Source organism: Drosophila albomicans, chromosome 2R (genome assembly GCF_009650485.2).
Source record: "Drosophila albomicans strain 15112-1751.03 chromosome 2R, ASM965048v2, whole genome shotgun sequence".
NCBI classification, from domain to species: Eukaryota; Metazoa; Arthropoda; class Insecta; order Diptera; family Drosophilidae; genus Drosophila; species Drosophila albomicans.
The window spans coordinates 31,862,791-32,006,969 of record NC_047631.2 but is presented as its reverse complement, the minus strand read 5'-3'; the positions used below and the strand labels follow the sequence as shown (position 1 = coordinate 32,006,969).

The following is a 144,179-nucleotide window of genomic DNA, read 5'->3' as shown; positions in this document are numbered from 1 at the left end:
TTTTCGTTGTTGTGCTGTTTTTTGTTTATCTCTCCAGCATCATCTTTTACTTGGTGACTTGCATTTTATTTAGCCGCGTGTTTCGGATTTCAGATTTCTTGGGAAACGTTATGTTTCAGTTTTCGTATCATCCTCGATCTGAATACACACACCCAAGCGATATAAACAAAGGGGCGCCCCCATTCCATTTAAATACACAAAAACATATTTACAACTTAATTGCATTTTCACATGCCGCTGCCACAAAATCCTGTGAATGCCGCCAGATGCGGGGGCAAAAACCACACTGAGCAAATATTTCTCACAAAACTGCGTTTCTTCAATTGGGATTGCATTTAAGCTTTAAAATCAATCAATTCAACCATTGATAAAGTGCCACTCGTATTTGATGTGCTTTCAGCCACACAATTTTCTCGAAAGTTTATTGCAAATAGTCTAATGGCCATAAAGCAAGTGTAATATCGACTGCAACCAATATTATTGCTATGAGAGAGAGAGAGAGAGAGTTATAAACAGAAATGCGAGTTGTATACAATTTCCTGTCTGATTTATGGTCAAGTGTAAAATCAAGTAGAGTATTAGGTCATTTCGATGAAGCGGAGTGAAGCAGAGTTGTCAGCCTTTCATAATAACGATTTTCTCTGAGATAACTTGTTTATTTTGCAGCAAAATGTATTGACCTATTTAAGCTTTGATCATAAGCTTTGGTTTAATATAGAAACTCAAATTTAGCAGCTCAAACAAATACGAAAATCGAAGGCCAAAGTAAAATGTAGTTTGCTGCATTTCGTTTTGCTATATTTTAGGCTTAAGCTGAGTTCAATTTTAGCTCAACTTAAAGCAGTTTTGATAGTGTTGAATTGAATTGGAAATTCACTCAAAAAAAAGTGCAATACAATTGTTGAAATAAATGATAACTTTAAAATAAAATAGTGAAAACAATTTTGAATTGATTTTTGTTTTCTGTAGTTTATTTTTGCTTATTTTAAGGCTCAATTTTTTACCCATTCTAGCTCAACTGTAAGTAATTTGATAGTGTTGAATTGAGTTGGAAAATCACTCAGAAAAAAGTGCAATACAATTGTTCTAATATATGATAACTTTAAAATAAAATAGTGAATGAAATTTTGTATTGAATTTTTGTAAATTGCAAATAGTTTTCTGTAGTTTATTTTTGCTTATTTTTAGGCTTAAGTTTTGACCTATTCTAGCTCAACTTTAAGCAATTTGATAGTGTTGAATTGAGTTTGAAATTCACTCAAAAAGAAGTGCACTATATTTATTTTAAAATGTGAGAACTTTCAAATAAAATAGTGGAAGAATTTTGTATTGAAATTTAGCCAATTGAAAACAGCTATCTGTAGTTTATTTTTTCTATATTTTAGACTCAAAAAGAAGTGCACTATATTTATTTTAATATGTGAGAACTTTAAAATAAAATAGTGGCAGAATTTTGTATTGAAATTTAGCCAATTGAAAATAGTTATCTGTAGTTTATTTTTGCTATATTTTAGATTTAACCTGATTCCAATTCCAACTTAAAACAGCTTGTTAGTGTAGAATTGAATTGAAAATTCATTAAAAGAGTAGAACTTGAAATAAATCTTTAATATAAATTAGTAGTGGAATCTTGTATTGAAATTTAGCTAATTTCAAATCGTTTTCTTCAGTTTTTATTTGGCTCGATCTTATTCCAATTCTAGCTCAATTTAAATCACAACAAACTTGTTGCAATTTATTAGAACTTTAAAATAAATTTGTAGAAGAATTTTGTATTGCAATTCACAAATGATTTCTCTAAGTGCAAGCGCATAAATTCAGCAAAGGCAACGAATTGTTTTAAAAATGCTGTAAATATTTATGGACATACAACGCCGCCCCCAAGGGGCACGCTTGTGGTAATGTTGCATGTGGGCTTTAAGTACTGCGCCACACCTGTAACACCTGTCTGACCGATTGTCTGTTTGTCCATCAGAGAGAGATAGGGAGAGAGAGAGAGAGAGGGGGGAGTGTCAGGCCATCTATCTGTGTGTCCATTTAAGTGACAGCAGTTTTTAAAATGCATCGGCCACATTGTAAATGCAAATTTGCATTTAGCGTTTTATTTTTTTATGCGTAATTTAATTTCTTTTGCGCCAGTCGGATCAGACAGCAGCTGTTGGCCAGGCTTAAACAGTGGCCAGCAACAATGTGAAGAGTCGAGTGTCGAGGCAAAGTGCTTGTCAGCCAGTGGCAAAGCTTTGGCTTTGGCTTCAACTTTGCCTTCAACTCCGACTCCGACTCCAACTCCGCCTCCGACGTGGCAACGTGATCAAAATTTTCAAAATAAACACAAGTTGAAAACGAATTTTTGGTCCAGCAAATGGCCAATAGTCGTTTCGGTCTTGGCCACCTACTTTGACCTCCATCTCTCTTCGTACATTCTTTGCCATGAATATTTTTGCGTCAAATACAATAGCTGAACTCGCACTCGCACTCGCAGTCCAAACTCTGTCTGCAGGGGCGGCACTTGGCTTTGAGGTCACTCTCGACTAACACGATGCGTGCTGTGTGCACTTTTTATACCTGCTACCCAAAAGGTTGAAGGGTATTATAGTTGTGTGTTTGCAGGAAAGAGAGATACATTTACGAGTATAACAAGCCGAAGGAAGCATCTCCATGAGCAGCTTTAACTGACAATGTGCTACATTTTGTACTGTATTATATATTATATTTTAAATGAAGAACTATGTGTGTTAATATACTAAATAAAGACATTGGTATATTTTATTTTTCTTAATCGGTATATTTTAAGAATAATAATAGCGCACTATTTTGCTGAATGTGGTATATTTTGTGCTCTACGGTATATTTTGAATATAGTATAGTATCGATAAACCAAATATAGCCTATAGTATATTATATAGCTTATTCAGTATATTAATTGTGGTATAACTTAAGAATAATGCCGGAACGTTTTGGCTTTGTTGGAAATGGTAGTCATAATGTCGTTATGGTGTATGAATATACCAAATATAGTCTTCGGCATGTTTTACTATTTTTTTAGTATATTAATTCGGTATATATTAAGAATAGTACAGCATTGTTTTACTTTAATTGAAAATGGTAATTGTAATACTATATATATTGTAATACTATATTATACAAAATATAGCCCTTTGAATAATTTGGTGTATTGTCGGTATATAAATTCGGTATATTTTTATAATAATACCGCACTATTTTGCTGACAATGTGATATATTTTGTGCTCTTTTCTATATTTTCAATGTAGTATAATATCGATATACCAAATACAGCGTTTAGTATATACTAGTGTATTATTTATTCAGTATATTAATTTGCTAAAAATTGTTTTGCTTTTATTAAAAATGGTAAGTGTAATATTATATTGATATACCAAATAAAGCCTTCGGTATGCTTTAGTATTTTTTTAGTATATTAATTTGGTATATATTAAGAATAGTACAGCATTGTTTTACTTTTATTGAAAATGTTAATTGTAATACAATATATACTAAATATACCGTTTGGTATATTTTTAGTATTTTTGTGGTATATAAATTAGGTATATTTTTAATGTTTGCTTTAAATGAAAATGGTAATCGTAATAGTATATCGATATACTAAATATACACTTTGGTATATTTTTAGTATTATTACTGTTTATTAATTCAGTATATTTTAAAGTTAATTTCACAGTCATTTGCTTTCATTAAAAATAGATAGCAAGCATCTAAAAGTCGAGCACACTTGCCTGTGGTTTTCTTACTTGCTATTATTTTCTTCTTGTTGTTGTTCTCGTTGTTGTTGTTGTTGTTGCTGCATTGCCTGGCTGCCTACGACACGCCACAAAATCGTTGCTAGTTCTCTTTTGCTGTTCGTTTTTTTAAATTTCTGTTTTTTTTTTTGCTCCGTTTTTCGGAGAGTTGCTCTCAATTTGATGTACTACAGGCAGCAGAGAAGAAGTGTGGGGGGGAGGAGGTGGCAACAAAATGCTTTGGGTCGTCGCTTGGCACGCAGCATATTTATGGGCAGTGGGTCAGCCTCTGACAACAACAGCACAGCAACAACAATGCTGTGAAGAAGATTTGTAGCTGCAGCACAGAAATTTGAAATTGAAAAATAGTTTGACTTTTATGAGTGGCGATGCGATGGACAAAAGAGGCCACAGAAAACACACACACACACACACACACACACACACACACACACACACACACACACACACACACACGCACACACATCATGCGACACCCTCTCTCTAATGCATTGTTCTATTGCTTGTTTAAATGTCGCCGCACGTGATACTCCCAAAATCTCTGTGTATGTGTGTGTGTGTGCGTGTGCTGCATGCACAAAATTTGTTGCTGCCTACTTTCAGGCGCTGGGCAAAACAAACTCAAAGCTCACACTATTATTGCACGCGTTAATTTTTCAAAATGAAAAGCGTCAAAGCGGGCTGAGCAAACAAAATGGCAATAGCCATGGCACAACCTGCCGTGGGGCATCCAACCAACCGTCCATCCATCCGTCTGTCCGTTTGTCCATCAATCCGTCCGTCAGTCAGTCCCTCAGCTTGTTTGTGTGTGTGCTTGCTTCTGTCATTTTATATGTTTGCTTAGCCGCAAATGGATTCCATGAACCATTATGACCGGCAGGCAGCAACTGCTGACTTTATATGTACACAGTTTGACTTTAATTGCCACGCCCCCTCCGCCCCTACCCCCACATCCCTCAGCTATTTGCGGAGCTGGGCAACTGCTAACTTATGCCTATCAGCTGACAAATATTTTATGAGCCATTCACGCTCCAGCGAACTACATTCGTTAATCACTGCACGTGCGTAAGTGTCTATCGACTGAAATTGATATCAAAATGAATAAACAAACATTCACACACAAACACACACATACACACAGGTGTGTCTCCCTTGGGGTCAGCTTCGCTTAGTGCATTGACTTACGAGAAATATTTCTATTTCCACTTCACATTTTTGCAACTCAAAACGCAACCAGCATGCTCCACTTTCCCATTCAAACAAGTGAAAGGTGCATGCAACATTTTGTGGCTTATTCTTGTTGCGAAATAAAATATTAAGTGCGGGCAGAAAAGGCAGTAAAAAAACAACTCACAAATCATAAGTCGAGATCAAATGTTAAACGCTACGTTGAATCGACTAAACACTTGCCTCGCTGCAAAGTTCATAACTTTAAAGCGAAATTTGGAATTTTCAATTTCATTTAATTAATATTTCAAATTTGAAGTAATATCGCTTTGTCAATATTTTATTCAGTTTAATTGAGGTATTGAATACTATTAAGTTTTTGAGGTACAAAAGAAATAGTTTTATTTAAGAAAAAAGGAATTTCAATTTGAAATAAATTGAGTGTTTTATTTTTTGACTAAAAATTCAAATTTTAAAAGCTATTTGACTTCTCAAAAGCTCAAAGTTCACAACTTTAAAGCGGAATTGGGAATTTTCAATTTCATTTAATTAATATTTCAAATTTGAAATAATATCGCTTTGTCAATATTTTATTTATATTATTATTTAATTGGTGTAGTTTTTGAGGTACAAAAGAAACAGTTTTATTTATGAAAAAAGGAATTTCAATTTGAAATAAATTGTATGCTTAATTTCTTTGTTTGTAATTTCAAATTTTAAAAGCTATTTGACTTTCTAAAAGTTTTGTTGTAGTTTAAGAAAAATTATATTTAATTTCGAGTACTTTTTTTATTGAATTAATAAGTCTAAAAAACATTATTAGACAATCGTGATGTTAAATCATTTAATTTTATTTTCTAACTACTAAAAGTTTTGTTTGAAGTTGACAATTTAAGAACACGTTAACTGAAAATACTTTTGCAACATAAGACATTATTTTTTTTTATCAATATTTAAATATAAAGTCTAAAAAACTCTTGGAATTTTCACCGAGACTTAATATTATTAGACTTCTGTGATATTAAATCATTGAATTTTATTTTCCAAAAATTTTGTTGAAGTTAAGTTATCAAAAAAAATTGAATGTAATTTCCAGTACTTTTTTTTCTTTATTTTTTATTGAATTATTAAATTTAAAATAAATGTTGTTGTACTTAAGCATTTAAGAAAAATTTAAATTAATTTTGAGCGCTTTTCTAGAAAAAACATTAGCTTGTTTTCTTTTATTTTTTATTGAATTATAAAATCTAAGAAAAGGTTATTAGACAACCGTGATGTTAAATCATTTCATTTTATTTTCTAATTACCAAAAGTTTTGTTTGAAGTTAACAATTTAAGAAAATGTTAACTGCAAATACTTTTGCCACATAAATCATTAATTTTTTTTATTTTTATTTTTATTTATGTATTAAGTTAAAAGACACTTTGAATATTCATTATTAGACTACCGTGATTTTAACTCATTTAATTTTATTTTCTAAAAGTTTTGTTGTACTTAAGTATTTAATAAAAATTGTATTTAATTTCGAGTACTTTTTTTTCTTTATTGAATTATTAAATTTAAAAAAAAAACAGTATTAGACAACCGTGAGATTAAATCATTTAATTTTATTTTCTAATTACTAAAAAGTTTTGTGTTTGCCTTTAAGTCAATTGCAGTTGTTGAAGTTGAAGTTGAAGTTGGCAACTGAATGTTTTAGTTGTGTACAGGGTATGCACGGAATTTGCACACTTTTGCAATTAATTAGCAACAAAATTCAAACAAACTCGGCTGTAAAAAATATAAAACAGAGCTTGATAATAAAAACGAGAAAGAGACAGGGAGAGAGCGGGAGAGAGGGAAAGAGAGCGGGAGAAAACTTTAATCCAGCGCGTTGATTTTTCACTCGCAACTCTCTGGTTGAGTTTGCAATGCTATATAATATGTGTAGTTGTTATATATATGTGTGTATGTGTGTTTGTAAGTGGGTATAGTATATGTATATAACTAGTTTGTAAGTGTGTGTGTGTGTGTCTGTGTGTGCTTTGCATGCCATATAAATATTTTATGGCAAGTTTCTCACCCGTTGGCTGACTCAAAATGCAGCATTCTACTTTCCGGTGATGCTGCGGCTGAAGCTGCCACTGCCACTGCCACAGCCTCGTTGCCTCGTTGCCACGTTGCCGCTGACTTCCGGGAGTTGCACTGGAGACGAGTAATTATGTTCCGCTAGCTTAAGCACAGCGCTGCACACTAATACAACTCGAACTCTGTGTGTATGTGTGTGTGTGTGCTGGCAAAGTAATTAAAATGCTTGGTCCATTAAAAATTTTACTCCACGGAGTTGAACTCAAAAAGTTGAGCCTCTGACTGGCAGGCAAAGCAAAAAAAAAGGAATGGCGAATCGGAAGTGAACAAAACAAAACAACTTTAGAGAGTCGAGTTGCTGGCACACATTCGGCATTAATTAGCCACGGCCATGCCCACTTCTTGCCGCCTTTCCGCACTCTCAAGTGCGTTTGTCAAATGCAGCACCCAAAAAAAAAAAAAAAAAAAAAAGTTTGGTGGCCAACTTCATTCCGCTGATTTGATATATGAAGTTTTCCAAGGTCTTTAAAATGCTTTTGCAACTGCGAGTGACATGTTCAATATTTATTGCTGATTTATGAAAATATCAGTCCACTCCCCTCCCCTCCCCACCACGCTGCACAACTGCCGAGGCAAATCTATTTCTCATGTAAAAGAGTTTTCTCAATGCCAAGAAGAAATAAACTAAGAAAGATATAAATGGCAGGGTGCAAAATGTGAAATCAAATAACTGGAAACAAAAAGAGAGAAAGAATGAAAGAGAGAGAGAGAAGCTCAAGCTGAGCTCAGCTCAGCAAAAACTTTGTATTTCAATCTGTGCAAAAAAGTTTCGATGCTTCGATGCCCCAGTATTGGATGAGTGTGTTAATCAATGGTAATGTGTGCTGGCAGCTGAGCTTCTCTACTTTTTTTTTTTTATTCAGTTCTTCTGTTGTATAGTGTGCGATAACTTGGCAGGCTGTGCGTACCTCGTCGATGAACAAAGTGTGTAAAGTATAAAGTGTAAAGTGAAAAGTGTGGAATGCAGCAAGTGGAAAACGGTATGCAGCATGCGGAGAATGTGGCAGGCAACGAGAGGCAAGTGGAAAGGTAAACTGCAAAAGAATTACTCGTTCGCAGCAAAAGAAAAACACAAATTTGCAATCAAAAATTTCTTGCGAAATGTGAAAAAAATAAACTGTTAGTTCTGCCACTTTTTCATGCATTTTTCAATTTTCAATACCCTGCAGACGATGGCGACAAAAATGAGAGAAGTTGAATGCCATTTAATAAAAACTTATTTTAAATATTCAAATAAGCATGAGTTGCATAGCAGCCTGCTTTTGAGTGCATGTTTTATTCGTATTGCACTGCTTGCTGTAATTAGGCTCAACCAGCGAAGGAAAGGAAAAGCGTAGTGTACTTTGGTTATAATAAATATTTTATATGAAAGCAGCATTGACATTGACAGTACATTTAAACTTAATAAATTTGCATTTATTATACATTTAAAATTTATTAAAAAACATCTCATAATCATCAACAATATGTTCACTGTGTTGCACTAATTTACTGCACTGCTTGTTTTTGTACTATGCACTTGGCGATCACTTACCTAGGCAAGCAGTTGAAAACTAAAAGCAATGCATTAACGTTGGCAACTGCTTGCATACACTTGAGCTGCAAAAGCCATGCTTATTAAATGCGACGTCACTGTACAGCTTAATCTTATTCCCTTTGCACATTAATTTGATTTAGTAATTTGACAGCTTTCAAGGCCTTAATGGGCTGCCTACAGGGTATTAGCTAGTCCGGCACTCTGTGTCAAAGTGCATCGGAATAGTTTTTTGCCAAGCAAAGTAAAGTAAAGAAAAATGCAAGCCTTCGGCTAAAATTGTTAGTGCTGTTGCTCTAAGTACTGAAGAAGTGTGTGGGCGGGAGCGCAAGGCGTAAGGTGTTTGCATACACTTTGCACTCACTGTGTAATGGGTAATCCAAATACATTTCGTATGACAGATTGAATGCTGAAATGACTAGAGAGAGTGAGTGGTGAGTACTTTTCGGTCAGATATGTGAGTGAGCTGAGTGCTTGCATCTTAATTACTGCAAAATCAAATTTCCATATTTTGTGAGGCACTGCCAAAGAGGTTTCAATCTCCCTCTTCCACTCCCTTCATACAATGTATGTAGATATCCATTTCGAATGCTCGAGACACCAAGTTGACCAGTCAGTCGACAGTAGTTGAGCAGTGTTCAGTGACCACTGGCCATATATCATAATAAGCGCACCAAAGAGAGTCATTTGGGTTTGGCGAAACGTTTCGGTTTCGATTTGATTGCTCAAAAGTCAGCAATGGAAAACGTTCTCTCTCTCTCTCTCAGTCTCTCTCTCTCTCTGTCTGCTTCTTCTTCTATGCTATGTGGTGGGTCGACTATGGCACCATAAATTGCAAACGGACGCCGTCTCCCTTTACAGCGTCCTGTTCCTCCTCCTCCTCCGACTAGATTCAAGTCGAGTCGGTCGATTCGATGGGTTTCGGTTTCACGGCCAGTGCCAAAGGCGTGCCAGTAACTGGGATTCGACGACGACGACAACTGGGTTGGGCTACATTGAAATTGGATGCCATTTGTGTTCAATTAGGCTATGCTAATTTGCAGCAGCCAAGCTAAACGGGAGGAAAGTCGTGGGGACTCGACTGATGTTTCAATATGTTTAAATTCCAACTTTAACTTTCGCTGAACAACGCGCAAAACTATTTCACGCCTCACATCATAATAAATGAATAAGTCGCTCCATTGCTCTCTCGCCTTTGCCACGCCCACTGACAAGTTGATTGATTGAATTGCACATACACAAAAAATCCATATTGTATATATAATAATAAAATGAATACTCAATATTTATTTATTTAGATTTTGCAGTGGTAATAATTCGCTTTTTTTCATTTCACATTTCACATTTTTTTTCCATCAAAAACTTTCACTCTAATACATCGATGACTGAATTAAAATTGAATTTCCATGTAGCTCGCTTTTGTTGAAAAGTGTCGCATTGTGTGGTTGTCAATATATATGGATGTGGATGTGATATTGATTCATAGATTGAATTGACTAGCAGTTGTAAAACCATAAAATATCACGTCAGGCAGCCAACTAATTATGGAAATATGACACAGATTTTATTTCACCAGCGACAAGTCTAGTTAAAAATTGCATTCGCTTGTTTGCCAAACAACCACTGAGAGAAAATTTAGTTAATTAAAGATATCGTTGCATTTGTAAAAAAAATAATAATGAAACAAAATTTGTTTGTATTCCTAATTTTGTTAGAAAGATTTAAATTCATTAAAAAAACACGCATTTCCAAAAAAAAATAAAAATTGATAAGAACAGAAAAAAATGTTGTTAGATGTGCATCTGGCCACACTACTAGAGTTCATCTGGGCACACTGTCAATGAGTATCGACAGTTCTATACAATCCTTGTTTAAAGATAGAGCTTTTCCAAAGATTACATTATATACTTTGTATTACATTAATAAAACTTTCAATAAGCTTACATGAAATGTAACATATTCTTATTTTTGTTTCAAATAATAATTTTAATAAAGAGTTCAATGCATTCTACAATACATAAATATACATACATACATGTATATACATAAAAGTATTCAAAATTTGTAAATTAAAATTTTGTTGCTATCATATAGTCCAAATTATTCAAGAAATTGTTAAAGTATTTTTACTTGACCTCTTCAAACTTCAGCACTTTCTTTCTCTCAGTGTTTTCTAATTATTATTTAAATATATATTCTTAATATTTCTCTCTTTTATAGAACCTAGTTAAATATTTCCACTTTACATCTTGATACTTCAATGCTTTCTTTCAATACTTTTCTAATCAGTCCTCACTATTTGTCTAACTATTTGTGTATGATTATAATCATTATCCAAATAACTGTATTCTCTTTTTTAGAATTTATTTAGATATTTCCACTTAACATTTTCAATACTTGGTGTTCTCTTTTATATCGTTTTCTGTAATTACCCCACCTTTTCTCTCCGTGTATAATTATGATAATTATTTAGATATACTATTTATATTGTATTTTATTATTTAAATATTTCCCCTTTACATCTTCATTCTTTAGTTGCGCTCTCTTACGTCGTTTTCTTAACTTGCCCCATCTTTTCTCTCAGTGTGTATAATTATAATTTTAATTATTCAAATACTTGTACTTACTATATTTCTCATTCATAGAAATTATTCAAATATTTTCACTTTACATCTGCACTCTTGAGATTTCCATTTAAGATTGTTTTCTTTAATTACCTCATATTTTCTCCCAGTGTATAATTATAATTACTATTCAAATATTTGTACTAACTATTTCTCCTTTTTATTAAACCTATTTAAATATTTCCACTTTACATCTTCGCTCTTTCGTGCTCTCCTTTACATCCTTTTCTATACTTACCCCACCTTTTCTCTCAGTGTGCATACGTGTATTGCATTGGCTGCAATTACAGTTATACTCGGGCGTTGAGCGAGACGCGAGGCGTCGCGGCGTGTGCAGCAAAGTGTTTTGATGAAATCGTTTTCATGCTTTTGATTGGATTTGCAAGTAAATTCGTTATCGGGCTCGCTGATGCGTTTACCGTCACATTGCCAACGTTGATATCAACAAGGATATCAACGCTGACGTTGACGCCGCGTGTCGCTTTCGTTGTCACTTGATATCGATGCCGATGTCGATGTCGATGCTGACGCCGACTTCGATTTGCACTTAATTGCATTAATATTGCGGCCGGGCCAAGAACCTTCCTTCCCCCTGCTTACTGCCCCTTCCCCTCCTTCACCTGCTTCCCTCGCTGCCCCCGCAGCTGCCACGTTGCCAATCAGCGCAATTCAATTTGTCGCCCCACCCAACTCAGCATCAATTGAGGCAGACAGGCAAACCCAAAAATTTTGCAATATGTATCAATTTCACATACTCTAAACGCGTTGGGGAATATGCAAAAGGTTGAAAAAGATGGAAATAGGTTAATTAAAATTTAAGTTTAAATGTCATGCATATCTTACGACCCTTCAAGTTTTATCTTTAAAAAATAAAAGGAGAACTCATACTTGACTTACAAATTTATTAATGTATTTTGGATATATCAGTAAAATAAAAATACAACAATTTCATGCCTTTTACTTAAGTCTAAATATTTATATATATATCATTCTTACTTTTAATTCAGCTGAGAAATATACGAAACATTAAAAAGAATTAAAGATGTGTTCATAAATCATTTTCAATGCAAATTTTATAAGATAGCTAATGTGTTAACTTTGTCTGCAATATATTTTCATATGACTGACCTTTTTTTACAAGTGAAATGAAAAAGATATATTTGTTGAAGTAAGTTCACTCTATAAATAGAATTCATTAGAGAATTCAAATTCATATTAGAACCGAGCTTAAAATCATGCACAATACAAAAATATAAATCAGTTGAATAAAATTACTTTTGAAATAGCATTATTATTATTAGCTTACTAATTAAATGAACTTTAAGGAATATATTTTTATATCAGAATGCATAAAATTTTATATTTAAATTGAAGCAATGATTAGTTGATCTTGAAAAATATTGTTAACTACTCAAAGAAAAAAATTCTCTATATGAAAAGTAGATTGAAAATGTTGTTTCAAGATTTTTCTTCTTGGTTGAATTTTAATATTTCTTAATTAACAAGATTATAATCTTAAATTTCAAAATTAGGCATTCTAGATTTGTTGTAGAATTTGGATATTGATTTAAGAATATACTTTCTTGGTTTAATTTCGAGATTATACAATCTGGGTTCAAAATTTTAGTCTTGATTTTAGCACGGTTTTCTTTCTGCGTATATAATAAGCTTTATACTTTTGTTTTTATTCGACTTCTTTTTATTTTTTTCCAGCTCACACTTAAAATATAATTCAATGGCAGTTCAATTTGGTAAACGTTGAGTTTAATTTGAAATTTCTTTCTTTTAAAATAATTAAATAAATGAGATGCAGTTCATTTTTAATTTTCACACGTTTCTTTTTTTTTTTTGTTTTCTTTTTTCTACCTTTAACAGTGAAGAAAAATATATGAAAACCACGGCCATCTCGATATGTGAGCTTTGTCGTTTAGGGTATGAATATTTCGGCAGTGCAATGAATTTAAGGATTTCATTCTTACTTTGCCATAAGACCCTTGACTCAATATTCAATTCCAGGCAAAATGCCTTAATGCGCGCACGTTGCCAGCGGCCCAAAAAAAAGGAGAGAAGAGAAAGAGAGAGAGAGAGGGAGAGAGGCGGCCACTTGCCCCCACTCGAAGTGTCATCATGCCATCTTGCCACATGCCACACGACTGCGGCGTCTCTGGTTCATAACCATTTTTTGGGTGCTGGCGTCGCCCCTTTGACACTTTGTCTCATTTTTGGCAATTTTTAAGCAATTCAATTTAATTTTATTAGTTTTGGCAAAACTCAAACAACTGGGACGACGACGACGACGTCGGCTACAACAATAACAAGGTACAACTAGTTCGCTTTCTTTCTCCTTCCTCTTTTGACCCCTTTTGTGGCAGAACCTTTTGTCCTCTGTCCGTGTGTTGAGCTCATAAAATCGGCAAGTGAAGCGAGATACGAGATACAGATACACAGATACATACACATATTTATAAGTATGTCATTTGTTATGCTCTTCATTGGCCACGTCTATTTCGTTGCTGGCTTTTTATTAGACGAGAATTTTTCGCCCTCGTCGCGCCCGCCACATAAGTTTTAAGTCGTAAAAAGTCCATAAAATGCATTGGCAACTTTTCTATGTATGCGATTTGAGTCAGTTTTTCTTTTTTTGTGAGGATGACCCACAGCGCGGCTTAGTTCAGATAGTTCTTGACATTTGATTTTATTGTTATGATTGCCAAAAATGATGTGCCTAATGTGAGCTTCATCCGGCAAGGCAAATAGAGAGGGGAATCGGAGGGAAAACACAGTTGAGGGGGTTTGTAAATTATACTCAAAAGTTGCCCACTTAAGGCCCAATTACTTTTACGGCTTAATTATGCGAATGGACATCGAGACCCGCAGTAAATTTTTGGGAAACAAATTTCACCGACTTTGAGTGTCATGTGAAACACTCATAAAGATCACATTGAATATAATGCGAGTGCTGCGTGAATGCAGCGCATTAAACAACAATTGTGAGAAGAATGAAAGAGGAAACAGGGAAAAAAAGTGCATAAACTAGAATGCAATTAATTAATTACATTTAAACGCTTGGCAAATGATGCCAAAGCTGAAAAGTCGTGTCCCGCTTTTTCGTTGCCAAGCCAAACGAAGCCGTTGAGTGCACTCGCTCTTAACTTGGCCCGGTTCCGGTTTTGCCAACTGCCGACTACTGTTGTTGCCTCTTGGCCTTTGGCCTCTAACTGCTCGTTTTTTTCTACTCTGAGTAGTTGAAGCAAAAAAAAAAAAACATGTACTTAACTCTCCAATGAGAGCGACAAACTGAATGCGCAGCAAACTGAATGTTTGCTCTATGCGGAACGCATTTTAAATGTGTGCTATAAATTTTATAAATTTGTGATGCCTCCGAAAGAGGGGAGAGTAAAAATACATGTGTAAAATTCATTAGCGGCTCATTGGGTAAATGGATAGGGAAATTAGAGAATTACAATGTGTAAGAGTAAAAGATGTATAAAAGTATGAGTAAATATTTTTCACTTTATTTTGAATGTATTAGTATATAGATTTACCAAAAATAGCATTGGGGACATTTTACTATTTTAGTTATATTAATTCTGTACACTTTAAGATATATTCAGTATATTTAAGAGGGTATAGTGTAAGAAAATGTCTAGTTTTCAATAGCGGGTCATTGAGAACCTTACCTAATATTAATAGGTACAACAATTAAAGAATTTTAATGTACATATAAGAGTAAAAGATGTATAGAAATAAATGTAATAAGCGTCATTCTACTCAAGTAATAACAATAATAGTTTGGTATATTTTGAGCGTTATGGTATATTGATATACTATATATGATATTCGGTATATTTGTACTATTTTGCGGTATATTTATTTGGTTTATATTGAATGTAGTACTATATCAAAATTCCAAAAATGACATAAGAGTAATAGATGTATAAAGATAAATGTAATATCCGAGATAATATTCAAGTAATCACATTCATAGTTTTGTATATTTTGAATGTTATAGTATATTGATATTCGGTATATTTTATTTTTTTTTGTGGTATATTTTTTGGTTTATATTAAATGTAGTACTATATCAAAATACCAAAAATGGCATTCGGTATATTTTAGTATTTGTGGTACATTGATTTGGTATAGTTAAAGAATAATAATACATTTGGTACATAAAATAATAGCTTAAGTAATTATGATTCCAGTAAATTTGGTTACTATCAGATACAAAAAGTTATTTCAGAAATATCGACAAAAATACCTACTTACTATGGGACATTATTGCTTCAGCTGTCAATCTGGTATATTTTGTTCTATATGGTATATTTGAAATGTATATCAAAATACCGAATATAGCCATTAGTATATTTCAGTAATTTTTGGTATATTCATTTTGTATATTTTAATACTTACTGATTAACTTTTAAATATAGGTACTGGGCTTTTCATAGTCGAGCCCACTCAACTATAGCAATCTTACTCGTTTTTTATATTAAGGATTTTTCTAATTTACCACATTAAATGTTGGGTAGCATAAAGTGATGTGTCCTTCGATTTTGTAATGATTTTAATTGTATTCTACATTATTATTAAACTATTTTTTAATTTAAAAATCATTTCTGTTGTCATTTTTGTAGTTTAAGTAAAATAAATTATAAATTTCACTAAATGTTTCTTACGTATAACACTTCTTACACGATTGATCTGTACTTTGAATTGAAACAATTCTTGAGTGAACTGTATTTATTTTGAAGAAAATAGTTGTAGTTAGTTTGTAGATAAAATTATTTAAATTGGTACAAAATTGAGTAATAATTGTTGTCAAAATCGTTTAACAAACCTAATTAAATCTAAGCAAACGCATTATATGTTAACCAGATATTTTAACTTTGAAAATTTCTCTTTGAACATTAAGCAAAAGTTCACCTTAAACATTGTTCATATTATTTTAAATTTTAAGCAGAAATCAGTTAACAGTTTCTATTTCTTTGCTTTTATTTCTCAGAAGCTGCAGCTCAGTTTTTGCTGTTGTTGCATGGAATGGTGCATGTTGTTGCTGTGGCAGGCTAAAGGCAAGCTGCAGTTGAACCAGTTGGTAATTTAATTATAAGTGTTAGATGCTCAGTTGTTTAACTTATGGAAAACAAATGCAGGAGAAAATATGCAGCACCCGCTGGCAGGCAATAAACGAATTAAAATCAAACAAAAATACGAGAGCAAAAATCGAAACGAAATCTCGAAAAATATGGCATATAAAATGGGAAATGGGAAAATAAGAAAATCGGAAATCGGAAATACAAAACAAAATCGAAAAGTGCAATTAGCAGCAGGTGGAAAGAGTTAACAAATCGTAGAATACAGAAATATAATAACAGACTGCAGTTAAAAACTAAAAGCTGACGAGATTGTTTAAACTTTGAATTGTGCTTAAAGCGCAATTCGATGCATTCATCTGAAGGGGAAGAGAGGGAGGGAAAGGTTGTTGTAACTGCAGCCATTTGAGTCAGAATAAAGCGAAAATGAAATAAAAAGGATGCCAGGTCACAAAACGTAACCAACAGAGAAAACCAACAATTGCCCCAGTGCCAAACACCAAACTCTCAGCCCCAACTCGAAATTCAAACTCAACTGAACCGCATCGCATTGAACCGAAACCAAACCCAACCAAAACCAAACCAAACCAAACCGATGCGAAGCGAACTCAACTCAACTCAACTCAACTGAACCGCCAAGCCAAATCAATGCCCGCAAATGGCAGTAAACACAATGAAAGCAATAACGGTTTAGGAAACGCGATGCACCGAGGCATGACAAGCTGAGAGAATACCCTGGAAAATACGGGAGAAGATTTTACAGGTATCTTACTTGACTCTAGAAACATTATTGTGGTGATTGAATGGTTAAATTTTAATTAGAGTTATATTGAAAAGTAAAAACAAAAATATATTGATAAAAAAGAGGTATATAGAAATTAGTAGAACAATTTTTACAGGCATCTTAATTGATCCTAGAAACATTATTGAGGTGATTGAATGGATTTGTACAACATAGAGTTATGGTAAAAAAATAAATGTGTTAATAATAAAAACTCATATCAATTAGTTAGAATATTCAAGGAAATGGGAGAGGAAATGCTACAGGTATCTTACTTTATTCTAGAAACATTTTTGAGGTGATTAAATGTTTAAATTCAATAAAGAGTTCAAGTAAAAAGAATAATTAATTTATTAAAAATGGCACAAGCTGAGAGAATACCCTGAAAATGAGAGAGAAGATTTTACAGGTATCTACAAGCATTTTTGAGATGATCGAATGGTTACATTTTGTTCAGAGTTATAGAAAGAAGTATATCAATAAATTCATTCATAAAAAAATGGTATAACCATCTGAGAGAAAAATAGATTGATTTTTCAGGCATCTCCTTAACTAGATTCTTTAAAAATTAATGACACGATGGAATGGAATAATTATTTACTAAATTATATAAATAAGTTGTAAATATTAAAAGTTTTTAATAACTGCTAAATCAAGGTATAAAAAGAAGAGGAGAATATTTTGTTTAATACTCACTGCCCATTTTTCAATAAGAGCCCATTAATATGAATTCTTATACCTGTACCAATTAAAGTAAATACTTTACTCATCAAAAACTAATAGAATGATTCGATTATTTATTTTAATTAGAGCAGCAAGTAACTCCAAAAATGTAATATAAAAGTAATAGGATATAAACAAATATAATTGAATGAATGCTTGGTTTCAATTGTTTGATTTAATTCAAAAGTAAAACTCATAAAAATGTTTTCAACAAATAAGCGATGATTTATAAGTGTTAAAAATTAAATGCCATGTATAATCATGTTTGAATAATGATGCTGTGCTTTCGACAGTCTCTCTTTCAATGCGCTTCTTTTGACGTATAGCTTGTCAATATTGCAAATTTCACGCTATTTTGTGGACTTTATATAATTGCATTAAAATTAAAATCAATAATAACAAAAAACACCATAGTTGAAAATTGTAAAATGTAAAAAGAAAATAATTCATAAGCTTAAGCTACGAATGCAAAGAAATTAATAAATAAATCAATGATGTAAAACATTTTTTGTGACAATAAATTAAAATGAATTAGAAAAGGAATAAGAAGATAAAAATGTTGAATTTATAGTTTTCAAAACTATCTGAATATAAAAAAAAAATTCTCTAATTCGAAGTGCATATGTATTATAAGTCAAATGTTGACTTTTCTTTTAAAGAAAGAGTGTAAAATATGTTTTTCAAATACAACAATATGTGGGTAATTTACAACATGAATTGAACCCATACAAATACAACTCAATTGGCTAACTAAAATGCTTTGCCAGCTCTGGAATGAACGCAACTGAAACGCGGAGCTACCCGAAAGGTAGCGCCACTCGATAGCTGTGAACCGGGAAGTGCTAAAGGAAAGGGAAAAGAGAGAGAGCAAAAGGAAGCAAGAGGAAGCAGGCGAGAGCGAGTGAGAGCGGGCGACAGCTGAACCGGTTCGTAAATTCAAAGATAAACATAAATCGAGCGTAATTCGGGCATAAAGCGACGCAGCTGTGCGACCTGTGTCCCCTTTTAGCCCCTTGCCCCTTTGCCACTTGCCCCGTGGCAGTTGCCAGCTGTCCGCCGGGGTCGCAAAATTGTGTCGTTTTATTTTTTAAACTCGAATCGATTAAAAATTGAAAAGCGTCGCTTCAAAGGCCGCAAAACAGAACCAGAAAAAAGCCAAAACCAAAAGAAAACTGCCAACTCAAAAAAAAGGGCCAGAAAACAAGCCAAGGTGGCGTTTAATTATAGCCACAATCAATTGGGTCAGAATACTCCTTTATATATACGTATAGCTTATAGACGAATTGTCAGCTTTTTTGCAGGTGTTGACAATGAAGAAGAAGTTGCCTAAGTTTCAATCCGCTTAAATTGATTGCTTCGCAAGGCAACTAGAGGCGAGGACTTGGGAATGCTTTAATTACAAATTCTTTGCATGTTTCGTATACGCAATTTTTATACCCGCTACCCATAGCTTAGAAGGGTATTATAATTTTGTGGCGGCACGAAATGTATGTAACACGTAGAAGGAGGCATCTCCGACCCTATAAAGTATATATATTCTTGATCAGCGTCAACAGCCGAGACGATCTAGGCATGTCCGTCTCTCCGTCTGTGTGTCTGTCCGTATGTGTGTCTGTCCGTCTGTCTGTCCGTCTGTCCGGATGAACACCTAAATCTCAGAGACTATAAGAGATAGAGCTATAATTTTTTTTCGACAGCATTTATTATGTTTGCACGCAGATCAAGTTTGTTTCAAATTTTTGCCACGCCCACTTCCGCCCCCGCAAATCAATAAAATCGAATAACAAGCGTAATTTTAAAGCTAGAGTTACGAATTTTGGTATATACAATAATAACTATGGTAGTTATGATTCCCGAAAATTTGGTTGCGATCAGATAAACATTGTGGTTAGTTATTAAAGAAATACTTTTGTATGGGCAAAAACGCCTACTTACTAGGGGTCTTAGTTGCTTTGGCCGACAATCTGGTATATTGTGCCGTCTATGGTATACTATATCGATATACCACATATACCATTTGGTATATTTTTAGTATTTTTGTAGTATGCTTGGTATTTTTGCAGTATAGTTGGTATTTTGCAGTATATTTGGTATATTTTGAGAATAATACCGCAAAATATATTGCTTTTATTTAAAATGGCTAGCGGGTATCTCACAGTCGAGCACACTCGTCTTAAACTTTCTTACTTGTTGTGTGTGTGTGTGTGTGTGTGTGCAAAAATATGCGTCAGCTATGCGAGTGAGGAATGATGAAAGATGTGTGTGTGCATGTCTTTAAAAGGCATTGTCTGTCAATAAATTGTCCTTGCGCCACACAGCGAACACGTTTGCATTTCCGTTCGACTCGCGAGCGAACGGAAAAGCTCAGAGGAAGCAAAGGACACATCCCTGAATCGAACCGAATTCGAAAGCGAAGCGAATCGAAGTTTGCAATGTTTTTAAATAACATCGAGCCGCTTTTGCTGGCTTGCTTCTTTCCCATTTCCCATTTGGTGTCCTGCAGAGCAGCACCTGTTTCAATTTCCCAGCTCTCGAATATAATCGATTTGACTGTGATTATGAAGGGACAACAATGCAGAGCAAACACTGCATTAACGCCGGGAAGGGAAGAGGGAAGGGAGAGGAGGGATAACAGGGCAATTAATATGAGTATTGAGCATCAGTTGAAAACGATCCAAGCGGGCGGTCGCAGCTCAATCCATTTGTATTCCATTTTATGGCATAAATACACGCAGGACCAGATGTCAGTTGACCAGCTGCCGAATGTCCTTCGACTCACTCCCTCTCCTCTCCTCTGCTCTGCTCATCCCCTACATTTATGAGTTATTTGGAAAAAGAGGACAATGCGCTTCGTTTGTTTGTTCGTTCGGGGCCGTTGCATTCAGCTGAGGCCATTAAATTGTTTCGCTAATTTATCTACAGCATTTGCCTAATTTATGTTATTCCACAGCCTAAATCATATACACAGTAAGCCGCACCCACACACACACACACGCTTCTCTTTTTGGCTTTTTAAAGCCATTGACAATTAGAAGAGGGAAGGGAATGGCAACAAGGACTTCGTTGAGCTGTGCGAATAAATAAAATTAACTACGAGTTGCGGTTACACATTCCAATTTGCTGTTGTTGCATTTTATGCGGCTGTGAAAGAGGCGGACTATGAAAATAAAGTGGCCCCAGTCCCTCAGTCCTTTCTCTCTCTCAACAGAGTCGCGTTGAAGTTGAGTTGAAACAGCTTCCCCTCCCTCTTCTCGCCATTCTCCTGCTCAACCTCTTTGCAACGACCTAGCACATTCAGTTACGGCATAAAAAATGCCAACAAATACAATGGGCAATGGCAAAAGCGTTAAAAAAGAGCAACAAAGTTGCACGGCAAAACGATGGCAAGCGTGGAAGAGGGGGAAGGGGAAGGGAAGTGGCACGGGGACAACTCCAAATAGAGGTAGAGCTCTAGAGCTGACTGGATGCAGCGGACGCAACACTCTCTGCCTCTGCCTCTGCTTCTGCCTCTGCCCACTCGACACAATAGTTTGCGTTTTAAACAAATGAAAAGCGCAGTCAAAAATAACAAAACAAAAATAGAAACTGCAGTGGTAGAGCGTATAAGACTGTAAACTACCCTGTAGTTAAAGCTGAAATACATTTAAATGTGTTTAAAGTCATAAAATGCTGAGAGTATGCATATTAATGGCTAACTAGCAGCCTATAGAACCATAGATGGCGCTAGTAGAGCTATTGCATGCTGCAAAGTAGTGTGAGTAACTTTACCAATAACTCTTTTATTTCTTGCACAATTTTCATGAAATTTTCAGAATATATGAATAAGTAAATCTAGTTTCTACAGATAAAAGAAAATAGTGTGGCTTGCTAAGAAGTTTTTAGAAATTTTTTAGTTTAAAATGAGGCAGATTTAACAACTTCAACCAAATGCGGCTGCATGGTGGAGAAAAATATATTTAATAATAAAATAAAGTTGACACTGAAAATTTAAGTTTTAAATTGCTGTCTATTTGCCAGCAACATATTAAATAAACTAAAAAAATTAAAAAATGAGAGTACTTCCATATAAAAATATACTGAATTTTGGGTCTTAAGTATGCCAACAATTAAATTGGGATAGTAAAAATGAGAATAAACACAGGCTTCAAATTAAAGAACACCTTTGTAAATCATTGCCTGCTTTTTATATAATATAAATACCCGAAATGTATATGTAGTTTATATAGTAGAAAAGAAGACATGCATAATAATTCTTGAGAATATCAACTGATACCAAATTGCAACGGCAAGATTGAGAACTATTATATATATAAACTTAATAAATACAAAATCAATTTTAACGTCTGTAAATATGCTTACCAACTAATGGATATTAAAAAAACACTAAATAAAAAATACTTCTCTAAGTTCTTGCCTCTTCGTTAGTTTAATACTCTCTTTCCAAGCATTGTCAATTATTACAGGGTATTGCAAAAGCGCAAAATAAAAGCTCAAACAGTTTTATTGAAGATTGTGAAACGCACGTACATATATATCGCATAAATACACACACACACACACGGTCGCACACCCGCACAACATTCAAATATACAGAGAGAGAGGGAGAGAGAGAGAGCAGGCTGAGCAGAAAGGTAGATACGCAAAAATGCTGCCAATCGAAATTCCATGCTGGGCTCTAGTCTATTTTTTGTTGTTTGCCACTAGAGACTGAAGGGGAGGAGGCGGAGGTGGAGGTGGAGTCAGAGGAGAGTGTGTACTTTTTTGTGGCACTGTCATGGCATGGCAACATGATGCTGCCTTGCTGCCCCTCCACTCCACTCGCTCATACATAGTTGATGGAGCTAAATAGTGGGTGAGAAGAGAAGGGGGTGGAGGGGAAGAGGGGGGAAGAGAGTGTCGAACAACCTGTGAGTGTTGTGTGTACACGAATTAAGTCCACTTGCTTCAAATTTCGAAACATTTCTCTATAATAAAGTGCGTGCTGTTGTCCTTGTTGCTGTTGTCCTTGTTGCTGCTGCTGTTGTTACTGTTGTTGTTGTTGTTGCTGCTGTTGCTGTTGCCACTGTTTGAGTTATTTCATTTTCAGCATTTTCAGCATTTTCGCTGAGCTGGCGCAGAGCAAAACAGAGCAGAGCAGACAACGCGTCGAGACAACACACCAAAAATATTCGAGTGAGCGCCAAAAAGGATGCTCATCCACCTCACAGCACTATAAAGTTGCAAGTTGCCCAATTTTGTTGCACACACACATACACACACAAACACACTTTAAATACACGTGCACATATTTAACTTATTTGCATTCATTATGCCCTTTATAAACATTGAATTCTCCGCTTCTCGTTTATGTTGGAAATAATTTAGTCACTAGCAATATTTTCATATCCTGCCACTCACTGTGAATCCTTAAACACACACACCAACACCAACACACACACACTTTAGGATTATAGCATATTCATATTAGCCAAGAGTTTCCAAGAGTTTCCCACCAAAATCTCTCTAAGAAAATTCCAGCTTTGTCACGTTTTTTCAATATGTGAGACGAGCAAGGAGCGAAAGTAAAGAGAGTGACAGCAAAAATGGTTCAAGGATGGGAAGGAGGAGGGGAAAAGGAAAGCACCACAATGACTGTTGACAAAATTATGGTCAAATATTTACAAATTGGTCGAGAGAGTTACAACATGAGTTCAGGAACTTAACCAAAGGCAACTATTCCACTATTGAGGGCAAGTCTTAAAGCTTTTTGCAACACTTTCTCATAACTTGAAAAAGTATCTTGAAGAGCGTGACATATTTATGGAGTCATTATGATTATTAAAGCAAATAACAAATAAAATACTTTATTGACAAGATTATCCAAAACAGTTTACGATTTCTACATCAGTTTGATTTTAATTAATATTATAAACAAATTTGTATTCTATCTATAAGTTGCAAACAATTAGGTTTGTATATTTGTAAGTTCAATATTTTATTACAATTACTATACTTATAAATAGTATTTTCTGATGTTCATATGTAATATATAGGAATTTAACAATATTTAATAAGTTAATAAATTTTTGGTATATTTTTGGTATTTAATATGTTAATTTCTCTATCTATAAACAAATTTTTTTCTTGTTCGCTTATATACAAATTTAAAAGTATTCAACAGCTTAGTATTTATTTAGTATTTAAATTAGTATTTAACTTTGGATGCTGTTAAGTATTCAGTTAGAGTATTCAGTTGTATATTTAATCTTATAATCAATTTCAAGTATTTTCACTTGTTCGTACATTTAGGAATTTAAGAATATTTAAGAAGTTAGTATTTTTTTGGTATATTTACAAGATTGTAAAATAATTTCAGTTATTATAAAAAATATTTTAATTTTTTCGTTCATTTAGAAATCTAAAAGTATTTTAATAGTTAGTATTTTTTCGGTATATTTTTTGAAAATTGTAAATTAATAATTATAAATAGTATTTTCATTTTTTCGTTTATATAGAAATTTAATTATATTTATCAAGTTAGTATATTTTTAGTATTTGGTTAACTTCAAATATATTTTAGTGATTCATAAATATTTCCTAATAGTTTCTCATTTATTATGATATGTTAGGAATAGATTCAAATATAATAACTTCAAATATTATCTTGAAAAATAGAAAAATGTCTTAAAAGCTAATATTTTATTTGTTATATTTTCTTTGTTGACTTTTAAATAAGTCAAATACACATTTTAAAACAAGTCAGAAAGCTACCCGCTAATCATTTTGAATAATAGCAAAACAGTGCGGTATTATTATTAAAATATACTAAATTAATATACCGTAAAATATTAAAAGCAAACCAAATTATATATTTAGCAAAACCGAGAGAAATTAATACAGAAATTTTCCAAAAAAGTATAACTCAAATATACTAAAAATATACCAAATTCCATTTTTGGTACCGCATTCAAAATATGCTAAAAATAGAAACCACATTTCGGAGTAAATTGTTATTCAAAGTGTATTTAATGCGCTTCACTTCGCTTCTCTTAACAAAAGTCTCGCAAATTTGCATTTGAAAAATGCTGCAACAATGAAATTTAGTTGTAAATGCGAGTGTTGCATGCGCAAGTTGCTTTTTATTCCGTCACACACACATGCAGTATGCAAACTATGTATTTGTGTGCAACAATTTGTGGCACTTGGTGCACACGGTTGGGGCAAGCAATAAGCAGCAAACAGAAAGCAACAAGCGGCAGTTGAAAGTCCAGAGATAAGATCCGAGTGGTCATTAGTGTCGTGTCAACAAAGTGGACTCTGCCCCAGTCTCAGTGCTTGCCACTCGCCTTTTTTCCAACTATATGTGCAACATATATACAGTATAACATATATATAAAAGACAAACCACTTGACCATAAACAAACTTTACACCTCACATTGTGGCATGAAGAGTGCTGAAGTGGACTGAAATAAACACTTGGCAATGTGTGTGTGGCAAGCAAGCGAAAGAGAGGCAGCGACAGCACAACTGTGACAGCATTGTGTTGTTTGTGCCACACGCGAAAGGTGCAAGTATTAGTTGAAAAGTCACACAGACAGCCGCTGAGCAGCTCTAATGGACAACTCGCAACTCGCCACTGGGCACTTTTCATGCCACACACAGAAGCAGGCAACACACTCAGACAGCAGAGAGGAGAGAGGCGGGGAGACAGACACACACCCTTGTTTGTTGATACCCTGGAATTGGGCAACAACTAATTGGCTGTCGTTGTTTTTTTTTATCAATCCCGCCAGTTGCTAGGTGATTATTAATTATCGCTAAATGAGCTCGTTCCTGATTAGGCCTGAAAGGTGTAAAGCTGTCAGCAGGCAGTCCGACAGCAGCGGGGGAGGGAAGGGAGGTTGGGAGCTGACAATGGGCATTTGAATTTGGGGGCGACGTCAAGGACGCAGCCAATCAGGCTCAAAGCCAAAAAGAAAAACACTCGCAAATGTCAAATGTATGTGACAGGCCCCCTGGAGAGGGGAGAGAGCGGAAGGGGCCGCAGGATCTGCTTGTGGGTGTGGCTAATTATAAACACATTGAAAATTATAAAATCAATATGCGGTGAGCGGGGGAATGAGGGAAAGCAAACAAGGGCACAGAGAATGCGCTGACAGCCAGACAAGAACAAAACTGAACTCAACTCAACTGAACAGGCAGACGACAACTAACGAGACAAGGCATTTTTTAAGCATACCCTGTAATGGGCGTGAATGACGGAGAGGGTATGATGAAGCTTAACTACTAAATATAAACTTAGAAAAATTATTACTTAAGAATGCCATTTAGAGTAAGGAAACTTTGAAGGCTCTAAGGAAGTATAAATTCAGGTTTAGAATTTAGTAATTTTATTTATTTATTATAATTTAGTAGACTTATTCTTTACAATTATCATCTTTAAAGAGTATTTACTTCATTAGTTTAGCTTATCTTAATGCTATATAAGATATATAAGATATTAAGAAGTAAAAATTCAGGTTTTACTTTTAGAATTTAGTAATTTATTTACTTATAATAATTTAGTAGACTTATTCTTCACAATTATAGTCCATAAATAGAATTTACTTAATTAGTTTAGTGTTAAGATATTTAGTATATTCATGTTTCCATATTTTCATGGCTCTTCCCCTTTAGTAGGCTAAGATTTTTTATAAATTTTTGTCCACTTTTATAAAAATCGGGAAAATTTTGGAAATTGAAAAAATGTAAAAATCGGGAAACTACTTTTTACGATTTCAAATAATCTTGTGCATAATTCAATAAACTATTGTATTCTTTATTTTTTTTATATTTGAAGATCAATTCGAAATAGGAACGCAATTGTTCAGATTAATTTTCGCATATGGGGAAAAAAAAAATTTATTAAGTTTGACGCATTTTTATTTATTTGATTTGTTTTGATACTATGATAGAATTCACTTATGATATTAGACTCTTCATTATTAAATATGTGTGAAAGGGTCTATTAAAGTTAAAATTAAAACATATTGTTTACTTCATAAGGTTCATAGCTTTATTTGAACGTAAAATTTATAAAAATTAAATTTTAAATATAAAATTTTTAAAATATCTTCTACAATATTCAATATATACAATATATGTAAATAATATATATATATGTTGCACAATACAATAAATGTATATAATGTTCCATTTATTACAAGAATTCTAAAGAATCTAGTGGAAGTTAAAGGGTCTTATACGGTCAAATCTTAACTATAGTTTTCTTACTAATTGAGTCTTTTGTGCCACGATTATTTGTATATTTTACGAAATAACACTTTTACTACCAATCTTTTCAAATTCTGGTTTTAAGAAACTAAAATAAAATTCTGAAGTTTGAGAACTTTGCGATCTTAAATGAGAATTTTGAATCTTAAAAACGATGAATTAAGAATAAAATCTCGTCTTAAGATTTTTTCAACCTACATCTTGTTTCAAGATTGGTTTAAATCAAAAAGTAGTTTAATAAAGAATCCAATCTTTCTCCATATTCAACTAAAACTGATTAAATATTTTCAAAAATTTCGTAAAATTAAAATATATACAAGGTATTTTTATGGCACAACTTTAAACGTAGAGGGTTGGCATATACAACAAAATACATTCTTTTATTACCCTTTTACGCATTTCCCCATCTGATGTCATTTAAACAGGGTATCTTCTTGGTCTGCACATTAAATTTACGTAGCTCGTAATAAGCAGGCAAATGGTTGCCATATGGTTGAGTTGATGTTGCTGTTGCCCTTGCTTGTTGTTCTCGCTGCTGTTGCTGCTGTTGTTGTTGTTGTTGTTGTTGTTGTTGTAGCACTCTTGACACGCCAACATGACCACAAATGAGATGGTGTGTGCCGCTGTCTCTTCCTTCCCTCTCTCCCTTCCTATCTCTTCAAGGTGTGTCGCAGCATTTCAGCCACGTTGTCAACGCCCACACGCACTTCTTGTTGTCCTGTCCCATGTCCTGTGCCACAAGAGTCCTGTTGTTCTCAACGATGTTGTCCCTTCTCTTCTCATTTGTTGTTTTTCGTTGCTGTGATGTCAATGACTTTTCATAAGGTTCATTCTTTTGACACTTTACATTACAGTTTGTCTCTTTGGTGTTGCGCCCAGGTAAAAAAAGTGAGGAGAATCTTTTCCTCACTTCTCAAAGTTTTCCCTTTGTGCGCTGCAATTGAAAATTGAGTATTAAACCGATTTGCAGCCGCATTTGCTGTGCCTCATTAGAGCGCGTTTAACGAGAGTCAAAGAACTGAAACAACAACAAACACAAACATTAACAAGTTAGAAAACTAAAGTCGAGTGTACTCGACTGTGAGATACCCGCTACCCACTTTGAATAAAAGCAAAATATTGCGGTATTTTATCGAAATATACCATAAATACAAATATACTAAAAATTTACCAAATGTTATATTTGGTATATCGATATAATACCACATTCAAAATATACCATAGACAGCACAATATATCAGATTGTCAGCCAAAGCAACTAAGACCCCTAGTAAGTAGGCATTTTTACCCATACAAAAGTATTTCTTTAATAACTTCAACAATTTTTATCTGATCGCAATCAAATTTTCAGGAATCATAACTACTATAGTAGTTATTATTTATACCAAAATTCGCAACTCTAGCTTTAAATTTACGCGTGTTATTCGATTTTATTGATTTGCGGGGGCGGAAGTGGGCGTGGCAAAAATTTGAAACAAACTTCATCTGCGTGCAAACATAACAAATGCTGTCGAAAAAAAATATATCTCTATCTCTTATAGTCTCTGAGATCTAGGTGTTCATACGGACAGACGGACAGACACACAGACGGACAGGCGGACATTGCTAGATCGTCTCGGTTGTTGACGTTGATCAAGAATATATATACTTTATAGGGTCGGAGATGTCTTCCTCTACCTGTTACATACATTTCCTGCCGGCACAAAGTTATAATACCCTTCTACCCTATGGGTAGCGGGTATAAAAACAACAAACATCAACAAACGACAGTTTCTCACACTCTGCCACAACAGGAGATTTTTATCTTAAAGACCAGCAGCCAAAGTCTCCATCTCCAACTCCAACTCCATCTCGATTTCGATGTCGATTTCCCTCTCACCGCAATTGAATTCCCCTGCGGTGAGCGAGAGAGAGAGAGAGAGATAGCGAGAGAGTTCTCTCGACAGTTTCCCACTTTTAGGTTTATACTTATGTTCGTAATTTAGATTTATATGCCCCATTCCCTCCCTTATTCCTCCAGGCTCGGCTTTATTATCTGCCAGCAAATTCTATATCTATTGAAAGTTGGCGTTGATTATGTTTGATTTATATGACGAGAAAGTCACGACCAGGAGGAAAGACAGACGGACGGACAGACGGACAGACAGACGGACGGATTGTCCATGGGGGTTGTCAACCCTCAATGGACCGTAGAGTGATTGAGTAGGAACTGAGGCTGAGGCTGAAGCTGAAGCGTAGGCAACAGAGGCGGAGAGATGTGTTAATCCATCGTTGCCCAGGCAAACAGTTTACACTTTCATCTACACCATGGAGAGAGAAGTGTGGCAGGGGCACAGCAACTAGGGGCAAGAGGCAAGTCGGGCGTCGGGAGTCGTGAATCGAGCTGCGACTTTCTCCGTTTGGTTTTAATTGCGCGTCGCCCGAAAAACTGTAAATGACACCCTCATAAATTGCCGCCTTTTGTGGCATTAAGAAGTCACTACTACACAGCCGGAGAGGGAGAGAGGGGGAGGGGAGGGGAGGGGAGGCATGTGGCAGGGGGCAGGGGCAGCATGTCCAGCTGTCAATCACATTTCGAGTCGAGTCTAGAGTTGAGTGCGTAAAAAAAACGGGAAACGAGCAGCGCTTTAACGGGCGGACATCAAAAGTAGGTAAAAGTGTTGAATCCGACGACGACTTTGAATGGAACGGACACAAGCGGCATGCCACATGCGGCATGCGGCATGCTGCAACGTAGCAACTTCATTAGACGAGCCATTGGTGGCTTTTAATGAGCCTTAAAAACCGGGAGTGGGAGTTAAAGGGTGGCATAAGAATCAGCTTCGATTGGGAGAAAGGAGGAAAGGAAGAGGGTAGGGACAGGGAGCAGGGACAGGGGCAGGGACAGGGGCAGGAACAGGAGGCAGGCACAGGGAGCAGGCTCAGGGAGCAGGAGGCAGGGGGCAGCTACTGGGTGGCGCCACCCGTTAGGAAGTTGTTGAAATCTTTGTGATGCATTAAAATTTGCAAGTTTTGACTTTGCCTTTTGTGTCCTGCTGACTGTCGACTGCTGCTGCTACTGCTGCTGACATTTGTGTGTCAGTGGCACGTTCTGCATGCTTTTAGGCATCCACACACACACACACATACTGGCACAAACACACTCGCACACTCAGAATTTATGCAAATGTCGCTTTTCTGCGTAGCTGCTTCGCTTTTTTTAATGAGCACACAGAGACTGCGACTGAGAAAGAGAAAGAAGCAAGGGAAAGCTATGGAAAGAAGAGGAGAGAGTGGGAGAGAGATAGAGATAGAGAGTGGGAAGAGTGCGGGAAGAGTGTAAAGGAGTGTGGGATGTAAGAAGAAGCAAGCCAAAGGAAGATGACAGAGGAAAGGAGGAAGGCAACAAGAAAGAAGGAAGAAGGAGAGCAAAACGCACACAACCGCAGCGCAATGCAAATGAGATGTTAACTGTAAAAGAGTGTGTGTGATGGGTGTATGATGTGTGTGTCCGTGTGTGTGTGTGTATGAAGAGTGATACGCATGTGTGTGTGTGTGCGTTGATGTCTTGACATGCGCCAGCGAGAAGCAATTAAAACGAAATAAGCAAAGTTTCTCGCATGGCAAACAATTTACGCAATTCAACTGCACACACACACATACTTAACACACACACATACATACCCCTCTCTCACACACTCACTAACTGCTGCAAGTCCATTTGCCAATCAATCAGCTTTACCTTAAGGCAATTTACAGTCCACATAAAAGTGCTCAGGCGTTAGACATTGGAAGAGGGGGAAAGAGAGGAGGAGGGGGAGGCGGAGGGAGCGGGGGATGTCCACTTGTTATCCTTGATCCTATTTGCGCTGCCTGCTTGCCACATCGTGTTGCAGTCAAGTGCAAGCACACAACAAAAGTGCGAAGGTTGCAACTGCCGCAGGGCCAAACACTTCAATTGGATGCAGGCACTCGCTAAAGGTGCAACAACAGCAACAACAACTGCAACAACAAGAGCAACAACAACTGCAACAGCTTGTTAGCCATTTTAGGCTGCCCCAAGCTGCAACAATGCCACCTCCTCGCTCTCTCCCCTCTTAAGTTTGCTGCTTAGCCAAGTTGCTAGCAAAATGTTGATAAGCAAAGCTGATAAAGTGTTCTACCAAAATGTTGCTAAGCCAAGTTGCTAAAGTATTCTAACGAAATGTTGATAAGCCAAGTTGCTAAGATGTTCCATCAAAATGTTGCATTACTTTGCGAAACTCAGCAACGAGCTTGGCAACATTTTAGTACACACATGTTGCCAGTGTGAAGTGTGGCGCAACACTTGACGAAAGCAGCATGTTGAGTGCTTGAAGTTGACTATGAAATTTGTGGGAAACTTAAGATAACATTAGGATAATAGGGTATTATACAAATTTGAACTTTGAAATGAAATAAAAATAAATGTACAAATAATAAAAAAAAATGTATAACAATAATTCTTATATCGCAAAAAAAAAAAACATAAATCTTAAGATAACATAAGGATAATAATGTAATATACAAACTTTAATTTATATGATAATTGATAAAATGTAAAAATAAAATACTTAAAATAGCATAAAAATAATTCAATAATATAAAAAAAAATATTTTATAACAATAATTCTTATATGGCAAAATAAAATAAAACATAAAACTTAAGATAAAATAAATAATTTATAATAAATTTAAGAATTTAGTTTAATTTTTAGATGCTTTTTTAATAAATAAACCTAAATAATGCCAAAGGAATGACAAAGAATTATAAAAGAAAACACTTTTAGTATTGAAAATAATTTAATAGTGGGTAAATACATTTTAAAAGTATAACATATTCAAGCAGTTTTCTTTATACCATTTAGTATGGAACCTTTAAGAATTATTAAATAAAATATATTTATAAAGTTTTTTTTTCAATAATTTAATATTACATTGAAATATTAATTAAGAATAAAATGGTTTTGTTCTTCGAAACAATTTAATATTATATTTAAAAACATATCAATTTTAGGAATATTATTTTATAATATAATATATAGTTTTTCTCATAAGAAGGCATCGTTTAAAATAAAATAAAATGTTTCATTAATACAATGTAAAACTTCCATTAACATAATTTCTTCAAATTATCATATAAATTCTTCAACATAGAGAAATATTTTAACTTGTTAACAGTAAAGTTTTGTTCTTAAAATAAATTAAAAATAAAAATAAATTAATTATAAATTATAAAGAACATTTTCTTAAGAATTAAACAAAAAAATTGAAATTTCTTTTTATTGCCTGTTGAATTGTTAAATGAATGATTTCCTCAACTCTTCAACGAAGTTCCAAGAATTTTTTCACCTTGAACCAAGAAGTATTAAATCATTTGCCGGCAGTCGAGTTCTAAGATTACATATCAATTGTCATTTGATTACTTAATAATAAGAACACAATGAAGATGTTGTTGTTGTTGTTGTTGTTGTTGCTGTGGTCATCGTGATGGTCTTGGTTGGCTGTTGAATTTCATCGGTAAATTGAAATTATCTGGCCAAGGAGCTGGACCGGAAATTGAGATTAAATTGAGCTGTGTTGTCGTCAGGTCTTTGACGTTTATGTCTCTGATAGCCAAAAGTGAAAGCGAAAGTGAAAGTGAAAGCACAAAAAAGCTAAAGTCACAGCACGTGTGCCGTCGTCGCATTCAACATTCCCTCCCCTCTCCTCACCCTCTCCAAAGTACTTCTTGTGGCATTATGACGATGATGACCATCGATAATCCAAGCACATAACAATGAACCTACTTCATAAGTCTCTCTTTCTCTCTCTCACTCTCTCTCTTTCTCTCTCTCTGTGTGTGGAAATGGTTCATTAATGCTGTTGACCATCGGATAACTCAATTTGTGGTCAAGTCTTGGCTTGCGTTGGGTTGAGTGACCTGCCAAAGAGGGTTATGGCCACTTGCTGTCAAATTAGTGCCTAGTTTTAGGCGCATAATTGGCCTCTGGAAAACTTTTTACACGCAGCCATAAAAGATTTATGGAAATTATGCATGTTTTTGTTTATGTTCCCGCAGCCAGTGGCAGCAACAAAGGCAACGCAGATTTATGAGCGCTTGCAATAAATCACACACACCCCACTCTTAGAAGATACAACTTTTGCGAGTTGTCTATTAATTGGTTGCATAGATGAACAGTTAAGTGTGTTGCCAAAGGTCAAGTCTGTTGCCGCAACATGTTCCTAACGTCCATCGCTGCATACAAGAGAACACACACAGAGAGAGAGTGAGAGAGAACACGCGTCGTCGTTTTTTCTGCCCTCAACTCGTCATGGTGTGGGAGTGCGAACCCGACGACCGACTAACGAAACGCAACCGATAAGTGTGCCGCGACTTCGTTAATTCCGTGGCCGAACATTGTCTGTGGCACGACACGCAACATGTTGGCTCGAGCATCACATAACATTAACATGTTCGACAGCAATGCACAGCATCCGTTTATTTTCAATAGCAATAAAGCGATTCGAGACTGTTCAAGTTTATTATTGACAATAAACATAAAGCTATAATAGGAAATTGCTCAACAAATAATAAAATATATATTCTAAGTGAGCTTTAACCCATAAAAGGTATTTTACTGCACACGGAATTTATTCTAAAACCAATTGTTAGGTAATTTATTTGCTGTTTCTGTTATCAATTGTTTGCAATTTAAAAAAATAACTACATATTCTTCAAAATAGAATTTCCATATATTTAAATATGATAACCCGAAGAACTTTAGCTATATAATGTTATCTTCTATCAAGTCTAAGCTATAGAATTAAAGGTAATTTAACAATTCTCGTGGCATTTAATTTTTTTACTGGTTATAAATTTATGCTATTTATGCACTCAACTCAATTTTGTCATACTCTTATTAACAATTCATAACAAATACCATATTTACAGCTTGTTGATGAAATTGCCTTGCAACCTCGTCCGTTTGGTTGGACCCGCAACATTTCGGTTCGATTGGCCGCTCGATCTGGTTGGCTGCGCCTTGCGACCGAGTTCAGTTCAGTCTCTCATTCGCCTCTCGTATTCGCTGTTGTCCGGACACGTGCGCGCTTGAACATTATTGTCGGTTTCTCGCCCTAGTGTGCGCAGAGTTCCCGTTATAATAATACACAACAACTCCACTCTCGTTTCGATTGGGAATTGTGTTTGGCAATAAAATACGCATACAAGTGATTTACTATCTCTGTGAAATCTATCAAAGTTTCTGTGCAATTATCGATGCCGATTTGCCGCGCTTTATTTTGTGCGTAAACTGCAAAAAGCAAAAGAAAAGGAAAACGAAACGAAACGAAAAACAAATTTGATAAGCGACTCGCAATTTATGCGCTAATTAGGCAAAAGGCAAAAACAAGTGCGTGAGCCCCTCTCCCCCCACAATCCACCCAACGAATTGTTGTTTTGCTGGATGCTGCGCAGCCGACGCAGCAGCAGAAAGGTGCGTGCAAAGCAGCGACGCCAACTGCGACGCTTCTCGAACCTAGCCGGTTACAGTGCGTGCGAATAATCGTTGCCCGGGCAGCGACAAACGAATGGGAAAAGCGGAAGGGGAAAGGGACAGCGACAGCGACAGTTGTCGCGCACTGTTGTTGTCGTAATTTCGCGTTAAAATAAACACGCAAGAAACACACACAAGCAAAAAAAAAAAAGAACGAGAAGAAGAAGACACACAAAAACCGTAAGAAGCTGCTCAAAGAGCAACAACAACAGCAAAGGAAAGTGCAGAAAAATCAAATAAGAATTGAAATTTAGGCCAAAAGCGGATTACAAGAATTGTTGCTGGCAACAACAACCACAGCAACAACTACAAGGAGAAGAAGAGGAAGCTGAACAGCCGCAAGCATAAAAAGAAAAAATTTCATCCTAACAAAAGCAACAACTTTGCGCCTCGCTTTGTGCGTACGTGTGCGTGCGTGCGTGTGTGTGTGTGCGTGTCCATATCCGTGTTCGAATTCGCGCGTGTGTGAGTGTGTAAAGTGAATTGCAAAAAAGTGAGAAGAAGCAAAAATACAAAATACCAAAATATCGAAACAACAACACGAGCTCAATAGTGAAGCCGGGACAAGTGTGTGCGAGCGAGATAGCTAGCTGCAAATAATTCATATGGAAATTGGCGTATGTCATGCTGGCTCATTAATGTGCTTCAGTATTTAACAGTCAACCCCCCCACCCCGCCCCTCTCGATACACTTCCCTGAACCTTGTTGCGTGCAGGTCATCAATTAATTTGCTGCCAACGACAGCAACCAGCAGCAACAACAACCAAAAACAACAACAACAACGATTGCCGCAATCATTTTCGCACTTTAAACGTCAGCAACAACAACAATAAGCAGTGTAAATAAAAGCCGCCTCAAAAGCTCGAACAAAAAAAGAAAAACACAAGAGAGAGAAAAAGAACAAAAAATTAATGACACTTTGACGCGCTGTGGTTTCAGTTGTATCTTGTATCTGTAAGATACAAACCCCAACCTCATCCTTTGCCCCGCCCACACACTCCACCCACAATCGAGATAGCGGCCGCGTGCTGTCATAATTTATCACAATTGTCATCTGGTCGTCGTCCAGTGAAAGTGCATCCACAAGATACACAGAAGAGCTGAAGCTACAAGATACAAATTGCTTATGAAGACTTTCCCTTATGCGGGTCAGTGCGTTAGAACAATAATAATGCTGCGTCCAACGAGTGCAAACACAAAACAAAAGAGATAGAAAGAGAGTTAAAAAGAGAGAGAAGATAGAGGAAAAAGTCAAGTTTACTTTTATTATTTTTCCTGCTTGTGCACAAAATACAAACATAATAAAAAATAAACTCGCAAGCTGAAACTCAAACTTACCCTGCACTTGGATTACTGAGAGCAGCATCAGCATCAGAAGCAGCAAGGACTTCCAGCAAGGATACTTTTGGGTGAGTTGCTCCCTGAGTTTTGTAGCTCGACGTTAAAACTAACGCATTAAGTTCAGAGGCAGAGTTAACTTCTACTTTGCCTCGTTCCTCCGCTCCCATGGGGCAGCCTTAAAGTTGTCCACTTCTTTCGCTTTCTATGAAATATAGAATAATGCACAACTTGGCAAGGGCAAAGGGATTAAGCGCATTCTGCCTTTTTTTCGTTATTTAATTAAATTACTGCTCACAACTATGCCCCAGAAATGTCCTGCACTTCTTTTGTTCTCGATTTCTTGGACATTTTAAGGAAACTAGTCAAGCTCCTAACTATAGATGTATAAAATACCATTTGAGATATGTTTATTGGGGAGTTCCTTTTATAATATTTTTAAAAGGAGGAATTTTCCAGAAAGTTGAAGTTAATATTGCAAACTAAAGTTATTAGACCTCGATGTTGAAACTATCCTATACAAGAAGTTCTAAAATGCAGAACATTGCTTTTTCATACCAATGAGAACTTTACAATCTTAAGATAAATACTTGAAACAAGAATTTCAAATTGAAAGACTTCAAATAAGAATTCCATATTGAAAACTTCTTCAAATATTGAACCATTCTTAAAAGAAGATTTTAATTTTTAATCATTTTTTTCATATTAGAAAAATTTTGTTCTAAGATCGGAATGTTCTTAAATTCAGGACTCATTTCTCTTGAAAGAAGATTTAGAAAAATCTTGTCTTAAAATCAGAAAGTTCAGATATTCAATTCAATTAATTTTTCTGGTTGTTTTAAGCATTTACAATCCTTATTGTTGGGACTTCATATGTCTCAATAGCATTCAACAAACTTAAGTAGCGCTTTACTATCGATTGTTCAACTGTACTATCGATATTTCTCCAGTATTGCGTAGAATGTAAATGGAACTTATTTAAAGTGTTGTTTTAGTATCGAACTGATCTCAAGTTCAGGACTCATTTCTCGTTTCTGTAATCAATGTTGCAATTGTCTTCCCGTAAAATTAAACTATTTATTGGTAAAGAGAGTCAGAAAGATTAAAAGATGGAAAGATGTACATATGTTAAGATATTCCATCTGATTCTTAAGCAAAGCATTGTTTAACTATATTCCATGAAGTATCTTTTGTGACAATAAGTAAATGTTCTAAAGAATAGTTTTGAGGATTATTTTAAAAAGTTATAGTCTTAAGTTGTGTTCTAGAAAACAGTTTTGTGAATTATTTTTTATAGTTATTCTTAAGGTGTATTCTGTTTATGACAAACTTTATTCACATTCTTGACTTTCAAATAAGTTAAGGTTAAAATTCTAAGTTGTTGTAAAACGGAATTTAGTTTGTCAGCTTTTTGTATCTTTAAGATTGTATTATTGCAACTTGTGCTTAGGGCATTTCACACTTTAAATTCACAGCATCTTAGACAAGGTTTATTCTTTTGCTATTCACTCGCAGTTAGCTCAAATTGTATTGCATTTTTCTGTGCTGTGTGGCTGGCATCTGCTATCAGAGATAAGACTTTGGTGACACATTGGAGCCAAGAGAGAGAGTCTAGGGATTGCGGGTTGAGGCAATTGTCTTAAGGCCACTTGCGGTTACCTGGACTACAAAGCGCTTGCCAAGCCATAAGCCAAGACAAAAATCGTTGTCTAAGTTGGCCTAAGCGGTGTTCCATGTCTCCTTCCTGCTTCCCTTTCCTTTCTTCCTCTCTATCTGTCTCTCTTTCGGTGTTTAATGCAAAGCGTGCCAAAAGTGAAATCTCTAGACTACGCGTTGGAATTGTAGCTGTTCTTACTACCATATAAATGGTTCACATATGTACACGTATATGGCACACATATGTCCATGTGTGTGTGTGTGTGTGTGTGTGTGTGTGTGTGTGTGTGTGTGTGTGTGTGTGTGTGTGGGTGTATATAAAAGAGCAAATCACAAAATCCACTGCACCCCCATGCGATAAACTCATATGAATGCCACTGCCGCAGGATATTTGCAAAGCCAGCGCCGTGGACTCGCACCAAACTAGACCAGAGAAGAGTCGAACACAGAGTAGAGAATACAGAGCAGAGAGAAGAGGGAAGAGGGAAGCGAGAAGAGAGAAGAGAACTCAGAACTGTGCTGAGCCAGAACATATCCAGAAGTCGGTGCCGACTCCACATACGTTGTACAGTCTATTAAAACAAATAGAAAAACAGCAAACGCACCCACACACCAACACACACGCACACACACACACACACGCTGAAAATATGAACAAAACAAAGCAAAATACTCGGCCAAAGAAATAAGCACAAAACAAGAAAGTATAGCTCGCTCTTTGTTTTCTTTTTGGGCATGCCGAAAATTAAATACTCTTCAAGGTTGCCAGCTAAAAGCGTTCTATAGATTTAGCTGAATTTTTAAATACAAATATTTAGAGGAAAACAAAGCAAATGTTAGTTTAAATACAACTTTTGTCTGGTTTAAATATGAGGGAATTGGAAGCTAAAAGAGTTATATAGAAATAGCTGAATTTCAACACCAAATATTTATAAAAAAAAGAAGATAACAAATACAAAAAAGAATGTTAAATGTCTGAATATAAATTACACATTTTTAACAAAATAAATTCTTTTGAAAATTTTTAAGAAAAAAATATGAAAAGTACTATCATTATATGGAAGATGAAAAAACGGACATTAGATAAAATAATGTGTTGGAGAATTCTATAAATTTAGCAGAACAGCAATAAAATGCAAAAATATATAAGAAAACATAAAAGAAAATTCATATGATTGATAAAAATGGGATTAATTTCAATTGAATTTAGAGAATTATATTTACAAATTTTAAGTCAAATATTAAATGAACTAAACTGAATCTCTGTTTGAAATGTGCTTGCATTAAAATAAGACTTTTGAAATAGAAAACTTCATAATAACTTTATAATAGTATATTTCTTACATTATTATTTAGTATAGTTATTATTATTATAACTTTTTTGTTTGTTTTTAATTTATATATTACATAATAAATATAATTACTAACAATTTGATAAAGGTTTTTATTTATGGTATCTATCTCATTATTTTAAGTTCATGCAAATTGGATTGTTCTACTTCTTGTTTTTTCTATGGATAACTTCTTTTAAGTGCTGTGTAATATATAAAGATAACTTATTTTAAGTGTTGTATAGTATCGAAACATAAAGGATTTTATTCGAAGTGTGCGTCAATGGAAAAAAAAATGGGAGAATGAGATGATTAGGAAATTGTTTAGATTCTGCAACTTAACAAAATTAAAATTAAATAATAATAAAAATGTGAAAATATTGAAACAGAAAATGATATTAAAACAAATAAGTCAATTAGTGAATTTAAATGTATCTATTCTTAATAAGCTAATGTAAACAAAAATGTGAAATACACTTAAAAACCTTTAACCTTTAATTAGTTTTTATATCACAACAAGTGGTTAATGTGTTATAAATTAAACTAAATTAACGATTTCTTGAAATTGTTTTACATTTCTGTTTACTTGAACTTATTAAGAATATATAAATTGTGTGATATGAAAAAAGTAGTCAGAACTAACTCATTTGTTAATATATAACAAATATATATAAAAGCCAGAAGAATAGCTATATTATATATATAATATTATAATAGTTTATATTATAAATTAAACTAATTGACTTAGCTAATGGTTTCTTGAATGTGTCTTACATTTCTGTTAATTGAAACTAATCGAGAATATATATATTTAGTTCCTTTTTAGAGCGTAACACACGCCAGAGTTATCTGAAAATACCGAAACAGCAAGCGTATTGCAATTCACACACTTATTCAGAAATAGTGCATATAAAGTTGGAGCTTTATGCGAACCAAAAAAGAGAGAGAAGAGAGAAGAGAGAGGGAGAAAAATCAGAGAAAGAATGGAGCAAACTAAGCAACAAAACTCAAAATTTAGGTAACTGCATAGAATTGAATTTTGTGCAAAATGCTTCAAGCAGCAAAAGCAGCAACAAAAATACAAAAACGAGCAACGAAAACAACAACAACAACAACAACAAAAGCATAAACTGGGGAAAAACATAAAATGTTTGCCATGTGAAAATGCAAATATTATTTATTGTGCATGTATGAGTGCCTCACTGTGTGTGTGTGTGTGTGTGTGAGTGTGTTCAAGAGTGTCAACTTCCATTTCGAGTGTGTGTGTGTGCGTGCAGTCAAACAATAAAACTTTTCAATATATATTTTATTAGAAATTTCGGTTGGCATTTTCTGCATAATAAATTTTGAAGCTAAACTGCATCAATTGTTCCGCTGCAAATAAAGTGCGAGGAAAAGTGGAGGAGGAAATTAGAATAGAAAAACTATGAAATTTTCAATATTGATTAACAATTGCGATGACTGAATGAATGAATGCAAAGCTTTTGAAATCAATTTGATTCTATTCGATTCGTTTTGATTATTTATTTAACCACGCGATCAAGTCAATGATTTCCACATCAGGTGGAAAAGCATATGAAAATATTTTCCACATTTATGGCATTGTGAAAATTGCAATTTCTGTTCTCTTCTCTTCTGTTCAAGTGCGTGAAAGGAAAATCTCTCAAACTAATGCGAATGATTTTCAACTTGCATTTACGTAATATAATAAAATTGTTGGCTTCAACTTCACAAATTCCACTGAGAAAATGCTTAATTTTAATGATAATGCGGAATGCGGAATGCAGAGAAAATAAAGTGATTTCAGAGAATTTCGCGAATACGAATTTCAAAGGAAATTTGATTGCTGAATAAATGACTTTACTTCGCACACACACAAAAACAAATTTGTTTATTTAACGCTCTTCTTTGATTGATAATTAAACTGCTTTACGAATAAGCTAACGAAGAGATGGAGAAATGATAATATTCGAGAAGAGATTGCTTAATTTATTTATATTTATGTTTAATCAAAAGATATTTTAGAGATGTTTCTAGCTACAGTTTCAAGTGTTTTACACATTTGAAAGTAAGAGATATAGTAATCTTGAATAAAGAGAAAATAATTATCGACAACGAAAAGAGTGCTTAATAAAAATGTATTTCATTTTAAGATATTTCTAGGTAAAGATAGAAGTTTTTATTTTCTAGGTATAGATTACAAGTGCTTTGAAGAATTGAGAGCAAAAAGAGTTTTATCCTGATAAAGAAATAATAATATTCGATGACAAATAGAATGCTTAATTAAAATATATTTTATTTCAAGGTATTTCAAGAAACAGAAGTGTTTAATAAGTGAATAAGGAAATGCCAATAATTGGTAATAAATAGAAGTCTAAATCGATGTTGTATTAAGAGATATTTTATCTCAAGATGTTTTCTACATACAGATACAAGAACTATATTTCTGATAAGGAAATTATAATAATGGAGAATAATAGACTTTTTAATTAATTTACATGCATAATGTATTGGGATATATTTCATTTAAAGATATTTTAAATAAATATTAAAATCTAAATTCAATGAGAGTCTAATGTAGATAAAGCAATGACAATAATATAGAATAAATTGACTATTTCATAAGTGCACATCTAAGTTATATTAAGATATATTTTATTTCAAGATATCTCTAGATATGGATACAAGTGTTTTAAATAATTGAGATATTTAGAATAGCAGACATTAATAATCTAGAACAAATATAATGCTTAATAATTTGAAATCTATGTTGTATTAAAAGGTTTTCTAATTACAAACAGCAAGCACAAATTACAAGTATTTTAAGTAATTAAGTTTAAGCATTGAACATTTTCCTAAATCAAAAGTCTTAGCCTTGGCAATAGATTATGATTGAATTCATTTTGAATATCCTGCCAAGTATTTTCAATCTCTCTTAAGCTCGAAGCAATTTAAATGCTGCGATAATATTCATCTTTAGCCGTGCTTATCCTGCATTCACAGCATTTGAATTTGATGGCAATAAACAAATAAACTGTGTGTGTCTGTGTTTATGCAACGTAAGATAATCATCAACAGCAACAAACAGAGCATTAAGCCCTGTGCAGAGGCAGAGCTTAGGTCAAGGTGTGGCAAGATGCAGTTTGTATTGACTGGCAATCGAATCGATTACTACTACTATAAATGGTGTCACGTACCACGAGGATGAAGAAGAAGGCTGAAAAAGCATTCGGCTGAAATGAAAATCTGTGCAAATGTTGCAATTAACGTAATTTATGAAATGGCCTCGATGTGTTTGCCCAACGACTTTTCGCAATTAAAAGGTGTTTCAAGCACGTACACTTTACAACGCAAGTGGTGCAACTAACGCAACGCCTTGCACGTAGCATGCAAATTGTTGCAAATTATCGAACGCTTTAATGAGCAAAATGCTAAAGGAGAACATCGAACGAACGAGGCTCGGCTTAAAGTTCAATTTGTTTTTAGCGCGGCGTCAACGTCTTTCTTTTTATACCCGCTACAAGCTCAGATAGAAGGGTATTATAATTTTGTGTGTGCAGGAATTGTGTGTAACAGGCAGAAGAATACATCTCCAACCCTATAAAGTTTATAAATATACGATATAGCCATGTTCGTCTGTCTGTCTGTCTGTCCGTCCACATGAACACCTACATAGATCTCAGAGACTATAAGAGGTAGAGATATAATTTTTTTCGACAGAATTTTCTATGTTTGCACGCATATCGAGTTTGCTTTGACCTTTTGCCACGCCCCCTTCCGCCCCCTCAAATCTATACAAATTGAGTATCAATCGTAATTTTGAAGCTAGAGTTGAGATTTTTGGTATAGACAATAATAACTATAGTATTTATAATACCTAAGAATTTTTTTCGATTGGATAAAAATTTAGGGGAAAAACGCCTTTTTAAATCAGGCTTTTGCTGCTTTGACGCACAATCTGGTATGTTTTGACCACTATGGTAAGCGAATTTAGTACCTCATCGATATACTAAATTTAACATGAAGTATATTTTTGTATTTTTGAGGTATATTATTCGGTATATTCAAAGAATAATACCGCAATGTCCTGTTTTCATTCAAAATGGTAATAGTAACATTATATCAATATACCAAATACAACTTTTGGTATATTTTTAGTATTTTTGCAGTGTATTAATTTGGTATATCTTAAAATTAATACCGGACTGTTTTGCTTTTATTATTATTTCTTAGTATATTTACGGTATATTATTTGGTATATTTTAGAATAATACCCCAATATTTTGCTTTTATTCAAAATGGTAATAGTAACCTTTTACCAATATACCAAATACAGCTTTTGGTATATTTTTAGAATTTTTGCCGCACTGCTTTTCTTTCATTATTATTTTTTTAGTATATTTTCGGTATATTATTCGGTATATTTTAATAAAAATACCCCACTGTTTCACTTTCATTCAAAATGTGTATCAGGTATTGCACAGTTGAGTACACCTTATTGTATCTTTCTTACTTCTTTGCCACTGTTTGCATTTAATTTCAACTTTTCTCATCTGATTTATGTATTCGGCGTCGAACGATTTTGCATATTTATTTTGCATCTATTTCTATAAATGTGTGTGTGGGTGTGGGTGTCGTGTCTGTCTCTTTCTCCCTGACTGTTGTTGTGTCTACGCGATTTGTGTGTTTGTGTGTGTGTTGTGTAGAGTCAGCAAATGTTGTGTTGGCATTGGCATTGCCATTACTTTACTTTGTGTTGTGTTGCCAACGAATGATATTTGTAATTCTAATTCCTTCAAAGTGTTTTGCTGATACGCGGCATTTGCATACATTTCAGCGTGTGTTTCAACTGAAATCATTTGCGGACTATCTTCGAGTGCTTTGTCATTTGAAAAGTCATGCCACACGTCTCTCACTCTCCTTCTCTCTCGCTCTCTCCCTCTCTCGCATGCCCGACCACGCCCACGCAATTGCAGCGAATGGCAGCTCAATTATCGCAGAATGTCTCAATTATAATTCATTGACCCGAATGTCTGTGTGATTTAAGTGTTTGCCATTTGTCCGCCTCACTCTCTCACCCTCTCTCTCTCTCTCTATTTCTGTCGTCTCGTTACTCAATTACGTGTATGATAATAAATAATATTATTATGCTTGCTGCTTATCACATTCGGCTAATTGTTTTTGCCCAGCTAATTGCATGCAATTTATGCGCTTGCTCCCAAATAAAACTTCAGAGTCCATGCGAATCACAATAATTTATCAATTTGTGCTCGCTGCTGAAGTAAATGAAGCGAGCATGGAAAAATGGAGCTTATCCCATGTTAAACATACTCAACACACACACACACACATGCGCTGTTGTCGAGGCAAACATGGCGCACAATGCTTGTAAAATTTTATGGGTCTTTAAAGCAATAGAAGAGAGGACAGAGAATGAAAAGATAGCGAAACGAAGCGAACTGTGCTGCAAATTTCCAATTGAATTGGAAATATGTATTAACATGACCATCGCAATGGCAACGGCAACGGCAACGACAACTTCAGCATTAGCCATAAAGAACAATTGGAATTGGTCAGTAGCAGTAGGAACAAGGAAGAAAGTTACAGTTGAGTGTGCTCAACGGTGAGATACCCGCTACCCATTTTGAATAAAAACAAAATATTGCGGTATTTTTTCAAAGTATACTAAAAATACTAAACATATAGATGTTTTAAAAAATATACTAAAAATATAGTATTTTTAAAATATGCTAAAAATACTAAAAATATACTAAATTGTATATTTAGTATATCGATATAATACCGCATTCAAAATATACCATAGACGGCACAATATACCAGATTGTCAGCCAAAGCAACTAAGACCCCTAGTAAGTAGGCGTTTTTGCCCATGCAAAAGTATTTCTTTAATAACTTCCACAATTTGTATCTGATCACAACCAAATTTTCAGATATCTTAACTACTATTGTTATTATTGTATACTCCCAAATTCGCAGATATAGCTTTAATTATTTCTTTTCTTATTCGATTTTTTTGATTTGCGGGGGCGGAAGAAGGCGTGGCGAAAATTTGAAACAAACTTGATCTGCGTGCAAACATAACAAATGCTGTCGAAAAAAAATTATAGCTCTATCTTTTATAGTCTCTGAGATCTAGGTGTTCATACGGACAGACGGACGGACGGACAGACGGACATGGCTAGATCGTTTCGGCTGTTGATGCTGATCAAGAATAGGGTCGGAGATGCCTCCTTCTACCTGTTACATACATTTCCTGCCGGCACAAAGTTATAATACCCTTCTACCGGGTATAAAAAGCGAAGGCAATGGAATTTCTCCCGATGCGCTCTGGGCCACGGAAATCGGGAAGAAGCTTCGATTAGTGGCGAGTCGCCTAATTGACTTTCTGTGTTGCGATTTCCACCTGCATTGGCTGTGGCTGCGGAGTTGGCTGGTTGGCAATGCCAGCGTCAGATGTGATTATCCTGAACCAAAAAGCACAATGCGAACATTTGCATTTAGATTGGATTCGTCTGCCCGTCGGTTTGGGTATCGCCTTCTCTTCCAGTCTTCTGTTTTTTTTTTCGCCTTGCTCCCTCGCTGACTGACTCTGACTGATGCAAGCCAAAGAAATCAGAATTTTGCGCTCAACGCGGCGAACAATGGGGCAGATATCGATGAGAGAAAAACACACAGATGGTTGAAATGCAGAGAAAAAAAACATGAAATGAAAGAAAAACTGGGGCAAAAAAAAAAACGCCATGGGAAAATTGTTGTTTGTTTTGCGCTTGAGACAGCTTTTGAGTTTTGCAAACTGCGTGGCAAATCTTAATTAAATGCATAATTCGTATTTATTATTCAAATGTTTTTGATTTATGCAAAGCGCAGAGCGAAAGAGAGAGAGAGCGAGTTATCGTTTATAAATATTAATTAGGCGCCGAAATGTATGCTACGATTATTTATTTGCACTCGATGCGAATGTTGCTGCCATTTTAAAATTCAATAACTAGTTTGTTGGTGTGCGTGTGTGTGACAAGCGCTCATAATTGAAGAGCCAGTGAGCAAGTGAGACAGATAGCTAGGTTAGACAGAGAAAGCGAGTGCTTGCTTGCTTGCAAACTGCTTGTATCCCTTTTGAATAAATTAATGTCAGAAGTGCTTTGGCTTTGGCTTTTGATTTTGATTGATGATTGTGCGCCTGCATGAGCAACGACGAGCAATGGCACAACAATGGGTGAGTGTTGTCCCCCCTCTCTCTCTCTCCCCCCCTTCTCCACCCACACACACGCTTTCTGCAGCAGAGGCTGTGCCTTGTCTTGTTTGGGGCTTGGCTTTGGCATTTTGCTGTTACAGCTGATGAAGGCGAGGGGCGAAGGCGAGTGTGCATAGATATTACGCATAAGTAACTAGACGAGCAACCTGCAACCTGCAACGAGCTAGCTGCAGCATCCTGGCTGGCAAATGTCGCTGACAGCGTCGAGCCAAAACTGCAACCCGAAGCTCAAAGCCAAAGCCAAAGTCAGAGGCAAAGCCAAGCTAAGGCTAAAGCCAAAGCCAAATGACAGCTTTGGCTGTGCCACATGACGCACGTGCGTCGTTGTTGCCTGTTCTTATCACGTGATGTGGTAACTCCAGCATGGAGCCATTTTGCTAGACACAAAACGCATCAATCAGCTGTTCCTTTTGAAGTTCACAGCACACACACAGCACACAAAAAGAAAAAGTAGTGCACAAACTTCGACAGGAGGGCGGGCAAAAACGCAGTGGGCGTGGCCTTGTAATCAATTACGTGGCTTCATTAATCATGCAAAATAACCGCAAAAGCTAGAAGCAGGCGGCTTATTGATTTTGTCGAGCATATCTCTCACTCACTCTCGTTCTTTCTCTTATCATCAACAGCAGCAGCTGACGTCACAAGACGCGTCGCCTTAAAATTAATAAATTCTGTTGCTGCTTCAGCTCTTGTCACACACAATGAGTCTGAGGCATTGTCTTATTGTTGCCTTAGATACACATTTGCATAATAATCTGCGAGTCAGCCATGCGTTGTCTGTGTCTGTGTGTGTGTGTGCTTTACGCGAATTCAAGGTTAATTTGTTTCGACAACAAACTTTGCGCCGCGCTCAAAAGTATGCTAATGTTTTTTTCCTCAGCCAATTTCAACTGCTGCCAAAAGTATTGAAAGTCTTATTATGACTTTACAAGGCCTTTGCATAAACGCATTACACATACGCCAACACACGAATACACTCATACACTCACACGCATACTCATACTTGGATTCATCACACTACGAAATGCCAGCGGATAGATAGCTAACAATATTCTCTATATTTATTCGCATTTTGAATGAAATTTAATGCCAGCAACCTGCATGATTTGACTGCTTTATGTGCCTGATATCCTTATGGTAGTTTTTGTTTGGAAAGTAGCCAAATATCGACAGTGATGCGAAAACGGAAATGCATAATAAACTGCTGTTTTGACATTTAAATAAATGTTATTAATCAATGTATTGAATTAAGCACGATTCTTAGGTATTAAAAAAGAAGAAATTATTATGCACAAAATTTATTTTAAATTGAAGTTTTATTGTAATTTAATTTACACTTCAAAACAAAGTAATTATGTTGAAGAAAATGAGTTTATTTTAATTTACAATATTCTAAATTTAATTTACACTTGATCTAAAGATAATACGGCTACATATTTGTGAATATTGTGCATATGTGACTAAACATATCCTTGTGACTGAAAAATATTGCAGATTCTAATTTAAATAAATGATCTACGTTAATGAATTAAACTAAGCTCAATTGTTTGATACTAGAAAATAAGAATTTAGTTTGCTCCAAGGCTGTTTGAATTCTTTAATTTATGATAAACTAAATCTACAAAAAGTCTGTGTTTTGCTTTATCTTTGTGAAGCAGCAAAATATTAATATTGATGAGAAAAAAGAATAACATAAACAACTGCTGGTTATAGTCGAAATAAATAATATTTGTTAAACTTCAATGAATTCTATAAAGCTCAACTTTTGAATAATTTAAAAGCAGAAATCATAGTGTAGAACATTTTATTTTTATTTGAAAATAAAATACACTAAAGATAAACTTGGGCTTGACAAAATTATAAACAATATATCTAATTAGTTTATATATTATATATCCTTATATGTATTCTTCTGGTAGCTTGTGTTTGTAAATCAGTCAAAAATAACTAATCTTGAGATGGAACAATATGCCTAAAATATGCTAGTCGTAATTTGAATAAATTTTATTTGTTATGCATTAATATTATTTCATTTGATCAAGCTCAACTTTTATGTGGAAATATTTGAAGATCATTTCAAATATGTTAAATTTTCCCATAATATAAAAAATACTTCACAATTTTGTTGTATAAAATACATACATTTTCAAAGCTTAAAACTAAAAGTTAATTTAGAATATACCCTAGTTATTTCTCCCTCACTTAATAAGACTGTTTGCTGTTGCTTCAAACTTGAACATTATAATTAAAATCCAAATTATACGCAAACAACTAATCGATATTGAACAGCTCCTGGTGCTTAAACCAACTAATTTAGTTGAAAGTTTAACTCGTTGGCTCTTTGATATGTTTGTTATCTTGGCCGCACTTTATTCAGCTAACAAAGTGCTGTCCTGTCCCTTGTTGACTGTCCTCTAGTCAAGTTAAGTTTGAGTTTAAGTTTAGTTCAGTTTCATAGTCAGAAACATTTAATCCTTGTGGCGAGTCTTGTGTTTCTTATCTTCATTCGTTGTTGCGCATGTTTCACATTTTGTTGCCGCTGCCATTTTTGGCTTAGCCGCATTCCGAGCCCTCTTTTTATGCCGTCCTAAAAATGCAAATTTACGTTGACAGTGGCAATGGAATTGCGACAGGTCTTAGTTCAGGTAACTTAAGGGTCTAAACGCTAATTATGTGCAGCCCCGCAAGTGACTTGACTCGACTTGACTGTGACTGCGACTGCGATTAAAAGAACGACAAACGAGTGAGAGAGCAAGAGTAAGGGTTTTTCTTTTGGGTTCCTTTTTACGGCCTGTTAAGCTACGGTGGCAGTAAAGTCTCAGCGAATTAAGTGGATAGACAGCCGTGGAGCAACATCAGAGGCAACGGCAACACTTGTCACATACGTACTCAAATAAAATGCCATTGGCTAATGCGATTTTTGGAAATTGACAGCTACATGACAGTGCTTACGACTTTAATGACGCCACGACAAGCATGTCGAAAGCCTGAGAGAGGAGGGAAAACAGCTTCATCGATGACAAGTGGCAATATTTTATCGGGTTTTATTTTTGGGAAAAAGTAAGTAGAGCTTAGAGAGTTGAGAGTGAGAGTGAGAGTGCTTGGCTTCCCACGGCTTGGCTTCACACACATGTGTGCTTCACATGCCCCCGAGAAGTCAATGGGAACTGACATTTAACATTATAAATCGTGACTGCAGCCAAGTTGCAAGCAACCCCATTTTGGCCTGCATTTGGCTTGCGGAAATGATAAATTGAAAACTCATAAATTATGTGAAATTATGGCATGACAATCACCATGACGTTTGCTCTCGGTCTTGAAGTTAGCTGCGGCCAGTGTCGAAAATCTTCCTCCTCCTTCTCATTGCTCATTGTGTCAGTTGAGTGGAAACACTTTTGACATTTATTAACATTTTCAGACACTGCGTACAATTAAATTTCCTTCAACTGTGTGTGTATAAAATTTGTATATTCATTAAAGCGAGCCACGCGTAGGTATTCCAAAAGATACATAAATCATTTTTTGGATATGTCAGTCGCATTTTGCGTAAAAGCGGCCTAGATGAAGGCGGATTTAAAGAGCATAAGCTGATGCGGCTGCTGATGCTGATGGTAATGGTGAATGGTGATGCTAATGCTGACCATAGACTGCCATAACTCACTGTCAGTTTTCGAGGGGGCAAGTTTGCCTGTGGCTTAGCAACCACACGGCAAAAGCAAAAGCAGAGCAAGAGCCAGAGAGAGAGAAATTCGAGTAAAAACAATTGAATAAGTTGTTTCCATTGACCAAAATGAATTCAAAGTAAATTCGGTATTTAAAATGATGCACACACTCATACATATATATATATTCCATGTCAGCTACAGATACAACCACGAGTATCTCGAAGATACATGGAAAAATCTAAAGGTCTGTTGTCGGTTTGTTGCCGCCGCAACGTGTGTATCTTCTGTGTGTGTTTTATTTTGCGGCAAAATGGAAATGCGTTGTAAAATATGCTCAGATTCTCTGATTCAGATTCTGTTTCAGACTCTCGACGTATTCAAAGTGAGTAAATAGTTTGCCTCGAAACACAAACAATTCTACCCACACACACACACACATGCTCAGATACATTTATATCTTTCTCTTTCTCTCTCTGTGTCGAGTGTGGCAATAGTTTGCGGCTAATTTTGATTTATTTAAATATTATTTTATAACATTTCCTTTGGCATCTGCTGCTTTCATTTGTTTGTTTGCTCTCCTGACAAAAACTTAATGGATTTTCTCGTTCAACTTTAAGCTATCTTTAGTAAGTACTTAGTTGCCGATAATCGACAGCTGTCCCTCAGCCCCTCCTCGATGTGGTCTCGGAGACAACTCAACTTTCTTGCAACGTTGTGAATTCCAGAACGTTTTAGCCTCTGACGAAATTCCTGAACTTCGCTTTGTGCGTTTTCCAGTAATGTTGCCGCCCAGACGCTTGTCTGGTATTCCGATTCCTTCCTTCATCTTGCTCGCCTCAGGTCTAAAATTATACCAGACACAGCAGCGATTTATGTTTACCGTGCTCTTGCTCTTGGTCTTCATCTTGTTCCCCCCACCTCTGTGTTTCTCTTTGGGCAAGGTTATATGCAAATGCAAATGTGAGCACTTCAACTATGCAAATATTCACTCCACGCGAACGGCGAACTCCAAACTGCTCGCCCATAAAGTGTCCCCAAAAACATAAATGTTTGCGGAGCTAGCGTATAAGTTATTGCTGCTAGAGATACAACTATTTGGAATTTTACTTCTACTATTGCGTCTACTAAAAGTAGTATAACTTTAATTCAACTAATGTTTTCTTCTCATCTATAATTAACAAATTGTGCTGTCAATTGTTCTCCATTTCTATAGGTTTGTTTATACATTTTTCTTCAAGAAATCTTTTAAATAATATTATGTTCGAGTTTCTTGTAAATACTTTTATAAACTGGTTTAAGTCGAATTCTATGGTATATTTCGAAGGACCTTCGGTATATTTCAGTATTTTTACAGTATATGTTTCGTATATTTTAAGAATAATACCGCACTGTTTTGCTTTTATTCAAAAAGAGTAGAGAGAGAGAGTATATTAGTATTTTTCAGGTATATTATTTGGTATATTCTAAAATGAATACCACATTGTTTTGCTTTTATTCGAAATGAGTATGGTATATTTTGAATGTTGTAGTATATCAATATACCAAATGTAGCTTTAGGTATATTTCAGTATTTCCAAGCTATATGTTTCGTATATTTTTGTTTTGCTTTTATTCAAAAAGAGTAGAGACTTTCGGTATATATTAGTATTTTTGGGATATATTATATGGTATATTCTTAAATAAATACCGTACTCTGTTGCTTTTATTCAAAATGAGTATGGTATATTTTGAATACTATATCAATATACCAAACATAGCTTTTGATATATTTTAGTATTTTGTGGGTATATTAATTTGGTATATTTTCAAAATATTTCAGCACTTTTATTCAAAATGAGTATGGTACATATATTGTGATTGTTGTACTATATCAATATACCAAATCTAGCTTTTGGTATATTTTAGTATTATGGTGGTTTATTAATTTGGTATATTTTTAAAATAATACAACACTGTTTGCTATTATTCAAAAGGGGTAGCGGGACACTCACTTTCTCACTTGTTTCCAAGCACCTATAAATATTTTCCCAATAAAATAAACAGATGCATTTATACTACATTCCATTATAACTGATTCACTTATCACTTCAGCAAAATGTTTCTAATATTATTGCTCTATTTAATTGAATAAAAATGTATTTTTAATATAAATTCATTTATTTATGTTTCATTGTTGAACTATTTTCAAATGTCTGTTCACAAATGTTCACATAGATTAAATGGTTTTTTCCCTATTTTTCTTTCATTTTTTTACAATAGAAATATCGCAACGATTATCGCTAAATTGATGTGTAAATTGCTGCATTCCATCTTGTTTATTTATTTATGAACATATCGAAATGTGGGACAAATCATGTTCATTTTTTTTTGCGATGAGTTTTGTGTAACATATTTATTGACACTGACGCGGAGAGCTTTGAGTGGCTTAAAATGTCGGAATATGCTAATACAGAGAGCGTGTGCAGCAAGTTTGTCATTCGCTCAGCTATTGAATTATTTCGATGGCACTTTTTTCGGAGTGTTTAATTGAATAATATCCGAGTGTAAATGAATTCACAGGTCGAAAAATTAAATTATTAACATTTTTGTGCAGTGCGACGCAATGCGCAAATGCGAAACGTTAATGCAACAGAATAACGGAATATTATATAAGCGAACGATATAATTAATTGCAAAATGTTTATGCAACGGCATGCTTTTGGCTTTTTACTATTATTATTTTTCATATTTTCAAGTTTTATTTGTGCAACTTTTTTTTGTGCTGTCTCCCCAGCTTGCGGCTGTTATGCAAATTATTTATTGTGTGAATGAAATGTAAATTTTTAATTGATTTATGCAATAACTACAAGAGCAAAAACAAAAACAAGCAAACTTCGGTGGAGTGTGCTCGACTGTGAGATGCCCGGTACTCATTGTGAATAAAAGTGAAACGGTGCGGTATAATATTTGAAATATACCAAATTAATATACCACAAAATACTAAAAATATACTAAAGGTTATGTTTAATATATAGCTATAGATATACCGCGTTCAAAATATATCAAATTATTGTACTACGAAAATACTAAAAATATACCAAAGGCTATCTTTGTTATATTAATAATGTACTTCATTCAAAATATACCAAATTGATATACCACAAAATTACTAATAATATACCAAAGTTCATGTTTAATATATAAACATAGATAAATTACGTTCAAAATATACTAAAGTATTATTCCACAAAAATACTAAAAATATACCAAATCTTATACTTGATCTATTGATTTGTACTACATTCAAAACATACCAAATTGATGCACCACTTAAAATATAACAAATGGTATATTTGTTATATTGATAAAGTGTTACATTCAAAATATACCAAATTAATATACCACAAAAATACTCAAAATATACCAAAGGGTGTATTTAATAAAGTACTTTATTCAAAACATACCAAATTGATATATCACAAAAATATATACCAAATGCTATATTTGGTATATTGTTAAAGTGTCACACTCAAAATATACTATAGAGTACAAAGTATATCACGTTATGTATTCAAAAGTATTTTTTACTAACTTCTACAATTTTGATCTCAGCAAAAAATCGAGTAATTATGAAATGAAAAAGTTATTATTGAATTTACCAAAAATAGGATCGGAGATGCCATTTGCCTTTAACATTCATTTCCTAGAGGCACAAAGTTATTATACCCTTTCATCCTTTGGGTAGCGGGTATAAAAAGGAGGCAAAAACTGAAAACTGTGTCACAACTGTGACGCACGCGATTTTCGTGTCGCATGCGATTTTCGTGTTGCGCGCGTTTTTCGGCGTCGTCTTCTGACTGACTTTATTAGCGAGAGAGAGAGAGAGAGAGAGAGAGAGAGAGAGAGAGAGAGAGAGAGAGAGAGAGAGAGAGAGAGAGAGAGAGAGTCGAAGTCTGTGCACTGCGATGGCAGTAACTGTTACAGTGCAGTCTAACTGTTGACACACACGCACAAATTGGATTTGCTAACGAGTTGAGGAGAGAGGAGAAAAAATGGGAAGTAAAATAGGAGGGGGAAGGTTGACAGTTGCCCGCTGTTTGTCACTTTTGGCACTTTTGTTATCATGTGGAGCCTATTGCTTGTTTGCATTGTTGTTCTCCCAGCTGCCAGCTGTTGTTGTTGTTGTTGTCACAGTTGCTGTTAGCCAAGAAGAGAGAGCAAAAAAAAAAAAAAGCGTTCGCGCCTGTTATTTATGGCTTCGATTATCCCCACACAATGGGCTGCGAAGCATGGGAGCTGGCCACGCCCCTTTTACCACCGGGGGAAAGTGTTTGCAAAAAGCAAAAGCCTGGCAACCAGTCAGCGAGGCAATAAAACAAAACGCACACGCTAACCAAGCCTAAAAAGGGGGGACAAAAAGTGTGGAGCAGCAGCTGCCCTTTTTTTTCGGGGGGGGGGGGAGCGAGAGAGGGCGAGTGGGAGAGAGAGAGAGCGATGGGGGTCAAAGACAGGCAGAGGCAGAAATCACAGAAGCAGCACAAGGACATGCCGCTAGGCAGGCAGCAGGCAACCAAAGAGGCTTTACGTATTTTCAATAGTTTCCATTGTGTACACACACACACACACCAACACATACAGCACTAAACAATCAAAGGCACACACACACATACATAGACAGAGACACATACAGGAACAATCTGTGTGCTGATTTGAACGTTTGAATTATGATTTTCATGTGGCGAAGTTTTAGTTTGATTTTCGCTTCGTTTCGTTGCTTTTGTCGCCCAAACAAGCGTTTTCCCTTTTGCCACCCCCTTTTCCCCTTTCCTTCCCTTCACTTCTCAGCATTTCGCGCTGCGAATTGTTGTTGAGTCGAGTCGAGCGACAAAATTTATATGCGCCACTAATGCGGGCACTTAAACTATACAAACAAAATGGCCCTTGTTCCCGTTAGCACAAGAGTGTGTATATGTGTGTGTGTGTGTGTGTGCGAGCGTGTGTAGCTAGTAAAAGTCGCTGGAGACTTTTGGCCCTGGCCATGTGAAAATGACTGAAATCGTATCGAGAATCAAAGGTCACTTTTGGGATCAATTCAAAAGGAATTGCCGCATTCAAATCGCTGCGAGGCACTTGTGAAAACACACACAGTCACACACACAACTGTAACGACGTTACGGTTAGCTGAAGCCACATATATATACATATATACTATATATATATATTTCTATGTCATGGCAGCTGCTGGAAGCTGAAAGCACGAAAGAGTCTCTCTGCTATAGATATTCAAACTAAATTGCGTCATCTATAACATGTGTGTGTGTGTTCGTTGTGTGTGTGTTCGTTGTGTGTGTGTGTGTGTTTGTGTTTGTCCTGACTGTCGATAGGAAATGAATTTTAATGATTGCCCAAAAAACTTTCGTCTATGGCTTGTTATCCCAACTCTCAGCTCCTTCTTCATCTCTCCCTCTCTGATTGCTTGTTGTTTTGCGTTTTGTCGCAGCGACCAGAAACTTTGCACATTAAATTGTTTACTTTTTGGCTGTCGCCTAAGTGGCCGATAACGATAACGATAACAATAACTAAGCGCAGCTAGCACACAACCTTGTGGAATTTGTATTTGTATTTGCATTTTCAATTTCAATTCGTATTCAATTGCTGACCGCCCATCTGTTTGACTTTTGGCTGTGGAAAACCCCGAATGCATTTTCCATGAAAACAACGCGTGGCTACGCCTCAACCATTTCTCCCCCCTCTCTCTCTGCTCTGTCTCTCTTAACGCATTTGCAGCTGTTGGCAATATGTCAAGAATCTCGAATGTGTTTTGCGCGCTTTTCCACATTCGTGGTGCGTATTTTTAGCCAGAGCTAATTAAAAATCAACTCGCATCAACAAATGCAGCAGCATACGCAAAAAGCCAAATGTGCATTTGTGTTTATGCATATTAATTAAACTATGCTTATACCCTGTAAACAGACGAAGAAAACGAGTCTATTATCTTCGACATTTCTTAAGGAATCATCTTGAAATTTGATTTACTTATATCTCATCAACTATTTTAATTGAGAAGCAAATTTCATTAAAATTGCTGCACAAATAAATGAGTTTTGTATTTTTAGAAAATTCCTTGGAACTCTCGAGTTGTTGCTAGCGCCATCTAGCGTCGAGCAGACTCATTGCGTTCGCTTTACAGCTCAGTTATTGTCAGCTCAGTCTGTTTTTTCGTGGTCGATCGCGTTGACTCCGCTGCCAGCTGCAGCTAATTAGCAGAGGCCAGCTTGAAGCACAGCTCCCTGTGGATTCTATAATTGGTTTTTGAATTTCCTCGAAACGCTCGCGGACTTTGACCTGCTCCTGCTTCAGATTCGTCAACGCTCGCAGTGGTTTTTCGTTTATTTTTCTAATTAATATGACAAGAAGCAGCGAGCCAAGGTAAAATTCCCTCAGCTGTCAGAAGTAGCTTAACTCTGCAAATAATACGCATACGCCACGTGTGTGTGTGACTTTAATAGTTGCTTTAAAAAGGGGATAATTAATTACAAGCATTTCTTTTCTGGTCGCCAGTGTGTGTGTGTGTGTGTGGGTGAAAGACTTTATCTTTGTGCTGCGATAAGAGAATAAATAATGAAAGACAAACAAAGTCAGTCAGTGGTGGCTGCGCTGACACCAAACAGAAGACAAAGACTGGGCGCTGTCATGTGTTTTAATGAAATAACCACGCCCCCGTTCACTTCCTTTGTCCGTCTCTGTCTCTGTGCTGCCTTTTGTTTTGTTTACATTGGATGCGGTTACAATTTGGCTGATTAAACAGGTGACAAGCCGAAACTTGGGCCAACAAAAAACCTCACTCAGTTGTAGTCGAAGGCGAAGGCGAAGTCGAACGCCCTCGCTCAATGCGAGCTTAATTATGGCAAGTAAAATGTTTTAGTTTTAAAGATAAATTATGCATTAAATGGTAAGCGAAAGTCGCAAGCGTTAAATAATTGTGTGTTGTGTTGTGTAAAAGAAGCAAAAGAAATTCCAACCACGAAAAGGGTTCGGGTTCAGGTTCAGGCAACTTTGGGTCACATTTGGCCACGCATTTCTTGGCCGGCCAAAGGGGGGGATGAAAGGTTAGACGCTGAAGAATATTAATTGAAGGATTAAAAGGCGTTTCAATGCGGCCCGCCTGCCAAACTAACTTTAATTTAAATTCAAATTTGGGTTCGGTTTTGCGTTGTATGGGCGAGGAGGAAAAAATGGGGAGGGACGATGCCACGTGCAAATATTTTTGAAAATTAAAAACGTTTAATTTAATTGCAGCTGATGTTAATTTAAATTGCAAAAATTTCATCGCTGACAAATGCCGCCTCATTAATATCAAACAAAGTTCAACCTTTCCGACAAAACTTTAAGCCGCTTCACTTCACTTCTTTCTCGTCTCCTCACCCCGTGCAACCACTTTAAATAAATAATTTGGCATTTCTGATTGACACCCAGCGGTTGGAGGGCTAACTTCCAACGAAGACAACGAACGAAGAGCAGCGGCAGCGGGGTCAGAGGTTGACTGCAAATCAGCGACAGCTGCGTCACCTGTTCGACTGGCGCGCATGTTGTCAAATTTAAGGTGGATTTGCTGCCAACCACAGTGCCAGGATATCACAAGGATAACAACAACAACGACAACAACAACAACAATGAGCAACCGCTGTGGCGTTGTCTGTGCATTTGCTTTATTTATATGAAGCTGTCAGAGCATCACACTGTCGTGGGGTGTTGACTGGATTTTGAGGGTGGCCTGTGAATGACAGCAAAGGCCGCAGTTTTTGGCAGTAACCTCTAACCTCACCCCCGTCCCTCTTCCAACATCCCCTCTCGAGTTCTGTGCAAAAGTGGTGTCTGAAGTGGGCGCATGACGTAAAATCCAAAAAAATATTTGCATACATACATAATTTAATGGGCTTCGACTGCAAATCGCTTGGCTAAAGCCGAGCATGTGTCTGGTTAATAACTGAAGGAGATCAGCAAAGAGGAAATTGGAAAAAAATATATATAGAAATTTGATTTGTGCAAAATATCGATTCGCATCAAAAAGGAGAGTTTGATGAACGATAATAAAATTGTGCTTATTTAGTTCATTATATTATACGAACATAAAGCATAAGAAAAGCTTAACTAAATCCATATTTATACTTAACGTATAACGGGTCTTACTTTTTGTGATCTTGGTATATGTTGAATGTAGTACCTTATGAATATACAAATTGCAGACTTTGGTATATTTCAGTATGTTTGCGGTGTATACATTTAGTACATTTTCATTGTGCTATAGTACTATATAAATATAAAAATGTAGCCTTTGGTATAATTTAGTATTTTTCATGCTTATCTCTTATGGTATATCTCTTTTGGTATATTATAGCATTTTTGTGTTATATTAATTAGGTGTATTTTGAATCTAGTTTCTTATCAATATAACAATTGCAGCCTTTGGTATATTTTAGTATTTTTTTTCCAATATTGGTAATGTTGGTAATATTAAAATGTTGCCTATGTTATATTTTAGTATTTTTAATGTTTATAAATTCGGTATATTTCGAACTAACCTGCACTAAATCAATATACCAAACATCCATTTTGGTATATTTCAGTTTTTTTGTGGTATATTAATTAGATTTATTTTGAGTGTAGTTCAATTACAATATAGCAACTGTTGTATTTGGTATATTTTTAGTATTTTTGTGGTATATTAATTCGGTATATTTTAAACTTAATACCGCACTCTTTTATTTCTATTCAAATTCGACTGTAGCTTTCTATCTCGTTTTAGAGCTGCCTTAATTTTTACACATATCACAACTCAAATATATTTAAAAGCCAGAAAAATAGCCACCAAAATATTTACACAAATCATAGCTTAAACATATTTCCTCAACAAATATTTATAGGCAATATTAAGCAGCAATCAGGCACGAACCTACTTAAAACAAACACCTTGAACCCTGATAAAGATCTTATTTAATTTCCTACTCGTTATCATAGTAATAAAAAGAAATGCTTTAGCAATGAATTTCAACTTTGATAAGAGAAAAGAGAAACCGACTAGACGAGCAGCAACCTTTTTTCTTTGGTCCTTCCAAGAAATTGCCAAGCAAAACTTAAACAGTCTAAAAGCGATTTGTTTTGGGGCCAGCCAAAGAATGCGTTTAAACATTTCGTAAACATTTTTCTAGTCAGGAAAAACTAAGCAACTTTCAAGATGAAAAGCCATGAGTAGAAATATGTTTAAATAGGTAAGAAATTTCTTTGAATAAGTTAGCAGAGAGTGAGAGTCAAGAAGTGAATGCTGATATGAATGGCTTTGCTTCATGTTTGGCAATTAGGATGCAAAAATAAATGATATTCGGCTAAGTGAACGAATTAGAGCAATTAAGAATATTGCGTTAACTGATTGATTTGGATTTCCATGCGTGAGTCGATTTCCCATTTTTTTTTGTTGTTGCTGTTTGTCTAATTAGTATTTTGGGCAAGTTGTAGTTGCTCTTCCCTGAGCGCAACGTATTTATTAATGTATTTCATAAGATGCCGGGTGGCTGTAATAAACGCATAAAGGATATTAATGAGCTGCTGTTTGTTTGGTTACGCCCCGAGCGGGAGTTGAACTCTGCTTTTGCACGATTTGCTTTTGCTTTTATTTCGGCTGAAAAGGCAACTAATTGCTTACACACACATACGCAGAGAGAAGAGCAAACTTATTGCTCATGCTGGCTGGCAGAGCGTTCGCATATTTCACAAATTGCGCATACGACATGTTAAACGGCGCACACACGCACACTAAGTAAACACACACATGGAGAAGACAGAAGCCAGTGAAGAGCGCATTATCAGGCCATAGTTGTTATTGTTGTCGCAGCCTGATGCATGCCTTTGTCATAATTCAACTTTTATTTGCACACACATGTGACTAAGGAAAGTGAAATGTGCTTTGAGTGGCGCTAAAAGTATGCCGCGTGGTGTAATAACGCCGCTTCTGTTGCTGTTGCTTTTGCTGTGACAGTGACAGCAGTGGTGCTTATGCTTGTCAGACGCATGCTTATGATAGCACACATCAGCACACACACACACACACTCGCACACTACATTGCATCTTAAAGCAAAGTCAGTTGCGATGTGTCTGATAAAAATGTCTTTGCAACGCGTCTAGCAGTTAAATTTATTATGTATTCTCTATATGTGTATAGTATAATATTATTATAATAATATTTTAAAATTTATGTCAGCTGCCACGCCCACTTCCCGCCCATCTGAAATGAAATAAAACGGGTTATGCGCCTTTGACTTTATGAGGCATGCGAATTGAGCAGCAGTCGGCATACGGCGCGTATGCTTGATTCGCCTTGGGTTTATGCAGCGTTAAATCTTGAGGAAATTGTGTCACATTATGATGAACATTTATGGCAAAGTTGAGCATTCTCTCCCCATAAATTTACACTCCATCTCACACACAGTCTCCGTCTCACATTCTCTCCGTCTGTCTCTCTGTCTGTCTGTCTGTTTGTGTGCGTTGTGCACCTGCCAGAGCTTGAATTAAACATGATGGAGTGGCTGCGGTAATTTGACAAGGCTCAAGGCTCGCATTCGCAATCTCAGGTCATGTTCTTGGCAGCTGGCAAAGCTGTAAGCAAATGTTGTTACAGGCCAAAGCCTGAGCTACACCTGTGATCCACCAATCAATAGACGGAGGTCCAAAAATAAACAAAATACATTTGATGTTGGTGCAGTTTTTGGTCAGACTTCAATTAGTTGATGAATATGTCGAATTAGAGAAATAACAGCTCAGACTATCAGACTAGTCCAGCAGTTGATATGTAGACACAGCTGTCGATGCCTTGTCAAATGTTTTGTCTGACGTTGCACCTCGAGTTGTTGTTGTGTTCCGAAGGGCAAACTTTTATAATTAGCAACGCTTTTCGTATATGCCATTTGTCTGTCCGAGCGAGCGAACCCGACAACATTTCCAATTAAAGGACATAAGACAATCGCAGCTGCTTCAGCTGCTGCTTCTGCTGCCAAGTTAATTAATCAGTAATAAAATATGCTAACTAACTGCCAAGAGCAGCAACAGAGGCAGCAACTACTAATGTTATGAGCCTCTCTCTGTTTGGAGAGTGTAGCATATGATGCCAGTCTGAAATTTACTAATGAGCAAAGTTTTGCCTCAGTCTCAGTTTGAGTCTGAGTCGACGACGATGTCGTTTGGAGTGTTTGTTCATTCATTTACAGGTAACACGAATCGAAAAGGAAGCAACTTTCTATGGGGTCGAAAAGAGAAATGTACGTAAATGTGCAAATAAATGCAAATGGCAAATGCGAAGCGTAGAAGAAGAGCAAGAAGCTTCTGCTCACATTTCATTCTCTCGAAAGTTCATAAAAATTTATGAACTTTTTCTGTTTTCTATACCCGCTACCCATAGGGTAGAAGGGTGTTCATGAAATGTATATAACAGGCAGAACAAAACATTTTGGTATATACAATAATAACTATACATAGTTTTTATGAGTCCTGCAAATTTGGTTGACAATCTAGTATATTTTGCAATATGTGGTATGTTTTGAATGAATATATCAATATACAAAATATGCTTGTTAGTATATTTTTAGTATATTAATTTGGTATACTTACTTAATTTGGTATACTTTGCTTTATATCTCCTTTGATATGTTTTTTTTTAGTATTTTTGCGGTATTTTATTTTGGTATATTTTAAATTTAATACTGCACTGTTTTCATTTTATTTAAAATGTGTGGTAAATTTGAAATGTTGTACTATATGAATATACCAAGTATATTCTGTGGTATATTTTCAGTATTTTTTCGGTATATTTTGGTATTTTTAAAATTAATTCCTCACTGTTTTGATTTCATTTAAAATGTGTGGTAAGTTTTAAATGTTGTACTATATTAATATACCAAGTATATTATGTGGTATATTTTCAGTATTTTTTCGGTATATTTTGGTTAATTTCAAAATTAATTCCTTACTGTTTTGCTTCTCTTCAAAATGTATAACGGGTATCGTACAGTCGAGCACACTTGACTGTAGCTTTCTTACTTGTTCTGTTTTTTCTTCTTTTTTTTTGCGTGTCTCCCTCGCTCATTAAGACTTACTGCTGCTGCTGCGAACCGAAAAACGCACATACGCAATAGACACAGAATGTTGCATAATTACAAGCGCGGCTTTCTGGGTTAAGGTGAGCCATCGCCACAGCAACAACAGTGAGTCAGATGTGTGTGTGTCTGTGTGTGGGGAATCATTGAGGCAGCCTGTCAACGCGCTTGTCGCAACCAGGCGCAGTCCATTAATGCAGCCAGCCAAAGTCAAACAAGCCATGACACATGCGTGGCTGCAACGCATCGCTAACTTTGGATGGGCAGGGGGTTGAGTTTATCAATTTTGATGCGTTGTTTAATGACCAAGGTCTGCGCTAAGCACGCAATTAAAAGGCACAACCATCGCAACAACAACAATGTTAGTAGTACTTTCCTCCCTCAGGGGTTTAAGGTGTATCTCGCTGCTGCTGTGGCAGCAACATAAATCTATGGCTGCTGTTGCCTTAATTACGAGCCTCACATTGAAATGCGCCATTAATCACACTTCATCGATGCGTTCGGCAGGCATAAAACATCCAATTTCGGTTTGACTCGCAACCCTTGAACCGATTTTACGAGCTCAGCTCAAGAGTAGGAGCGAAGGGAAGTCAGTAAAGAATTTTATTAGCACTTTTCATATTTCACAAGCAGAAATGGATCAAAGTTGTTGTCTGTTTATATCACATACCAAAAAAATACTCACGTTTTTTTCTCCCTCTTTCTATTTGCAGGCAATAAAAGTGCAAATAAACATGTAAAAGGACATAAAGATGCCAATGAAAGGAGCAGGACACATGCCACATACTCCAGTTGAAATGTGCTTTTTATGTGCGCAACTCTGCAAAGTCAAAGCCAACTAAAGGCTCGCTGGCGCTTCATTAAAGTCAAAAGCGGAAGCGGAAACGGAAATAGCCAACAACGAACAACACAATACGCAGCAGACTGCGTGTGTGTGTGTTTGAGTTTATTAACATCAGCTTCATCAGCCAACTCGGAATTGCTGTGTTGTTGCCATGTTTTCAGTTTCGATTTCAGTTTCAGTTTCATTGCTTTGACTGTGTTTCTTTTTTTGTTTTTTCTGCGGGCCAAATTCGAAGCTCTCTCGCTGCACATAAATGACGAGGCGTCTCTGCGTTCGAGCACAACGCAATGACAGCCATGCAGTTTTTAATAACAGCACCACACGAAATACCAACAACAACAACAGCAACAAACATGCAACCAACCACAGCAACAACAACAACTACAACGACAACAACAACATCACGGACATATGGACAACGGCAACAACAGCACAACACACATCGAAAATCACGCAGAAGGTGCACGTTGCTGTTGTCCAAGTTGATGTTGCCACTGCCACAGACGACGTTGCAGCTGCCACTGTTGCCACTGCGATTGCGCTTGGATCTGGACACTTGCAAAACGGTTTCAATAGTCTGCCTTGTGCTGTTGTCGCTGCTCTGCCTGCTGCCAGCGAGCACATTGGCAGAGGAGGAGTCACAGGATTTCCAAAAGAACAGTAAGTACAAACGAATTAACTACACGACGAGTGCTTCAACAAAAACGTTGCAAACTCTGAACACGAAAATACACTGTCCAATGTAACTCGACTTTATTTGGTTTAATTCGATAGTACACTTATATATACTTTATATGAAATAATGTCAACAATTTATGTTAAAGTTGTTTATGAAAAGCAATATTCTTTGAAGAGCGTGTCAACTAAAATTTCCTAACTAAAAGTAAGTGAAAAAGAAGTACAAAAAGAGAAGCTAGAGTGTTTAAGATGTAAAGTGTTATTATATTATATGTTTCTACTGCTGGTAATATGAAGTTGAGCTTGGAATTTCAACAAAATTCGTAAACTAAATACTACTAAACTAAAGGACACTTTTTATTATTTAATTGTTAAGTATGCCTATCGTAAATTTCAAATTCTTGAAGTAAATAAAATCGGAATTTTTTGAGAAAAAGCTTGAGTGTTTCTCATGTGAGTTATTCATATATTTCTCTGTTGTCTTAAAGCTAAAGTTATTTAATAAATTTGCGCAGTATCGGAAAAGTTTACTCCAACTAGAATCATTAAAATACAGCTGATACAAATTCAGTATAAATTCTTAATAAATATTCATGCTAAATAAGTGAGAGATCTTTCTATTGCCAATAATGAACTTTTTGCTAAAGCAAATAGAATAAGAAATATAAATATTTATTTCCGCTTTTTGAATTGAAAAACAAGTTTGTGTATGGAATATGTGAGCAATCTTTATACAGTCAACTTTAAACTTATAACTAAAACAAATGGAATAAAAACTCCTCAGTTTCCATATTTTTAAGTTTAAAGCAGAGAGAGGTTTTTAGTATATTATAAGTTAAAGGTTTTCATGAACTTTTAGCAGTAAAAATAATACTACAACTAGAAACCCCAAACTAAAAGTGAAACAAATCGAATTTAAATTATAAATATTTCATCATTTTCATCCTTTTTAAACCGAAAAACAAACTTGGTTGTTAAATATGTGAAAGACTTTTAATATATCTGTTTTGCCTACAATAAACTTTTAGCTAAAACAAATAGAATAAGAAATATAAATATTTATTTATGTATCCCCATTTCAATTTAATATGAAATAAATCTTTCTACAGTCAACTTTAAACTTTTGACTAAAACAAATGGAATATAAATTATAAATATTTATTCTGTGTTTAAATTTCTGGACAGGCAAACATAAAAACACATCAACTGTGTCATTAAAAATCTACAATATGTGCGTTCCATTAGTCTGATATTGATTTTATTGAGTTAAAGGCGAAATGAAAAACTGATTGAAAATCATATTTATATGATTTGCAATACATACTTTTTTTGTGTGGGCTCCTTTTACTTATCTTCCTTCGACTGGCAACGGATCATAAATATATTAAGTTGAGTTATGTAAAGCTCTGCTTGAGGGCAGTTTCGGGGTCAGTGCGACTTCTGTTCTCTACACACACACACTCAGACTACTTCAGCTGGAGATTGAAAAGTATGCCAAAAAAAGAGAGAGAGAGAAGAGAGAAAGAAGGACACTCGATGTGGATTCGGGGTATTCGCACACGTTTGCACAAAATGGTGGCTGTGCAAGCATTTTGTGCAAACTTGCAAATCATTCAACGATTGCCAAAATGCTTATCAATGTGCGTTACATAAAACGTGCAACATTTTTTCCTCATTCTCTTTACGCTTGAGTCTTGTTTTTTTTTTTGAGGGAATTTCGAAAAACTTGAAGGGAAACTTGCGAGCCAGCAGTTTTGGCCAAACAACTTTATAATTTGCGAGGTCGAGCGAATGTGTCTGAGTGTTGTGTGTCTGTCTCTGAGTGTATGTGCGTGTGTTTGCGTGTGTGACATGGCATGCTTTTTACGATGCCATCAACTGGTTGTTGTAGTTTACGCTCAGATTATTTGTAGAGCTGAGCTAACCTTGAGGCAACGACAGCAGCAACATCAACTTGGGTCATATCTCATTTCCCATGGCGACCCAGGTCTCTGTTCCCTGTTACATTTTTAGCATGCCCCACCTCCTTCGTTCTCCCTCTCTCTCTCTCTCTCTCTCTTTCCGTTCTCTCTCTCCTCCCTCCAACCACTCGACAAAAAAACAAATCATAATTCGACATCGACATCAGCATATTTTCTTGTTTTTTTTTTTTTTTTGGGGTGTTGTCTCTTGTCTGCTGCCCTTCCATTTGTCCATCCGTCTGTCTGTCTGTCCGTCCGTCTGTCTGTCCATCTGTCTTGTGTCTTTTGTTGCTGCTGCTGCTGCTGTTCGGTTTTGGGCCAAATCCTGTCATAAATTGTGGCCCAAAGAGCGAGACACATTTTCTGGCATTTTCTATTTCGTTTGCCGATGCGCGGGATTTTGTATTAAATTGAATTTCGATGCTTGGATTTAGATTCTCGCTCTCTCTCTGTCTCTCACTCTCTTTTACTCTACTTGCTAGATTGGCTTTAGTCTGCGCATTAAATTTAATTATGTGTGCTGCTTTATTAGCAAAACGGGGCGCTGCCCAGGCCTCTTGAGAATAGCTGCGGAAAATTTCCATTTTAAGTTTTCAGTTTTTGTTTGAGCAAATTCAAAGTCAACTTTGCCACATGCTGCTGCTGTCTCACGTTTGCCTGATGATGCTTTAAGTGGTAGTCGAATGTGCTGCGTAACATTGCCACATAAACAACTACAACAAAATATGAGCATGGGGCATGCAACATAGACAGAATACACGCTGCGACAATCGCTGCTTGCCACTTGGCAACGGCTTCCGTTTGTCGCATGAATATTTTCATCATAATCGTCGCTATTTTTATGTTCACAACATATTTTTTGTCGACTTTGTGTGTGTGTTGCACGTAGCACGTAGTTGTGTTGCACGTTAAAGTAGAGCTACGTCTATCGAACTGAAGCTCTTTGGCATTAGCACTGGATTTGTTGGCTATGCAAATCTCCAGCTGTGTCTCCGCTGCAGGCTTTGTTTTGATGGGCAATCAACACGCGGCAGAAACAACAACAACAACAAAAGAAAATACACTAACGTCGAACAACCCTCAACACAAAAAGGGGGCAGAAGTGAGGCAAAGGGGGCGTGGTTGCGGCTCGGATCAGAGGCAATGCTCAAATTGCAATGTAAACAACATTTTTAGAGTCGAAGTTGAAGTTGAAGTCGAAGCGCCTCATCAGCGCGTCATTTGTGCTTGTAAATTGATTTTTTGTTAATTTTTATGAACTTCAAAGGGAAAAACATAACAAGAAAGCAGGCAGACTGAAGAAGAAGGGTGCGACACATGTGTGTGTTTGTCCGCAAGGCAAAAGAAGCGTGGAAATATTTTTGAAATACACTCACATAGATGCAGATACATCTGCAGATACAGATACATGCATATATATTTATTTATAAACACGCGCGCGCGTTCGCAGTGTCAAAACAACGTCACAAGCAGCAAAAGGGAGCGAGGGACGGGGGCAAAACAGGGGGAGAAGCGCCACAAGTCAAGTGCAGCAAACGGATGGGGCATTCAGCGTGGTAAAAAAACGAGAGAGAGAGAATAAAATTCATGTAGCTGGCACGTTGCGCCAAGATGCAAAGTTCAATTTCACATGTGGAAAATAACAGCAGAAATATTGTGGGGACGACGAGCGAAGCGAACAGAAATATAACAGAGGAAGCACATGTCACAGTGCACACTGTACGTGCAAGGATGCTGTTGCATGTTCTTCACCCCCCTCTCTATTCCCCTCTCTCTCGATGTGGGAGCGCGGACGAGAGGAATACAAAGTGGAAACAACTGGCGATGCATCTTGACAGACGACAGAGGACGCACGACAAGCGACGCAACGCAACGCTCGACGGCAGAAAGAGGCAAAATAAATGGCATAGAATAATACGCAGCGCATGTGACAGAGGCAGAAGGGAGACAGAGAGAGAGCGAGTGAAAGAGATGCTAAGACAGTTTATAAGGAATGCAATAGATGGTATAACATTACAGGACCAAAAGAAATAAAGTATAAATCACAGTATCTGTGACAAGAAAATACAGATAAAATAATATTAAAAAGCTATACGCCTTATTTACAATAGTTTATTAACGTGTTAGTCCAAAAATAAATTAACAATCCGGTATATTTCATACTGAATGGTATATTTTCAATAGAACGATTTAAAGATATACCAAATGAACTTCAATATAGTGGTGTATAATTGACCATTTGGTATATTTTGAATGAAACGGTATATAAATATAACAAATAAGCCCATAGAATAATTCAGTATTTTTTCGGTTTTTAAATATAGAGTTGAATACTATTTCTTATTTTTTTCTAACTATAATTGAGTCTGAGTCTGAAAACTGGCAGCTATAAATGTTAAAAAGCTGTACACTTATTTTTAATAGTTTGTCAATATATTATTCAAGAAACAAGTTAACAATCTTGTATATTTTATGCTGAAAGGTATATTTTGAATGTCACAGTATATAAATATACAAAATGATCCTGTGGTATATCTCGGTATTTGACAATATGGTATATTTTGAATGTAAAGGTATATAGATATACCAAATGAGCCCCTGGTATATTTCAGTATTTTGAATTGAATACTCTTACTTATTATTTTCTAATTTTCTAACAATCTATGGAAATCTGTGGCAAGAAAATACATATAAAATACATAATACCATTTCTAAATGTTAAAAAACTATACACTTTATTTTGAATAGTTTGTCAACATGCACTTATCTTATTCAAAATAAAATAAATATGACTCGGCAGCAAGTTATAAATATATAGAAAATTATGTGTAAACAAAAAATGTTATGTTTGCATAGTGTTTGCAAGCATTATCATAACTTAGCACATAGAAAAAGTCTCTGGCAAATAAAGCAGCTTATACAATAAATAAAAATAACGACTCTAACAATGCATACGCAGAATTGTCAAGATATCTCTCACTCCCATTTCCATTCCCATTCTCATTTCCAATTCCCATGTTCTTGTTCCCATTTCAACTTGTATCTACAATGTTTTGTGTTGTTTTGTTTGCTGTTTCCAGCAAAATAATATATTTCAGGCGAAGACAAAAGATGCTGCTGCTGAAGCTTGGCCTCGTCCGCTGGCGATTTTCCTCAATGTTTTTCAAAACATGTGCTCTCTTCATTTGCCTCAATGCACTTTCCGCCGTCCATAAATATTGCACTTGCAATAGCTCGAGCTATTTGTATTGCATTTCTCTGTGTGTCTTGTCGTTGTTGTTTATGAACTGCAACTGAAACTCGCCCTAATGCGAGCTCTGTCCATGGCCATAAGCAATAAGAGCAGTAACAACAAGTGGCTACTGAGTAACTGCCACTTCCTGTTTAGCGCGAAATTTCAATTATGAACGAACATGATTGCTCCCCTCTTTCCTTTTCCCCTCTCTTTGAGCCAAAAACAAAGCGGGAAAAAATGTAATATTTTGTAAGTTTTTTCTTGCTGTTGTTGAAATCGCTTTGCTCCACTTTCATGGGCGTTGGGGCGTGCACTTCGTGCAGCTGTTTCATTTCTGGCCTGCCACGGATCAGATACGGATATATACACAGATATATACTATATAGATGTATATGTGTGTGTGTGTGTGGAGAGTTATAAGTTACTGCGCCCGCTGACTACTCAAACGTGACTGTCCAAAGTTTTTCAATAAACTTTAACAAGAAAACATTAAAAAGCCACAACGATGGCGCTCACTCGCATTTCCATTGCCATTTTCGGTATTTCCCCATTTTCAACATTTTTCCCCCATTACAGCTTCGATGTTTTTTTCGTTTTTTCGTTCTTCTTCGCTGGCAAAAAGTCAAAGCTTCAACTCTATAAAAGCGGCAAATAGTTGTGTGAAAATGCTGCTGCCACGCCCCCGTTTTACCAGATCCGCTCTTTGTTATTCGCCGACTCTCAACTCCTGCCCCAGCTCCTCCTCCTGCCCCTTCCCCTTCCCCCTTCAACAGCTGCTGCTGCTGCTCATTCGAGCGCTGAAATATAAATTTCACATAAAAGGCAAATCTACAGCACATCTTCTGCTTCTGCTTCTGCTTTTCGCCTTGGACTCTGCTGCAGCTGCTGGCTTCGACTTCAGCTTCAGCTCTGGCCTTAGTGGCTGCTTATGCCACCCGCGAGGCAGCCACCGCCCAGTTAGTGCCGCATTACGCGGCAACGAAATGAAATAAATATCATTTTATGACTTTTTAACTTGCTTGCGCTGCGTCTCGGTTCCCTAACAAGCGCAATAAATGCAACACCAAGAATGGAGAGTGAAGAAGGCATATAAAGGGAGAGAGTGAGAGGGAAAGAGAGGAAGAGAGAGAGAGGGAGACAGAGAGACATAGAGGGAGTTAAAGAGACAGAAAGAGACAGACTCGCAGCACTTACAAGCTACACACTTTTATAGTCTACAACATCCTTTTGTGTTGATATTTTTAGCTGCTCGAAGCATTTGCATTTTGCACTTGATTGAGCGAGTCCCCCCTTCACTTTCCCCTCTTCTCTGTGTCAGTGAGTAATGCTTCCGTTAATCAACGTTGTGCCATGCCCCCGTTTGAAAAGGTGTGAATCAACAAATGGCGAGACAACCTCCTGCCAAATAACCAACATCGTTTGTTGCTCTTGTCGTCAACATGATTTGGCCTTTGCTGTTGCCTTTCTACTTTCTGCTTTCTGCGTTCTGCTTTCGCTCGCTTAACGCTTCGCTTCACGGGGGTTATTTTTACCCCGAAATTAACCCTTTCGGGCATAAGGCACTCATAAAAAATTCAATTTTATGAGCACTTTTATTTGGCCACTTTTCGTTTTTTTCTCTCTCTTTTCGTCTGCACATGCCAAAATCGCATTAAAAAGCCCAGCTGAAACGCCACTGGTCAAAAAGACTGAATCAAACCGAATCACTCAACTGTAGCTTGGCAAGGATTTAGTGGAAATGTCACCGCCATACTTCTTACACTGTAATTATATAGCTTTTTGTGCCCCCCAACCAACATCATCGATACCCTAACCTATGAGACTGTTTGGAAGAGGGTCTTCCAAGCACTTGCGACTGATCCACTTAATAGCCAAAGCTTTTCATTAAAATGCAATTTAATTAAATTCTCTTGATTTCTGAAGGGTTCATTCTATCATTGTCAACAGCGAGGGTAGCAGAGATACACTGAAAAAAGACAAATTTCTAAAGCCATTCGTATTAAAAATTCTGTTCTTAAAATTAGACCATAATAAGATCAAATATCATTTCAGCATGTTATTTAAGAAATAAGTTGACGATTTGGTATATTTTGTGCTGAATGGTATATTTTTAATATATGATATTCTGAACATTTTTTTTTCGGTATATTTACTAGGAATATTTTAAAAATGTTTTACTTTTTTTTGGTATACTAACTAAAAATATTCTTAAAAGAATCCCGCAATGTTTTACTTTTTTGGTGTATCAATTAGGTATATTATAAAAAGAATTCCTCAATATTTTGCTCATTTAAATCTCACTTTGTTCTATCAAAATCCTAAAACTAAGAACATTTTTCTACAAAATACCAAAAATACTACAATACTAAAACTAAGAACTTGGCTCTTATATCAAATGTTCTTGAAATCAAAATGTGTTTTCTAACAAACATTTTCATGTTCTTGACGCATTTCTTAAGCCAAAGTTCTTAGTTTAAAGATTTAGGTTTTATAACTTATTTTCCAGTGTAAGTTTAAGGGAATGTGCAATAAAAACAACCGCTGCAATGAAATGTTTCTTTCGTTGTGGCATCTTCAGTTGCAGTCTTGACTTTACGTATGTTTTTTCCAACTTTTAATTGCTCCAGTTAACATTAATTTTGTGGCAGGAACTTTGTAGTTGTTTATTTATATTTAAATATTATTCGTTAACTTTGCTTGCATGTCACGTTAATTAATTGTGGACATATTCAGGCACAGTTTAGCTGAGTTTAACCCATTCTTATTCCCATTTGCGTGACTCAGTCTAAATGCCATTAACTCCTGATGTTTACAGGATATTTCCGTTGTGATTCACCTCAAGTGAAGTGCGTGTCTGTGACTGCTCTCTTTGTTGATGTTTTGTGAGTTGTGATTCACGGGCAGCTCAACTGACCCTCGACACGCCTAGCAGCAGCAGCAGCAGTAGCGTATCATGTATACGACTAGTAGACCCAGAGGCAGAGGCCAAGCTGCAGCTGCCACGCTTCAGTGCACCCCACGGACTCAAACTCGGACTCCGACTCGGACTGGGCTTTTGTAATTTTTATCGCTGCCCGGCATGCGCTTTTGCCAAAAGTTCGGGAAGGCGGGGTTTGGGGGTTTCGGTCTTCTGTGACCTTTTGTTCGAGGCGGCGATCCAGAGCGCCTGTTTATGTTTATGTTTGGGCAACACGCCTTTATGATTTCTGTTTGATTGCCGCCGCCAAACAAGCAAGCGCCATTAGTCACACATTGCGAGAGAGAAAGAGAGAGGGGCTTAAGAGAAGGGGTAGGGGAAGGGGTGTTGTATTGGCGTTCAAGTGGAAAATTGAATTTATCACTTGAACATGCCAAGCAAAACGGCCTTTTGCCATTGGCTTTCGGCTTTGGCTTCTTTCACTGCTAATTCGCAACACAATTCGTTGGAAATTTCTGTTGGCAAATCTATTTGAGACATGTAATCAACTCGTTTGTGCATATTTTACAGCAACTCCCCTCCTACTTCCCCTCCTCAACTTCTCTCCCTTTCAATTGTTTTGCAACATTTTCCACTTGAGTTCGCCGCTTTGGCTTTTCATGTTGACCCTTTGACTTGGCACGCGTTCTCATTCTTTTCCGTGTGTTTTTACTCAACGCTTTTTTTTTATCTAAGCGTTAATTGAAAATTAGTCGGCAAGGGGGCGTGGCCAGCGGCACGGAAATGGGCGTTGCATGCAGACGCAGGCAGTGGCTGTAATTTGTGTAATTTGCATTTTTATTAAATTTTAATTTACACACACAGTACGTTTGCAATACCCTGTAGCAGTACTAAAATAAAGGTAGTTTGAATTGATATATTAGTAAATATTTTTTAAAATGAATTATAAATTATATTTCCTTATTGTTGTTATCTACAAAACGGTTCAAAATAAACAGCATTATTTTATTTCTTAGAATTCTTAGACACATTTAATAGTCGAGTGCATTTCCTGCTTTGCCAAGCCTGGTGATTAGGCGCTGGATTTGCATAATATGTTGCCATAAATTGTCGCAAATTGAAAATTGTATAATGGAGAAAGAAAGAACAACAACTAAATGCCATAAATAGTATCAGTCGGAGTAAATAAATTATAGCGAATTACATTTGCTGCATTTTAAGTTGCAGCCGCTTCGATTTATTTATCGTCAACGGACCATAAATAACAATACAAAATTGCGCATAGTTTGTCAGCTGTGGGTTTAATTAAAAAAACAAACAAACAAATAGAGAAAAACAAAAAAATTATCTAAATTATTGCCGGACGCACACGCAAAAATATTTCATTTCATTTGCGTCAAAATTGCTCAGCAATCGCATAGCTTCACTTCAATGTGGTCATAAGTTTGTGTATCTCTATCTCTGTCTGTCTGTGTGTGTGTTTGGTGATTGTTGTCGCTGCTCAACGTTCACATAAACTAAATAGAGTTCACACAGAGAGAGAGAGGCTGGAGATCTATTGGAATCGCACTTGTAAATCTAAACACACAACGCCCAAAAGTATGCAGTACTATGCATAAAATACTACAAGCCTTATTTGCTGACGTCGTTCTGGTTGTTGTTGTTGTTGCTGGCATCGTAAATTTACATATTTTGCATATAAATAAACTCGTAAAAGCGGATTTTGTCGCTCAGCAGACGTGGCAGCGCCAACACAGCAGCAGCAACAGCAACCATGTCACAGCAGCAGCAACACAAAATGGCAAAAGAAGCGCCAAATAAATATAAAATAAAATAGCTACAAAATGGCCAACACACACACACACACACCAACACATAGACAAGCATCTATGGCAAAGTGTTTTTTGGGGCGTTGCGGAGTGTCTGAGGTGTGACGAAGCTGCGCTGCAGCCAAATTGAATGCGCCGCCTCTGAGTTATGGCAGTCTGGCCAATGTGGCAGCTGGGGAAAGGCCAAGAGCAGTTGTCCCTGGGAGCCGAGGCTCGATTTCAGCTGCAAGGCGTGGCCATAAACAAGCTACAAGCAGTGAGCGTAGCGTATACTTGATATATTGTCAATGGAGCTTTGAAAGAGGGGGCAAAAGGGGCTCGACACTTGAGCCCTGGAATTGAACTTGCTGCAAATTTGGTTTATGGCAACACAAGCAAAAGAAAAAGCAGCTTTGAGGAGCATTCAAGTTATTTTTCGGGGTGAAAAGGCGCCGCATTAAATCATCTAAATGTTCATGCTCATTAGCAATCAATGCACAACAACAACAACAAGAGCGATGACGATGACGACGACAGCAAAAACGATAATAACAACAAAGCTGCCAACAGTTCACACTTCATTTGTGCCACACATCGAATAAAGGGCGAGAACTTGGAGGGAGTGTGAGATATTCGAGCAGCATGATTAACAGGCAAATTAGCATAAAATTACTTATTTCAAAACACACACACGCACTCCCTTCCTCAATTCCTCGTTCCTCCCTTTACTCCGCGCAGAGTAAATAAATCAATTAGCGGCAACAAAAAGAACAATCGCGCTTTCTAGTTATTTGTTGTTGTTTGGGGGGTCGCACAGCTGACGCATATTTGTTAAACAATAACAGAAAGAAACAATTAAAAGCTTCGACAGCATGTGCACAACACATTGCAGGCCCAAAAAATGGGCCAAACTTTAAGTTCCCAGCTATACGAAGGGCTTGACTTGGCTTCGCTTCGATGGCAAACGCAGCTGCTGCAGCTGCAACTGCAAATGCGCCTCATTATTTTAATTATTTGTTTACGCAATGGCAACAACAAACTTGCTGGCTGGCGGCACTGTCTTTGCTTATTGTTTGTTATTATCATTTATGCATATGGAGTGCATAAAATGTAACGATGCGATTCGAGGAATTTCATTCCAATTCCAAGTGTCCAACACAAAGTCGAAATCGGCCAAGGCGGCGCCTAATTAGCCTCGAGCCGAGTCATGCGAATTTGTCAAATTAAGCTGAGGCCAGCTGGCACCCAAAAAGAAAAAAAAACTCAGTGACTCAGCTGCGGACTTCAAAAATCTGCAGGCAATTAACAGCTGATATGCGTGGCATGCAGCAACAACAACAACAACAGCAGCGACGGCGACGGCAGCTTGTCCAAGCGTCATGGAAAATGTGAAAACGAAATTAAATATCACAAGCCAGGAGGAGAAGCTGCCTCCTCGACGAGTTGTCGAGGACATCGCCACTGAAGCGACACTGATTAAAAAATTGTTTGACAAGAAATCAGCGCGACGTTTGTCTGGCTTCACGGCCTCCCAACAGCCAACAGCCAACAGCCAACAGCTGGAGAGCAGCCCTCGCTCTCTCTCTCTCTCTTTCTCCTTTCTCTTCTCTCTGCTCTCTTGGAGCGAAAAAGTAAAGTGTCGCCGTTAATTCGGCGTAAATTTAATTGTCAGCTGCAATTAAATTGATTTTCGCCCCGGTAACAGTTGCAGAGTCACAGCTACTGTTGCTGCCGCTTCGTGTTGTTGCCGCCTCTGATGTTGCTGTTGCTGTTGTAGCTGCTGTTGCGCCTCTTCGTGTTGCTCCTGTTCGTGGTGCTCTTGGTGTCTGAGTGCTTGCAGCCAAAAGTGGCGCCGCATCAACTTTAATTTTCTTTGCAATTTGTTGTTTTTTTCTGCTCCTGCTTACATATCGCAAATTGAATTGTGAAACTTCGTTTTGGCACCGCAGTAAATTCCATTTACTTTAAGCGGACAAGTTTGCTGTCCATTGAAGTCAAAGTATTTAAAATGCAGTTGACACATAAAATTAGTTGATAATTAAGTGAAAATTAGGCAAGTAAATGGGGAATTTTAAAATGATTAAATAATTGTTCAAAGTCAGAGCTAAAACATTTTTCAAATCTGGTATATTTTGGTTGAGTATATGGTATATTTTTTGCTCTATGGTATATTTTTAATGTAGAACGACATTGCTATATCTGGTATATGTTGTACTTTACAGAATATTTTAAATGTTGCACTATATCGATATACTAAAAAAGTATTTTCGGTATTTTTCTATATTCGTTCTATATCGGTATACTAAATATTTCACATTATTTATATTTGGTACTCTATGGTAAATATAGTATATTTGGTATATTTTATACTTTATGGTGAATTTTTAATATCGAACGATATCGCTATATTTGGTATATGCTGTACTTTACGGTATTTTCTAAATCGATATACTAAACAAAGTGTTTTCGGTATTTTTGGTTCTATATACATACATATACTAAATATTGGACATTCTGTATATTTGGTATTCTTTGGTGTATTTTAAATGAGGTACTTTATTATTATACTAAATATAGTATATGCGGTATATTTTGTACGATATGGTGTATTTTTAATTAAGTAATCTATCAATATACTAAATATAGAATTTTTGGTATATTTTATACTTTACAGTATATTTGTATATGGTACTATATTGATTTAATAAATATAGTCTTTTTTATTTTGTAATATTCCGGTATTTTTTAGTATTTTGCGGTATATTAATTTGGTATATTTTTAGATTATGGAAATCATTTCATAGTCGTCTGTACTTTTTTTCCTTATGTCATAAAATCAATTAGGCTGTCAAAAATCATTCGCTACGCATTAAAGATCTTAATTTTGGCAAACATAATTCAAGCGAAATATTTTTAAATATTTCAGCTTGACGTTCATATTGTATTATTGTGACTTATTAAGCCAAAAGATATTTTTGAAATCATATTTTGTTTATTATCACAGTTGATTTACTGTTCAGCATTTTTCAGAACTTATGACACAATAAAAATTTGTTGTTTCTCATGGCGATTTCTAGTAGTTTACACAACTTGCTATATTTAGCCAAACTAATGCAAATTGAACACTTGGGGTGCTGACTTTTTAGGGTAGAAATCCAGGTGAAGGCAAATGCAAGACAAAGCAACCAAAAAATGAGAAAGAACAAAAAAAAAACATAATTAAATTGTATTAAAAACACATAAATTTATTTTAAGTTCGCTGGTGTCACGGGGAAATTCTGTGAGCACGAATGCACATATAGCAACAAATATGTCGCTATATATATATTTAAATATATTTAGGAATATACTATAGGGCTGAGGCTGCTCACGAAACTCAGAAACTGGCACAAATTCAAAAATGATTTTTACGCAATTTTACGAGAAACAACTTGAAGATGAACTATAAATAAAAGCCCCTTAGAGAGAACTATTTGTAGCTAGGCATCTGTGAGTTACTTGCGTGTTTGCCCCCAGTTCACAGTTTTGTGGTTGCTGTTGTTGTTGTTGTTGCTGCTGCCAGAGCCATGAGTCACAGGAGAGGGAGAGAGAGAAAAGTTGCTGTCAGGCGATGGCGATGGCGGAGGGAGCATGTTTATCTATGAAAAGTGCCCAGTGGCCATTTTAATTGAAAATAATAAACACGCGTGTAAATAATGCGCCATGTCTCAGCCACTTCCACAGCTGCAGCCAAGCACAATGGAGTTGCTGCTGTCGCTGTGTTGCTGCTGTGTTACTGCTGCTGCTGCTGCTGCTGTTCAAGCGTTGTCCTAGTTTCAGGCGACTGCGTTTGCAGCCCTTGACGCCGAAAATTGTCGCTGCAGCTACACGACGAGCTTGGGCCATGTTGCACAGCATGTGTTGCATGTTGCAGTCGCTGTTGCTGTTGCTGCTGCTGTGGCTGCCTGCTACGTTTGCAAAAATGTTTTGCTGCATGGCGTTGCCATATTTTACTTTTAAATGCCGTTGTTGTTCTTGTTGCTGTTGCAGTTGTTGCTGTATGCCTTTTTAATTTATTTGCTCATTTTCACTATTTTGCAGTTGCAGTTGTCCTCACAACATGCTACATGCCCCCTCCTCCTACTTCACGCCACCAACACCACGAAATTTGCGGTGCAATGTTTTCATTGCGGTTTATTTTTCATACCCTTTTGGCAACAAGGGCAAATGATTCCGCCAACTTTCATTGTAAATTTGTCAATTAAATGCTTGTAGCACAAACAGATTTGTTACTAACTAACAATTATATTTGGTTGGCTTACATTTACAAATATTATTACAAACTAATTTGACAGACGAGTTTATATTAAACTGATATTCCAAAGTAAGTTTAAATAACAAAATTGTTTACTTAAGAATTGGGCAATATTTTTAATTAGAAGTCAATGTTATTTAACATTCTTTATGGATTTACTTCAAATGTTGCCTATATTGTATTTATTTCGAACTTATTTGATATTGAATTGCAATTTTAAATCAAATTGATATTGGGAAGTAAATGACAAAGTTGTTTACTTAAGAATTGAGCAATATTTTGCATTGATATTTTATGGATTTATTTCTAACCTTATTAATGGAATATAAATATATTCCTTTTATTACAAACATATTTGGCACTTGGGTTTATATAAAACTGCTTTTCTAAATTTATTAATTAAAATTAAAGCAATATTTTAAACCACTAATTTGAATCGATTTATGTGACAAAGTTTAAAGACTTCTCTCAAATATTTTTGATACATTTATTACATATTTCGCTGCAATTTTAAATTATGTTTATGTTTGGCAGTTAATAAACATTTGTTTATTTTACATTTTAGCAATAATTTGAACTAGTAAATTGTGTAATTTTAATTGACAAATTTTTCCCGATTTATTTCAAACAGTATTAAAATATTTATGTTATATTTATTACTCGAAAGTTGGTTTATGTTTGGCAGTCAATGAGTATTTTTTTATAATTAAAATTAGGCAACATTTTGAAGCAGAAAAACTGTAATTTAATTAAACGCAACTTATATATTTATTTTATGTATTATTTATATATTTTATTGCCAACATTCTTCTCCCTTTCACCTGCCAAGTAAGCGTATGCTTAGTTCGTTCTTTCGCCCAAGTTCGTGTTGTGTTTATTTTTACATTCGGTCAAAATTAAAATCGCATACATTTTTATAAATCATGGCCACATGTGCAAGCTGCAGTTGATTCGGTATTTGCGCAATGCCCTGGGCGTTGCCTGGGTGACCCGCTTCTCTCCCTCTTCTCTTACCCCTCCCCGCTCTTTCTATCTATCTTTCACTACCTCTTGTGCCCTTTCTACTATGCGTGCTATACAATTTAAATCAAGTAGTTTACGCGCTATTAGAGCAACCACTGGGTCAGGCCGACAGAGAGTCCTTTTCGCTGTGTGTTTTTTTAAATTCCCAAATGTGCAGCAATTAACATGAAATTCTCGTAATTCTCATCAGTTTCCAGTGTGTGTGTGTTTGTTTGTGTGTGTGTGCGGTAATTGCGGTCATTTAAAATGTTTTCAATAATTTTCAATTGAAATACGCGAGTAATATATTTATGAATATTTAATAATAAAATCGCAGACCATTGATGGTGGCCTGGGTGGAAAATAGTAACTGAAATATGCATTAATAATGCCATACAATTGGTATTAGCACTAAGAGCTTTAATGGCCACACTGCGTATGCGTAATCAGCTTATTTATCGCTGCTATGCGGAACCACTTGCACAGTATGAAATTTAATGTTGAATGGCTTCACTGAATGGTTCCTTCCACTGCCCCCAAAAAGGACTCGAGCAACAGTTGCAAAAAGCAGAAGTGAGAAAATTGAAGGAAAATCAAAAAGAGCCACGTAATGGTCGATGTTCGTTCGACGTTGGTCGATGGCCGTCAAGAACAAGGACAACAAAGCGCTGACTGGAATATTTTTGGGATTTTATTATTAAATCACGTAGCGAGTGCAATACGGCGTCCAAAATGACAGCGAACGCATTTTAATTGAAAGCAAAGGCCTCGAGAAACAGCAGCAAAAGCGAAAAGAAAGCCGAACAACTGATAACAGCTTGAAATGCTCGATGATGAGGCAAAGACTACCGATGAGGCAAGCTTTCACTCTCTTCTTCAACTTCGACTTCGACTCCTACCTACAGATTGCAGTACCAGCTTCTGTTCTGTTCTGTGGCAACCCCTGCGGCTGCCTTCGAACTGAACTGACTCAGTTCTCGTGCTTGAGGCTAACGCTGGGTTTCTCTCTCAACAACTTTGGCAGCGAACTTTTCTAATTGAAAATGGCGTCGCTGAATTTAATTTGAAAACTTTCACTGACAGCAACTGACCCCAACAGAGAAACAGGGCAAAGGCAATAGCAACAACAACAACAGCAACAACAACATCGAAACAGCCAACAAATGAGCATGATTTCGAAAGAATACATACCCTGTTTCGGTTTGGGAGACAATTCGTTAGCCAAAGTTATCAAAACTGTGTTCAATATGCAGTCATAAATCGAAAATTTCATTCATAACAAAAGCTGATTATCTTTTGGCAATCTCCGGTGCCATCTTGAATATCTTATGCCAAGACTTTGCTGCCATCAATGTTAAATATGAGTCATGCCTAAGCTCGATAATTTACATTAAATTTAGAGCAAGACTCAATTACCAAAATCTGCATTCATGTTGAATATAACTTGAGCCAGAACTCAATAATTCATATTAAATGTAGAGCATATTCCTCATCTAAAGCTGCATTCAATGTTTAGTATAACTAATGTCTGAACTCGACAATTCTCATTAAATTTAAAGTGATTTCATAGCAAATTCCAGCACTAAAATTGTGGCTGCAGCTGTCACTGATTAATGTAGAATATAATTTAAATTTTCTTCTTAAGAATTTCTTTAACAAACTCACAGACTTTAAAATCATTATTAGATCTATAAGTGAACTAAATTACTGCTTAATTGAGCTCCGAAATTGTTTTTTGTTTATAGAAATATCTTCAACAAACTGATAGACTTTCAAATGCGAATGAGTTCCTAATACTTATATTAAAAAAAGTATATGTTCTTTGGATACCAAAGTGACAGACTTTTAAATTATAATTAGTTCTATATTAAAATAAATTTTCAGTTTTCAACAATGTTATTTTCTTTAACATACTTGAAGACTTTTAAATTTGTTCTTTATATTCTTATATTCCGAAAATTGTAATCCATGTGTAATCTTTCTAATGTGATAACTGGAACTGGAACTTCTTTGTAGAAATTCTTTAACAAACTGACTTTTGAAAGATTATTAGTTCTCTATAACAAATAATAAAACATAATGACAGTTTCATTTAGTCCTTAATATTCTATTTTTTTATAGATATTCTTTCACAAGCTGCCAAACTTTCAAATTATAATTAGTTCTTTATATTCTTATATATATTACACACACACTAGATAATAGAAACATTTCCTTAATGCTAATCAAAACAAAGTGCTCTTCAAGCTGAGTATCGACTATAAAATCAGCCCTAATCTGTGCATATAAAATATTTGAGCTACCCGAAAACCCTAATCTTAATCTTAATTACAGGGTATAAAAATGCGAAGCAAAAACAGCGACAACAACTTGCAAGATTTATGAACAGCAAAAAAAAAAAAAAAAAAAGAATCGAAATTAAGAAGAGAACGGAGTGGAGGGGGGAGATTGGCGTAATGGTTTCTTTTTTGATGCTGGCAAGCGAGTCAACTAGCCAGCTATGTTAGCCAAGCGACGACACTGGGTCAGCCATAAACAGCTTGACAAAATTTCTTGCCAAAATATATTTATGTACACTTTAGATACATATTTTGGGGGCTAATTGAGTTGCCGCGTTTGTCGCATTTGTTGCTTGGTTGCGCGTTGCACGGATCTGTGACTGGCGCCACCCAACAAAAATTTGTTCGACACAGCAATTTGGCAAAAACAAAACTAAACAAGTTAGAAAGTCGAGTGTGCTCGACTATTAGATACCCATGTTCAATAAAAGCTTATGGCATTATTCTTAAAATATACCAAATTAATATACTGAAAATATACTAAGAATATACTATATGCGTAATTTGGTATATCGATATACTAATACATTTAAAATATACTAATGAGTATAAAGGATGTGAGACCCGAATATACTAAAAATACTAATAATATACAATATGTATACCATTTAGTATATCGATCCGAAATACCCAAAACCCGTATTAAAATATACCAAATTAATATTCTGAAATTGTTTGTCTAAAATATACCATATATACCATTTGGAATATCGATATACTATCAAATTTATTTTAAATACTATTGAGAAAAAATACGTTAGGTTGTCAACCAAAGTAGTACCCGCATTTAAATATACTAAAAAGAATATACTGAAAAAATACCATTGAGAAAAAATATGTCAGGTTGTCAACCAAAGTAGTACCCGTATTTAAATATACCAAAAATAATATACTGAAAAAATACCTTTGAGAAAAAATATGTCAGGTTGTCAACCAAAGTAGTACCCGTATTAAAATATACCAAAAATTAATATACTGAAAAAATACCATTTGGTATATCAACATACTAATACATTTAAAATATACTATTGAGTAAGAAATATGCCAGATTGTCAACCCAAGTTGTTAAAACCGGTATTAAAATATACCAAAATTAATATACTGATAAATCACCATTTGGTATATTTAAATACTAATAAATTTGAAATATACTATTGAGTATGAGAAATGCCAGATTGTTAACTAAGGCAGCTGATCAAGAATATATATACCTTATGGGGTTGGAGATGACGCTTTCTGCCTGTTACATTTACTGGATGCATAGAACTAGAATACCCTTCTACCATATGGCTAGCGGGTATAAAAATGCAGAGGAGAAATGTGCTGGCTATTTGCCTGTGATGTTAAATGATTTCTAACATATTTTTGAGTTTTTTTCGGTCAAAAGCCGAATGCAGAGAGGAGGCGGAAAAACAAGTTGTGTGTTTAGTTGTCCGTTAAAAGTTGTTAGCTTTATTTGGCTGCCAACCGGAAATGCACAGAAAGCAACACAAACAGCGCACTTAAAAAGGCGACAGAGAGAGAGAGCAGAAGAGTAGAAGAAGAGAAGAGGAGGTTAAAAACAAGCTGGCATTTCTAATTATAAGTAAATACTGCCTGACTCTGCTGTACATGCATGTATATTAGCAATGTGTGCAAGTGTGTGAGTAAGCACTTTAAAAAGTTCTTTGTACCAACACACATACACTTACACACACATTTGTGTGTGTGTATTTACTGTATAAAAAGGCTGCTGCTACTGCTGTTGTTAGTTAGACCGTAATGCATGGCAAAAGTGTGAGAAAGTACATTAGGGTCACTGACGACTTTGACTACTTACGCCTGCCTCTGCTGCTGATGCTGCTGCCAACCACTTTCGCTCTCAACTTGCAACATTTTGTGGCCATGTCGAGCCCTTCCTTCCCTCCTTCCTCCTCTTCGTGTGTGTGTGTGTTTGCTATAATGTACAATTTAAATGTAAACAATTTGCCCCAATGTGGCGCAGCGTGGCAAAAAATGTAACAGGACAAAGGCAGCTACATAAAATATTTAAAAGGCACCGAGGCAACAGCATCAACTGTAGATGCGAGTTGCCAGTTACCAGTTTCCAGATGCGGCAGCTGTGAATAGTGAAACTTAAATATTTATCTTGGCAATTGCCTCTAATTTAGTTCAAAGTTGCCAGCGCTCTAAACAAACTTTTCATTAGCAGCAGCTCATAGATACACACACCATTACACACACATGCGAGTATAGATACAGATACAGTTACCCCCTTGAAAGCATAAGTTATAGTAATTTCATTTAATTAACTTTCTTTTTTTCTATTTTGCGTATTTTTTGTAATTGACTTTTATGCGCATTGGCAAATGTTTCAATCAAACTTCAACCACATAAAAAGCCACACAACACACGCCCACACACACGCACACACACACTCTAACACACATAATCACATGCCAATAGACTTGCTCATTATGCGCTGTCAAAGGGTATTATCATTCTGACATGAATTGTGTCTGTTCTTTGTGAGTTGATATAGAAGTGGAGTTGTTTTGTTATGCTCGAAAGAATCTTTCAAAATATGGTCTAAAAGTTGCCTTACTAACAATGAGAAATGAGAAAAAAAGAGTACTTTAAAATTTGTCGACTTTACAACTTAATATTTATTTACTATAGTTTATTCTCTAAACTGTTAATAAACTTATAGAATATTACAATTTTCTTGTTTTTTATTTTGTTCTCTAAATAGTTAATCAATTTGTAATTCAATTTGTTTTAATTTGCTGGCAGTTCATTTTAATATTCAATTTATATAATGTTCGGCACTTCAAATTAATATTTATGCAGTTTAATCATTAAGCAAATACTTAAGTTATTATAAAATTCTGTGCATTTCCTGGCACTTCATTTTAATTCTTAACTAGTAAGTTATTTTGTCCACTTCAAATATAATTTTCGACCATTTATTAGCTTGTGGAATTGCTCTTAAAAGAATCTCATATTGCACATAAAAATTCTGCCTAAAGAGCTGTAAAAACATATTGATATCTATACGAGAGTTATCTTTTATAATTATTCTTTAAATGCATATAAAATTGGTGTTCATTTGAATATGGTAAATCAACTACAATAATTCTTTAAATATTTTTCATAAAAAACTTCTTTGTTTCTTGAAAAATTGGTGCGTTAGTCAACAGTTTTACTTCACTAAAGATTTCTAGCATTTAAAAAAATAAAAGTTATCTAAACAGCATTAGTTCTCTAAAGAATATTTTTATTTTTAAAACAATAACTCAACACGTAAAATTCTCTAAACTCCCATCCAACATTTTCCTCTCTCTCAATTAAGCACCTTCTGCTCAGTATGAATGTAATCCCAATCGGAAAAGCAAACATGCGAGTTTATCCCACAATTGAGAGAGCATCTAAGCTTCTGCACCTGTGCAACTAAACCTTTTGGCTATTTTTATGCTCCAACATATAATATGCAACAAGCAGATAAAATTTGTATTCATGGAAGGCGAAACCGCAACCACAACAAACAGCAACCACAGCACAGCCAATGTGGCGTAAGCTAGAACCACGCAACACGCTGTGCCACGCCCTCAATCTGTCTGTCCGTCTGTCTGACTGTCGCGGGAATAAACCGAAAAACTTTTAAATAAAATAATCTATTGAAAAATTGTGCAATAAGAGCGATTTGATGAAATTGAAAACACAAAAACGAAAAAAGCAGCGAGAGAAAACTAAAACAAGTCACTGAAATGCGCTGTTATTGAAAGGCTGCCAAGTTATTTGTTTTATTTTGTTTTGCTTGCCATTTATTTTGTATTTGGATGTCGTTGTTGTTACTGTTGTTGTTGTTGTTATTGCTGTTTACATTGCGTGCTACATTTGGCACGCTGTCGTTGATATCTAGTTTATTTTGCGACACGTTTTGTTGATTTTCTATTATTGTATTTTTCCCCCCGAAATATTTTTTGTTGTTTTGCGATTTCTTTTTATTTCGCCGAGTTCATTAAACTCGCGCACAATGGTCAGTTTTAGGATTGCAGTGACACCATTTGAAATTAATTAAATTAAATTTAAAGTGCAATCTAGTTTGTGTGTTTAAAGTGCGAAGCTGCCAGTTGGGTCCGATGTCTGCATAATTAATGGGTTGTTTAGGGGCATGCCACGTGGCGTGTGGCATGTAAAACCCAGGAGGGTAGCATATTGTTTGGCTAGGCAAAATGTATTCTCCCAACTGCTCTTTTATGCATGCAAAGTCACACGCTGCGTATGCGTAATATTTGCGATAACATCACAAAAAAAGAGGGGTCGAATCTAAGCCGAAGACAGACACACATAAAAAGGGATTAGACTGAAAAGACGCAGCACAAAATATGGTTTATTTCATTTCAAATATTATGTGTGCTTATATTATTTATTTATAGTCTGTTTCCTCAAAAGTTTCTTAATTAGATTGAAAAATTCCAAATGAAGGCATAAACTCTTAGAGCACTCAACACATTCGATGGATATTAATTGATCCATGTTGAGAGGCTGTCAAATGCACACCGATGCTCCTCGGATGCTCAAATAATAATAAACCACTGCATGAAGTAGTCGAGAATTCCATCAATTGTGCATCAGCGCCCCTTGTGTTAAGTAATTTACACACGAACTAAAAATAAACGCAAATAATGTGATGTGTCAAAACAAAACATCAAAACGAAATGGGAAATGGGAAATGGAAATTAGAGTGGAAGAAGGGCAGGTAGTACAAGAGAACTCAAAACTCAAGAGACGGAGACGGAGACTGTATTTGGGCGATAGACATCAAAGTCATCCACAACTGCGTCCCTTGGGCTGCCAATAAAAGAATTAAACGAATGCGTAAATCATTAAAAATGGGCAGACGATTGCCGCTTGTGTTGGTTGCTCTCTGTTGGGAGTTGGGGAAGTTGGGAATATTGCCACAGGCAATTATAAATAGATAGTCAAAATGGGGGCGCATGCTGAAGGGGCACACGTGCGGCACAAAGCTGCTGCTGATGCTGCTTCTGCTGGACAACATCAAAGTTGTAGCTGGCTGCAGTTTGCTTGATTGGCCTCTAATTAGAGGAATAAACAGCGAGCAGCGACTGTGCAAATATGAACTTACGACTCGGAGAGAAGCTTCTGCCAGCTTCTGCACATTCATAAGGATTTACGACCTTTGCAGTTGCACATTTGCTTAGCCTTGCCACAAGCCGTAGCCGAAGCCGAAGCTGAAGCCAAAGCGTTGACAAATTGCTGTGGCGCAGCGGAAGCAGCGTCGCCGCCATGTTTGCCATTTTGCTCAAGCTGTCAGCGAATGCGCGCCGGAAAGTATGCAATGCAATATAACAAATGGCCTGCGGCTTTGCGGCTGCCTCTTTGCTCTCTTCTCTTTATTCTCTTCTCTTTTTGCTGAGGTGGCATTTCAATAATTTTCTAATACTTTCGTTACTGGCGTCGTGGAGTGCTGCATAAATTTATGCATGAAGCTGCGGCTGCCGCTTCGCTAATCCTTTTGCTTGTGCAGGTAAATGGCACGTGCTGCCAATGGGCACGAGAAGGAGGAGGAAGAGTAGGAGGAGGAGGAGGAAGGTCAGAACCGGGTTGGAAAGGGGAAACGATAAAATTTGTACTTCACTTTCGGCGCTGGCAAAAACATTTGAACATCAAAGTGCCGGCAAGACAACGCATAACCCCATCAAAAAGACGACAGACAGCTGAATTTTAAGGGAAGCTATGAACGACTGAGAGTTGTGCTGTAATTAAGATATGAATAGGATGTTAGATATACATGTTTATATAGTATATCATATATTTTGTTATACTACAATTGTAACTTTCTGATCCTCTAAACTTAGCACATAAATAACATGCTAGTCATTAAGTATTCTTTTGACAAATTTGAACTGAAAATTTAGTGATTAAACATCATGATTACAAATCAAATTGAACTGTAGAATATAGTCAATTGTTTTGAAATTTAATATAATATAATATAATAATATAAAGAAATGCATATATATTTTGTTATTGCTATACTACAATTCTAACTTTCTGATCCTCTAAAATTTGCACAAAAATAACATGATAGTCTTTAAGTATTCTTTTGACAAATTCAAACGGAAAATTTATAGATTAAACATCATGATTACTAATCAAGTTGAACTGTAGAATGTAGTCAATTGTTCAGAAATTTAATAGTAATGTATTGACTACTTTATATGCGAATATTATATTAATATGTTTAACATATATAAAATATTCTTTTGAAAAATGTAAATGCAAAAAGTTGTAATTAGACATCATGATGAGAGACTTAAAGTTCTTTTAAAATACTTTTCAAATGATACTCAATATATTCTATAAAAAGTACATAAGCAACATTTCAAATTGCGTTGCTTTTATCTCACCTAACAACCCTTTAACCCACATGCTTTGTTCACAGGGTATTAAAATAACGCAACAACAAAAAAAAGCCGCTTGAAAATGCCTTTTAAAATTGTTTGCAAAATAAATGCGACGCTATTTTAACGCTGTTCTTGCTGCTGCTTTGGCTGCTGCTGCTGTTGTGGCTGCTGCTGCTGTTGATGTTGATGTTGCTGACATTTTTGCTTTGCAGTGTCCAAGGTTCGGGCAAGTCGTTAAAATTCAGTGCTCGACTCTCGCTCTGGAGTGAATTTTTGCGGGGATTCAAGCCAAGCAACAAAATTCCATTAAAAGAGAAAAACTTAATTCTTAAATAATTTCTGGGCAACATTTTTAAAGCAGTCGTTCGCCCACGTTTGAATATGAGTAAGCGAATGAAGTGTGAGTAAGTTGGCCCCAGGATAATGTTGTTTGTTGTTAGTGTTGTGTGTGTGTGTATTGAACACCAATATGGTTTGCTCTCTTATAAAAAGAAAAGAAGCCATTCGGGCGGAAGCAATGTCACAATTTTACAGGTTGCCCTCTGTCGAAATGAAATAACACAAAACACGAGCCCCGAAAAACTCAAAAGCAGCAGAAGCAGAGGCCGCAGTCAGCCTAGCATAAAGAGAAATATTTTGTTTTTATATGTACAAGTTTCTTCAGTTTTTCTCGTTTTTCTCGTTTATTTTTTGTTTTGCGTTTGCGTTTTGCTGGAAATAACAAAACTCGACAAAGAACAACAGCAACAAGAAAAACGACAACGACAACGAGCGACGCTGATGCCGACAACCGGCAAACGGAAGAGTCGAACAGACAATGACAGCACTGAGAGAGAGAGCGGAGAAGGAGAGGGAGGAAGGGAGCAGTGTGGGTGTCCTTCTCCCCCTCTCCTCACCCTCACCCTCCACCTGTATCTGTTCGCGATTCGCAAAAGCGGAAGCATTGTGTTAAAATAACAAACAATCAGCCGAATCATGCAGGATGTGCAAATAAGAAATAAATATATTTTATCAACGGCGCCAGCTTCCTACCTGACAACTTCAATTGCCGTCCCCCTCCCCTTCTCCGTCCATTCCACAAGCTACATTACTGCTTTGCTAATAAAAAAAAAACCGAACCGTTTGCTTACACTTTTCTCCTTCTCCTTTTTTTATTTGCAGTACCCGCACGTCTGGTTTGGGCCGCAACTGGGAAGACCGTCGATCTGCCCTGCGATTTGACGCCGCCAACGCCGCAGGATTCGGTGAAGTTGCTGCTTTGGTTCAAGGATACCACCGGCATACCGTTGTACAGGTAAGTGTGCTAAAAGCAAAAATAAAAAAAACGAGAGAGGTCGCAAATCAATTGCAAAGACTGGCCAAACTATTTAGCTGAAGGGGGAGAGCGCTGTTTTAGGTGTTGCCGACAAGCGGAAATGTTACACCCGAGTGTGCGTGTGTGTATTGGTGTGTGTGTGTGCACTCACACACATCCTGCAGGCGACAGCCATCCATCAAAAACGTGAAGTAATCGTCAACATCCTTTGCTGCCATCACATTTGGCGCATTTTTCACATCGTTTCTTTTTTTCCACTTCTTGCTGTTGCTGTTGTGTTGTGCGTTTGCCTGAATTCCGGCGACAGCATTTTAGCGCAGGACCCGGAAGACATATATACGTATGTGAGTGTGCGAGTGTGTGTGTGTAGCAAGGATGCGCCCGTCCACGCCGTCATAATCCACTTTGTTATAATAAATGTAAAGCACATCCGATTACAGTTGCCATCGCTAAAGTGTAGCAAATTTTCACACAGCCAACGACAGAGACAGAGTGGGAGGGAGAGGGAGAGGGGGAGAGAGAGAGGGTCAGCAGTTGCTTTATAAATTTCAGTTGATAAATTTTTCAATGTGGCGCACGCATTTCAAGTGGAGCGCCATCAACTTTTGCGTGCCACAACAAACTATCAACCGAGACTCGAAACTCAAAGTTGGGGTCGGTCTCTGCTGACTGCAGGTATAAACTACTGGCCACCACTCGATAATCATAAACAACTGCAGCAATTCAGCTGTATATAGCTCGTACTCTCGACACTCGTACGTACGAAATAAACAGAGTAATTTGCTAAAACAGCAACAAATTGCTGCAATTTGCGCCAAAGCTGCCAAAGTCGCAACGTGGCACGAACCAAAGAGAGGGGAGAGGAGGTGGGAGACAGACACACACACACACACTCGAGCAAATTGAGCGCCATTTTTTATGGACGTAAATTATGGGCGGCAGCAGGACAACCTGGGCGCCTGGGCGCAAACTAATGGCCAAGAGATGCCTGCATATGTTTATTTATGATGTATAATAAGCGCTCACCTACCCTCCCCCTCTCTGTGCCACGCCCACACACTAAATTCACACTTAACCATTCTTTTCTCATTTTACATGTTTTTTGCAGTCTGGACTCACGAGGTGGCAACGTAAAGTTGGCGCCACATGCGGCCATAGCTAGCGATCTGGGTCAACGTTTGTTCTTTAGCATCGGCGACAATCCCAAGGATTCGCGCCTACAGATTAAGGATGTCAAGCCCGAGGATGGCGGCGTCTATCGTTGTCGCATCGATTTCTTCAACTCGCCCACTCGCAACTTCAGGCACAATCTGACTTTAGTCGGTGAGTTGCAAGCGCAAAGGAATTTTCATTGATTTCCCCCTTCAACTGGTTTTTGGTTTTTCTATTTCTTTTTCTTTTTTTTGCAGTGCCGCCTGAGGAGCCGCGTATCTTTGATGCGCAGGGCAAGGAAATCTCACAGATGGCGGGACCATTCCGCGAGGGTTACGAGCTCTTTCTTTGCTGTCAAGTGCGGGGCGGTAAGTACACTACGACGACACCTGTGTGGGTGTGTGTATGCCTGGTTGTGTGGGTGACAATTGGACAACTGGACAGTTGTGTAAACAGGCGAGACAACTGCTGTGCTGTGTTGTGTTGTTGACCCAAGCAGTCTTTATTTAACCAGCTATTGTGTCAATTGAGCACCCAGCTGACCTTCGCACACATGGCTTGCTTTTTATATCCGGAAGTTTTAGTTAAGAAGGGTATACTCATTTAGTAATAAATGATGACTAATAATATGAAATAGTATTCATAGTTGATTAGACTATAAAAACAGTCTGCCCGAAAGTAGAAACACTTCTACCTCATAAACTTTAATAGTGAGATTTTGAAGCTTTGAACTTTAAAGCTTCAATTTCCTTAATAAATACATATGTTTAATCCAAAACTCTTAAATGTGAAAGTATATCGTTAAACTAAGTGTAGCTTTTGGTATTTCTTAATATTGTCTAGATATAATAAGTTGGTATATATTACATATAAGTACATTTTCTATTTATGGTATATTTCGAGTGGAAAAGTATGTCGTAATACTAAATATGTTTTAGTATATTTTGGTATACTCATTTGGTATATATTACGACAGGTATATTTGCTACTTATGCCATATCTCATATGCAAATGTATATCGTAATACCAAATATAGTTTTTGGTATGTTTTTAGTATTTTTTGGTATATTAATTTGGTATATTTTATCAAAGTTAAGTTTCTATCTTTGTTATCTTAAATAAAAAAGTATATCGATGAACCGAATATAGATTTCGGTATATTTTAGTATTTTTCAGTATATTATTTTGGTATATTTTTTAAAATTAATTTTCTATCTTTGGTATGTCTTTAATATAAAAGTATATCGATGCACCAAATATAGATTTCGGTATATTTTAGTATTTTTTGGTATATTTATTTGGTATATTTTAACTTTTCCATTATTTTGCTTCTATTAAAAATGGGAAGTGGGTATCTCACAGCCTAGTATACCCTACTCTAACATTATTACTTATTGTCACTTGCAGGTCGACCCCCGCCCAAGGTCACCTGGTGGCGAGATGGCAACGAGCTCATCGGCACCAGCCACACGTCCGTCGAGGAGGGTGCCACGGTCATGGTGAATCAGCTGCTCATTGGCACCACAACACGAGACTATTATGGGGCGCGCATCGAGTGCCGAGCACAAGGCACGCGACTGCTGGAGCCTGTTGTCAAGGATGTGACCGTGCAGGTGCATCGTAAGTGTTTCCATTGAGAGTGACAGTGACGGTGACTGACCCAGACAGCGATGCCATTGAAATGCTTTTAATTTGTTTATAGTGAAACCCATTCGAGTGAAGATATTGACGCCCAACGATCTGCTCACAGCTGGACATCCGATGGCCATTCGCTGCGAATCGTGGGGTTCGTATCCAGCGGCCAAAATAGCCTGGCTCTTGGATGGTGAGCCCATCCGCAATGCTGAGGTCACGCTACACAGTGACAAAGAGGTGAGTGACCAAAGCCCCCACCCAAAAAAAAAGTAGTAGAAAACTCTGACCAGCTGCCATATCAAATTGCTGCAAATTGTCAAACGAATTTGGGGAACAATAAAAGCCAAAAGCAAACGACAACTCTCAGCCCAAAGGCAGCAACGTCAACGGCAACTTTTTCTGCCTGGCAAATTTAGCTTTTTACGTTTGACATTTGATAGCTGCAGCAGAGAGAAGAGACAACTTTGCGACGCTTTAATAACCTCTGAAGTGCAGCTACAACAACAAGAGCAGCAGCCAAAGCAAACAGCAACAGCAACATAGTCCAACCACTGGCTGACCCTAAAAGGCGACGTGAGCTCCGGGCAAAGTTTTACAGCCAGCCAAAAGCTTGCAGACAAGTTGACTTCAAGTGGCCGTCCGCCTGGCTGGCTCCCTGCCTCCCTTCCCTTCCCTTCCCATCCGCCACCGCTTTGCTGCTCTATTTCTGTAGAATACTTTGATGAAGTGCACTGCCGAAAAGTTTCGAGTCGAGGAGCTATACAAATTTGCAGTGGACGCCAGGACATTGGCTCGACTAATGTGCGAATTTTTATTTGAATTTATGTGAACGCTGCTCGACCAATTTTCTTTTCTTTCGGTTTTTTTTTTGTTTTTTTTTTGTGTGTGTCAGCAGCCTCAAATTTATCAGGCCCGACTTCATTTGCCAGTCGGCAGACATTAGCAAAAGACACTCGACCGCAAGGACAGCTCTCTGGGTTTTTGGTTGGTTTTCGGTTTCCATTAGTTATACCGACTTTGCCAGTGGCCGAGCCGGAGCCGAGCTGCCTTTTTAGCTTTCTAATTATGCCATGTAAATGGCTGGAGATTGCAACTCGAACTCAATGCTCCTCGATGCTGCCTGCTTGGGACACGTGAATCCGACGAGGCGGTCAACTCGGACAACTCGTGCATAACACAGAGACTTACGCAATCATAGAGATAGATAAAACGATAGAACGAGAGAGAGAGGGAAAGAGAGAGAGAGAGACATCATTATACGAGTACACATGGCTTTTGTTCCAACTGTGGTCGGCTCTCAAGTTACCCAATACTCGTGCAGTGCACAATGTGTTGCCTACTTTTGTGCTGTTTTCCCAATACGCAACTTGTACACAATGTGTTGCCTACTTTTAAGCTGAACTATTTGCTGTTTGCCCCATACACAATTGTGTTGCCTACTTTTAGGCTCAACTATTTGCTTGCTTTTATGTGGAACTATTTTGTATCAGCTTCTGCTTTAACTAATGTCTGCTATTGTTATATTTTTTCCCCTACAGGATGCGAATATCACGACGAGCATTCTCACGCTGAAGGTGACTTCGGAGAACGACAATGCGGAGCTGACGTGTCGCGCTACGAATCCCTGGTTCTCTGGCGGCGCCATCGAGGACAAACGTATCATACGTGTGGCATGTAAGTACCAACCATAGAAGAACTGTTGCTGCTGCTGAATGAACTCTGGTCATACTTTCAATTATGTCAACAATACGCAACACACACAGCAGAGATATATAGAGAGAGAGTGAGAGGCTTATGTGTCAGCATGCTGCTGGCTTTAGCTTTGTCTTGGTGTGTGCGTGTTGCTGAAAGCACTTTCCGCCGAGGCAAGTCCAATTAGAAGCGTATTAGGGCCAGAGCAACATAATTTGATTAGGGCAACTGAGCACACACACACACCCCATAGGCCTAGCTTGGCCCCAAGGCCAACAGATTCACCTGTTGGTACGCTCTAAGCGGCTTATGAAATGCAGTCATGTTGTCATCAGCATCCACAACCAACAGCCACACACAAACGAACACATACAGAGAGAGCATCATCATCATCGTCGTCATGATTGTTCGTTGTGGTTGTTGGTGCTTGTTGCTCGTTGGATGTTGGCTGTTGGCCTTTTGCATTGCGGACTGCTTCGACTTGGCTTGATTAAATTTTCACTGTTATGTTTCCTGCACTCATTTTTCGCCTAGCCCGCCCATAATATTGGCAACATCCGCTTCCGGCTTCCGATTTACATTACTCCTGCCTGCGAGTCCGCAACTCCGTCACTCAGTCGCATGGCAACAGGCAACAATCAGTCGTGCCACAAGCCACGAGCAAGAGGCAAAGGGCAACAACGAAATTAAATTACCTGCACTCAGAAGAAGCTCAAGAAGGAGCTTGCTCCTTGCTCGACCTCAAGCCGAACTTCATTTCAGTTTAATTTTGTGCGGCATTTTTAATAATTCACCATAAACGTCAGCAATTTTTGCTGACGACTCCGAAAGCGAGAGACGCGCCGCCATAGTTTTGTCCCCACACAAGATGGCGGCCGGATATGACGCGCTGCTGGCGCCAGTCTCCGCCCTCGCCTCCACCCTCATGCTCTCGGTGGGCCGCGTATTAGATTTTTACAACCGTAACTAATAGACCCATTTGGCTTATGGCCAAAAGCAGGCCGTGTGTCCCGTAAAGGATGTGCAGCCAAGCGGCACTGCAAAGAAAGCAGAAAATATAAAGAAAGGCTGCCCCCAAGGCAACACCAGACTGACCAAGAGAAGCAACAACAGAAGCAGCGGCAGCAGCTTGAGTTAACTACATTACGCAATGGCCAAAGAGGCTGGCTGACCGGCTGTGTTGTGGGGCCTCACCTTATGAGCCATTTGCGTTTATTATTTGGACTTTTATCCGGCTATTTGTAGCGCTCATTAGATTTGACGCGCCGCCTCCTCCACTTACATACTTTATTTCTATTCTCTTCTCTCTCTCTTTTATACACAGATCCGCCCACCGTGTCGGTGCATTTGGCCAACGAGGATCCCAGTCGTATGGTTACACGTGCCGAGGGCCAAAATGTCACGTTCAAGTGTCGTGCTGATGCGAGGCCTCCGGTCACCAGCTACTCCTGGTTCAAGAACGTAAGTAGCGAGCGAACAACTGCTGACGCCTATCAAGTAGCCAGACACTTTGGCAATTTTTATTATCAATTGTTTTGGTTTAGGGGGAATGTTTGAGAAGCTGTCGACATTCTTGTGGCAACTTAAGCAGACACTTTGCGGTTTAATTTAATTTACCGAAATTGTTTGCAACGCCAAAATTTCCAAACGCTGCGGGCAACCCTCGACAAACACTCGGCCAGGCGCAAAATATGTGGCCTATTGGGTTACCAAGTGGGCCGGCCACGCCCCCAAAATGCCTTCTATGGTCGAAGGGAAAAGTTTCTGCACTATTTCAACGTATACTTGATATATAAGATTGAATGCACATAATTGCTTCATGATGCCTTTAATTGAAGCCCAGTTCGTATTACAAATTATTTAAGCATTAATCATACGACATGTAAGCCAGATTTCAGTCACCCCCTACTGAGCAACCTTTTTGGCCATGTGGCATTCGTCTTTCATTCATAATCGCATTAAAGCCACAAAGCTTGACCATCATTGTTCGGCTCCCAAAAAGATGTATTGTGGCCGTTGTTATAACTAAACAGTCAAGGTTTTGACATCCTTTGACAGTTTTGTTCACATGAACACATCATCATTTTTCATGGCACACCACAAAATCATATTTCTTTTGGCTTTATTCAGCCAGTGTTCGCTCTCTCGCTTCACATTTAACAAATTACTTGAAGCCATTGTGACTGAAAATCCGAAAAAAAAAACTTTGCAATATTTAAGGCAATGCGACTTTTCGACCTTTCGTCCATTCACAAATGAAACATTCGCAAAAATTATGAAAAACGATGCGCCAAATGTGCACAAAAGAGCAACAACTGAACAACTTTGGTTGTTGCCAGTTTACTTTCGCAATTCCGGCAGCAGCTGAGATTTGTTTTTTAACCCGAAAACTTTTCAGAATGAAATATGGCATATGATTTTTATATTGTTAACCAGCAATTCAATTGTTTAGCTAAAAAAATTCTTTTATTTAATATGCAACTACTACACAAAAAGAAAAAGCGTGCTAAGATCAAGAATAAAATCTTGAATCAAGATTTTAACATTTCAAAATTCAAGGTTTATTCTTAAATCACGATCAAAATTGTACAATTAGATTTTAATATTGCTTCAAGAGTGAAAAAATTTCGAAGATATAAAATCTTGAATGAAAATTTGCAATCTACTTTTCAATCTAGATTTTTGCTCAATGTATAGAACATATTTATCAATTGTGTAGCTCAAACAAGAGCCTTCATATCAAGTTATGCAATTCAAAGTTGAGTTGTTCCCTTGACATTTCTGCTTTTACAATCTGAAGGACACTTCACGTATAAAAATATATACTTAATGTCAACTAAGCTGGCAACACTTTTAATATGATTATAAACAATATTTTCTATATTTATTTAATAGCTGCGGCCTGTTGACGGTTGTCAGTTGTCAGTTGCTGTGCGTTTTGCTGTGCGTTTTGCTGTGCATGTTGCTGTTAAGTAGACGGCAGTAAATGCATTAAAAATACATTATGTAATGCATCGGCAATTAGCTTTCTCTATGCCTCTGATGGTTAACAACATTGCATTTTAATTCATTTTGCAAATTAACATATTATGAAAATTGTATTCAATATTTCCCCAAGCAAAAAAGTTCAGAGAGAGAGAGAGAGTGTTAGACTAATTGATACCCTATAACATAAGCGTTTAAATATTACTGAATATAAAATGTAATGTAGCTAATCGTAAATAATTTATGCTTTTTATAGAGTATTTTATCAGACAATTGAAATGCAACTTACAAATATTTTAAATACATATGAATGCGTGTGAATTTACGATATTCAATTCAAGTTTTGACAGCTGCACAAATGACACTTCATTTTCATCGTTGAACGAAAAATTATGGAAAATTAATTTGAAATTTTATTTTATGCAAAGCCACATTGCATTTCAGTTAATTGAGTGGGTGGCACAAGAAATGTGAAGGGAGAGCGGGAGAGCAAAAATAAAATCTAGCAGAGCTTGCAAAATACAATTTCAACAATTGAATGAGAGGTAAAAGCTGCACTCAAATGCAGAGCGACCATAATGCGATTTGCAATTGAATATTTGAAACACTTGACAGTGTTTTGCATGCAGCATATTATTACCAAGTATCATCATAATATTACTAGCTTCTGATGTTGTATGTTAATGACACAAAAGCAGGAATGTTTAAATAAATGATGGCAAAAAAATATCACAGAAGCAGCTTCTTTTTTTTGTTGACTGTTTAAAAATATTCATTAAATTTATAGAAATAAATAGTTATTGAGAGCCATTGAAAACGGAGCCAAGGTAATTTTAAATATACCATATTTTATACATTACAAATATGTTTAATTAATAGCTCGGAATCGAGTGTGAATTTACTGTGACACTACTGAAATAAATATATCGAAAAATTCTCATCTTCAATGTGGTTAAATCTGGTTTCGTGTTCAATTTAAATTGTTTAATAATTGAGTGCTTTATCTACAATATATTTTATACAAATAAGAGGCTTGTGCTGCAATAATTTTCGCCTTTATTCGAAAACTTTAATCAAAAGCCTTTGACAGAAAAACAATTTACAATTTGCAAATGAACTCGCAGCGTCTTCTATACAATATATTTCGCTCTTTCTCTGACAACTTTGTATACCCGGTATCCATAGGGTAGAAGGTATATGTGAAAGAAGTACTATGTCAATATACCAAAGATAGCCTTTGGTATATTTTTAGTATTTTTGTGGTGTATGAATTTGATATATTTTAAAATTTATACCGCAGTTATATTTTGAATGGAGTAATATATCAATATACCAAATATGGGCTATGGTATATTTTTAGTATTTTCACGGTATATACATTTGGTATGTTTTAAAATAATACCGCACAGTTTTGCTTTCAATGAAGTACTATATCGAGATATCAGCTACTACCGTTAGTATATTTTCAGTATTTTTGCAGTATATTAATTTGGTATATTTTAAAACGAATATCACACAGTTTTGCTTTGAATGAAATATTATATCAATATACCAAATACAGACTATGGTATATTTTCAGTATTTTTGCGGTATATTAACTTGGTATATTTTAAGATAAATGCCGCTCTGCTTTGATTTGAATAAATTAATATATAAATATACCAATTATAGCATATGGTAAATTCTTAGTATTTTGCGGTATATTAATTTAGTATATATTAAAATTAATACTACAATTTTGGGTTGAATTGAGTACTATATGAATATACCAATTATACTCCATGGTATATATTTAGTATTTTTGCAGTATATTAATTTGGTATATTTTAAATCGAACACCGCACAGTTTTGTTTTGAACAAAGTATTATATCAATATATCAAATACAGAATATGGTATATTCTTAGTATTTTTGCTGTATGTTAATTTTGTATATTTTAAAATGAATATCACATTATTCAAAATGTGTAGCAGGTATTTCACCGTCGAGCACACTCAACAGTAACTTTCTTATTTGTTTCTTTTCGTTTGGAATATTATATTTTATGCTGATATGGTTGTTTGTTTTTCTCGTTTTTGTTTCTTTGCAGGGCATGCGTATGTCTGGCGAGAGCACGGAAATCATGCACTTGACACAGCTGGAGCGGGAGAGCGCAGGAGCGTATGCTTGCGGGGCAACGAACACCGAGGGGGAGACGCGCAGCTCGAGTCTCACACTAAAAGTGCAGTGTAAGTAAGCAGCTTTTGCCAGCTGCCACACAACAACAACAACGTATATGTGCCACAATATAGTTGCAAGTTTATTGTAATAGAGAGAGAGGAGAGCACTGCGAATACAATATGATGAAATAACATGGCGGAACGGAAACGGAAGTTGCAAAATAAAATCAACTGCTGCAGCAGCAGCAGCAACAACGACAAAAAATATTAAAGTTGCCAACTTTTGCAGCGGATGAGGAAATTGCTTAGAAATGATGCATGGCCAAACCCATAACTGAGTGTGTATATGTATGTGTGTGTGTGTGTGTGTGTGTGTGTGAGTGTGCGTGCGCGTGCTTGTTTACAATTGTAAAATTGTTGTTGCCGCCAGTCTAAATAACCGCCATTGATTTACACGCAAAACTTTTGCCTATAAATTTAACTGGCAATTTTTGCCCTGCCAACTTTTTCATAAACCTCACGTCGAGTCGCTGAGCTGAGCTGAGTCGAAGCAAAGTCAACTCGCTTTGAGTGTGAAGTGTGTTGTGCTGCCTTTTGAGCCTTTGGGCCAAGCGCTTGGCAAATTTTTCATCTTGTGATTAATGTGCATTGCATAAAGCGGCGATTGAACTAAATAAATCAGAGTAGCAGCTTATCCAACAGCAACATTGAAATCAATTCTCGTTTTACCTTTGCGAAAAAGAAATGTTGCCTGGCCGGAAATCTAGAAAGGAAACTGCTGCATTTTTCAAACGGAAATGCAGTACGACAGTTTAAGTAGTTTATATTTTGTGAAATTATGAAAGTTTCACGAGCAACAAGTGCAACAGGAAGTGAAGCACAATATGCTGCAGACGTTGAGCTGCGATAACAGCGAGGCGAAGTAATAAAGCTTCAAATACTTATCAGTCTTGGCGTGACTTACATTTTAAAGGCGCACTGAAGTATATAGATATAACATATACATATGTGTGTGTGTGTGTGTAATTTCCAGAGACAGACTTGGCCCTGGGCTAGAGCACAACTTCCGTGTGTACTTGTATCGTATCTGGTCTCATTTTACAGCAGGCAGCTTGCAAGTGAAAGTAAACTCGACAACATCTTCTTCAATACCTGCTCACACTCACACTCTCAGTCTCTGCGCTCTTTTATGCATGTGCTGGGGCACAACGACAACAACAACAGCAGGCTTGGAAAGTCCTCACGTTCATGAAACGGAAACATGTTAATTACTATGCCCAAGGCTATGTATCAGGCTCGACTTCCTTCTTGGATTTAGCCTCTTTTTGTGTATTCTCCGGCTGTTCAGTGTGCTGCTAAGCTCCAGAGACGTGCAGACTGTTTTCCTGCTCGCTCCTTTCATATTTGAAAGCTAAAAGCAAATTTAAAAAAAAAAAAAAATGAAAAACTTTTTTATGCGGCTTAACGATTTCTTTTTTTCTCATCTCCCTCACATTTTTGAGCCTTTGCGATTTGTGTTTTCATTTTTTTTGCTTTGTATTTTTCAGTCTCGCCACGTTGTAAACCAGGCACAGAGCAAACCTCGATTGGAGCCATCAACATGCACTCGATACAGGTCAAATGCGAGGTGGACGCCGATCCGCCCGAGTCGGTGAGATTCAGTTGGACCTACAACAATACACGCAACGTGTCGCCGGTAAGTTACAACTCACAATTGCATACCGAAAAACTTCGAGTTGAACTGTAATTAAAGGACAAAGAAACGGGGACTGAGTTGAAATTATTGATTCAGTTGTGGAAAGAAAAAGGGTGCAGAGCTATTAGCAAAACTTGTGTTAAATACTTGGGGACAGCAACTCAGATTGGGGCAACTGGCAACTTTGTACGTGACTGAATTAAAATTTAATCAAAATGTATAAATTGTGCTTTGGTCGAGCAGCATCAGCTGGCCGAAAAAGAAGTTTGTGGTTTCTGTTAGGCAACTTTTCATTTGAAATGCAAAGAAGCCGGAGAGAGATACAGACAGAAAGTGCAAAGCTTGAACTATAAATAAAGTAATTCATTTACCGCAAAAGTTATTTCGAGAATCCCAACTGAACACACAATGTTTGCATTGCCCGATAAAACCCGATTTGATTTTGAGTAATCCTTTTTTCGGTTTGCAGGTGCTCAACTCGAGGATACAATCGAATGGCCTCACCAGCACTATGACGTATCTGCCGCAAACCGACTCCGAGCTAATAACTCTAGCCTGCTGGGCCAGCAATGTGGTTGGCAGACAGACGGCGCCATGTCTCGTCCACATATTGCCAGCAAGTAAGTACAGTAAATTTCCCTTCTTCTCTCCTCTGTATTGTGTGCAATTTAAACAAGACGTTGTCTGGTGTCGATGTGGGTATCTATTATGCACACCTAAGGATCTACTTACATAATTGGAGTGCAACGGCATCATTAATGCAAACTGTGGCCATGCCTCAAGCCACACCTTTATTTACCCAGCCCCAAAATGCAGCTGACTATCATTATGACTGCGACTATCAATCCCTACCATTTGCAGATGCACCCGAGGCACCCAAGGCCTGTGAACTCCGCAACGATACCGTCCTCGAGGTGGTCTGTGTCGCTGGCAGCGATGGCGGACTCTCGCAGTACTTTATGCTCGAGGTTGTGGGCGGCGATTTGCTTTATGCCAGCGAATCATCATCGGCTGGCAACCGAGGCGGGCAATTCGGTGAAACGCTTGGCAATGCGGACAATGAGATATCCACGTTGAATGATCAGGTGAGTGAAAAGGATTCAATTGAAGCATTCGCATATGGAGTGAGGAAGTGAACGTTGGTCAATTAGTGTGCGCTTGTCCTTTCTGACTTTTCCGCTTGAATTATTAATAAATATGATTTTGGAGCAGACGCTCAGCTCAAGCGTAAAAAGGACAACGTAATTAATGCTATAAGTTGCCAAGTTGTAGGCACACAGTTTAACCAACTGAATGGGGGAGGGTGAAAGGAGGGGAGGGAAGGCCAAGCCTGGACTCATCCATAAGCCAAACACATGCTGAGTTATTAAATTATCTCTGTCACTCGTAAAAGAGAATATCATATGAAAATTTCATTTCATTTCGTTTGGTTGCTTTCAGCAGCAGCAAGCATGGAGTGGGGCAGGGGGGAGAGGAGCAGGGAGAAGTGCCTGGGGAGTGAGGCAACTTGGGCTTCAGCTTGGTTTGGTTTGGCGAGGCGAGGCGAGTCGAGTTTATTAGCAAAGTAGCCAAGCGCAAAGAAGCGACAGAGATGCAGATGCTGCGAGAAAGAGAGAGAGAGAGAGAGAGAGAGAGAGGGGAGAGAAATGACGAGCAGGACATGAACGTTGACCAATGTTGGACGTTTGCAGCTTTAAAGTTTTACGCTAGATAAAAATGGCAAGCAGAGACAGTGACAGAGAGCGAGAGGAGACACATTGACAGCAGCTTGGATGGAAGAGAAGGAGAAGGGGACGAAGGCGAGTGGCAAATGCGCCGCAAGGACAACATAAATTACTTACGCTTACTTGAGTGGGAATTTGTGCGTAACCAACGAAGCTCACTCGATTGTGTCCCATTACGGCAAACGGATATTCAGTTTAAAATTTCCCAGACAGAACAGAACAATGTGTCCCACTGCAGCAGCCGAGTGTCTCTATCTCTTTCTCTCTCTTTCTCGCACACACGCACATTTTTAGGCATGAATAATTATTTATGGGCTGTGTTGCTCAGCTCTGTGCCCAAAGTTTGGGGCAACGACAAAAGTTGGCAACAAATAAACATAGCATACTTTACAGCGCTCGGCCATATGTCCAGCATATTATTAAGCACACACGAGATACGTGTATCGCTTCGACTGTCAACTGGTTATCTCGCAAGCAAAAAGAGAATTCTCTGTTTATGGCCTGTTTTTTGTTTTTCAACTTTATCTTTTGTATATGCTCGATTTTTTCCAGGCTACATCTGCACCCATCTTTCGAATGCAGGAGAACAGTCCACAATTTCGTTTGAATAATTTAGAGCCGGGACGTGAATATCAATTTTTAGTTTATGCCGTTAACGCCAAGGGACGCAGCGAGCCGCCGGTGGTGATTGAACGTGTGCGCGTGGCTGCACAACTGGGACCATATGGTGAGTATAGTATAGCCCAAGTAACCGACTAACCGACTAAACGAATAACCCAAAGAGAGACAGAGAGAGCGAGTGAAGCACAAAAACATGGCAGTAAAGTGTGCCAAAATATTCGCCAATTGCCAGAGCCTGAATTTGCCTGTTGGCTGCTGGGTCACTTGCCACTGGCCAGAGCCAATAAACTTGACTGAGTTGGGTAGTTGAAGCTGATGCTCCCGTTACTAGTAGTTCAACTGTTGTTGGCTGTGTCTAATTCAACGCTTCAGTGCATTTTCAAATCAACGCAAGTTCAAGGAAATCGTCTTCAATCAGCCGCCGCGAAAACTTTCTATGTGTGCTTGCTGGAAACAAGGAAAAAGGCAACCTGATGTCCTGACTGCCGTATGTGTGTGGGCGTTGAGGCCGCCCTTTTCTAATCCACTGACTGAGTTATGCAGCGATGCGTAAAGCATTTCAGCATTTTCCATCAATGCGAAGGCACACAGACAGAGAGAGCGAAGGAGAGAGAGAGAGTGAGCATATTACGTATACGCAAGGGCGTGCCGCTTCAGCCTCTTCATTTTACCCATGCTTAACGACATAACGACAGCTGTGTATGTGTGTCTCAGTGTGTGTGTGTGTGTGTGTCATTGGCAATGCCTTTCTTTATTTCATACCCATCGAGCAAAGGCAAAAGCGAAATTGCTTCAATTTTCGTTTTGCTTAACGGCAGACGCCGTAGACACTTTGCTTTTATTGTTCGCCTCGCATTCAACATTCGGCATTCGCACTCAGCGCGTAACAATAACAACAACAGCAACAACGAACACTACGTTGTCATTATTTTCATGCTGATTTTTATTTTTATCTGCATTTCCATTACCGTTTTCATTTTCATTTTGCGTTGCGCTGCGCTCTGCGTCGCTTACCGCATTGTTTGGCCATTCGGTTTCGCCGTTTTCCATTTGCCTTAACGCTGCCATCTTCGACCATAAATCACACATACGTATTACCCAATTTAATGCACCTAATTGTATTTGATACGCAAATGTTCAATTATATGCCAGGTCAGTGGCAAAGTTCAGCATCGAATGGGTTAGTTGCCACTCTCTCACTCTCTGTCTGTCTCTGTGTCAGTCTGTCAGCATTATGCGGTCGCATTAAGGCCAGAAACTGTGCGCGTCGACACAATAACTGTAATTACCAAAGAGCCATAGACACACACAGAGAAAGAGAGAGAGAACGAACGAACAATGTCGAGGCCAAGGACTACGCAAAAGGATCCCCCGAAGGCGAGCGCAAATAATTTATGCGAAATTTTAACAGTGGCAGCGCTGTGGCGCCTACGCAATTTCTATTATTTACACATTGCCTGGGATTTCTTTCCCCTCCTCCTCCCCTTCTCTTTCTATTCACGATCTCTGGCTGTGTGTGGTAATAAATTCTCAAGACAGGAACGAAGGTGAAGTAACAATATTTACGTGTGAATAATAGCAAATCCGTCGACGCTTGACGCTGATTTTTGCTGCTGCTGATTTTGAAATCAGTTTATGCCAGCCAAAAAGGAAAAAAAAATCAAATTGAGAAAATGGCAAAAAATAACAAGAGCATTTATTAGATGGAAAAAACAAAAGACGTTGCCCGAAAATTACAATCAACCAAAAGCCAAAACGCTCATTTGCTAAGCAACTGGTAACTGGTTAAGCGAAATTGAAACGAAACGAGAAAAAACTGAAATTGAGCCGCAGGTGTAGGCAATTTCCACTTAAATGCTCGCTCTGCCACTTGCCACATGCCACACACTCTTGGCACTGTTTCAACTCGCAAATGGAGCGGAAATGCTGCATAACAACGGAGGCAGGTGAGGCAGCTGCTGCTTCTGTTGCTGCTGCTGGACTCGCTTGGATTGGGCTGACATAAACGAATGTATCGCATAAATCTTGCCACAGGGATCATCATCTCGCAAACAGTTGCAATTTCCGCTGGCTCATCTTTAGCCTGGCAAATCTAATAAATATAAACAATGCCTCTCACATGTTCATAATAATTGGCAAAAGCTTTTCTGCCAATAAGATGCTTGATTGGCCAACAACAACAACAGCAGCAAAGCGGCAGCAATTAAAGCTTTTGCCTTGAGTCAAGGTCGTCGCTCGACCCTCACGTCGATTGCCCAATTTGGCTAATTTCAATTTTCAACACAATTTGCCACGACAACACAACGACACAAAATCCCCACGTACAAACGGACAAACACAAACACAGTTAAAGCAATCAGTTAAGCAAAAAGCACGGCGAACAACGTATGAAACAAAACAAATAAATAAAATGGCAAAAGGAAAAAGCAAACCATATCAAACTAATTTCGAGCAAATAACAAATCATTGTGCAGACTCTCTCTCCCCTCTTCTCCCTCTCTCCACCTTCATATAAAACTACTATTTGATGGCTAACGTGCGACCCACTTTCTTTCGTCTTCTCTCTTACAGATGAATCCATACTCTCGGAGGATCCGACGCCCGCGGAAACCACGCATCATGTGGGCGGCGGCATCGTTGGTGGCAACGGCAAGGGAGGCGGCGTTGGGGGCGGTGGCGGCGGTCTCTCGTCGGTTGGCGTCGGCGCTGGCGCCAGCATTGGCAGCGGACCGGAGAAGCAATCGACGCTGCTGATACTCGCCGCCGTTGTGGCGATAGGCGTCGTCATTGTGACGTCAATTATCGTGGCCGGCATCGTTGTTGTCTGTCGGCATCGGCCGCGGCCACCTGAGCCGCAGGAAGTGCGCAAGAGCATGCGGTAAGTGCCACTAAATACCCTGTAAGAGGTGGTTCGTAAGGGGTTTAACTTCCATATGATTGTGTACAAAATATAGTTCATAGCGTGTCTGCTAGTCGTATACGTAACGTTCACTTTCGACCGCCTTTGTTGTCTTGCTGTTATTGTTTTCAGTGGAGCGTATATAAAAACTAATAATGAAATTGTTGTGCCGTGCTGTGGCTGCTACTCCGTGTGTGTGTGTGTGTGTGTGCAGAAATAATTACAGCATTATTTATGTGGCGCACGTGTAGAACGCAGGCAGCAGAAGGCAAAATAAAGTGGAAATAATTGTAGCATACTTTTCTGCGCTCATACAATGTAATTAAAGTAAAGACGAAATGCATGCATAATCAATGTCTTTAAAGTTTTCTACGCTTTAATCAAAGCGAAAACGAAATCGAAAGAGGCTGAGTTGGGTGTCTGGGTTCATTAGGCAACTGGGCTGGAATGGTCGAATCGATTAGCCCGCAGCAGTGAACAAACGAACGAACGAAGGCTAAACGAAGTTCACGCAACTGCCCACTAAATTATGCTTAGACTGTAATTAAATTAATTAAACCTGCACCTGACTACGACCCACAAAAGAGCTGGCAAAAGAATCAAAATGAACGACACCCTTTTATCCTCCTCACACACACACACACACATATACACCTACACATATATTCCTGCTGTGTCTCTGCAGCGGAAACGGAAGCCGCTTTCCCGCTTGCCGCAGTGCCAAGTGAGTTTCATTTAAGATAAGAAATCAGCGTTTACTTTGAAAAGGTCGCACCAGCAACGAGTAGATAATTAAGCAGCTGCTTAGCCTGTCCCAGCTACCTCTTCCCTTCTTTCCTCTTTACCAACCTCTCTTGTCTCTTCCTCTCTGCGGACTCTGTCAACTGTCGTCTGCGGCCAGGTGCCAGTTGAGGCTAATGAAAGACAAACTTGCACTTGCTGTCGCAGCCACAACGCACTTTGTGTGTGTCGCTCTCTTCCTACCTCTCTTCCCCCTCTTCTTCCTTTCTATCTACCTCTTTCTTTCCTCCTACCTCCTTCTCCCTTTCTTTCTCTATTTAGCTGTACTTCATATTGATGCTGCCACTTAATCGTATCTGAGATTATCTGATTCATGCTCTGGCCTTTTTGGCACCTTCGACTTTTCTTTCATTTCTGCCCCACTGTGCGCTTGGCCAAATATTAATTAAAATTGCGACAGTCAGTTGATTGGGCGTCACATCAAAGCGCGACCCGAAAATGCGGGTCATTAAATGCTGCCACTGCAAATTGTGAGCTTCGGCTTTGGCTTTGACCATTGCCAAACATAAGCACATTATGTCAGCTCGTGGCATGCCACACACACACACACACACATAAATATGTTACATACACAGAATTTCGCAACATTTTAAACAGCTGTCTCTCAGTCTGTCTGGCAACTGTTTCCCTTCTCGCGTTTGCTACATTTTCAGGTGCGCCAGTGCATAAATTTTAATGATTTGCCTTTTGTGGCAAAAGTATTAGCGCAAATATTTGCACATACTCTGTGCATGTTTGTGTGTGTATGTGTGTGTGTGGCAAAGTTGCAACTGATAAGAGTTTGCTTTAATTAGCATTCACCGGGGAGGAGAGTTTGCTCTCATAAGCAATAGTTTATTGAATGTGCCAAGGTGCACGCTGCGTATACGCGATTAAATTGAAAAAATGCCCTCGGCAAAAGTTGCACAAGCAGTTGCTCCCCAAAGACATCAACTTTGACTTGCGAGCTGAGGTGAGCTGTGCCATCGCTTAGCCTGTTTATTTTTATACCCGCTACCCGTTGGGTAGAAGGGTATTATAACTTTGTGCCTCCAGGAAATGAGTGTAACAGGCAGAAGGAGGCAACTCTGATCAGAGCGCGTCTGTCTGTCCGTCCGTATTAATATCTAGATCTCATAGATTATAAGAGATAGAGATATAACTCAAGCAAGCGTAATTTAAAAGCTAGTCTTTAAGATTCATGAAAATTTGTTAGCACTCAGAGAATAATTGTAAAGTTATTGAAGAAATACTTTTGTATGGTATATTTGGCAATCTATGGTATACAGCCGTTGGTATATTTCAGTATTTTTGTGGTATATTTTAAAATATATTAATATACCAAATACAACCGTTGATATATTTTTAGATTTTCTGAGGTAAATTAATGCGGTATATTTAAAGAATAATAATATACCAAATATGGTATTATGTATACTTTTAGTAATTTTGCGGTATAATAATTTGGTATATTTTAAATTAATACCAAACTATTTCGGATGTATTCAATATACCTTACAAAATAGACTTTGGTATATATTTAGTACACAAATATACCAATTATATCCGTCGGTATATTTCAGTATTTTTGTGGTATATTTCAAAACATATTAATATACCAAATATAACCGTTAATATATTTTTATAATTTCTGTGGTATATTAATTTGGTATATTTAAAAATATTAATATACTAAATATGTTGGTATATTGGTATATTTTTAGTAACTTTGTGGTATTATAATTTGGTATATTTTAAATTAATGCCAAACTATTTTGGTTTTATTCAATATCCTTTACAAAATAGCCTTCGGTATATTATTAGTATATTTTCGGTATATACACTTTGGTAATTTTGAAATTAAAACCAAACTATTTTGCTCTTCATAAAAATGAGCTCCGGGTATCTCACAGTTGAGCACACTCAACTGCAGCGTTCATACTTGTTTTTCTACTATCTATGCAAAAACAAAACAAAACAGAAAAAAAGTAAATGTGGACATCGTCCAGGGAACTATTAACAACTTGCTGGCATCAACAAAGTGAGGGCGTGTCTCTGACTCTCTGCTCTCTGTGTGTGTGTGTGAAAAGTTTTAATAGATTTGTAAGACTTGTTTTTCATCTCGATCTCATTTTTTTTTCTGTTTCTATTGCTCTCCCACAGGCCGGCGCGCAACGATGTGCCCTCGATGTACATTGAGGAGGACGAGCTGAACGAGCTGGAGGAGGGCGGCGGAAGAGCGGCGGAGATTCGAGCGCGCATCACTCCGCATCAGGCCACATCGCATCTGTGCGGCGGTGGCGTTGGTCCGGGCGGTGTTGCCCCGCTGGGCGGTCCAGGTGCCATTGTGGGCGTGGCCGGGCCGCATCATTACATCTCCGAGAGCTTCATACAGTACGCGCAGCCCAGTCTAAACGGTACTATTCCAAAATCTATACTCAACAAACTGTAGTCGTTGACTGTCCTTAGCATATAATGTAGTTTAAAGTATTTACTAGTTATCTTTCTTTTCCCTATCTCTCTCTCTCTCTCTCTATCTATTGCTCTGTGTCTGTTTTTCTTGCATCCCACTTGGTTTGCTTTTTAGCTCTTGAGTTCTGTTTCGAGTACGCACTTAATATTAATTTGTATTCATAGTTTAAGTTGATTGAATCACAACGAAACGAAACGAAACGTAAATTGAATTGAATTTGAATTGAAACTTGTCGACTGTAAATACTTTAGCGAAACATCATCATCAATATGAATTGCCTGCCCTGTGTATATATAATATTTAGAGTATAAAGAGTACTTATTATTTAGATTAGTTAAATACTCACAGCAAATTAATAAAATTATATTCAGTTTGTAGTTTTTATGTTTTCATTTTGTCAAGTGCATGTTTTCAAAAAGTAGAAATCGACTGGAAAATGCAATTGGATGGGGCCAACTGTGGAGTGCCAACTTGGATTAAATGTCGTCGTTTAGTGCGTCAACTAATTGGCTCTCATTTCATTTTGTAAAGTAGTTCTCACACTGCCTTTTCCCCCCTCTCTCTCTCTCTCGCTACCCATCTATCTATTTTGCAATTAGCTTTGATCTATAAAGAGTTTCGATTTACTCGTAAATTGATTTATTTTTAGTATCCTGGCAGTAGGACGCACCGCACTTGAAGTGCACACAGTGCGTATGTGTAATGTGTGTGCACAGATTAGCTCACCTGTTTACCCCCCCATTAGTTGACATGGCCAGCTCCCCTGTAGCACACTCTTCCCCCTTTCTCGCTCTCTACATTCTGTCTGCCTCTGACTCTGTATTGACTTTGTTGGTTGCTCTTAACTAATCATCAAACTACAGGCTGTAAATACAAGTACGAGTAATATTTAGTGGCAAGCCTAGTGCACCCGAAAATACTTTAGTAAAACTTTCAAGTTTCCCAACTTTCTCTCTCTCTCTCTCCACTTAGTAACCCCCTCTTGCCCCCTTTCTCTTATTTACCATCTAACGAAGTTACTTCCCCCGCTTCGTATACTCGTAGGCGATGTGCTGCTACCTTTGCTTGTTACAGCCACAGCGAGTCAGCCGAGCAGCCATCGTCGTTACCATCGTAGTGCTGCCTCAGCTGCCACAATGTCGGACGTGGTCGTGGCCATGCCACAGCCAGTTGCAGCCAAGCTTTGTGCAACAGCTGCCAATGCGGCCGATGCATCCGCCGTCGCCGTCTCCGCCGCCGCCTGGCCACCCAAATGTATGCAAACTCAATTTTATATAACACAAAATCTGTGCACTGTGCCACAAGAGCAGCATAACAACAACAATTACAAAATCAACAAACTACAACAACAACAACTACAACAAAAATGTATAGAAAAAGAAGAGGAAGAACACGTTTTAAACACCGGCACCTGGCACAGCTTTTACCAGCTTTTCAATTAAGCCAAAAGAGTTGTCGTGCTTGAAAACTGATGCAATAAAACACAAGAATTTACTTGATTTCACATTTTAATTTATCGCAATTGTCATGCTTTGTCTGTGTTGCCTCTATTTCTCTTCCCCTCTCCTCTCTCTTTCTCTCGCTCTATTGACAACGCTTTTGTCTTTTGTTGAGTTTTTGGCTTTCTCTGGACATTTGGCATATGCGTTTGCCATTTTGCTCTCTCTCTTTCTGTCTTTTATTCGGCCAACAAAGCCACAAATTTCTTTTAATTTGGGGCATTTTGCTAATTGTTGATGGGATTTCTGTTGCAACCAAAGCTTGCTATTGCATGTGTGGCATTTGCAAATTTAAATCCTCTCAGTTTTTGTTTGCAGATTTCTGCTCTTTTACCTCTAGGCAATAAGAAGCTTTTTTCTAACAATTAAAGGACACTCAGGCGCCTTTATCGACTCCTTTGGCTTTTATAGAATTCCCTGTAATTGCAATCGCCCTTTACTTCTATGCTTTGCTAAATATTGCATTTAAAAATCACAAATACTGAGTTGAGCTCTGGCTTGTATTGGTATTTATCTGTCTCTGGTAAAGCTCTTTAGCACAAAGTTAGCTACATATTACGAGTACTCAACACACACTCGCATATGCAAATATAACAGGCACATTAGTGTGTGTGCTCAGATTGCGAGACTGCAACAAATTTGCTCCGCGCTCTGTTTATTTTGTGCGCTCTGTATGTAGACTTTGTTTTAACTTTGAATTGCATAATTTTCAATTATGTATTGCGAAGCAACTAAATTAAAAAAAAGGAAGCGAAAAGCAAAAATAACGTATACGCACATACGTACGCGACGCGTTTTGCTTCGTTTCCTGTGCCTGGCAAATGCAAATATTATTTAATGTGCACATGTGACGTATACGTGATATTATTTCAAATATTATATGCGCACAACTCACCTCTCATTTTCCATCTGCGCTTAATGGGAATTTCAGCCTAACTCAAAAGTCACAAATTAGCCACATTTGATTTTGTCAGCGTTTTAATTCGCTTTATTCATGTATTTGTACGTTTTCTCCGCCCCCTCCTCCTCCACTTCTTTTACTCCTCTTTGGCGTTCCTCTCTGACAACTTTTAATTTATGTACGAGGGGGCCTGACATCTGCTCCCACGCAAACTCACACACATTTGACTGTCAAACGCTCTTCTTATGTCTGTATTTACTCGTAAAAGCCTCTCCAAAGTTGCCCTCTGACACACACACACACACACACACACACGCACACACCCTTGTACTCAGTTGGTACATAAAGCAAGTTGACTTGGACTTGCTTACAAGACACTAACAACTCCTGAAGTCGAGACTAAAGTGCGCCTTGCTTACTGAAACTGTTGCTTCCACAGGCAAAAAAAAAAATAAGTGTGATCGACTGGGGAATACTCTGCCAAAAGGTGGCAAACAATGAATTTGCTTTTTGTATTCATTTCTTTACTTCAATGCACTTTATTTTCTACTTTTGGTCAAGTTTGTCTTTGGTTTGTCTTCTCATTTAACTTTGCACTTTCACTTCACTTCACTTCTCATTTGACTTGCTGCTGCTTAAACTGTTTCTTCTCCTTTTTTTTTTTCTTCGTTCTCTCATTTTGCGGCGCTTTCACTTCACTTGTTCTTCTCACTTTTGATTATCTTTTGCTTCTTCTCTGCAGCACAAACTGCATTTGTCATTCTGCTTTCCATTTCGAAACTAGTTTTTACTTTAATATTTGTTCTTAAATTTTCGAGGATTTACTTCTTCTTTTTTTTTGATTTGATGGCATTGTTTTTCATTTCGAAAAGAAACTAGTTTTTACTTTAATATTATTTCCTAAATTTTCTATCACTTACTTCTTTCTTTTTCTATTCTGCTTATTTAAGTTTTGCTGCTTTGTTTGTACTCTGCTTATTTAGTTCAGAACTCTTATCTTTACTCTACACGTATTTTGCTTGGCTTTCTTCGGCAATTCTCTGCTCTTCTTCATATGAGAAGTAATGGACTCGCTTTGAGCATTATTCAGACAGCTTTTAGCGCTGTAATTTAGGGGCCAGCAAGTGAGCTACTCTCGTATAGCAAACGCATAAGTATAAGAGAGCAAAACTTGTAAGTTGGCTGACACGCCCTGTCAGAGCTCATTGCTGGCTGACATTGCTGATGGCTGATGTTGCTGCTGTTGCTGTTGTCATTAGCCAACAATTTTAATTGCATACAGTGCCTCAAAAAGGTGGCCCAAGCTGGTAAATTGAAAGGCAGGTGATGCCTGTTACTGCTACTGTTGCTGTTGTTGGCCTCTTCATGAGTTACTGTCGTCGAGTCGAGAAAATGCGTTTGACTTTTTCAGCTCTGCTTATTAATGTATGTAGAGTGGTGTTTGTGTGTGTGTATGTGTTTGTGTGTGTGAATGTGTATTTGTTTGCTTTTTTGCGTATGCTTTTTTTCTCTTCTCTCTTTTTTTTCGTGCACATTTGTTTCATTTCATGTTGCACCATTCATTTTGCTCGACTTTTTGTCTTATTGTTGCTGCTGCGTCTCTTGCTGATGTTGTTGCTGCTGTTGTTTGTCTTGTCTTGTTCTGTTTTGTTTGTCTGCGCCGCGTCAAGAGTCGGGACGCCAACTGGGTAACATTTGTGTAGTCGTCCTTGTGCCGCAAGATGTATGCTACACATATTGTCTATGCGTGAGCGTGTGTGTGTTGGTTTCTTGCGCACTTCAGCGGCACTCGTCTAATTAGACAGAGTTAAGACAGAGTCCGCATAGCCGGCTTCTTCTTTGAGGGAGAGGAGACATCATTTGTTGTTGCGGCTGAAGCGTTTACTTAAAGGCGTCTTAAAGCGTGCCATAAAAATGATGGCAACATCAGCTAGAGATTGAGCTTCAGCTTTAGACCTTTGGCCTGGCATCTACTTTGATGTCTGTGGCAGAACCACATGAAGTGCCGCACAATTTGCTTTGGCAACATTGTTGATGCGGCCTATGCTGCCACACGCACACACACACCCTTACACTCTCATAGGTTACACTCTGTGTGGCACTTCAATGTCAGAGGCAACGTTCATTCATTTGTCGTGACGCTTCCGCCTTCCACCTCTTTGCCTTATTTTCGTTGCCTTTGGCACCCGAGGGCTTTGCAACATTTTTGCGACTTTTGACATTTTTAATGCTGCCAGGCATGGCGTGAAAGTATGCGTGAGTGTGTATGTGTGTGTGTGATACACAGCCTGACGCCAGTTGCTTTAGTTTGTGCGTCTTTATGACTCAAAGACGCCACACAAATGTGACATAAAAGGCGATAATAATAAAATATAACACACAGAGAAAGAGAGCGTCAAATAACAAACTGCAAAATCGTAAACAACAAATGGCGACACACACACTAAGAGAGAGAAGTATGGCAAACGAACGCTAGATGGCGCTTAAGTTTCACTCGGAAACTAATACAATCGTGAAATGAATTCTCGGACATAAATGTGCGATAAAAATTAAGAAATTGTTGAATTATTTTATGTTTACGATCCAGACACGAGGGTTGCCTTGCAAAAATATTAATATTTATATGCTGCTGACAATTTCATTGTTGTTGTTGTTCATTTTATTATTGTTTATGTGTGTTATCGTTTGTCCATTTGTTAACTTGTTGTTGTCGATGTCGTTGTGGTTGTTGTTGTTGCTCTTATCGGCGCACAGTTGGTCACGCTTTTTTGATATTTGGCTAATAGTTACAATTTCCATTTGCTTTCTACATTTCTATTTTGTCGTTTTATTTGCTGCCAAAACAATTTACAACTGCTTTAAATATGATGTCATTTTGCAAGTGTTGTGAACAAAAAAAACAAATCGAAACATAAACAAACATTGAAATAAGCAAAAAAAAACTAATCGGTAAACACAAATTGTACTTTTGATTTTTCTTCCCGCATCTAACACACACACACTTATACACTAACACACACACACATACACACACTCTCATCTGCTTGCCATTGTTGTTGATTTTGTTTTATGCCAACCAACCAAAGTGTATATTGCAGACCCGGATCTGATATTACCGCGCGGCGAATTGGAATTTACGACTCTGGATCCCACGCTCAAGTAATTGTAAAAAGTAATAATATCTACCACACACACACACACACATAATCCCTTCATCCCTGGATCTGGAATTCGCAGCCCTGGTTCACGCTGATGCACTACGAACAAGAACAACAGAGCATCATCGTAATTCACGGGCGTTTCATTTTATCGTACATAGCTGTAAATTTTTAGCATAAATTTAAATGTATTAATGTCGAAAGGTATAACATAAGTGCATCCTCTATGCATATATCCTTGTCTGCGTGCGCCGAAACAACAACAAAAATTTATATATACATACAACAGCAAATTGAAATCAAAGTGGAAATGGTAAGGGAAAAATAGCAATGAACAAAAATAAGTCTGCCTTTGCCGTGCTCTAATCGAAAAAAATAACTGAAATCAAAAAGTAAATTTTGTAAATATCATTACACACACACATACACACACACATTTATATATATATACATTAACACCCATCTGCGAACAGTTGAGAATCAAAAAGAAGAAATAGCCTCGACATCAAAATGTACATACTAAAAAGAAAGAGGAATGAAGATAACCGGGCAACCATTAATCAAACTGCATTTAAATGTTGAAATAAAATTTAATTAATGAACCATTTTAGTTTGTAAGCTAGTTGGATAGGCGTAAAACAAGTTTAGTCGCTAGGCAAAACTAAATTTAGACTCAAAGAGCGAAAAACCAGGACAAGAGCATAATTGCAAATAGCAAGTAGACTATAAATAAATAGTATATAGAAGAAGGAGGAGGAGAGAAAGGAGTAAATTTATTCACGGATGTGTGCGTATGTGTAATATTCAAGAATTTATTACTGCAAAACTGATATCAATATTGATTAGCCAATACTCAGTTCACTGGCCAAGAGGCGGGCGGGGTCTATTTGCAATTGAATTTATGCAATTTTCATAATAGATTTGTGAATAGGCAAAGTGCTGGCCAAGTTAGCAACTATTTATATATGAATTCATGAATATTCCATTACCATAACAAAAGCCAGGCTGGGCTGGAAAAAGTGAGCACAAAACTTCGCAAGTGCATAATGAATAAATGTTAAATAAATTACAGGCCCAAAAATACAAAATTAAGGCAGCAGAAACCGAAGCAGAAACCGAGCAGAAGCAACAACAATAATACGAATTAATTCATTGTATGTACATGTTATAAATAAATAACTAAAGTAACCGAGCGACTAACGAAAAACGACATGAAATCTTAAATAAAATATAATTCATATACACAAAACATGCATTTGGTATATGAATGTGAATATCAAATACACAAACAAACACACACATGAAAAACCAAATGGCAGCCTAGCAAAATATACACTGCGTATGCGTAATAAAATAAATTAAAATTATACCAAAAATAGAGCAGGAACCGAACCGAAACGAGTCGAAATGAATTGTTGGCAAACCAAAGACACAGACAGAGAATTCGAACTGTCTCCTAGGAGTATCCAAGTATTCTCCTCCCTTTCTCTCTCTGTCTCTTTCCTTCACAGTCGCTATCGCTGTCGCTATCGATGAGTTTCGGTCTCACTCTCACTCTAATTCTGTCTCTCTAAAACTAAACTGATTGTTTTTAAGGCAAAAGTTAGATTTACAAACCAAAACAAAAATGCAAACAAAATCGAAAACAAAAACCAAAACTTAAACTTAAATTTATATTTAAATTTAAATTAAATGGTAAATATATTTTACAATTAAGCCGAAACTACTGAGTGTGTTAATAATATTAATGAATACTTAAAAATAAATAAACTGAATTAAAAAACCAAACACAAGTATTTTCATCAATTTCAATTACACCCACAGCAAATGAAACGCCAAAAACTTTTACCCAAGGGTTAAGTGATATTAATGCTAGCAGAAAAAAAAAACTGAAACCCCTTAGGAATGAAGTTTGCTTCTATTAACTGCATTCGCTGAGAGCAGAGCGTGTAATCGAAACAACAGAAAGGCGGTCAGCTAAGTCGGCTTTCATTAATTTACACGGCAACCCTTCTCTAATTTTCCCCCTTGCTGCAACTTGACTTGCATTCCGGATTACTCGTAAAACACTTGCCACCAATGCTGTTGCTGCCTTCTGCCGATGGAAGTCAATGAAATTTGAAGCAAACTCTTGGCAAACTTTTCAACTGCAGTTTATACCATTTAATACCAGTTTGCTGAATTGCAAAGCATATTTATTAGTCCCGAAACTTTCACATCCAACTTGGCTACCCCTTCAATGGGTTACACTAGAGATTCTCCCCTCTTTCTAAAGCACTTCGAGAGGTTTGTAATTATCGCTGCCCAGCTTAGAAGATTAACTACTCAATATTCTTGCAAGTTTGAAGAGGACACAAATTACTCTACTCAGTGTCATCTTTATAAAGTGTAAGTAACTATTTATTTATTTTGTGGGAATACTTCTCAAGTTCTATACAAAACAAGCAAGAAAGATACAGACGAGTGTGTTTGCAAACTATTTTTAATAAAAGTAAAGCAGTTAAGTATTAATCTTAAAATATATTAAAATTATATAGTAAGATTACAAAAAAATACCGAAGACTATATTTGATATATCTATATAATACTATATTAAAATATACCACAAATATACTAAATATTTTAACTTAATACTAATATATTCTGAATACTGTATTAAAATATACCAAAAATATACTAAATATTTTAACTTAATACTAATATATTCTGAAGGCTATATATGGTATATCGATATACATTTAAAATAAAAGAAATTTATGTACTGAAAAAATCTATAATATACCGTGAGCTATATTTCGTATATAGATATAAGGTAATTTAATTAATATACTGACAAAAATACTCAAATAAAGCGAAGGCTATATTTAGTATATTGATACAGTAACTTATACATTTAAAATATACCAAATTAATATACTGGCATTAAATACTAAATTATAGCGAAGGCTATATTTGGTATATTGATATAGTACTACAATTTAAATATACTATAGAGTTCAAAATATACCAGATTGATTATATCTTTAATAGCCTACAATTTGTATCTGATCGCAACCAAATCGGTAGATGTAGGTGCCCTTCTATCCTGGGTACTAACATCAATGGTCAACAGTTTAATTATTTTATTTTATAGTATTTATAAGTTATAAATGAAAAAGTATTCTTTCACCAAATTGGGTTTTTTCTTCTTTTCTGCAAAAGTGAAGTAGTGATGTGGCATAAAGATATTTAAATATTGAACACAAAACTTAAAACTTAATATAAGCATAAATTACAACATATGTGGTTGTTTGTGGCGGCGCTGAAAAAGTGTCCAATATGTTTGCTTCCCGAAAAATAAAAACACTCGCGGTTTTTTCACTATATATAATTAGTTTATTTAGACTTGGCGGGTTATTATTGCGCACAGAAATTGGGGGTTATTGTACCGATTTACAATAGACGAGATTTGTAACTAACTCATAGAAAATTATTTTCCATAACTATGTTAAGCAACAGATTAAATATTACACTTCAAAAAACTTCCATAAATCGATGAATATTTTAAGATTATTGTTTACCTCTTTTCAAATACAAATGGAAAACGTTTTTAATTGCAGATATAATCCTTAAGAGGATTATTCGTTGTACACATTTTTTGTTAATTTTTAACTGTTTTTTGTGGCATCTGCAGTCAAGTTGAGAGTGAAGTCGCATGCTCTTCATGTGGAAAAAGTACTACGAGTAAAAGCCAAAACTAATGCCACATAAATCCACAGATTTGCACAAAGAGAGAGAGAGAGAGTCCATTGAAGTGCTGTCCAGGGTGAGGAAGGGCATTGAGCAGTTGCTGGCGTGCCTTAATGTGACAGTCGATGCTTAACCTTAAAGCACACAAGCAGTAGCAGCAGGAGAAGCACAAGCAGGCAAATTAGAGGACTGTCGGCTGGCCAAATCTTTTGGCGTTCACAATACACAAAGGCGTGCTTAGTTGAGGACACAACTGCTGAAATATTAATGCGCCAACTAAATGGCTGACATCGCTCCCCCAACGAGAACCAACGAAGGACCAGAGACCATAAACGTCAGCTTTGAATTCAATTAGCGTAGGACAGGACAGCAGAGCAGAAGTAGAAGCCTGGTGCAATTGGCAGAACGGGGCTGGAAAAGCCATAACAGCATTGATGCAGTGCAGCAATTATTGGGCTCTCTTGTTGACAAGCTCGCCAATGGAGTTGTAACGCCCACGAAGCGAACAGCAACGAACCAAGAGAACCAAACAGAAGACCAGGCTGCAGAGTCATAACAATCGCAATCACAATCATCATCACATCAATGGCCCGTTGTTGCAACGTAGACATCCTGGCCGGGGTCGACAGCTTAAATTTGACAAGCCACAAACGTTGTTGAGCCTGGCAGCTGTGTCTGCTCTCTGCCTGCTGACTGTTAAGGGAGCAATCAGCTCGAGCGACAACTGTTCGCGTATCTATGCCAAGGACATGACGTGCACAATTCTTTTGTTCGCTCTCTTCCTCTGGATCTGATGGAAATCAAAACACAAACACAACGCTTCAATTTCGGACATTTTCAACGTTTTATTTCGCAACAGCTGGCTTAAATCTAAATGTAAACTCTTGAAATCAGCTTTCTGCTTAAATCATTTCCAATTATTATTACATATATTTCAGTATTATTATTATTATTTTATAATAAAGCGAATTTCAAATTCAATTCGCGTTGCTCTTGCAAATCTGCACTTTTTTTCTTGTATTTTCTTCATGCTCAATGCAATTATTCTCCATTTACAATGCACTCAATGCGAAGTGGTTGGCAGCGCATGGTTCCAGGCACCGACTGCTGAATACCTGCACCGACAACTGGAATAACTTTTCTTTTGGTATATATCGTATATAATCGAAGTAAGTGCAAATCTATCTACAGCTACATTAAAAGTTAGTTTCAATTGAAGACTTGCTTTCGCTCTTACACTTTCTCCCTCTCTTTCTCTGTCGTTTTCTCTCTTTCCTCTGCTGGCTGCTGCTCTGGCACTGTCGCTTAAAGCCTTGGGTAAGCGCACAGGCAGAGCTTGAATGGGACGCAGACAAGTAAATAAAATTGCAAATAAAGTAAAAATGTTGAAATGCCAAAAGAAATGCACGGTACATATTTTACATTTATTCATTCGTCGTCGTCGTCGTCGTTGCTGTTGTCGTTGTTGTTCTGCTGCTGTTGTTGCTTTTAAGCGAAGACAAAAGGCAAACAGGAGGAGATGAAGGGAACTAGGAGGACTCTGAAGCTGCTGCTGCTGATGCTGCTGCTGCTGCTGGTGCTGGTAAGCCGAGCGTTAATAACAACGCTTATCTGTGGCATTAGTAGCGTACACAGCAATAGCAATAGCAATGACAACGGCAGCAGCGGCAGCTAAAAAAAAAAAGAAAAAGAAAATGCTGAAAAAAAGAAATGGAAAAAAAAGAAATGATAATGAAAAAGTGAAATAAAAGCGCAACAAGAGCGCTAACAGACAAACAGCCGAATAGCAAACAAAACAGAATTCAACACAAGAGATAGAGGATAAAGAAGAGAGACAGAGAGAGAGAGAGGCAGCTGAACAACTGCTTTTAGTAGAGGAAAGAGGAAATGGAGGCCAGAGAGAATGAGAGAGAGACAGAGAAGAGGTTCTACATAAGTAATTCAAGCTGCTGTTGCCGCTGCTGACGCTGCTGGCGTGACAACTTCAACTGACAGCCGCAGCGCAGCGCCATCATCCATTATCAGCAGTTGGCCATCTTAAAGTGCAGCAAAAACAACACAGGAAGCAGGACCAAAAAGCAGCAGAGGCAGCAGAGGCAGCAGAGGCAGCAACAAAAGCGCGCAGTTGGACAGCGGGCGGTCGCATAAAAAGCACAGCAAAAGAACAAAATGTCGCATTGTTTTAATGCATTTGGCGCAACGACGACGATGACGATGATGATGATGATGCTGCTGCTGCTGTTGGGCACACACTGCGTATGGGTAATATTGCAATGGGCAAACCACAGGGCCACAGCAAAAGTAAAGCCACATTACGTATACGCAACGTGCTACTTGCCGCTCGCATCGCCACCAGCACAACTCGATTGCCGCTGCAATTGTTGTTGCTGTTGCTGACTTTGTTTATGCGCCTCGCTGACTGCAGACTGGCCCGGCGAATCCTTAACTGTGAACGTCACATAGTAACGTTTATTGCTGTCCAACTTATCCGCTGGCAGTGAAATTAGTTGTTTACTCTTTCCGTGTGACAGCTCCAGTGCAACTTTGTGGCTGCATTTCCCCCCGCCCCCCAGCCCCCCGAAGCCCACGCCAATGTCAACTCCAACGCCGCCTCCGCCTCCGCTTCCACCTCCTGTGCGTCCGCTTGTGGCGCGTCCGCTGGTCAGTATTTTTGGCAGATAAAAACTGCTGACGCTGCCGGCTTTTTTATATGGTCCAAATCCAAACTTGGGCATCGTGTGGTGATTCATCATGGGAACTGCAGATACACACAGAGAGAGAGAAACCTCGAGTTAGATTAATGATCTTTGGCGATCAGCCTAATTAAGTGCATGCCATTTTTATGAGACTCGAGAGAGGAGTGAACGAGAGTGAGAGACATGTGTCAGGTGTCAGACGGTCAGCAAAACACTCTTTAAAATTGCAATAACAAACGAGAAAGAAAGCTACAGTTGCTTATGCTTTACTGTGAGGTACTCGGTACCCATTTTCAGTATAACTATATTCCTCATAAATACCATACTAACCTACAAAAATATACCAAAGGTAAAGATTTTAGTAAATCGATAATGTATGACATTTCAAATATACCATAAAGTACTGAAAACTTTACTAAGCATATCAATAATACTACATTGAAAATATACCATATAATACAAAATATACTGAGAGCTATATTTAGTATATCGATATTGCACTATATTCAAAATAAACCATATAGTACAAAATATACCGAAAAATGAATTTGGTATATCGATAATGTACGACATTTACACTGAAAGCTATACTTGACATACTAATAATGTACTACATTTAAAATATACCATAGATTACAAAATATACAGAGAGCTTTATTTTGTATATCAATATTTTACTAAATTTAAAATATACCATAGAGTACAAAATATACCGAAAGCTATATTTGGTATATCGATAATGTAAATACTACATTAAAAATATACTATTGGGTACAAAATTTACCGAAAACTATATTTGGTATATTTGTATTGTACTACATTGAAAATATACCATAAAGCACAAAATATACCGAAATGGTATATCGATAATGTAAATACTACATTGATACATTAATATATTATTGCGTAAAAAATTTGCCGAAAGCTATATTTGGTATATTTATATAGTACTAAATTCAAAATATACCAAGCACAAAAAATACTGAAATATGTAAATGTTATATCGATAATGTGTATGTAAAATATACTATAGATTATAAAATATTCGATATTGTTGGCTCGCAAATATGGCTTGCGGTATATTTTAGTATTTTTTTTTTTTGGTATGGTTTTAGAAAATAGTTTTAAAGAACTAAGGTCCGATTGCAGTTGGCGTTTTTTTACTATAGAAAATTATTTCTTGAAAAAGTTCTAAAGTTTTTATCTGATCGCATCCCAATTTTCAGACAGACGGACAGAAAGACAGATGGACATGGCTCTTATATACTTTATAGAGTCTGTTGCACTTCTCGCATATGTTTATAATACCCTTCTACCCTAGCGAGTAGCGGGTATAAAAAAGAAAGTACTGTAACATTTCAACTTGCATTCGCGAAAAAAGCCAATTGCCCAGTTGAGTGGGGTTGCTTCTGAGGCTAACGACTTAATATTTTTGTTGTTGCAACAAGAGAGTGAGAGACGCCTCAGCTGGGTTGAGGATTAAGCGCGTTTTCAGGCTGCGGATTAGTGTTGACTTGACTGTCTGTCTCGAGCATAAACAGCGCCACATTGAGGGTGGCTTGGCATAGAAATGAATGCGTTTTTAATTTGGCCTAAGCCGGACGCATCCTTTACAGCGGCACTGTAATAAAAGTTGAAAAGGCGTCCGAAAAAGCAGCAAAATATATATATTAATATATTTTTTCTGCTGCTGCTGCTCAGCTGCTTGGTCAAATGAATAAACTGCTCGTAATTAGGATTTATTTTAATGCTGTCGGCGCATTTGGCGCCCACGCGTTTTCAGTTTGTGTGTTGCTTTGAATTCCGCTTGACCCACTCAACAAAGAATACAGCAGCAGCAAAAAAAAAAACAAGTAAGAAAGTTACAGTCGAGTGTGCTCGACTGTGAGATACCCGCTACCCATTATTGTATATACCAAAATTCGCAACTCTAGCTTTAAAATTAGGCTTGTAATTCGATTTCTATGATTTGCGGGGGCGGAAGTGGGCGTGGCAAAAATTTGAAACAAACTTAATCTGCGTGCAAACATAACAAATGCTGTCAAAAAAAATTATAGCTCTATCTCTTATAGTCTCTGAGATCCAGTGTTTCATATGGACGGACGGACAGACGGACATGGCTATATCGTCTCGGCTGTTGACGCTGATCTAGAATATATATACTTTATAGGGTCGGAGATGCCTCCTTCTACCTGTTACACACATTTCCTGCCGGCACAAAGTTATAATACCCTTCTACACTATGGGTAGCGGGTATAAAAAGAAAGATGGCAACAACTCGTTTGGCCAGCTACTGTTGCTGTTGCTGTTAGTGTTGCTGGTGCCATTTTTCACGCTTTCAAAGAGCCGCTTAGGGGCTTAGCATTGGCCTCTCTGACTTACTATACGCGGCACACGGAATCCCGGTGTAGGCGTGAGCTGCATGAAGACAACGATGCGTCTTTGTCGTGCACTGCAGCGCCTTCTCATACGCATTGTAGTCGGGGCTAAGACGTCGCTCGGCCTGTCAGAAGAAGAAGAGAAAGAGTGAGAGCTCAAAGTATTGCTAGTTAGGTTATGCTTACCTCCTCGTAGACCTCGTTGATGTTCTGAAAGTTGTTCGTGCCCGGCTTCTGCAGTCCCTTGAGCGTCTCGTAGAGAAACAACTCAAAATTCTTGAACGTATACTCGCTGAAATTGTATCGCCTCAGCCTTGTGCCAGTTTCACCGCCGAGCAACACACACGATTTGTGATAGTCGTCAACGGCTCGCTTCACCAGCACCGATTCGTTCAGTTTGTTCGAGCGTATCTGCAGCGACTTGAGCTCCAACAGATGCTGAAAGATCTTGCGCTCCATGTAGTATCTGAAGGAGGAGGAGGGAAGCATAAAAAAGACGCAAGTAATAGATGAATTTGTATTGGTCGTCATGACAACGCATGCCACAAAAGAAAAGCGCAGCATTGTTCTCATTCTTCCGGCTTCGCTTTCCCAGTCTGTCTGTCTGTCTGTCCGTCTGTCTGTCTGCTGTCTCTTCAGTCGTCTATCGTCTGATGTTTTTCTGCCATCTCATCATCATCATCAAGAGCTCGAGCTTTGCGAAGCCCGCGCATAAAATAAATGTTTGCAAATGTACGTAAATTGTCATTTTGATATTTCGCGAGGCAAACAAAAGGCCGTGCGCCCGCTGTGACCCCTCCTCCCCACGCAGCATCATCCTTCCTTCCCCCTCCAGAGGGTTAACAACGTTTGCTCCACCCGCACAATGCGCACAATGCGCGAAGCGCAATAAAAGGCATCATGTTATTAAAATTTCAAAAATACTAAAGTGCGTGCGCGCAAAAAAATTCTATTAATAATTGAGAGAGCACATAAAGGCAGAGAGAGAGAGAGAGTGAGTGGGAGAGCGAAGCGAGTTTGCTAGCGAGTCAAATTAAAGCCGAGCGAAAAGCCATGGCATAAAATCTAATTGAAAATTTTATTAAAAACTAAGCAAATATTGAAATGACGCCGCTGACTGGTTGGTTGGCTTTTGGCAACATTCGAGCAGCAGATTTCAAATTTCAGATTTCGGCTTTAAGATGCCTTTTTAAAGGCACTTGAAACTTTGTTCGTTTGGCAAATCAACTGCGGCTTCTAAGCTGAGCAAATTTGTCGAGTGCACTTCGCAACGTTGAGCAGCGCGCTCAAATTGTTAATGCAGCAGCAAAGGATGGAGAGGGGAGCGAGAGGGGAGAGGGGAAGCGATGGTTGGCAGGCAGTTTATGCTTGACACTGTTCGCCACTTGGCTGCACGGCAAAATTATGCGAAACAATTTGACTTTGAAACAAAAACGACAACGAAAAAAAAGAGGAATAGAAAGGCACAAAAAGCCGCACAGCAATTGGCCAAATAATGAGCAAGGTAAAAGGGGTTGGAAGGGGGAAAAAATGAAGGAGGTAAAGGTAAACGCAAAGTGCTGCTTGCAGCGTTAAAACTGCGTAACAAATTGCCCCTTCTGGGTGCTCTCTGGAATCTCTTGCAAAAACCGCAGCTACTTGGGCTTGAATCTCTCTTCCGCTTGTTTAGCCGCCTGCCATCTCTTTGGGCCATCTTCAACTACAACTACAGCTACAACTACATCTCTATCTGAGATGCTGATGCATCTGCATTCCCATTGGCCATCGGCCATCATCATCTCTATCCGCAGCTCTCTAACTGTGGCTTGTTTGCCGAAGCGCTTTTCAATTTTACGCCTCGCTTTGGCTTCACTCAGCTGCATCTCTCCTCTCCCCTCTCCTCTTCTCTGCTCTCTGCAGCCTTGGCCAACGCTCGCCACTTTCAGCCAGCGCAAATAGTTTTTGCAATAGTGTCCTTGGCACATTTTTTTTATTGCTATTTTTTCTCTCTCTTTTTCTCTGTTGCTGCTGCTGCTGATTTCCGTTTCCGTTTTACGTTCGCTTAGCACAACTTTCATTGCATTTTCTTGCTGCGCGTTGATTTTGTGTGCTACATTTTTCAGTGACCGACTCACTGTCACGCCCACGCCCACACCCACGCCTCTTCCTTCCCTGCCTCCACTTCCCCTTCACTCTGCGACTCTGCCGCCGACGGCATCCTGTTTGTGACACAAATGTGACAAGCAAAAAGTGCGCGTTGCACCAAAGTGGATGGAGTGGAAACACGGCCCGAAAACCGGGTGAAGAAGGCAGAGGCAGGGGGGGCGGGGACTGTTGACAACGTCGCCATGGCGAGTGACAACGAAATGCAAAGAAATTAAGCGCTCCACAAGCTGCACTAACAAATGCAACTGTTGCAACAACAACAACATCGCTTTTGCCTGCCAGCAATTTGCAATGCATAAACAACAAAAGCAAACAAAAATGCAAACGATTTAAGAAACCTTCGGCTGACACACACATACAAACACACACACACACTCCAGGCACATATTTGCGCACTTTGTTGCATTCTATATTTTAGCCAGAGGCAACGTTGAGGCTGCTTTGACGATTCGCATCGACACAAAAAGCCGCTCAAAATTCGTCGCACTTTTTTTTCGGGGCCAAAAGTTTCTCGCCTCATTTTTCATCGAAGCGCCAAACTTCCTGAGGCTGCAGCTCAAAAGTTTCAAGAGCGCAGCTTAAAAAGCTGAGCAAGTTAAAGTCACAGAGAAAGAGATGGCGAGAGAAAGAGAGAGAGAGAGAGATAGAAGTAAAGGCTGGGCACATTAGCTGACAAAGTGGTTTTGGGTGTAGAATATTTATTAAATATGTGCTGGAAAATAGTAATCCATAAATACGTTTTGGCCTAATAGACTCACGTTTGGCAAACTGGCAAGCAGCAGATAATCCGCAAGGACATCACACACACACACACATTCAAACACATACACACACACATTTACAGAGGACAAAGTGAGGCAAAGCGAAAGTTGGACGACGGCAAAAACGAAATCCAAATATTTAACAATGTCAATTACGTGAGCGCACATTATAAATCCCAAATCTCAAATCTCACCTGTGCTGCTGGGACACACAGAGAGAGAGAGAGAGAGGGGGAGAGAGAGCGAAAGAGAGAGCAGGCCTTGCTCTGGCAAGTTATTTGTTTAATTTATGCGTCAGATAAAATTTTAATCTGTTCAGAGCCGTAGCGAAAAAGCAAAATAAAGTTGCCACAACAGCAACAAGCAAAAATAAAATGCGAAATAAAAAAGGAAAATAAACAAACATGCCACTGATATAAATAAAATTCTCTATTTACACACTTTTCATGGTGCAGCAGTCAGAAGCTAGCCAAGAGAGTATTCTACCGGGTGCTTTAGATTTGCAGCTGCTTCTCTACATTTATATACTTTTACTTTTCGTGTTTTTTTTCCCTCTCTCGCTTTTTTTTGTTGGTTCTCCCACAACCCAGAGGCTGAAGCTGAAGCTGAAGCGAGTTCGGCCCCGAGTGGATTTCGTTTGGATTTTTATGTATTTTACAAGAATTAATTGACTCACACTCAGTGTCGACAAAAAAAAACGATTTCGTTACAGTTGGCAAAGGAAGACTTTGCCGCCTTGTTTGTCTTGGCGCACATTGCGTATACGCATTGCGTATTTGCATTGGCTTCCTTACACGTCCTTTTTTTTGGTTGGGATGGAGCTCAGCTTATGCAAACCGAGTGAACGGCCCCGTCGCGTAAATATTTTCATTAGTCAAGTGAAAAATGTATTATTTATTTTTTATTTATGAATTTTGTTTCCTTTTCCCCTCCTCCTTTACTTCGTTCGTTTGCTTTGGCTTGGTAAATTTATTCATAGCCCGGGGCGCAGATTACGAAAATTAATAAAAGTGTGCTTACTGCAAATTTAATTAAGTTTTGCCAAGTTTCTAGCGTGGCCTATGCAAATCCTTTAATTACCAAATACAATTGACTTAATACTTGCAGTTCGCTTGAACTTGAACTCTAATCCCGGCAGGCTTAAAATGGCAAACACAAATTTAGAATGGGGAAATTGTTTAAGATTGTTCAACTAAAGTTGTAGTTCTGCGTTTAATACCTTCGCATCGCAAGGATATCCGCAACAAGGTCGTTAAAACAAATGCCAATTGTCTAACTGTGTTTGCTTGTCGCTTGTCACCCTTCGTCTTCGTCTTTGCTTCAAGATTCACCCGCTAATCTCCGCTAATTCCACTTACAATTAGTATTAGCGCCTTGTTAATGTTCGCCTGCCTCAACTCAACTCGACGTCGCGACTGCAAGCTGCGTCCTATTTTCATATTTTGCGCCAGCTTTTGCATAAACAAAACACTTACCGCAGGTGGTCGTTGGTCGTGGGTTGGGTTGGGCTGGGCTGGAGACCTTGCCACTTAATTAAAATGCGCAACTCTTTGCCGGAAATGAGCATTTCAGCTAATGACAACACACAGTCAAAGGGATGGGCAGAAGCGCACAGATTTTGCTGCCGTTCCGTATAAATTAAAATAAATCAGCAATCAGAAACAAACATCTCGCTAAAGGTTTTTAAAGCCAAGCCTCTCTCTCTGACTAAAAATACACTTTCAGCTTAAGCTCAGAAATTTGTTTCGCATTGTTAATTTGCAACAGCAATAAATAAAATCCATCCGCGCTATTGTTATTCATTTTCATATAATGCAATTTAGATTGTTTCTCTGCACTGATTTAAATTGATTTGCGTTATTGAAAAATTGAATTTCATTGTTCAAAAACAACTTAATTATCGCCCCAGCAAATTATTATATTAATAATAATAAATAACGCTTCGACAATTGTTTGTTTCTTCTACGCATATTCGCACATCCGGCCAGCGAAAGTGTGTGTGTGGAGAAAGGTGAAATGGAGAATGGGGAGGGGGGGAGTGAAAACTCGTAATAGCATCCGTTGCGGATGCGTTTATCAACGCAAACATCTCTGGCCAACTATGAATTAATTAAAAGCGCGAAAATATTTAATTGAAAAATAATCAATATTATTGACTATTAATTAATAATGTATCTCATAAACCAAGGACAGACTGTATAAATATTTAAAGCAAGCGAAAGTGCTTTTTTCGCACACTGCTTGCTTTTTGCTTAGCCTTAGGCAATTGATCTGCTTAAGAGTGAGAAGGAAGGCACTGCTTGAATTTGCTTAGGCAGTTGATCTGGAAAAAAGTGAGAAGTAGAGCACTGCTTCGATATGCCCTAGTGTGAGCCAGTCTTCTGCGCTCAAGCAGTGCAACAGTGCAAACAAGCAGTTTAGCAATGTATGTGCAACAGTCACGTCTGCTTCAATGTGAACAGCTGTTATAAACTGCCCAAGCCACACATTCTGAAGTGCTCTACATACATATTTCTTGGCTCATTAATTGCCAGACAGCTGTCAACCGCTCTTGATTGTGATCGCTGTGTGTTAGTGGCTACAGTAGTGGCTAGAATTGCGTGGCATACTCATTAATAATGCGTGCATTTGACAGACGACTGAGAAGTTAATTTCAAGTACTGCAGCAAGCAGCTCAAGGCAGACAAAAGCTAGTTGGTATAAACATAAGGCTATTCAAAATGTATTTAATATTAATTGTTATTATTAGTTATTCATTCCTATTTATTGCTTTTGGCCGTAGGAAAATGATCTGGAATAGAGTGAGGAGAGCACGTCTTCGATATGCCCAAGTGTGAACCAGTCTTCTGCGGTCAAGCAGTGCAAACTTTTTAATCAAGCAGTTCAGCTATGTATATGCAACAGTCACGTCTGCTTCAATGTGAACAGCTTTTACGAACTGCCCAAGCCACACATTCTGAAGTGCTCTACATACATATTTCTTGGCTCATTAATTGCCGGACAGCTGTCAACCGCTCTTGATTGTGATCGCTGTGTGTTAGTGGCCACAGTAGTGGCTAGAATAGCGTGGCATACTCATTAATAACGCGTGCATTTGACAGTCGACTGAGAAGCTAATTTCAAGTACCGCAGCAAACAGCTCAAGGCGGACAAAAGCTAGTTGGTATAAACATAAGGCTATTAAAAATGTATTTAATATTAATTGTTATTATTAGTTATTCATTCCTATTTATTGCTTTATCCTTATGCTCTAACAATGATTATTGTTTAGCATTTAGCATTTATTACATCAGATTAAAATTCATATCCTAGATTGCAATCACAATTGCCATTGTCTTCAGCTGAGAGCACAGAAATGGCTCAATTAAGAACTTTTATTAATTGATATCCCTTTTGTGTGTTGTTGGCAAACTGTTTGCCCCCTCCGGCCACTCAATGTAGATGATAATGGCTAGCACTTGGTACAATTGCGGTTAAAGCTAAGGGTATTTCTGGGAGGGGTTGCATGAGGGGGTCATCGTTAATGCCCAAGTACATGGCGAATGGACATTAATGCCACGTTTATTGCCTTTAACCGCATTATGATAACTTTAAAGCGCGCGTATTTTTATGGCAAGCGGAAGCTGGCCAATTTATTTGTTGACCGGGCCGCCAACAACAACAGCAACAATGGCGCCATGTTAAAAAATGAGAAATGTTGCCAAGGCTATTAAGTGCCCAACTAAATTAACTTTAAGGCGGCCCAACACAATTCAGCTCAATTCGCAGAGACGCGACGCAGTGGCCGCCACTTTGATTATATTACAGAGAGCGACGTCAGCTGCGAGGATTGCGGTGGCTTTTGGCGGTGGCGGCTGCCCAGGGGCAGCGTGCGTGATATAATGCGAATTCAGGATGAATGCTCCGACGGCTCTGGGACATTCAAGTTGATTAAAATCAAGCATCAAGTAAATAAATCTACGGCCAGACCTCGAGTCGAGGGAGGGAGCGAAGTGAGGAGGAAAAGTAAGGTAAGGAAGCGGCGAGGAACTGGGCAAATCAACAGCGCGCCGTGGTGATTAATTTAAGTGAATGAATCTTGGTCATTGGCCACTTAAACGCTGAGGAATCAGTTACCGGCAATCTGCCACACTTACCTGCGTATATTGCGCTGTATGGAACGTGTCACGGCGCCCATATCACACGCTCCCTTATCCCCCGGCTTGCGATTCTCCAGCCGACTACTGCACGACCTGCCATCAAGTGTGGCATAAATGGGACGACGCGGCATCGCTGTGTGCGAACTCCGCGGCGTGGGAATCTTGGTGCGTTCCGCACGCGGACTTGGCTCGAAGCCCGAGTCCTGATCCTTACTCGTGGTAGCCAAGCCGGCGGCATTGCTGCTGTCCCGCGACTCTTGCGCATGCTTCCAATTGCTGCGCGTCTTGGCGCCGCTGCGCACGCGTTTCTTCAGCCGTCGCTTCCTTCCATTCGAGAGTCCATCATAGCCAGTCACATCGCTAGTCACAGCAATTTCTCCAGCATCTCCTGCCACTCCATGACGATTGCCGCTGCTAAGGAAGCGACGCAAGGCGCTGTCATGCTCTGGGTCAATGCCACCGTCATCATCATCGCCCTCGTCGTACTCCTCGTAATCGTACTCTCCTTTATCCAACTCCGAGGCACTGGGCAACTTCGAGCTGCCGTTGCCATCGTGCATCACTTGAAACACTTGACTGTTGCTGGCAAAGTCCAGCTCTTTGGGACGCGGCGAATCCTCCAACTCGCCCATCGATTCATCGCTCTTGAGTACCGTGAAGCTGGATTTGCGCTCCGGTTCGTTGGCGTTATTATTGTTGGTTGTTGCGGAGGGGGCAACAGTTGCTGAGGGTTCATCATCAGCCGAATCCGAGGGCAGCAGCGTAAAGGAGCGTCTAGATTCCTGTTCGCGTTGTGGTTGCTGTGGAGGCTGAGGCTGAGACTTAGGAAGTTGCTGCTGCTGTTGTTGCTGTTGCTGTGGCTGAGTCACAGGCTGTGGCTGTGGCTGCTGCTGCTGCTGTGGTTGGGGCTGTGCGGCTGGCGGCTTTTGCTGTGGATTTTTGGGCTCAGTCTGCGGTTTCGATGGCGTTGGGTTCGAGGTCGACGTCGTCGGCGTCGTTTTCGGTGTTGGGGCAACTTTCGACTCACTCACTTTGGGCTCAGCTGGCAGCTGCACTGGTTTTTCAGCCTCAACGGGCAGCTGCTTCTCTGTTGGTTGCTGCTGCTGTGGTTGCTCGGCTGTTGCTGGCTTAGCAACCGAGGGTGTGGGTGTGGCAGTGGGCGTGGGCGCGGCAGCAACAACTGTTTCAGCAGCAACAACTTCGGGCTTAACTGCCTCTTCAGTGGCAGGAGGCTCTTTAGCTGGCTCGGGTTGCTCCTTGACTGAAGCATCATCGGTGGAGCTCTTGGACTCGCTGCTCAACGCGGTGGCAGCAATTTTGATCATCTGTTCGACTTCATTGGACACCAATTTGGTATCTTCTTCACTCAGCTCCTGCTTTGCATCTGGGGATTCTTCTGCAGCATCGTGATGCACATCGACTTGGGTAACCACAGACTTGGCTGCCTCCTGTTCCTCATCAGTTAGCTCCACAGCATTGGTCTCTGCTACCTTTAGACTTTCGGGAGCTGGTTCAGCTGGCTTCTCGCTTTTGGCGCTTTGCGGCGGCGATTTGATAAAGGTGCCTTCCTTAACAGTTGTTGAAGGAATTGCTGCTGGAGTTGCTGCTTCACTTGCAGCTGGAGTTGGAGTTGCAGCTGAGGTTGCTGGCGGAGTTGCTGCTGTGGTTGCTGGTGCAATTGCAGCTGTTGTTGCAGTTGCAATCTGCCCTTTGTCTTCACTAGACTCCTTAGCTATTTCCACCTTCTTAGACTCTTCTGCTGACTTCTTGTCCTGCTTTTCCCCTTCGCTGTGCTCCTCCTCTTCGCTATCCCCCAACTTCTCGGACTTACAACGACGCGTGGAAACTGTACGCTTGCGTTGCACCACGCGCTGTTTCTGTCGCTTGTGATAGCAACAATTCTCACAGGAATCTTCCTCCTCATCTTCATCCTCATCGTTGTCGCAATCACTTGTGCTCGCATAGCGCTCTCTTGACTTGCGACGCCTGATCTCAATGTTGCTCTTGGAGCGACAAATGTCGCTGCACTTCTCGTGCTTGTTCTCGCCACAACTGTTTGTGCGTCGTCGAAGCTGGCGACGTTTGTGACGTCGGCAAATGTGCTGCAATCGCTGCTCCTTGCGATACGATTGCTCCGTGCAGCTGCAATCATCTCCCTCGCCCTCCTCTTCAGCCTGCTCTGCGTTACCATCGGAGTCTGTGCGCTTGAGATACACAACATACTTCTTGGAGCTACGCAGATCGTGCACTTCCTCCTTCTCCACGTACTTCAAGGGACGCACAGGATCCGCTGCAGCGCCTTCATGAAACGGATTCCCACGACGTGCTGCCAAACGCAATTTGCTCGATGGCTGCCCGCCATGCGACTGCAGAAACTTGGCCGTGGAGCGATGTCCACGCTGCAAAGCACAATCCAAAGGAGTCAAAACAATGCCACGCGAATTCCTGTATAAAGCATTCACATCGCCGCCATAGTCAAGCAACAACTTGCACATGTCCGTGTAATCGTTGGCCGCCGAAATGTGCAGCAAACTGCGTCCATCGTTGCTGGTGGTGTTCACCTGTTTGGGTCGCTGCACCAACAGCCACTCGAGCAACTCGCGACGCCCCGAGGCAGCTGCCTCATGCAGCGGAAGATCTCCTTTGGCATTGCGCAGCCACAAATTCGCACCGCGTTCTTTAAGTAACTTCAGCGTTTCAAATTGTCCCTTCGAGCAACCGCAATGCGCCGGCGTGCGTCCTTTTCGATCCTGACGATTGGGATCCGCCTCTAAGTCGAGGAGACGCGCTGTGGCATCCGCATGACCCAAGGTAACAGCATAATGCAAAGCTGTGCAGCCATTCGAGTCAATGAGATCTGTGGGAGCTCCGCACAAGCTGATCAACGTGTCAATGCACTCGGTGTGGCCACGCGAAGCAGCGCAGTGCAGAGCAGTCAAGCCATCTCTGTGGAGAAAAAAGAAAGGAGTTAAATAAGAAAGCAAGTGATTAACTTCTGTGCCACCCACTTATCGCAACTCTCCACGCGAGCTCCTGCTTTCACCAGCGCAATGACAGCCTTGGCTGACCCAGCGGAGGCGGCCCAGAGGAGTGGCTGTCGTCCATCCTTGTCCTGGACATCGACACTGGTCTGTGGATGGGACAAGAGTATGCCAAGAATTTCGAGCGCCAGCTTGCTGGAATTGGAGTTCGACTGCAGTTTGCTGTCGTAGCTGGCGCCGCACATTTGTGCCGCATAGTGAAGCGGCGTGCCGCCATTCACATCGGGCTTGGCCACACTGGCACCAGCTGCCAGCACAGCCCGCAATGCCTCAATTTCGCCACACACTACACAGAGAGAGAGAGAGATAGAGAGTTATTTGAGTAAAGAGTTGAACTCTTTTTTTTTGCTGTATTTTACCCGTTGCCCAGTGCACCACGGAGTGACCTTCATTGTCCACCGCATTCACATCGGCTTTGTTCGCTAGCAGCAAATTGACCATCGCCAAGTTGCCCTGAATAACAGCCAAGTGAAGCGGCGTGAAGCCATCCTCATCGGCCGACTCGAGCAGCTCGGGAGCTGCTATCGCAATGCTTGCCGCCGCCACGAGGTCGCGCGTCTGCTCCAAGTCCTGCGCCGCACAATAATGCAGCGCGTTGCGGTTGCTACGGTCACGTTGCCGCAGCAATTGGGGCTGCAAAAACGAACACAAGAAAAAAAAAACAGAGAGTGAGAGGAATGAAATAGTAGAAAAATACTAAATGGAAATGCAAGTGGATGTAGATATAGAAATGTGAAAGGAATGCACTTTATTGAGAGATCCCAGTTTTCACACGCTTATGACAGAGTTATGCTTATGCCATCCATTTAAAGTTTAGTGCTTTTATGCATTAATATTTGTTGTCCTGGTTTACCAAATATGTTCGAGTCACTTTCGAAATTCCAATTATTTCATTTAGAAATGAAATTGCCTTTTAAAATTCCATATATTTTTAATTATATTCATTTATAAATGGTTTGAAATTAAAATCCTGTTGATCGCATGCAAAATATGCTGTCCGAATTATTTGCAAATATTCATCAAACACAAATATATTGATTATTATTTGACCAAGTGTGATGCGAATGAATACGGTCATATCATTGGCAGATTTATTATATAATCAAATGAAGCCAATTGACCATTTACCATTTACTGTGGAAACATAAAATTCTTTTAAGTTTACCAAATACTTTGGTTAACAATTGTATTATAGCAGGCAGTTTGAGGTCATAGTTTCTTTGGCTTTTAAATTGCACTCTGTGGTACATTTTGTATGAAGTACGACATCAATATACCGAATATAGATATTAGTATCTGGTATATTTTGCACGCCAGGGTATATTTTGAATGTAGTACCATATCAATATACCAAATATAGCCTTTAGTATATTTTAGTATTTTGTGGTATATTATGTTGGTATATTTTAAGTATAATACCGCACTGCCGTGCAATAGTATATCAATATATCAAATAAAGCGTTTAGTATATTTTTGTATTTGCGGTATATAATGTTGGTATATTTTAAGTACCGCAATACCACAGTGCTTGAAAGGATATATCGATATACCAAATATATCCTAAAGTATATTTCAGTATTTTTGTGGTATATTAATTTGGTATATTTTAAGTATAATACTGCTTTGTTGTGCTGTGCATTTTCAAAGTAATAGTATATCAATATATTCAATAAAGCATTTAGTATATGTTTGTATTTGCGGTATATTATGTTGGTATATTTTAAGTACCGCAATACCACAGGGCTTGAGAGGATATATCGATATACCAAATATATCCTAAAGTATATTTCAGTATTTTTGTGGTATTTATTTGGTATATTTTAAGAACTATAATAATAATTTAATAATGAGTTACCGAAATTGTTGTATTAAGGCTTAACTCACTATTGAAATTTGCAAATAAATTATATCTAATAAAACTATAAAGCACAATAAACAATACAACGCTGCCGGCGTTCGGCAATCTGTCAGCTTAAACAAACTTCAAACGCGCTGCAATCGATCACGCGTTTTCCAATGCGCGCCTCAAAGTATGCAATAATAATTCAATGCATGCGCTGGCGGCTAAAGAGACGACGAGCAGCAACAGCAACAACAACGAACAGCGAACAGCATCCACAACAAGGACAGACGTAATGCAAAATGCGAAACGATTAATAAACTAATTAAAACGTCATTTGCATTTTACAGCGAAACTGTTTAATAAATTGTGGGATTATTAATTGCGTATGTGTTGCTCCCCCCCGCTGTCTCCGCTGCGTCTCCCGCTGACCCTTTCAGGCAACAGCAACAACAAATGCGAATCGAAATCGTGCTTGTTGGAAGACATACTTTAATTACACTCAAATGTTTTTTTTTGTATTTATTTGGCTTGTGTTGTTTTTTCCACATTTATTTCTCGGTTTCTTGTTTTTAATTTTTTTTTTGCAATTAATTTATGTTAATATTTATTCAAATGTGCGATGTATGCATTGCCCCAACCAGTTGATGTTGTCAATGTTGTTGTTTTCGGTATGGAGAAAGCAGCGTAGCGTATGTAATTAAATAATTTATATTTCACAAAATTCACAACAACACTGACGACGAGAACGACGACGAGAAGGAGTTTCGAGTGCAACATGTTAAATAGCAGCTTAACAATTAATAATTGAACATATTTTCGCGTTAATCACGTGAAAATTGTGATAGGTATAAATAATTGAAAATTACTTTTCATTTGCGGCCCGCCTGCGGCCGTTGCTTGTTAGTAACTAAAGCAACAATGGCCACAACGCCGCAACGGGCCAGCAACGACAACGACAACAAAAACAAACATAAACAAACAGCGTTTATTTTTTTTTTGGCGTCGCTTTGGAAAGTGCAAGTGCCGCATTTTACGTTTGCCGGTTGCGATTGGCAACGCGCCTTCGCTGGCAACGTGGTGAATTTTTGCCACTATCGAGGTGTGTATTATAAACTTCCCCTTTCCCTCCCTTCTTCTTCTTCTACCAGATTCACATGGGCCATTTTGGCGCGCAGCACAACATCAAACTCCAGCGTGTTGGCGAACATCTTAACGAGCCCGTTGCAAAAGCGTTTTGCCGCGTTCGCCGTTTTGCGCGTGTCAAAACATGTCAAGTGCTGAAAAAATACTGTCGCCACCATCGAGGAACTATGCTAAAACTTTACGCTGCCTGCAAAGTTCGCAATGCGACGACGACAACAACAACAACAACGAATACTACTAAGACGATGAGTGTGGCACGCAAACCCAAAAATGTTATACCAAAAATGTTTGCCAAATTGTCGGAATCAGCGCCATTTTATACGTGCAGCAGGACGATATTGGGTCTAAGGCCATGCTTCGATGACGCTGACGAAACCCAGTTCCACTTTCACTCCACAGCTAAAGGATACAACCAGAGAGACAGAGAGAGAGAGAGAGAGTACACTCGTAATTCAAGCATATCAAAAAGTTATCTATGACAAGGAATGCTTCAGTTTTGCCAAGAAACATGGCAATTGAAGGTAATGTTGAAGACTGTTTGAATGGGTTTAGTACTTGGTAAAAATATTAATGAATTGCTGGCATTGGTAGTGCATAAAAGTCATATGGAGTAGGATAACATAACTTCAAAACAGGGTTATGAAAAGGTTGAATATGAATGTCAAAGAAAGCTTTGCTTTAGTTATTCAACATAAAGTTGGAACAAAGGAATTTCTATAATTCTAAACATGTTGTTTGACAACTACTCCATAATGTAGCATATTCTATCTGTATTCAGAATTTAATGTAACTCCTATTGATACAGGATGCTCATTAGAAAAGAAAAAATAAAGCGTTGAAAGTAGCAACCATAAAATACTTATTTACATAATTCTTTATAAGGAAGCCATAAATATAACGCTTTGTAAATAAGGCTACTACTTGGAATAAAAGTGCATTGTCTAGTCGCCTTTCTCCACACTTCACACACACACACAATCTTCGTAGCACACATTTGTGAAACCAAAGAAGTTTCGGTCTGTCGGTCTGTTTGGGTTGCTATCTTGGCAGTCAGGCAGAATGATTGAATGTGTTGCTTTTCTAACCAACATTCAATTTTTAGAAAACATTTTAAGCACGTCGCTCTCTATTTTTATCAGGCGCAAAGCAATCGCGTGACTGTCAGCTGGCCAAAAAACCAAGCAAGAAGAGTAAGAGTAAGGAAAACAATGTGGCAAAGCGTTGAGTGTGTGTGTACCTTGTTGGCAGGCGGCAGCAGCAAATGCCAAAGTCGTTGTAGTTCAATTTATTGCACATTAAACCGAGTCAACTAATAGTTCGATAGCAGCCAAAAGAACTAAGACACAACTTTTGCACACAAAAGAAAAACAAAAGAATTGGCCGCCAAACTTTAAGCAAAACTATCAGAAAATTTGCGTGTTTTGCCAGAAACAACAGTACTTTGAATTGGAAGTTATGAATATTAAACACAACATTGGTTAAGCTTTAACTATCGAACTGAAAATACTAAGGATGAAATTTTAAAAAGTGCTAATGATTGCTTTTATTCAGGGACAATAAATCAAGATATATGGAGCACAAATCACTTCATTGGTATTGAAGTTTTGAATATTAAACACAACATGGTTAAGCTTTAACTATCAAAGTGAAACTACCAAAGAGGCAATTTTAAAAAGTGCTAATGATTACTTTTATTCAGGGACAATAAATCAAGATATATGGAGGATTATTACAAAAACAAAGCACTTCCCTATTATTGAAGTTATGAATATTAAAACACAATATTGGTTGAGGTTTAACTATCAAAGTGAAACTATTAAGGAGGCAATTTTAAAAAGTGCTGATTGCTTTTATTCAAGGACAATAAATCAAGATATATGGAGCACAAATCACTTCATTGGTATTGAAGTTTTGAATATTAAACACAACATTGGTTAAGCTTTAACTAAGTGAAACTACTAAAACAGGAATTTTAAAAAATGCTATTAATTGCTTCAATTCAGCGTCAATAAATCAAGATATATATAGGATCATTACAAATGCATAGAAAGCACTTCCTTATTATTAAAGTTGTAAATATTAAACACAACATTGGTTAAGCTTTAACTAACAAACTCAAACTACTAAAAAGGGAATTTTAAAAAAATGCTATTGATTGCTTTAATTCAGAGACCATAAATCGCGACTTCAGTGCTTCCCTATTAGTATATCAATAACCTCGTTGAATTGTTAATCAAGAAGTTTTCGCACTTATCGATGCGGTTTTTTGGGGATTTATTGTTTCGATAATATTATTGTTGATGGAATCAAAATTGTTTTCTTGCCTTCGTTTGTTTGTTTGTTTTGGTTGAAATTTGCATTGCGTTCTTTTTGTGTACAAAGAGTGTTTCTTGGCTGCGCCTTTTGCAGTGTTTATCCTGGCCATATCTCGAGACATTCTCTGTTTCTTATAGCGAACCTACGCTGTCATTCGGATTATGAATAATTCAAATAAACTCAAAATGATACCTAAAAACTTTGAGCAGCCTTCTCCCTCTTTTTTCTCTTGGTAACAAGCAACAAGCCAGGGGTCACAAGCTGAGAGCAGGAGAGTGAGAAACGGAGGAGTGACAGGGACTTAACGCAGCATCAAATAAAGTTCTACTCTTGTTGCTGTTGCTGTTGCTGTTGCTTTTGGCTTTGTTATTCTTACGTTGATGGTTGGTGTGATTGTTGCCGCTCCCCACCATTACTCCCCTCTCTCCACCACTCATTCCATGGCTGCCGCAACTGCTGTCGGTGTCATGCGAATTTGCATTTAACTTTCTACGTTTGCCCAACACAAAATGAAATGCGATAATCAAATACGTCCAACAACAATGCGCTCCAATAACAGCACCAGCTGCTTCCCCTCGCTCTCTCCTCCCTTGCTGTGCTGTGTGCATAAACCGAGTTAAGATAAAACTTCGGCATTGCCAGTTGGCCATTGAGCGTCGAGTCTAGAGCACGTCAGACCATCCCAATGCCAACTCCCTGGCCATGGCTATTGCTGTTGCTGTTGCTGTTCCTGTTTATGCCATTTTAATAGTTTTCAAAACAAATAAAACATGCCCAAGCCACATAAAAGTGAAGCCACAAAGCCAACAATAACATCAACAGCAACAGCAACAGCTACGACTTCAATGGCGCCAGGTTAAAAAGGTCCTTACACATTTTTTCTCTTCTTTTCCTTGCTTGTTTCCTGCAAAACTCCTTTAGTCAACGAAAATTTGTTGAGGCTTTGCCTGTGCTTAATTCATCAGCATTTTTATTATCTTATAGAAATTATGACTGCCATAAACAAGTCTACTTAGATTATTAGATTTTCCTATATTTCAGGAAAGAACTTGAGCATGTTCTAGGATCTCAAAAATAGCTTAAAAGCTTTAAATATTCATATTGAAATCTGCATTTTCAAATATCAAAAGTTCACTTTAACAAGAACTTGACTGCATTAAATGGCATTTGCCTTAAAAAAGCTTGAATCTATAAATAAATTCAAGTACACCAGGTCGTATACATATTTTACACAAATATAACTTCCTCTCTGGAATTTCTTATGCCCGTGAGAATACATAAACAATAAGAAAAAGTTCTAACAGAGTGTGCTTGCTATGTATTAATTCTGAGTTATTTATATACTTTAAGTAAAATTTGTATTTTTCTTATAAAACTAGCAATTATTTTTACAAGAGTTTATTAAGCTATTGTAAATATATAAAATAACATTTAAAACTTAAAGAAAATTAAACTCATTAAATCCTTTATTTCTTCAGTACCTTAAATATGAAGTTTTCCCTTTTTTTGTTAAGCTTAAATTGATATAAATTTCTTTACTCCAACTTAATATTCATTTAACTTTTTCTTAAGCACTTCAATGGGGTATAATTCAGTTGGCCTGTCCCCATTTATTAGCGACCTCATCAACTGGGTCAGGGTGCTCTGTATCGCCGCGACGTTCACCTGATTAACCGAGAGAATTTGCTGGGGGGCGCCATTAAAAAATACTCGCCAAAGATTTATGGGGCGCCTAACAACAATCAGTTGCAACAAAGAAACAACGTCGGTTGGCCATAAAGCAGAACACACACACATACACACATAGACTTATAAGTATTTTTTAGGTCTTTATATTTGGTTTCGGTTTCTGTTTCTGTTTCGTTTGGTTTGTGGCTTAAGCGTAAGCTAAAGACGGCAGCTCGAGTGATTTTAAGCCTTTCCGGGCGGACTAAAAACGACAAGAACTAAACTTAAAAGTTTTGCTTTCGGCCAATGTTTCGGGCTGTAGCTGAGAGAAACTACGTCGAATGGCATTTGCATAACTCAAACGTTTGCACTTCCGTGGCGACTGTTCGCTGAATGTGGCCTCAACCGCATCTCGAGAGAAACTCTGCTGAGTGTGCTCTGTATGTGTGTGTGTGTGTGTTGCCCATGGCTTATTATTCATATATCGTAATCCATTAGCATAACAATGGAAATGGAGATGTCCAGAAGTCGCAGCAGCAGCAGCAGCAAACGTAGCCACAGCTGAATGCTGGCCACAGAAAAGACATAGGCCTTTTGAATTTTATATATGGATATGACGCATACGACATGGTGTACCCATAGATTTTATTGTTTACACGCAGGAAGTGCGTACACATATAAATAAAGCATAAATAATAATGAAAGAAGACACACACAGTCGCAGGCGCACAGTCACATGATAATGCATAAAAAATAAAATACATGCATGGTCTGAAAGCCATGAAAGGGCACAAATGGCAACTGGCATGCGGGCAATGGGGGATGGGGGGCAGAGGTCTGAACTCTGAGACAGTAGACAAGAGAACATGAACCGAGAATTCGACTTAACGCTTCGTTGGGCATCACATCCGCCATAATTATGTGTGACGCGACAGCAGAATGGCACATTAAAAGGCCAAGCAACACACACAGAGAAACCGAGAGAAAAGTAGAGAGAGAAAGGGGAGACTTTTGGCTCAGGAAGACCACATCGTATTTTCCTGTAGGAAAGACACCGAAAAACCAAAGCAAAATCCCAACCACAAAACGCAGCCAGAGACAAGCCGGAAGCTCTTTTGCGGGCGCCTTAAGGTCGCCATTGGCCCGTGTGGACTGCTTAAGATGTCAAGTGACCAGCAGCTGAAGCAGCAGCTGAAGCAGAAGCAGCAGCAGCTAGTGGGCCCACTCAATGGCAAATTTATGCGCACAATGTGTAATTCATATGTTAATCGCATTCAGCGCAAGCCACAGCAAAGGCAAAAAAGCGAAGAAGCGAAGCCTTCGAGGCAAAAGCAGCTACTTTCAGGCGGCGGGCTTTTAATTAATGCAAGCGACTAAATGCGCAGGTAGCTCCAACTGAAGCTGTAGTTGAGGCACCAACAATGTTGACGACGTCGATTTAAGCCATCTTTTGGTTGGTTGGTGGGCGTGGTTGCCGTTGTCGTTGTCGTCGTCTCAAGCAGCGAGTATAATTTACATGCTTAGCAGACAATGTGCACAGGCAGCCAGCCAGAGACCTCAGACTCAGCTTAGCTGCTCGAGATGGAAGAGGAGACAGCTCTTTAACTGTTGTTGCAGCACCTTTTATACTTCTAATTAGTGCCACGTTGCTAGCTGCAACAACAATGGCTGCATGTTGCATGCATTGCAGCAACTGCTGCCAGCCTTTGTTGTGGCTGCTGTTGTCTCAGTCAGAGTGCTAGATTTCAGTTTGAGCTTCCCCTCAATCCCTCCTTCATCGCATCCTCCAGCCTGGCAGCCAGGCAGCCAGCAGGAAGCGATTCGCTGCGCAGCATTCTTAAGTAGTTTTGGCAATTATTTACAGCTACTTTGCTAGAAGCAACGCTGCCTCCGACCCGTAGACTTAAGGTTTGCCGCACGGATTATTATTATTATGCCGTACTCAGAGCTCGGAGTGTGTGTGTGTGTGTGTGTGTGTGTGTGTGTGTGTGTGTGTGTGTGTTTTTGCTCCGCGCTCTACTGCCTTCAAACGAAACTCTTTTTCCCATCCTCTCTCACTCTCTCACGCTCAATGTCGTGTACTGTGCTCAACTTTTGCATAGTTTTTATGCCATGCAACGGATTAACAACAACGGCAAACTTTCATTTTGATCTACAAACTTTGTCGGCGTTTTACTCCCGGTTTGTTCAATCTCAGGTGGTAAACAGTTTACCACTAAATATGAACAGCAATTTTACTGTTGCTGTTGCTGTTGCTGCTGTTGCCTCTTCGATGCTTTAATAGCTCATAAATTACCATAAACAGTTTCTAATAGTCTTCCTCTATATATACAAAGCAAAGCGATTCAAATTGCTGCTACAAAAAATTGCATTCGATCACGATATTCACATTGATGCAGTGTTCAACAAAATTGCATGCCAAAGAGCTTTAAGTTGGACACTTTGATTGGTTATTTGTGTACACGAAAATAAAAAATAAGTAAAAATGGAAAATGTGAATTAAGCAGAGTTTTAATTTCGATGCATTCAAAGGCAGCTTATCATAATGTTTTATATATATTTTAATATATACTAAAACAAGTAAAAAAGCTAAAGTCGAGAGTGCTCGACTATGAGATATCCGATACTCATTTCGAATAAGAGCAACACTGTGCGGTTTTAATTTTAAAATATACCAAATTAATATACCACAAACATACTAAAATATACCAAAGAATATAATTGGTATATTTATAAATTAGGATATAAAGTGTAGAGTACAAAATATAATATATTAGATTTGGTTTTGCATTTGGTTGCATTCGAAGACAGCTTATGGTATAATAATATACTGTTTTTATACATATTTAAATAAATATTGAGGCAAGTAAAAAAGATAAAGTCGAGATATTAAATATAACCGAAACAGTGGGGTATTAATTTTAAAATATAAAATTGGTATACTGCTGAAATTGGTATACTGCTGAAATACTAAAATATATCAAAAACTATAATGGGAATATTAATATAGGAATATATTAAGAGTAGAGTAGAAAATATATCAGATTTGATTTTGTATTTGGTATTCAAGGACAGCTAACATTTTTAATAAATTGTAATATGTACTTAAGTACCCGCAAATCATTTTAAATAACAACAAAACTGTGCGGTATTAACTTTAACAAAATACAAATATATACCAAAGTATATAATTGGTATATTGATATATGCAGTACTTTATTAAAAATATACCATGAAGTACAAAATATATCAGATTTGGTTGCATTCGAAGGCAGCTTATGGTATAATAATATACTGTTTTTTAATATGTTTAATATGTAAAACAAAACAGTGCGATATCAACTTTAAAATATACCAAAATACAAATATATATCAAAGCATATAATTGGTATATTTATATATGCAGTACTTCATAAAAAATATACCATCGAGTACAAAATATACATATATGATTTCGTTTTGCATTTGTTTGCATTCGAAGGCAACTTATGGTATAATAATATACTGTTTTTAAATATTTTTAATATGTAAAACAAAACAGTGCAGTAGTAGTGTATCAAAATACAACTATATGTATACCAAAGTATATAATTGGTATATTGATATATGCAGCACTTTACTAAAAATATACCATGGAGTACAAAATATATCAGATTTGGATTTGTATTTAGTGGCATTCAAAAACAGCTCATGGCATAATAATATACTGTTATAGTACATTACATTACTATTTTTAAATATTTTTAATATATACTTAAAAAAACTGTGACTGCTGTTTTTACTAGCTTTTACTACACATCAGTAAAAACAATAGTTAAATCCAACTTCGTTAGAACCAATAAAAAAGGTTTCATTGAGTAACTTTTGCAACCTTCAATCCCATTATTTCACTTATTACAGTATTTGCTAGCATAAATGTTTAATGCGAATTGAAATTGCAACTCAGACATGGCAAAAACACGTGCTAAAATTCGTTCCTCCCACATTGATTACTCTTCTAGAGTGTATGAAATGTGTCTCATGAATACTTCAGGATGACGCAGCTGACGCATAAGGTAAGCAAAAGAATTGGCTGATCTGGATCTGGATCTGGTGGATGCTGTGAGTTTTTGTTGGCCAGTGAAGTGTCGTCTGCATAA

General features: G+C 37.8%; 2 protein-coding genes across 5 annotated transcripts; one reads left to right on the top strand and one right to left on the bottom strand.

Moving 5' to 3' along the window:
* Window positions 1-35,844: 35,844 nt before the first annotated feature.
* LOC117574260 (sialoadhesin) lies at window positions 35,845-115,294 on the top strand. 4 transcript variants are annotated; one of them, XM_052006675.1, is made up of 18 exons: window positions 35,845-36,027; window positions 62,718-63,508; window positions 88,654-88,786; window positions 89,916-90,130; window positions 90,217-90,327; window positions 91,367-91,579; window positions 91,662-91,831; window positions 93,133-93,268; window positions 94,611-94,747; window positions 98,361-98,499; window positions 99,978-100,126; window positions 100,596-100,746; window positions 100,988-101,211; window positions 102,403-102,577; window positions 105,043-105,349; window positions 108,314-108,567; window positions 109,668-109,877; window positions 114,122-115,294. In XM_052006675.1, exons 2-18 carry the CDS (start codon window positions 63,136-63,138, stop codon window positions 114,184-114,186), a joined length of 3,162 nt encoding a protein of 1,053 aa, XP_051862635.1. In that variant the 5' UTR covers window positions 35,845-36,027; window positions 62,718-63,135; the 3' UTR covers window positions 114,187-115,294. The 4 variants fall into 4 exon arrangements, with proteins under 4 accessions (XP_051862635.1, XP_034113885.1, XP_034113884.1 ...); XM_034257994.2 differs by lacking the exon at window positions 109,668-109,877; XM_034257993.2 differs by lacking the exon at window positions 109,668-109,877 and having other exon boundaries at window positions 114,110-115,294.
* A 4,754-nt stretch (window positions 115,295-120,048) lies between these two features.
* Window positions 120,049-136,121, bottom strand: LOC117574452 (ankycorbin). The gene is made up of 9 exons (XM_034258289.2): window positions 136,059-136,121; window positions 133,430-133,703; window positions 133,038-133,356; window positions 131,667-132,975; window positions 130,899-131,597; window positions 130,027-130,838; window positions 123,171-123,450; window positions 122,989-123,109; window positions 120,049-120,668 (listed from the first exon to the last, which is right to left on the bottom strand). The coding sequence occupies exons 1-9, from the start codon at window positions 136,119-136,121 to the stop codon at window positions 120,241-120,243; spliced, it is 4,305 nt and encodes a 1,434-aa protein (XP_034114180.1). The 3' UTR covers window positions 120,049-120,240.
* Between the last annotated feature and the right edge of the window lie 8,058 nt (window positions 136,122-144,179).

Excerpts from the sequence above, each read along its gene's own strand:
- LOC117574260 (XM_052006675.1), top strand. The coding sequence starts at position 63,136 with ATGACAGCCATGCAGTTTTTAATAACAGCACCACACGAAATACCAACA. Across the intron at positions 98,500-99,977 it reads TCTCACACTAAAAGTGCAGT|TCTCGCCACGTTGTAAACCA; the intron begins GTAAGTAAGCAG and ends TGTATTTTTCAG. Across the intron at positions 109,878-114,121 it reads CGCCGCCTGGCCACCCAAAT|ACCCGGATCTGATATTACCG; the intron begins GTATGCAAACTC and ends TGTATATTGCAG.
- LOC117574452 (XM_034258289.2), bottom strand. The coding sequence starts at position 136,121 with ATGTTCGCCAACACGCTGGAGTTTGATGTTGTGCTGCGCGCCAAAATG. Across the intron at positions 132,976-133,037 it reads CGCGTGGAGAGTTGCGATAA|AGATGGCTTGACTGCTCTGC; the intron begins GTGGGTGGCACA and ends TTTTCTCCACAG. Across the intron at positions 123,451-130,026 it reads ATACAGCGCAATATACGCAG|ATACTACATGGAGCGCAAGA; the intron begins GTAAGTGTGGCA and ends CTCCTCCTTCAG.